General features: G+C 47.3%; 1 protein-coding gene, 1 long non-coding RNA gene and 1 pseudogene across 7 annotated transcripts; 2 read left to right on the top strand and 1 right to left on the bottom strand.

Moving 5' to 3' along the window:
• Positions 1 to 25657: 25657 nt before the first annotated feature.
• LOC8053291 (protein hu-li tai shao) lies at positions 25658 to 64220 on the bottom strand. Of its 6 annotated transcripts, none has more exons than XM_040209211.3 (14): positions 63542 to 64220; positions 49092 to 49554; positions 48806 to 49036; positions 48313 to 48747; positions 48125 to 48255; positions 41848 to 41974; positions 41752 to 41781; positions 41573 to 41677; positions 41399 to 41491; positions 41139 to 41334; positions 40928 to 41077; positions 36384 to 36458; positions 26625 to 26701; positions 25658 to 26570 (listed from the first exon to the last, which is right to left on the bottom strand). In XM_040209211.3, the coding sequence occupies exons 2-14, from the start codon at positions 49542 to 49544 to the stop codon at positions 26436 to 26438; spliced, it is 2238 nt and encodes a 745-aa protein (XP_040065145.2). In that variant the 5' UTR covers positions 49545 to 49554; positions 63542 to 64220; the 3' UTR covers positions 25658 to 26435. The 6 variants fall into 6 exon arrangements, with proteins under 6 accessions (XP_040065145.2, XP_040356494.1, XP_040356497.1 ...); XM_040500560.2 differs by having other exon boundaries at positions 25658 to 26555; positions 63542 to 63691; XM_040500563.2 differs by lacking the exon at positions 36384 to 36458 and having other exon boundaries at positions 25658 to 26555; positions 63542 to 63691.
• Positions 64221 to 69799: 5579 nt separating this feature from the next.
• LOC120839015 lies at positions 69800 to 70785 on the top strand. The gene is made up of 3 exons (XR_005715226.1): positions 69800 to 69822; positions 69918 to 69975; positions 70760 to 70785. It is a non-coding gene; the product is annotated as an uncharacterized LOC120839015 (long non-coding RNA).
• A 36211-nt stretch (positions 70786 to 106996) lies between these two features.
• Positions 106997 to 108328, top strand: LOC115323729 (annotated as a pseudogene).
• Positions 108329 to 144179: the final 35851 nt, after the last annotated feature.

Consider the following 144179-nt stretch of genomic DNA (forward strand, 5'->3'; position numbering starts at 1 on the left):
CTCGTAAATCTCGTCTCGCTTTTTTTTTTTTTTTTTTTCAACAATATACGCGGGTGTGTGCGGACGCTCCGACGCTAGCGTGCCGGGTACCAGCCCATGCCGTCATGCTGTGAAACGAAACCACGCTTTTGAGCGGCGGGAGTTACTTTGTGAGCTGAAGCGAGCTCGCTCCTGAAAGCAACGGCCGTGGGAAGACTATATTTGGTGAAAATAATCCCCGGAGAAGGGGAACAAGGGGGACAAAGGACAAACATAAATCTCCAAACACAGCTAGGTGACTGGTGAGCGACCGAAAAAATTCGCCTGGTCCGGGTATCGTCCCTGCCTTCAGTCACCGTGGTCGCGCGACGTCAGGTCTTGCCGCCCCACGTCGCTGTGGATATGGCGCTTTCTAAAATGAGACTAAGTACCGCCGCATGTTCATCAACATGCCTGTACTTGTTTAAATCATGCGTTACTACAACAATTCCTCTTTAACTCAAAGACTGCTGTGTCGAAGTATTGATTACCTAGGGTTCTCTCGGTGGGCTTTCTTTCGAGAGGGACCCCGGTAGTGCAAAAACTGCCGCGAAAGAAAGTTGGTGAAAGAAGTGAGCTAAAAGGGGAAGGGGGGGGGGGGGGGGGGGGGCAGCAAAGAATGTTTGCACGCTGAACCCGCACAGAGCGCTTGTTTGTCTCGAGTTCAGTCATTGCATGAAGCGCTCCAAGAACTTTTTTGCCTTGGCTCGCGATGTCTTGCATCGATGCGCTCAGGTTATTTTCTTCGTGTGTGTGTGTGTGTGTGTGTGTGTGTGTGTGTGTGTGTGTGTGTGTGTGTGTGTGTGTGTGTGTGTGTGTGTGTGTGTGTGTGTGTGTGTGTGTGTGTGTGTGTGTGTGTGTGTGTGTGTGTGTGTGTGTGTGTGTGTGTGTGTGTGTGTGTGTGTGTGTGTGTGTGTGTGTGTGTGTGTGTGTGTGTGTGTGTGTGTGTGTGTGTGTGTGTGTGTGTGTGTGTGTGTGTGTGTGTGTGTGTGTGTGTGTGTGTGTGTGTGTGTGTGTGTGTGTGTGTGTGTGTGTGTGTGTGTGTGTGTGTGTGTGTGTGTGTGTGTGTGTGTGTGTGTGTGTGTGTGTGTGTGTGTGTGTGTGTGTGTGTGTGTGTGTGTGTGTGTGTGTGTGTGTGTGTGTGTGTGTGTGTGTGTGTGTGTGTGTGTGTGTGTGTGTGTGTGTGTGTGTGTGTGTGTGTGTGTGTGTGTGTGTGTGTGTGTGTGTGTGTGTGTGTGTGTGTGTGTGTGTGTGTGTGTGTGTGTGTGTGTGTGTGTGTGTGTGTGTGTGTGTGTGTGTGTGTGTGTGTGTGTGTGTGTGTGTGTGTGTGTGTGTGTGTGTGTGTGTGTGTGTGTGTGTGTGTGTGTGTGTGTGTGTGTGTGTGTGTGTGTGTGTGTGTGTGTGTGTGTGTGTGTGTGTGTGTGTGTGTGTGTGTGTGTGTGTGTGTGTGTGTGTGTGTGTGTGTGTGTGTGTGTGTGTGTGTGTGTGTGTGTGTGTGTGTGTGTGTGTGTGTGTGTGTGTGTGTGTGTGTGTGTGTGTGGCTTGTAGCTTGATGCCGAAACATATGTACCTTGTACCTTGTTTGCCGGCCTGGCAAACAAGGTACAAGCTAAAAAAAAAAAGAGGGGACGCTTGCAATCCATTGTTTTACGTTGGCTTACTTCTGACGAAATTCTGGCACGTCAGGAAGCAGTAAAACGGCGGCAAGCGGTTTTTCGGAATCGCTCGGCAATGCCTACAGCACTGTACACTTGTGGGGTGTCTCAGCAGTAGAACACAAGCAGCGATTTTCGTCACAACACGTCAAATCAGAACACAACACAGTACAAAGTGTCCTTCGTTTGTACAGCACTTAAAACGAATATTTTTTTTTCTAAGAATATCTACTCCAAAAGCCACTTTTTCTGCTCCGAAACACTGCATGTCTTGGCTGCTCGAAAAGCCACTTTTGCTGTTCCAAAATATTGTTTTGGCTGCTCCGAAAGGTGCTCCAAAATGGCTTAGGCCAATCACATCACTGTATAGGGCGGGTTCATAATATAAGTTTTGAAGCAATTTGCACCAAACCTGTTTTTATCTTTCAAATATATCGTAAAAAACGGCAACAAACGTAACGAGATACCTAAGTCTGGCAAAGTATCGTGATAGAAGCCATACATTATAAATGATTTCACTACTGAGATACAAATACATTTTTCAAATGTAGCCCGATACGCTCGAAAAAAAGCCCGTGCGTCTACTTTCCCACACAACACTCACAGAGCCAATCACCGCATTTTACGGAGGCAGCTCAGCGATTACGATGCCGAAACATATGTTTAGACCAAAAAACGCAGTCTGAGTTGTGACATTAAGCAATGCAAGCGTGACGTTTTGCATTGCTTAATGTCACAACTCAGACTGCGTTTTTCGGTCTAAGCATATGGTTCGGCACCGTCATTCGCTGAGCTGCCTCCGTAAAATGCGGTGATTGGCTCTGTGAGTGTTGTGTGGGAAAGTAGACGCACGGGTTTAGTGCAGATACTTGATAGTATCTATAAGGGGGATACTACCGCCATTAATTTGTCTCTCTATACTTCCCAGCCCCGAGTGGGATCTACCAGCCCGCCGGACCAATCGGCCGCCTCCCTCTTATCACCTGACCCGGCTCTCCGCGCGTGGGTATGGTCGAGAGTGTGCTGACATGGCAAAAGAGAGGCGCATGACTGGTTCAACGAGGACGTAGCTTCCACTGCAGGCTCAGGGGTGAACGGAGTATAGAATAAAAAATCTTAGATAGAATTAGGAGAGCGTGTTGGTTAAACATCTTGGTATGCGAACGCAAAACGAGACAAGGGACACACGAAAACACGTCACGAACGCTCTCCGTGTCTGACCCGTTTTGGAGTGTCCTTTGTCTCCTTGTGCGTTCGCCTACCAAACAAAATCTTGTTTACTGGTTTGATAAAAAAAAATAAGCCACTGACAAAAGTAGCAATTAAGACCATGAAACAGGAGGTTTTCCTCACAAGTGAATTGCTTGAATGCGTTCTATCACAACAGTTTAGAGTTTGCATCGCTCAGCAGGGCATTCCTACAGTTCTACTTGTCCTTCCTCCGGCTTGCTGTTTGTGTGCCAGCGCGTGTATTTGCCTCGTACGTCATTTACAAGAAAGTTTACAGATGAGACAACCGATTACCGTTTTTATTGTTACGTTTACGACAGGAATGAGGAGTATCAGCAAAAGCCAACACCCTAAACACGCAAAGAAAAAAGCAAAGTGTTTAATATAGTTGAATAGTTCTCGTTTTCCCGAGGTATAAGACGATAGGGGAACGCATGCTGCAGCAGCGTATTTGTAAACGGTGCGCGATACGCGAAATGGCAACGCCACGCCGGATTGACTGCGATATCCACGGGCAACGTCGCCGCGCGGCGGAGTGAACGGGGGGGGGGGGGGGGGGTTGAAATCCCCCCCCCCCCCCCGTTCAAATGCACGCTGCAGGAGGTTCGAGCTCTGTGCGAGGCTGCAAGCCATGTATTCAAGAGACACAAATGATTCTTGCTTAATTTTCCGGCTGCACAATGAAAACGCGCATTCTGGCAGGAGTGTTTTCGCAGAGTAGTTTCCGGGACCACACTTTCTGGTCTGTGCCGAAGATGCGGCGTAAAGGAATCTTTATAACACAGTATGTTTTTAAAACAACCCCCCCCCCCCCCCCCCCCCCCCTCTTCACCTTCGTCCCCACTTCCACACCCCTTTCCTTGCTTCGATGCTCCTCCAGAGAATACTTTTTCTTCCTGGGAGACTTCCTCCTCCGTTTGTGAGTGCTAATTCGATCATACATTGTATTTCTGTCCTTTGTTAACAGTAATCCTGCATTTCTTTTTTTTGCACCCAAATATTGTAAAGTTTAAACAAAATACGGAGGTTGTCAAAACATGCGGAAGAACTTGGGAACGACAAACGTTCGGCTGCCCCTCTGAGGACACGGCCCACTAGCATCTTTCTTTTCAGGTCTCCGTCCCGTACACACGTGTAGTTCTATTTATTGTCGGATTAGTAAGTCACATTTAGTCCTTTCAATGCTTCTACTCTCACGGACAACTTTCTGAGACAGTTCAGCAACAACAAAAACATGATTGGGTGCCTCAATGAAGTGTACATGTAAAACAAGTCATGCAACATTTTTTTTTTTTTTTTTTACTGGGTAAATACCGTTAAGAACTAATCCCTGACGTTGATAACTTGCAAAAAGTCCCAATAGTTTTCCCCTCCGCTCGATGGCAGACGTAGAAAAAAAAAGAAAAAAAACAGCTTTCCCCTCCTCAACTAGCTATTAGAACAAGCGGCTACGTGATCTGACGCTAGTTTTTGGACATGCCTCAAACATATTAGTTTTTACTAGGGATACTGTACATATATTTCTGTGATAGTGGCACTTATTTATGTTTATATATATGTTAGACATGTTGAGTGTATTTTAACTAAATTATGATTGAATTTTTTTACCACCCCTGCGATCATGCCCTTTCGACGCTGCAGGATAACTTCAATTAATAAATAAACTGAACTTCAATTCATCTTACGTGCGAGCGAAGCCAAAGCTGCAAGTCCAGAAAAAAAAATTGGTATTTGAGGAGAAAAAGGAAAGCGGTGCCTCTAGAACCACCACATGCGTGTGGAACATGATACCTGTTCATACTTTATAAACTACTTTATAAACATACTTTATATATTTATTGCACGAAAATCTCGTAAGGGTGCAGGCAAGCTGGTGAATATTAAGTTTTATTAACCTTAGATTAACCTGAGTCTGGAGTAAAGAAGTAACATCAAAACATAGAATAGACAGAAAATAGACAGGACGACGTCTCAAACTCAGCTGAGTTTCAGACGTCATCCTGTCTATTTATTGTCTCTTCTACATTTTGATGTTTCTTCTCTACCCCAGTCCCCCCTCGCAGGGGGCACCTGTGAAAGCAGGTGTTTGGAGAGTGGCGTCTCCACGGACCCCGAGCCCCGCAGGGGGCGCCTGCACCTTAGGTGCTAGGTGCTTGGTGAGTAGCGTCACCACGGACCCCAGCCACGTGGGCCACCATATCCGCACGCAGGGGGCACCTACATTAGTAGGTGCTTGGTGAGTGGCGTCACTACGAACCCCAAGCCATGTGAGTTCGCCCACCCACGTCTGGCTGTACGTGGCTTAACCCGTATCCGGGGAAAAGGGGACCCTGGTGGTTGAGCTGAGCCCGGGGTATGTTTGAACCCTTCGGGGCCGCCCGGGCGAGGCAATACACCGCTTCGGCCCCTGCTTCTCGTAGACGGGTGTCCTGGCTTGGCCCGACAAGGATGATTCAGCCAGTCGCATCTTCTACCCTCTTCTTCATTCTTTCACTTTTCCTCCCACCTCTTTCTCTTTTCTTCTACACTCTTTTCCTTCATTTTTCTCTTTCTTAGGTGGCAAGGGCCAACTTTGAGTGGCAACAGGGCCTGTCCCTGCAACCACACTAGGGTATAGTGCCCGGGCAGCACTGGTAGTGCAATTGTGTCAGCCAAGCCCTTCTTGCTATAGCACATTACCTACCCCCTTGTCGGGCTCCGCGGTGGGCGGTGCACCCGGGCACTGAACTTCCCTTCCCATCTATATGGGTTCTAAACAAAAAAACACTGATCGGGCCCTGAAAAGGGTCCGCACCGAAGTAAAAGACCATCCTGCACAACGTATTGAATTCTTAAAATTCCAAAAGTTTCTAGTACTTCACTCAGAGGACGAAAAGCCACTTGCAAAATTATCCCCCTTTCTCGTATCAAAGGTGCTTGAAGGTATTATTGGAATGAATTTTAATGCCAAAAAATGGCATCGGGTGACCTTCTTGTCGAAACTAATACAAAACAACAAAGTGAAGCTCTCCTAGCTTTGAACTCCGTCGCAGATTACAAAGTTAGTGTAACACCTCATCGCAAGCTAAACACCGTACAGGGCGTCATCCCTGAGGATGACTTACTTGAAACATCTGAGGCAGAGATCGTTGAGGGCCTTTCTGGGCAAGGGGTGGTAGCTGCGCGCCGCATCACCATCCGCCGAGACGGTGTTGAACGGAAAACCAAACACGTCATTCTGACCTTTGATTCGAGCACACTACCAGAAACTCTGAAGGCTGGCTACCTACGGTGCCGTGTACGGCCCTATGTGCCGAACCCTCGGAGGTGCTTTAAGTGCCAACGGTTCGGCCATGGGTCACGGAGCAGCAGGGGAGCCGACACTTCCGCTAAGTGCTCCAGCAGAGAGTATGTTGCTGACACTTGTGAGAACAATCCAAAATGCGCGAACTGTGACGGTCCCCACCCGGCATACTCCCGCTCCTGTCCATTGTGGAAGCAAGAAAACGAAGTCCTTACTCTAAAAGCAAAGGAAAATATTCCCTGCCATGAAGCAAAAAAACGTTTTTCTTTCTTGGCGAAAGGCGGATATGCCGAGGTCGTGCGTAGGGGACCTGCACGGCCAGTAAAGGCATCGGTGGGAACCCAGACGTCTCCGGATGATCTGCGGGTATCGTCGGAGTCCCCATCCAAACCCACGGGAACGGTGCCAACGGCACCATGTCCCAAGCCCAGGGATGGTGCTGGCCCGCCAGCATCCACCCCCGAACAGGGGATGCCCCCCCCCCCCCCTGTCTCTGTGTTCCCCCGGGGCGGGGGCCAGCCACCCCGAACCACTGCCCCGAGGAAGCCCGGTGAGACGTCGAAGCAGTTGGCCTCTAAAGGCCCGTTCACACAGTTGCGTTCGGAGCGACCACTACGCTTACGAACAAATGCAACCGGTTGGAACGACAAGTTGCCATAGCAACGAAGCGCAAAACGGTCGTTTCGTTCGTGTTCGTTCGCAACGCAAGGAGTTGAGCCGGGCTGAACTTTTTCGTTACGTTCGGGAACGACGGGAGCGACAGACCAATCACAGGTCGAGGAGAGCTCGGTCGCGCGCGTTGCATGCAGGTCGTGCCAGGCTCCTTCTATTTGCAAACATGGCGTCGGTGGTGATCGTCGACATGGACGGCATGGTGGGCGCTCATCGTTCCCCGTGAAAGCGCTATCCTTGACTGTGAAGTTTCGTCGTATGTCGTTATGATAACCCAGCACGTACTAGAAGGGAAGACCCACCTACTCGTGCGGCGATCTCGTGGCGGCACTCTCAAGACAGCAGAAACGCCCGTGCCGTCGTGTTTGTTTACTTCGACTACAGTGGTGCTTTCTAAGCATTTGTGTCCTCGAACATCACCCGGATTTCTTTTTTGGCGCATTCCATGCGTGTGCTCAAGTTCAAGGTATTACTGGTGCGTACCGTATAAAGGATGCGAATTTTCACGCGTTTTCATCACCCGAAAAAGGTGATTAGTGTTAGCACTCCTGAACGCTCGCAACGTCTGTCAGATTATATTTCTACGTTGCTATATCGTTGCTAAGATTACATCGTCTTTTATAATCGTAGAAACGGCGTGTGGTGAGATTTGTACTGTTGGCAAAGTCGTGTATTAAAGTCGTGATCGTGCAAGACGGCGTACTGCATCTTTTTCTTTTTTAATGTACTACCCTGCAAGCGTATCCTAAAAAAAAGAGTAATAAAACTTGAGGTCATAGAAGACGGTCTTTCTATTTACTGTTACGCAAGTGAGTAGCAGCGCGTCCCCTATTCTTTAGAGGCACCGCTGAAACAGCTGACGGCAACGGAGAGGCGGTCGCCGTGCTGCCGACACCGTTCCGGTCACAACGGACGCAGTCGCGGATAACGGGTTCGTTTCTGATGTCTGAACCAGCATTTACAAAGCTATTGGAGGCGCACAGCAGATCTTCGTGACGCCGTAGCAGAAACCTCGAGCTGCTCGCTGCTCCGGTGAGGACCCCGCGTCGGCCACGAAACCGTCCGCCATGTTTGTAAGCGTAGCTGGGTTGGCCATGGGTTGCTTACTATTGGCTAGGAGCAAGAGCTGAAGCTCGCTTCTCATTGGCTGTTGATCCGTGAGGCAATTGCATGCGGTTGCAAGTGTGTGTACACGTTGCGCACAGTTGTCGTTGAAGTCGCAGCGGTTGCATTCGTTCGTAAGCATATCCGAACGCAGGTTCGGAAGAGCCCATGGAAGAGTGTGGGCTCAGATCCGACGACGAGGCTATCCTCTCGGGATCGGAGTCCTCCCTCGCTGCTCCCACTACCTCTAGTGGGAAGCAGAATGATTGCGCGAAAAAGAAAAACGCTCCGCGGATAGAAATTGATTTTAAACCTTAGTAACCCGTTTTTACCCATTTTTGTAGTTTATAAGTTAAAGTTTATTTTAATTTTAGCACTGCTATGAGTAAACAATTAGGTATCATGCAATGGAACTGTGGCGGCCTTCTTCGTAATATTGATGACGTTAATTTTTTTTCTCGATGAGCTTCACACCTTGTGGCACTCTGTTTACAGGAAACCTATCTGAATGACAAACACACACAGGTCTTACGCCGTCACCAGGTTTTTAGAAAGGACCGCCTTTCTCCTAACCCTTCTGGTGGTGTCGCAGTAGTAGTGCAGAGCGGGGTTGTGTGTGCTCAGGTTCCTCTACAAACACCACTCGAGGCAGTAGCAGTTCGCGTTCTCCTTGACCGACTCATCACCCTCGTCTCTCTCTACCTGCCACCCAACGTTCCACTGCAGCTCCACGAGCTACAAGGACTCATAGATCAGCTGCCTAAGCCTTTTTTAATTCTAGGTGATTTTAACGCCCACCACCCTTTGTGGGGTAGTTTTCGTCAGGATTCCCATGGTGGAGTTATAGAACAATTTTTATTATCCTCCGGGCTTTGTCTTCTGAATAAAAAGGAGCCAACGTTTTTTAGTGCTGCTCATAACACACTTACATCAATAGACCTTTCCATATCATCACCAGCTTTACTTCCGTGCTTTTCATGGAAGGTTTTAGATAATCCATTTGGCAGCGATCATTTCCCCATCATTTTAAAAAGCTCAATACCCCTTCCTTCGCTTTCGACCCGCCTTCCAAAGTGGAAGTTAGAGAAGGCTGACTGGGCTCTTTTTGGTTCAAATGCTGTACTGGATCCATTGCTCTTTCGTAGTATGTCCCCCGAGGAGGCGACAGTATTTGTCACTGAATGTCTAATTAATGCTGCAGCATCTTCTATTCCGCAAACATCCGGCGTCCTACCCCGGAGATGCAAACCCTGGTGGAATGAGGACTGCACAGTCACTCGCAGGAAACAGAACCAGGCATGAGGTATATTTCGCCGTTATCCCTCTGCTTTTAACCTGATTGAATTTAAAACTTGTAGGGCCAAGGCACGTTGGACACGGAAACAGGCGAAGAGGACATCATGGAAAAAATATATATCTTCTCTAAATAGCTTTGTTTCAGCTGAAGAAGTGTGGGATCGCCTGCGGAAAGTTCGAGGAGATTACCAATCTGTCCGAACTCCTCTGTTTTCGTCCCCCTCTGTATCGCTGAAAGATCATGCAAATGTTCTCGGGGAGCATTTTCAGCTTATTAGTGGCTCTAATTTTAGCGAAAAATTCAAGAAGCTCCAGTCGACTGTTGAAAAGCAGCCCATCTCGATGTCGGAGGGTGGTTCATATTTTTACAATAGACCATTCACAATGTGTGAACTCAAGGTCACTCTTGGTGCAAAGAAACAGTCTGCACCAGGGCCAGACAGACTCCACCATGAAATGTTGAGGAAACTGTCCCCTGAATCTATGCATGGTCTGTTAACTTTTTTTAATCATCTATGGCAAGCCGCTGCCTTTCCTCGTTGTTGGAAACATGCCCACATAATCCCCTTTTTGAAACCAGGGAAAGACCCTTCCATTCCTACGAGCTATCGTCCCATCGCACTCACAAGTTGCTTAGGGAAGACTTATGAGCGGCTTGTGAATCGTTGTCTTGTCCATTTCTTAGAGACTGTGAATTTTTTTTATGTAAACCAGTGCGGCTTTCGGGAGGGACGAGCGACCACAGATCATTTGGTTCGCCTGGAGACCGCTATACGTGAGGCATTTGTACACCGGCAGCATTGTGTCTCAGTGTTTTTTTTATTTACACAAAGCATATGATACCACAAGGAGGTACGGAATACTTCATGACTTGTACAACTGTGGTGTACGGGGCCGCATGCTTCAGTGCATACAGAGCTTTCTCGGCGAAAGAACTTTTCAAGTCCGATTGGGCTCCACACCGTCAGATGTTTTCTCTCAAGAAAATGGTGTTCCTCAAGGAGGAGTGCTGAGCGTTACCCTGTTTGCTGTTAAGATTAACAGTCTAGCTAAGGTTATGCCATCCTCAATAACTTACTCTCTATATGTGGATGATGTGCAAATCTTTGTGTCTTCCTGTAACCTCTCCAGTTGTGAACGACAGTTGCAACTTACAATCAATAGAATGTGTAAGTGGGCAGATGAAAATGGCTTCAAATTTTCTCCTGAAAAAACAGTCTGCGTTATTTTTTCATTACGCCGGGGATTGTCTCTTGATCCTTCCTTGCATCTTATTAGCATTGAAATATCAGTCCAGCAAGAACACAAATTTTTGGGTGTGATTTTTGACAAGATACTTACTTACCTTTGTGCCCCATCTGAAAACTTTAAAAAGGAAATGCTTGATGTCATCAAGCATCCTAAAGGTGCTGTCGCATATGTTGTGGGGTTCTGATAAACGCTGTCTCCTGCAACTGTATAACTCCTTAGTTCGATCCCGCCTCGACTATGGTGCAGTAGTATATGGGTCAGCGCGGCTATCTGCTCTTAAGATGCTTGACTCAATACACCACCTTGGACTACGACTTTCTACAGGTGCATTTCGCACATCTCCTGTGAAGTGTTTGTATGCTGATACGCATCAAATGTCCATCGACAAACGGAGGCAGTACCTCAGCGTCTCTTATGCTTACAAATTATTTTCAAATCCAAAACATCCCTCCTACAGTTCCCTTCATACTTGCAGAAGTTCACAGCTTTTCGAAAACAAGCCGAGCATTGTTAGACCATTCAGCCTTCGTTTGCAAAGTACTTGTCAATCCCTTAATATCCCCCTCCATGAGATTCCCTTGCTTAAAAACACTCATAGGGCTGCTCCTTAGGATGCTCTGCCGATTTTCTGTGACTGATCACTCGCAACAGTAAGAGGGTCATTTCACCACAAATCCTCCAGAAGGAGTTCCTCTCCTTGCAACAAAAATATGCAGACTACCTGGAGTTTTATACAGATGGGTCCAAATCGAAGTCTTTTGTAGGGTGTGCTCTGTATTCCGCCTCCTACAGCAAAGCCACTCAAAGTGAGTGTAGGGCATGCATTTTCACCGCAGAGCTTTGTGCTATTTTACTAGCGGTCGAACATATACTCGACAATAGTATAATGAAAGCTGTAATTTTTGTCGACTCACAAAAGTGCCTTATTGGCTGTGTTCTCCCTGATGCCCACAAAGAATCTCCTTGCACAACATCTACATGGTAAGATCAACAGCGCCCTGCGAGTCTACTGTTTGTTTGACATTAAGCTCAAATAAACGCCGTATGGATTACATCTGCATTGTCTGGTACGTACACTTTATTCCTTCAGTAGGTTCCCTTTATTTATCTTATTAGTAGTAAACGTTACATGTCGAGTTAGGTACCCTGCCCCCTCCGCGGTAGTACGTTGGCTACGCAATCAAGCTCACGACGTCTCTATCGGCCTTTGTGGTAGTCATGCACGGTGTCGAAAGCTTTCAATAGTTCACGCGACTATCTTAGTGGGTAGAAAAGCTGACATTTCGGTCGATCAGGGGCGGGTTCTGACGTTCTAGAGGCAGAGAGTAACAAGGGAGCGAGCTTGACTTTAGCACCCAGAATAATAAACAAACTCTTACCCGAACCAAATCACCGCTGCGAAGCCCGTTAAAATTATGATTCAATTCTTTTCGCGGCGGATTCAAGTGACTGACGTGAACATCTAGTTTCTCCGCTGATTTGTCGAAAGCTGACTACAGCGCTAGGACTACAGCGCCTTGGACGCATCACCAGCGACAGGCAGAGGTCGGCATTTTAGGTTGCCCTCACTCACCCTCACAGCCACGCTCACCTAAGCCCCTCACTCACCCTCACCCTCACAGTCGCACTCACCTTCAGCCGTTCACTCACCCTCACTGAACCTCACGGCCCTCACCGCCCTCACCGCCCTCATGGCCCTCACGGCCCTCAACGCCCTCACGGTCCTCAACGCCCTCACGGCCCTCATCGCCCTCACGGCCCTCACGCACTCATAGCCCTCACGCCACTCACCGCGCTCATGGCCCTCACCGCCCTCACGGCCCTCACGGCCCTCACAACCCTTACGGCCCTCACCGCCCTCACGCTACTCACCGCCCTCACGCCACTCACCGCCCTCACGCGCCTCACCGCCCTTGCGGCCCTCCCACCCCTCACGCCCCTCACGCCCCTCACGCACTGATGGCCCTCACGCCACTCAGGCCAGCTTCAGATGGGGCAATTTCGCCCAGAAACTTTACGTCGCAACACCAGCAACACGGGCCTCCCGCAATCACACGCAGCAACCAATTGCTGCAATTTGCCATCGTCATCATAAAATTTTATTTTTCTTGCACTATTTAGACACAATTACGCGTTATAAACGCGTTTTTATGCATTTAAATCTCGTTAAGAATACTAATGCACCTTTCTGAAACAGTTTATTTCCAAAAAAACGATCGATTTCAAACCAGAACCAAGTCTTTCGGTGTCATCATCACCGGCACGAGGTATCACGTGAAAATTTTGCGTCCCTGATTGGATGCAGCCGCTTCAAACGCATTCGAATTTCTCCGAGTTGCTTGCTTATTTCGAGCCGGACCCGATCTCAGCACTTCGTGTCGATCTAGGGAAAGCTAGAAAACAACCCGCCATTAACACCGAAATTGCTGAGAAAGATGCTCGATCTGAAGGGGGCCTCACGCACTCATGGCCCTCACCACCTCATGCACTCACCGCCCTCATGGCCCTCATGCCACTCACTGCCCTCACGCACTCGTGGCCCTCACACCCCTCACGCACCCACCGCCCTCACACCACTCACGCACTCATGGCCCTCACGTCACTCACCGCCCTCACGCCCCTCACGCACTCATGGCCCTCATACCCCTTACCGCCCTCACCGCAACTCATGGCCCTCATGGCCCTCACGGCCCTCACCGCCCTCACCGCCCTCACGGCCCTCACGGCCCTCACGGCCCTCACGGCCCTCACGGCCCTCACGGCCCTCACCGCCCTCAAGGCATTCACAGCCCTCACGGCCCTTACTCACCCTCACACTCATGAATTTTCCGGGTTCAGAAACTCACTCACCCTCACCTCACCTGTGAAGATGAGGGTGAGTGAGGGTGAGTGAGGGCCCTCATGAGTGAGGTTCGCCGAGGTATGGCGACAGGTGTGCCATCTTGTTTCGAAAGTCACTGACGTCAGAGGCTCCGGAAGTCTTTCTTTGGAGGGGGGGCTCGACATCTCCGAAATCCTTAAGGTTAGGTCGGTTTCAGGTTGACATTAATTGCCATATTGGAATGAAAACATATTAATGCAGCGTGTTCGCATATTCACGCACATATCCATGGAAAACAAAGTAAAACGATGGTTCAGTAAAATAACAGTAAGAAGCATGCACTGACAATTCATACAATGACTGGATAACCACTGATATCAGCCGCACCATGTGTTCTTAAATTTTTCTTTCCTGTACCAACTTTTACATATCAACCGCAGCTGTGCCTATGCCAAATTGGCTATGTCTAAAAATGAAAACGTTCCTTCAATTAGGGATTCTCGGGGAAGCATGATGTATTAACGCAGACGTAGAAAAACAAGTGTTAAAAGTTTTCGACAAAACCCCGAGACTCGGGGGGAAAAAAAGGACAACACAACACAAAGTCTCATACACAGCAATGTTGCGCCATCAGATGTCTCAACTGGAGGCAGAGATTGCATACATCGGTATGTACCTCAGGGTCAAGTACATCGACCGTGATCGCTTCGGACTCCTGGCGTCAATGCAAGTTGGGGGGCATCACAAAAGGAAGGTGCTGAATGATAAGAGCTGTTTGAGACTTCGTGTTGTGTTGTCCTGAGTTTGTAAACATGTGTCGCCTAATACCTCACCACCCTGCGGGCACGACGCCGCATGCGCGCAAAGCTTTCGCCATCGAAGGCGCCTTGTCAAATTTGGGAGCTCGTAGACTTGCCTTTTCTAAGCACTCCCGAATCCCCACTCAAGCTCACCAGCCCCCCCTCCCTCTCCTAATGATGGCCTTTAAGCGCCGCGGTAGTACCGCCTGCCTGTTTTGTCCGCGGGCCAGAGAAGCAGCATGCATCTTCTGGGCTTCTTGCTTCCACACGGGGGAAGCAGACAAACGCTCGCGGACGTCGTCTTGTCGGAATCCATTCATTTCGCTGTCCCCTCTTAGTTCGCTCTAAACTGGTTGTCAATCAGGCTCATGAGTCCTGCCTGTCATTTTCTTCTGGCTTTGACTTTTCAATCAAGCCTCTCCGTCGCCCCGATGCTTTTGTGCTTGGCGGAGGTGAGGAGGGCGGTAGGTCAGCGTGCATAAAGGATCATTTATTTCAGCTCAGGAGAGACGGAGGTACAGCAGATAGGCCGAAGGCCCATACCAGATAACCTGCAAACACACAAACTAAAAAAAAAAAAAGAAAAAAAAGAGGGAGGGGGAGGGGGGGCTCGGCAGCTCGGTCCTGGGGACAGGAGGGGCTCAAGCCCACCCTGCCCCCCCCGCTTCCGGAGCCCCTGACTGACGTCACGTCAGCGTCGCGTTGTGATTGGTTGCCGCTTTGCGGGTCGTGAAAGCGGTTCGGAGAAATCGGTCCCGACGCGGTTGGCAAAAACACGCTCCAACCGCTCGATCCTAGCCGCTTTGCGGTTGAGAACGCGCGGATCCGCTTCGCGTTTGCGGATCCACTTCCAGTGTGAACGCGCCATTATAGTGCGTTTACACCTGCGGATCCGCCAGCGAATCCGCCCAGCTTTTGCCGTTGGGGCGAAACGCTGGGCGGAAAACGCGGGGCGGAAAACGCGGCGGCGAGGCGTATAGACCTTTCCAGCGGCAGTCTCGAACGAAGCGATTTACAGCGCGTGTCCCTGGTTTTGAGAGTTTACGTCAGTGTTGCCCGACTGCGCTGAGCTGTGGAGTTCCTCGTCAGTAGGCTGTGGCAGCCTGCGTTGGGCGCAATTTCGGACGCTGGTGGCGGCTGAATTGCCGCGTTTTCTTTTTTATCTTGTGTTCTGTGGCGAGCATAATTTATAGAGGTCTTTAAGAAAGCAGTTGTCTATTTTTGGGAACAAAAACAAAGAAATGAAAGCTGTTTTGGTGAGTCCGTGCGCGACAGAACAAATGCAACTGGAATGTTTGTTTCATTTTATGTTCATTGTTTTACGCCACCGTTAATTCAGCCGTGTCAATCTATAAAGGTCAAAATATTTGACCACACAGGATATCCGTACTGCAGGGATATTCCCCGCCCACAACATAAAATTCAATGAATCTCATCAATCGAACAAAAAATATATTGTACGTACCCCTCGGTGCCGCGTTATCCGAACAGGATTTGAGAAAGGTCTCAAATAACACCGCATGTCCAATATACAGTGTCGACGATAGTCACTTCACGACGATCGGACGGAATATGGCGTGTTTTGGGGAACATGTAGAAGAGAGCTCCTTTTTTTGCACAGCTTCATAGCAAATGAACGAACGTGCTTATTGTGTCGCCACACCCCGGACCCGACCCTATCAGCTAGTTTTTGCGAAGACCCGGAACACAGCCTGGAAGGCTTTTTGGAGATTATCTCGACGGAAATGATCCTCCAAGCACGTCGAACGGCCTTCGTAGCGGGCGGCTTGACGTTCGCTCTCTTTGTTCGTTTCCTGCGAAGGCCGAGCAGGCTACGAGCCCTGGTATTCCCTGGTTCTCACAGTGGAAGATAACATACAAAGGGTAAGCATCCTAAACAGGCGAATAAATAAAAACTTCCAAGAAAAGCCGGCGAACTCCGAACGCAAAATGCAGGTAGGGAGTCACGCTGACCGGGTTTCCACAGCTCAGGCGGGGTGCCAGAAATTTCTGGCTGATAGGGGTCGCTCGATACACAAAATGGCGGCGGCCAGAGCGCTCTTTTTGGAAAGGTCTTATCTATTTCTGCCGCCGAGCGAGGCGTTTCGCTGACCGGAAGTGACATTCTTGCGCAGCGCGACGCTGCCTACGTCATGAGTAGGCGTTCTTCCGGGAGCTGCCACGCCTGGGATTGCCCGGGAGAGAGAGTCGAGGTGGGAACTCTCGCGCCTCCTCGTCATATTTGACGGGATGTTACGAGAACAGCTGCCGCAGCCGGCGCCGCCGCCACCGCTCGAAGGAAATATATGTAAACGCAACCCACTCGTCGCCGCCGCCACCGGGAGCGGATCCGCTCCCGCGGCAGCGGATTTCTTCTCAGGTGTAAAAAGCCGCGCGTCACGTGACATGACGGCGTGTCCCGGAGGCCAGCACGGGCGCTTATTGGATGCGAGTGCCGCGTCAGCGTTCGCGTGAGACTCGTTTCCTATCATAGTCCCACGCGAAGGCTGCCGCGGCACTCGAATCCAATCAGTACCCGTGCAGGCCTCCGGGACGTGACGTCATGCCACGTGGCGCACATGCTTGAAAGCTGTCTAGGAGGTGTTGCCCAGGTGCATGATCTGGATACTTGGCGACAAAGTCGGCTAGAAACCCGGCGGCCGTGATTGGCCAACGTCGCACTCAGTGGCGTCACAAGGGGAGGGGGGGGGGGGGGGGGGGGGGGGGGGCGGACCGCCCCGGGTGCAGCGCTCCGGGGGGTGTCGCGGCGAGTCACGAGAGCGCGGGGGGGGGTCACCGGCGGGACCAGTCGTCCACATCTTCATGAAAATTGCCACTGAAATTCGGCGGCGTCCTTGGTGGGGCCTGCACGTAGACAATGGACGTCGGTGGCGTTCCGTCCAGGGATTTCCCTAGACCCCCCCTCGTTTTTCCGAAGGCACCCCCTCAATTCACAACGACTCCTATATTCGCAATGCCCCCCCCCCCCCCCCCCCCCCCCTTTAACCGCCCACAAAAACTTTAGACACCCCCCCTGATTTCAGTTCCTGGGGAAACCTTTGGTTCCGTCTGGCTGCGACGTGGTGTTCATCGTCGGCTTCGGTAGCTTCTTTGTCGGGTCCGGCAGTGGTCCAAGTTCCGGGGGTAGGCCGAGGTTGCGGCGACTTGATCGGGTCTCGGTCCTCTCTTCGTTGGGTCCTCGGGGGCTCGGGATCGGACTTGCACTGCGGGCCCTCGTAGGGGTGCGCTGAACGGACATGAGTACCCCGCACCTCCACCAAAATGTCACGGGTGGTGACCAAAAGAAAAATAAATAAACAGAAAGAAATAAACGTTTAACGTGGCGAGCTTGTGCCAAAAAATAAACGGGTACAAAAGATAATAACAGAGCGCCGCAAGCGTCGAAGTCGGCGTAACAGCAGAGTCGAACGCTGGGGCGAAACTGACTCTGGCTCGCTATGCGAAGCCCCTTACAGGGACCTCGGAACCGGGGGGGGGCAACGGGGGCTTGAGCACCCGCTGACATTTTCTAGGGGGTGCTGGGCAATATGCTGAGCCCCTGTGCGTTTGGCTGGAGGCGTACTGAACAATGCCTGCACCCCTTCCCCCCTCCCCTCCGTGTTCCCCTTGTTGCTCAGCTCCGCCAAGCCACGTACTTGGCTAAGGGCAAGCACGTGGCTCTCTGTTGTTACGGCTGGTAGCCCACCGACAACACAACCCTCGTCCACAAAACCCCAGAAAAAAAATTACGAAGTAAAGCGAAGTGTCAGTAAACCGCGGACGACGCGACAGCTTCAAAAAATGGGAAAAAGCGAGAAAAAAAAAAAAAAAAAAAAAGAGCCGGCGCCTGGGGCTTGCATAGCACAGTGAGGGACTGGGGCCTTCCCCTACTCCACACGCGGGTTGGCCATGAGGGGGAACGCGCAGCGCACTGTTTTTGTCCACACAGCCAGCCGGCTTCTTCGTGTTGCTTCTATTTTGAGCAACGACGTTTCCCCAGAAATACAAAAATTTCTTCCTTTTTTTTTTTTTTTTTTTTTTTTCAACGGCGTTTTTTTTTTTTTTTTTTTTTCTTTTTTTTGGCGGGGGGAGGGGGGAGGGTCTGAGTAACCACGAAGGTCGGGTAATTGCTTCCGCGTGGAGAGCCGATCGCGAGGCGGGGAGACGGTCTGCGCGAAAAGTTCCTTCTTGAACGGAGACTGCCTACAGATGTAGCGAGTTGAGGGGAAAAAGTTTCCCAACTCCCAAGGCAAGAGAAGGGCGACACAGGTTGTAAAGGGAGAGATCGCGCTGCAGTCTGTGTTGAAGCGCTGCTACCACGGTGGTCGTCGGAGACATCAAAGAATCGCGGCGTCTTCGCCGGTATTTCTGCGTCTTTGTTTCCGAAACACAATTTTGGGTCTTGGCGAGCCAGCCTGCTATGTTCAGGCGGGCGCCCTATTATGCAGCCAGACGGTTTTAGCCTATTTTCAAAGACGACCATAAAAACAGGAAACATGCTGAAATAAAAAAAAAAAAGGCATCGCCACTGAAGGTGCTGGAACGAGAGGGATGTTTTTTCCTCGTCTCCCAGAGTCCATCTGCTTCCTCCTCCCCAGCCTTCCTTCTCCTCGCCCTGTCACTTCACTAAAACTTCAGTTGTAGATTTGTCACTGTGAAATCCGCGGACGGTTTGTTTGGATATCTCAACAGCAAAGGATGTACTTTTTTTTTTTTTTTTGACGAGTGTAACACTAAAAATATACAGTATTTAAAGTTTTGCACTTTTAATAATTATGGCTACCAAAAGAACGCTCCTTGATGCGTGGTAGCGAGGGCCCAAGGAATTGGCAGTTTGTCAGGGAAATACCCAAACCTTCGGCACGGCAGCAGCGGACCGTATCATACCAAGAGTCACCCAAAATTAACAAAAAATCTGGTGGGTTTTGTTTCAATTCTGTGTGTGTGCATGCGTAGCAAAGCAAGAGGGAATTGTCGAATCTTAGGTTGCATAAACTGCATTGCATGGAGTTCACAATGTTCCGTTGTCCTGTGAAATAACCGCATAAAACAGTTTTGTAATAGATTGCGGAGGTATTTAGCACACAGACGTAGTTAGATGGTGGAAGTAATCAGTAAAATTTCAATAAAGTTAGCTCACTAAGCAAAACAATTTTTTTTTTTTTTTTTTATTTTGCGTATGAACACTAAGTAATATTTTGGGCCACTGTGGCGTTAATTCTGGCGAAATGAAGGCTATGTTATGTAATATTGTATTTTATTTTTATTCCACCCATTTTTTTTCAGTCATAATAAACGCCTCAGTTTCCCAGAAAAATGTTTGATAGTTTCGCGAAAAAGAGATTTCGCGAAAATTTACCCATAAAAAACTGCTTCTTTTTTTTTTTTCCTTTAATTTCTTTCACAAAAAAAAAATTGATTTCTTCATTTTCAAAAAAAAATAATAATCCACCGTTCGGGTATCTCTGTAGTAAATCGTAACACGTACGTTAACAAGGAAATTTACGCATAGAAAAAATCGCAAGGGTTCAGGCGAGCTGGTGAATATTAACCATGTTGAATAGAAGGGACAGAAAATAGACAGGACGACGTCTTGAGACATCGCCCTGTCTATTTTCTGTCCCTTCTATGTTTTGATGTTTCTTCTCTACCCCAGTCTCAGGTTAATTCAACATGGTGAAATTTGCGCGGTAACTTCAAAGGGCTAACGAAACATCTTACGTGAACTACCGGTAAAGTATGTCAGATCCCTTAACCGCTTTTGGTGGGCATTGGTTTTAAAAGTCAGATTTGGGGGTTTTACGTGCCAAACCAACGACGGGCACCTGAAAGGCCCCAGCGGAGGACTGGGGATTCATCTCGACCCCCCTGGGGATCTTTTGACCTGCAACCGAAAGCTCGGTTTACACGGTGCCTTCTCTGCAATAAGCCCCCGTCAGATTGCGGGAATTCGAGCCCACCGCGTTATTTTTTTTGCCAGAACTGGAGATTGAAGCTAACGAAAACACGCTGGAATTCCATTTCCCATGTATTTTGTCAATAAAGGCAATGTGCGCGTTATTTTGTTTACATGCCGCTACTAGAAGCTCGTTAAAAAAAAGTGGGTTGTGTGTGTGTTTATACAGCCTAGAACTTGGTCTGCCTCACAGGGGCGACGAGACTCCCAGCTGTAGATGAGCAATTTAGCCAGTGCGGTACAGCCGCTAGCCTGGGGTCTTTAACGTGCATCACGCAGTAGTGATACACAACCGGACGCCGGTACGATGCTCATCCAGATCGAAACGGGCAGGGGTGGGGCTCGAACCCAGGATCCCTGGGTTCTGCAGCGCGAGCTTTCGCTCCACGTGCTAGGAGCTGGTGTGCGCTAGACCACTCGGCCACCGATCTCCAAACCTAGACATGCTTTTATCAAGGTCTGGCCACACTGTCCACAAAGTGGACCTGTGCGCCGCCGCGCGGCGCCGCCGCCGCCGCCTGTTTTGCCCTCGCCGCTTCGCGCCGCCGCCGGAGTCCCCAGATTCAGCACGCCGCCGCCGCCACCGCCGAGCAATAAATGCGGCGCGCCGCCGGTGCCGCCAAGCTTTTTAGTTTTTTTTGTGTGTGTGTGTGTGTGGGGGGGGGGGGGGGGGGTATGTGTGCGTATATTGGTGTTTTTTTTTCTGCTTCTGTATGAGTCTTACCTGCTATACTATGCACAGAAAAAATGAATAAATACACTGGGGTCTACATGCGTTGTCCCTTTCTTTTTTTACTGTTGTAAATATATCAATAAATGTAGAAGTTCCATACTAAACGGAGACACGGAACGATAAAAAAACGGACAAAACAACAAGTCTCAAACACAGTTTCTAGTTTATTTGAACAACGAACGCTCTTATAGACCCTCACCACCAAAGAAGAAACACCTCCTCTTCACTAGGTCACCGAACGCCGGACACTCAGACAGATCCAAATGATTCATATGATTCAGACAGATCCAAATGATTCACACCAACCAGCCACCCTGACGACCTCGCTTGACGGCTGACCAGCCACATGCGATAACAGGCAACTCCAGCTCCAGCACAGCCCTTACCAAGGGCGTACCACCTGGGAGGGGGGGGGGGGCAAAGGGGGCGCTTGCCCCCCCCCCCTGTTCTCAGAGTGGGGGGGCAAGGCATGTGCTTTGCCCCCCCCCCCCCCCCCCCCCGGAAAAAGCCGCCCCTGGGCAGGGCACACACTGGCCGGCGGTACCCAAGGAATACCAAAGCCCCCCGGCCCTGGGGGAGGGGGGTCTGGTTTGCCCCCCCACTCAAGAACAAGTTGGTACGCCATTGGCCCTTACTATTCTTGGAAAGCCCACAAAACAAGACCTTAGAGACACAAAAAAACCTTCATATCACTGTTCAATGTCAAGGACGGTGTCATATGACTGCGGGTGCAAACCATTATTTGCTTCTTCCACTGTTCTCGCTGGGCACAGAGATAAAACGTTTAGAGAGATAATTGAGGCGGACGCCATCAATAGCTCCGGCACGTGTTGTAGCGTGTACCTGCGGTCCGTGGCGGGGCCACGGATTGGTTGAAATGTGGTGTGGTCTTGGATTAAATCAGCTGACAGTCATTACAGTCTACAACATCTATAGCGATTTCCGAATTCTGAGCCTTATCTTCTACTGCCCTTTTATGTTCCAAGAGCCAATTTTATTTATACAGCGACCAGTTTGCCCAGCCATAGCCTCCTCTATGGCTGGGCAAACGAAAATGAAGCCTGGCAGAAGGTGTTCTCGGTTTTTATCCAGAAATGCCTGGCAGGAGTGGAGCTCAACAGTCCATTGTCACTCAAAAACTCTGAGCATGATTGAAATATTGAATCTGCATCATGGGGGAAGGTGTGATGTGACAATTGTAGACATCAAGGACTACTCTATGGATAAGTCGGAGCTGTTAATACGTTCATAAAGGTCAGGAGGTGGTGTGATGATAATCTATAGTGAAGTTTCAGTTTGCCTCTGGGATTATGTACAGAATGTCATAAAAAAAAAATTAGTTTTTTTTTTTTTATTGCAAACATAAAACTAGGCATCGCCGAACGCTCATTATCCGCCCAAAGGTAGCACTAGAGGTCACAACCAGATGCTAAAGTTTTAGCCCGATCCGATAACTTAATAAAAAGTTATAAGGAATTATCTGACGGAGTTTTCGAATACATGAGTCTCTATATGGCACCAGAAAACGAAAACGGGCAAAAATGGGCTCCATTTTCCGCTTGAAATGAAAATCACCCATAACTTTTGAAGAAGATATCGGATCGGGCTGAGACTTCGGCATTTGGTTGTGTGACCTCTAGCGCTACCTTTGAGCGGAGAATGAGCGTTCGACGACGCCTAGTTTATTTTTGCGGTGAAAAAAACCCTGTAAATTTTTTTATGAGCATTCTGGAGTTTTATTTAGAGTCCACTGTCGTAGACTTTGATGGTTCTCTTTTTATTCATAAAGAGGGAGTGTATATCGGGTCGTGAATTTCTCCAGTAATGTCCGAGATTTTTTAAAGGGATATTGATGTTCACGTTGACAGGGTTGTGCGGTCCTTGTCGAGTGGACCGCACAACCGTGCGGTCGCAACAGTTGAATTCAGTACTTAGACCTCCTGCTGCACACGAAAAGGGGCCTGTGCAGGAGGTACGGCAAGGAATCAGCAAAGCCTCTGTTGGCAGCTGACAGCCGTCACCCAAAAATAGTTATGATAACGCCTGTAAAAAATCCCGTATGCTTTGGGTTGGAGATGCACTTGAGTTGCAAAAGATGCGTCTTTTGGAAGCGGGCCATCACCAGGATGTAATTCTTAGAGTTGCGCTCAAGGTGCTAGGAAGGTTTAATTCGTCTCCTGTGGAAAAACCGGTTGTGAAGAATGTTGTGTGTGTGCCTTACTACCATGGAATGTCTCATAATTTTATATCAGTGGCAAAGGGGTTCGGTGTAAATTTAGTCTTCAAAGCTCAGCACAAATTAGAAAGGTTAACCCCCTTCATGATGGTCCTCTGGGGTGCCATAAAAAAAAAAAAAAAAACAAGAATTTAGATGTAACTTGTCAGGCAGGAGTGGTGTGGGACCCTCTTACACCGTTGAAACTCGTTTCGTGGAATTAAGTATCGCGGACAACTTTTCATGGACACACGTTTCACGAACACACGTTTTGTCGATACAGTCGGTTCATCGACACTCGTTACGCGAACTGTTCGCTGTAGAGACATATCAGACATCTCGTCAAGCGTGTATCATTAAAGTGCAATTTAACTACCCCCCCCCCCCCCCCCACACACACACACACACACACTTCGCCGGCGACAGTCTGCGGAGGCTCATTACAAAAATGTTAACTCGCTTGATCGACGCGTACACGCGTACACGCAACACTCTCATGCAGCTTATTACAGAAAAAAAAAAAAACCGACTAATTTGATAAACGTCGTTTGATAGACTGACTGCCACCGGTAATGTACGACATTCCGTTGCGGTGTGGGTTGTCCTATGTTGGGCAAACTGGTCGTTGAATAAATAAAAGGCTCTGGAACATAAAAGGGAAATAGAAGCCTGTCAGCGGACACCCGCGTTTTGCCCAAAGAGGAAGAAAATGGTAGGAGAGTTTTGAGGGAGACCATGCGTATTTTGACCACTGGCAATTAATTGCGTATAGCACTGTCCTTGGCATTGGACGGTGATATGAAGCGTGTTTTTCTGTCTGTAAGATCTTGTTTTGTGGGTTTTCCAAGAATAGTAAGGGTTGTGATGGAGTTGCCCGTTATCGCATCTGGCTGATCCGTCATCAAGTGAGGTCGTCAGGGTGGCTGTTTGGTGCGACCATGATTCATTTGGACCTGTCTGAGCGTCCGACTTTCAGTGACCTAATGGAGTGTTTTTTTTGGTGGTGAGGGTCTTGACGTATATATAAAAGCGTTCGTTACTCAAATAAACTATACCCGTTTTTCTGAAGAAAAAAGCAAGTTTTGCGCAATGTCCATACGCGAGTAACGCGACGCGAAGTAGTTCCTACGAGATTTAATTGGTTGTTGGAGGAAAACGGGATGATTTTCACGCTGGAACGTGTACGTCTTGATAATATAACATATATGTAATCTAGAATTTACCAACGTATATCTTATACTCCACATAAAGGTGGAAATTGGTAATGGTTCGCGAGGAGTCGGACTTTTTATTACTAGGGTTCTTTTCGTGAAAACGGGTATAGAAGCTGTGTTTGAGACTTCTCTTGTCGGTTTTTTTTTTTTTTTTTTTTCGCCACTCCATGCTTTTTCGGTTACTATGGAAGTTCTTCACCAGCTCGCCTGTGTTTTTACCCGTGTTATAACGGAATGAACCGTTTTGTAGGCTGTAAAATGATTTAATGAAAACTTTGAGAAATCATTTGATACACTCGTGGAGGGCTATATTCGCGTCCGTTTTCGTTCCTGTCGCTCGTGTTTCTAGGGGTCCTCTTTTCTCATCCCCACGCCGGGATCCAGCATTGGGGGTCGAAGTCGAGCTGGTCAGGCTTCGATCGCATCCGGTCGATCGCATCCGGTCTTCGACTTCGCGCCCTCGCGAATTTTGTTGATGTTGTTGTGATCCTCGGTTATGAGTCTAGCCACCGTGGACGGTGGCGTCGGCGGGAAGCGCGTGTAATCGGAGGATCTGCCGCGGTGCAAGGCGAGTCAGCTCTGGGCGAGTCGGTTGCGTAGCGGTGCATCGGTGTCAATCACTGGTTGTTCGTAAAAAAAAAAAAAAATAAAAAGAATTAGAGCTGTTGTGCGGCGGCTTGGCGGCAAGAAAAAAAATATTTATTTTTTAGGGGTTTACATTTTGTTTTCTAAATTCAAACGACTCTTTTCTCTCTCCCCCTCTCTCTAATTTACCCCCCCCCCCCCCCCCACCCTCCCCTTTCTCTCTTCCGCGCCACGCCGCCGCCGATCCGTTGACCCCCGCGCCGTCAACACGCCGCCGCCGGAGGTACAAACACCGGCGCGCCGCCGCCGGCGATTTCTGACTGGCACACCGGTTCCGTTCTGACCGGTTCTACAAAAGTTCGCGACACCCCTAGTTACAAGGCTCTGAATGACGTTTGGCATTTTTTACCTCAGTAAACAAAAATACAAAAGTATTTTTCTTTGAACTAGTCGGGATAACAAGCACACAAAAGGTTACAGGGAGTTTTTGTAGGTTTTGCGTATTCATACCTGCGTACAGAACTGGGTAGAAAAATCCGAGTAAAAAAACAGATTTTCACCCTGCTATTTTTTTAAGCAATATATATTTAAAAAAAAACAGAAAACCGGTTTTGGTTTTTGCAGAAATGGGACAATTACACATATATATGTATTTAAATCGAAAGACCCACCCCGACAAGTGTGTTCAATTTCAAATGAAACCACCCTAGAGTCATTTTACGTTGGATGTCCCGTTTCAGTTGACATTGCAGTTCTTGAAGGTAATGAGGGTCAGAGCCAGAGTGCCATTGGCATTTCACGAAAGGAACCAGGAGGCGCACATGTAAAGACGTCCAATTTTTATTCACAGTTGGTGGACTAAATAAAGCCATTCCGAAGCACTTTTAACACATCCCTTTAGCTATATGCTGCACTTGAGGAAAAGACAAAAGATGGACTTTAGTCGTCCGTAGCTGTGCAATGCAAAATGATCAAGGGCAGCCCAGTCCAACACTGAGCCCACCGCAAAAAGAATGCCATACAGAGAGACAAACTAGACTAAACAGTGCATTTAGCCAGCAGGGAAACACACAATGTCCCGAGCAAGCTAAGGGGCCTTGGCCCTGCTAGGCTGTGCACCTAGCACATGCTGAGTTCCTCCCTATGTACACAGCCGGCACAAAGCCCATCGAACGCTGCTCCACAATAAATAAAAGAAACGCCTGACACGCTGTACCCCCCCAAGCAATGTCACCAGCTTATGCATCCCTTACATGCGGCTAAAATTGCGGGTGTGAAAAGCGCACCAAGAATGCAGTTACATGGAGAGGATATACCATTGCTGCAAAGGGAATAACATACTGCCCCCAATCACTCGGGCACCCAAGATGACACGCATTCAAAAGCTGGCGAAGACAACGCACGAAACGCTGCAGTTGACAACAGACAAAGCTGCAGAAACTAAAACCTCTTTACATGCCTGGCCAAATAACGAGCCATCGAGCCTCTTGGAGAAACAAAAAAATGCACAAAGAACCAATGTGAGCAACTCAATGCTGCTCTTGTCATGACAAGCGTCTGCAGCGCTGGCGGCAGTGCCTCGGCTGGGAAAAGGCGCCCGGGCTACTGGCTACGATTCTGCCACTCCGAGGCCGCCTTCTCCTCCTTGCGGTGCTTCTTCTTCTTGAGAAACGAGGGCGTCCTCAGTCCCTTCTTCTTCTTCTTCTTGTCTCCCTCCACCTCCTTGACGGGCGAGCTCTGCCGGACAGCCTCATGAGCAGCCTGCACGTCGCAGCCCCCCTCCTGGCTCACCTCTTTGCTGCTGCGCGACGCTGCCGACACGTCACCACTCTCCCCACACCGGAGCTTCTCCTCTCCGTTCACGTCACCTGCGAGCCACCGTACCTTTCAAACCATGCTTGTCGCATACACTCTTCAAAACGAAGCTCAGAATTATTTCTCCTTCACCACTGTAACCAGCCTAGAACCTCGGATTACCTTCATAGCACGTCTATCTTTTATTCGCAGACTCCATTACAGTTCCCACCTTTTTTAGGTCTTTTACATGGCCGGCTTACCGTATATCGTGCTATTATGACCAATCTTCTAAAATTAACCCTATGTTAACACAGATGTTTACAAAAATTCACCACTTCTCTTCCATTTCGAATTGGAACAGCACCTCCAGGGAAATTGCCTTTGTTAGTCATCACCTCTCTTTTGCTGCAGCTTGAATATGTTGTAAAGTCCTGCACCTGTAGAACTGACCAATGTCTTGTGTTTTATTCAGACTTTTTTTTTTTTTCCCGTTCTGTTTTTTAATGTTTTGCCCGTTATGGGAATTCTAGAATTTCACCTAAAGTATGAGTGTTTGTGTCTTCCATTTTTGTTTCTTTTTTTCTTTGTGTTTTTTGGTTCTGTTGTATTCCATTCACTGTTTTCTTCAAGTGGGAGAAGAAGCTACGGGCTGTCCAACGCATATGCATGTGCTCAATACCTCGCATGACCTAAATACCATCCAGCATGAATTCGTGCCTGGTGGGTCACGTGACGCATTGGAAGAAATCGGTGTAAACAGCCAGTTGCTTTAGTGCCTGATCCAAATAAATTCAATTGTTAAAAAAAAAAGTTTCAGTTGCCTCTCATGCACCAGTCCTACTGACTCTGGAGCAGTAGGACTGCTCAGGAGCAGGACTGCTGACATATGTTCACCTCCGAAAGGTAACCCACCCCAAATTTTAACCTTTCCTTTTTTTTTTTTTTTTTACACAGAAATATAGTTTATTTATAGTAATTGCAGGGGCCTGGCCAATGGTTTTACTTAGCCACGGCAGGATATAAGTGAACATTGCTGACCGGAAAGGACAGACATCTGGTTCATCGCTCCTCCCTGTAATCACGAGTTTTTCAGATCACAGAATCTCAAAGTAGCATTTTTTTTCCCACTTCTTCTATCACACACCGATAGGCCCACTCCTTATTTTCACCTGATTTGCTTTTGAATTTAGGTGGGCTATCTTTCGGGATATTACGATAGCTTCCGAAAGGGAACTACTGGTTTGAATTGCTATCATAGCTTCGAACAATGTATCTTGCAATTGTTTGAGTACATACATTACTTAACATATTGAGACAAATACTAGTGGTGTGACCAGTCAGAGTAATTTTGGAGCAGCCAAAAGTCCATTTTGAGAGAGCACACATTTCATTTTCATTCATACCACTGCAAATATTAAATTAAGATTAATGTGCCGGCCCGTCCAACTAAAAGGCAGTGTCTACTTTGCTTTCTCAGTTACGTGTAACCCTTTGCTAGCATCAATTTCACGGCAGGAGCGATTCCCTCAAACACAGAAGTAGTGTTTAGTTGCTTGGAGAACCACCAAACACGATAACAAGATGATGACTGATGAAGAACAGCATGAACTGCTGTGAAACAGCATGGACTGCTGTGAATAGTTATTTTAGGTAATGAATCCCATTGAAATATTAGAAGAATACAATCATTTCGAGCACCAAAATAATGATTCCTTCATGTTTGAAAGGTTATAATAAACTAATTTATAATTGTCAATTACATTTTTTACGTAGAACTTCATAACAAAAATGTGCACGTGATAGATCAATATGCCCTTTTAAAAACATCCCGTCAAACTCTTTAAAGGGGCGGTGCAACAATTTTCGGACTTTATTCAAAGATTTCTGGAAGTTGCCCCCTGACACTTCTGAAGTAAAGAACAGAAAACCGATTTCGTCTGCGTCTCCTAGTTGTTGCGTAAAAAAAAGATAAAGATTGGCATTTCGGGCACCCCTCAACTCACTCCCAGTCTTCAGGGTCACACCTGGTGGCACTCCCAGTGACGTCATTCGGAGTGCCGTGTAGCTTCCCTTGTGCTATCTCGGAGGACGCTTCCCCTCCCTCTCTCGGTGTGCATTAGCGGGCGCTATGCTGCGGCTTAGAGCCGAGCGAGGTCACGTAATCTTTCCGCCGTAGTTCCTTCGGCTGCCACTTGGGGCTGCAGGTGGGGGAAAAAGCTCGACTTTTGTTTTGCGATTATGCAGCGGAATCGCGACATTTTTAAAGAAGGAAGTTTTTTCTCTATCCTCTGGGACAGGATAAATAACGTAAAAATGACGAGATGCAAATTCTTTTAATCATAAAATCGTTGCACCGCCCCTTTAATGTTATTCCCAAGCTTCCATCCACTGCTGCTGTCAAGTTAGTTCTAATTTATAACACCCAGCTATATAAAAGTGATAATTAAACAAAGGCTTTGGCATAAAAATAAACCCACAAAAAAGTGCATATAAATATTCTTGCAATACCGAAGTATCCTTGCCAAATATTGAATTAGAAAAAGGTACCACCAGGAAATTGCAGTCTATCATACAAGTTAAGTTGGCGTCGCATCTCGCTCTAGAGAAGTGCTTTCCCGTTAGCACGTGGGTGCACTGCAGCGAAGCAAGACACGCAGAATCGCGATGGCTCCTCCGCGGTTGTCGCTTGTCTGCAGTACACCAGTGCGCAGTGAGAAGCGCACTCAGCAAAACTAACCAACTTTCCAGAACAGACCACGAACATGAGAATTATTACAAAACTTCAGAGTACTTTCAGTCGTTGATACGAAATGCAATCGAATAGTATGTTACTTGAGTAGATAATCAAGAGATCTGAAAACTCGCATGGGTATGTCATAACCATCCGGCCAGGTAGCGAGGCCTGAAGCTATTATACGTCAAGTATTATTGAAGTGAAATTAAGTGTTCGCGCAAATTCCTCACATTTTGGTAAAAATGAAGCAGCATGTAGCAGGGTAAGCACTTTGGTACGGCTATCACATCACCAAGACCCATGCCAATTAAGCATCAACCAAAATTTTTATACAGCATGAAGGACTGTGTAATGTTTGTTTTACGAAACATTACTGTCGCTTAATCAGTCCTTGCAATTATCGTTGGGGGTTCAGCTTCTCAAAAGAAAATAGCAGATTATATGCGAAGGACGCTGGCCTGTAGGGTCACTATTGACCTGAGGAGAGTTTTCATCTTCAATTGGAAACTACACTTGTGCCGTCCACAAACAAACCGTAAAATATTTTGACTGCACTGCGGGGAACCTGGCTCGGTGGCGCCCAATAAAAGACGCTATTAGAATGCAAACATTGGCCATCACTGGCTGAAGAAAGAATCCATTGTTAGAACCAATATTTTTGCTTGAAGCAGAATGGAGGCAAGGCAGGCACTCCCAAAGACTTAATCCATGATGTCGAAGACAACACCAATGTGCAAATGCACATTTCCAACGAACAAATTATACAGGAATAAAGAATTAATTTTACATGCGGTAAAACTGAGCAAGCTTGTTTTTAAACCTATCTTTATGTCTCCAAGCAGCGTGCAATAACAGGCAAGCTGCATCTTTCCAAGCCGGGAAAGAACAAGGCAAGGCATGTGGACTAGCTGCAAAAGCGTGTACATCGTATGAACTTCTGTGTGCTCTAAGAAAGCAATAGGGAAAAGCAAAGCAGCAGCCTCTGCGTAAGGCCTATAGTAATAAAAGCAGATGTCAGCATCCTGCTGCTCAACAAGCCACCGCCATCCTAGAAAGTCTCGTCCAGCTCAACACAAGACTTGTAAGAGTTGCCATAAGAAAGAACCAGACACAAGTGTAGGCCAGAGTGCCACGTAGAAGAGCACACTTTTATCCTGTCGTTTTCTACCAGCTGGCAGCTAAGGCGAGACGGTAGGTGGTGGGATGCTCCATACCACACAGACGCGCTGGTGCGAGAGCGGCCTCAAACCGAGCAAGTGTGCTTGAAAGTGGAACTTATATATGTGGAATTGCATTCTTATAATGCGAACGGTGTTTTAAAAAGACTGAATAAACAGACAATGATGCAGCACATGCGCATGCACTTACGGCGGATAAGGACGCTGCCAGCGCACATACCAAACCAAATGTTGACTTGGGGCAAAACATATTTTAAACGTTGCATTCGCAAAAGGCAGACTTTACACTGAAATCTGAAGAGCAGGAAGCATTTTGAACCTTAGAATATTGTGTATACTAGGGTGCCTCCATGTGCGCTTCGCATAGGGTGATGCCAACTGCCTGTTTCCCTTTCCTACACCCTCGTCCACCGCCATTTTGTTCCTCATTGTTTCCCCGTGCGCCGGAAAGTGGCCTTTGTGTCCATCGGTTCTCCCATCCGAGGGGGGAAATGCTAATCCTTCCTCCGTGGGTTCCACAACGCTGCTCCGAACCTGTGAGATAAGGTGCTTGTTTCCGGGAGGGTTATAAGCCCACGGATTATCGCCGAGGACCAAAATGGCTGCTGGTTTGTCGGCGAGTGGTATTACAAAGGGTGGCATCACCCTAGCAAAGCGCACATGAAGGCTCCCTAGTGTATACACGTATGCAAGTCAGACTTCAGGGTGCCGCCATCTTGCTCGGTTGGTGTCCGCTTGGATGCATCATAATCCGATTACGAAGCCTTGCTAAGGTGTCATAATTAAATTATGGCCGCGCCCAAGCGCACCCCACTGAGCAAGGTGGTGGCGCCCTCAGGCCGGACTTGCAAACGTGTATACCACCAACATGATGCCATATCATTTTTCTTTTTTAACAGCAGCAATGTATTAGAACATTGACGCAGCAGACGCATGACGGCGCATGACGTTGCACCCGTGTCGTCTCCTGCAAAAGCGACGGTCGCTTCCCCCCATTTTAAGAATCCACAAGCAGAGCATACTTTACACATCACGTTTTGGAGAGCATCCAAAAGGTGTCACTGATGGTACTGCGCCACAAAAGAAAACAAAGACGCCCCCGATGTTCCCGTGAATAGAGAAGTAACCAGTAAGGTTCCGGTTGTTCAGATAAAACAGACACTCGCTGGAAAAATTTTCATCAAATCGCATCAACCCAGAAAACTAATAACCGAGATCATTATCAAATTTAAAAAGGGGACACTTCACATTAGTTTTTGGTACAGCACAAGGTCAGAAAGGCCAAGGCTGCTCCAGTCTCCTTTTTGACCACAGACAATTAAAGGGGCCCCTGCAACAATTTCTGTACTATCAATCAATACTGCTCAGAGTTAATCCTTGACGTTTATACCCTACAAGACACAGTTTCTTTTCAACGAAATGGCAGTCGCAGGAATAATTTGAGAAAAACAAGCAGCATTCACTCCAACTCGCAGTGGTCGAGTGATCTGGTCTCTGTTATATGGTGCCAATGTTTATCATAGCAACACGCTGGGGATGGTAAAGCACATGGCACTCTGACATTTTTAGGGTTTGCTATTCCCGTCAACACAGCTACTGGACACAAGCCAGAGTACGAAGCAGCCAGACTGTTGTTTGTTGTTCCGAACAGCAAGTTTGTCTCATATGCAAAAGTCAGAAATTACATCTACCACTTCACATCTGCAAATGTATATTTCCTATGAGGATTCCAATCTAAGAGCAACTGAGGTTGTTGATCAATACCCACTTGTTAACTATCACCGCAAAAGGAGACAAAACAAGTGATGACAAACACGTAAGGTCCCCATATCATGGCAACATTTAGCGTCCTCATCTGTAATCTGGAGGGTGTTTTCAAACAAGTTTGACCGACCATGTCCAGTGAGCCTTTTTAATTCTCGCAAAAAATATTTTGACTAAAAGCAGGGATGGAACTGGGCAAAGCAGCTTTGAAGCGATCTTGGGAGCAGAAAAAACTGAGTTTGGAGCAGGCCGGGAGCAGCAAAAACGAGGCCTTGGAGCAAGTTGGGAGCAGCATAAGAGTTTTAAGAACGTTAAAATAGAGGCTAAATGTCACCTGGTTTTCAAAACAAAAGAAAATCACCCGTATTCACTAGGTGTGAGTAGCGCCTGTTTAACCACTGACTAGCGACGTCATCGACTAAAATGATCACGTGGCGAGCGATAGTCGCCGCTAAGGAAGCACATGGTATTCACCGGTCGTGTTTAGGGCCTAGTCGCCTCGTGCAACTAAGAAGTCTACTAACAAATATTAGTCATGGGGTAGGGCTAGTTTAATTCGTGTTTAGCGGGTGACTAGCGGCTCAGCGCCATGGCCGACTCGTATCACCGCTGACCGCAAGCACTAACGAAGCACTTACTGTCTCTGAATGCTGGGAAGCATTCCGAGACAGTAAGAAAGAATCTAGAAAGAATTGGAGGAGCAAATATTGTGTAAATAGCCATGTTCAACGGTCAGAGATACCGCTAAAGTAATCTCAGCAGGGCGCTGGACGACGAGAAAAAAACACATTTACGGGCGCTTCTATATTTCATCGCTGGCAATGTGGCTTCCGTGTTTTTCCCTTGCGTTTAATTTTTCTATGTAAAGCTTTCTCGGACAATTAGTCTCTCACTGCAACTTTTTTTTTTCATAATAAACATTTAAATATTAGTTTTTATACAATAAAATACACATTTATGCAGCGGCGTTTCAGTACGCATATGGTGACCTATCTTTTTATGTCACTTCCGCTTGTTAGTTCTGACTAGATAGTCACCTGCTCGCTTCGCGCTCGTGAATACCGCAAAACTAGTCAATCCTTAGTCACTGATTTTTTTTCTTAGCTCGCGACTACTTAGACGCAATACTAACTTTAAAACAGCGCTAGATAGTCACGACTGGTGAATACGGGTGAATATGGCATGCCGGTAACTCCATGTAAACTTAACAGTAGTTTCAATAAACGTTTTAGCTGCAAATATTTTTCACAAAATTATGTGCAGATTACACAAAACATATGAAGCAAAACTGCACATGACAGTGTGACACATGATAAAGACTTGCAAAGAGGTAAATATAAACAGGTACAAATAACTTTCATTGCTCAGCCTTGACTAGTAAGGTATACCGAAAAATTAACATGCAGGTACAAAAATGTTTTTTCATATTTCAGTGACTAGAATAAGATAATAAATGTCCTTGTACATATGAATATATTAGGACTTCGTCAATTGCTCACGGATAAACTTCACGTTTTCGAGATTCTGAGCCAATTTCGCATTAGCCTCCGCTAACGGCCCTTGTCGAGACTCAATATTCTCAGTCTCCTTTTCTTTTTTTTTTTTTTTTCAGACTTGACTTAATCAATGACTGCACATGCTCACGCTTAGTCCACGAACAGATGATGCACTGTTCAAGTTGTCGCTCTTCTTCCTAAAGAAGAGTTCTCTTTGAATTCGCTTCCCTCGCATCACCGTCCTTCCTCTTCTGTCTCTCGTCGTCTTGCTTTTCAACCTCTAGCCATTCTGTGTAAACTGTGTAACAAAGACTTCTTCCCAGCTTGCAGCAAATCTGCTGTCAAAGGCACTTTCGTGACCACTGCCAAATTGCTTCAAGGCACAATCACGATCTGCTCGTATGTTGCTCCATCATTACGACTTACTGCTTGCTCGCCCCTGTTCCCAAGTTTTCTGCACGGGGGCCGCGGCACACATTTCCTCCGCTATTCAGATCTTTAGGTGAAATGACTCCAGGACTGCAGAAAAGCACGGTGCGCATGCAGCAGCGGCAGCTCACATTGGCGGCAGCAACCTTCAGATACAGATTTTCTGATTTGGATCCACTGGCATCCCATTTTTGCCGGAAGTTCCGGTGTCAATGTTACCAACAGAAACTGCGAGACGGCTAATTTCGACGAGGATCGTTAATTTGGGCCAATGTTGGTTCGGGTACACCTTGGCACCATTTTGTTCTCATTTATACTTTTGTATCAGTGTGGCGCATGAAAGGTCATTAAATGCACAGTGGTGCAATTGGTGCAGCAGGTCCATCCTTGTATATGCCCACCAAAAAAAATCCAACTTTTGTTTTGCAGACAAAACAAAACATTTGTTGTGTGAAAAATTTAAAAGCACTTTTAGTTTGAAGTGCATTTTGCCGATTGTGCAAAAGTTCACATTTCAGGCACCTTCCCCAAGGGATCTAGAAATATTTCCTGATAAATTACGCATACGGAGGATTGGGCCAAAGTATTTACCACAGAGCATCGTCAGTCAGCAAAGAAAAATTTCGGACACAGCATATTGTGCAACAATGCTTAACTTTTATATATTTTTATTCCCATCTATAAATGCTTAGATTTTCAAACTTTTCCAACATGTCCCTGTATTTTGGTAATATTTGTGCTAAACATTCTTGTACAGGTAGAGGGACAAATGTATGAAAAAACCCTCTAACGGAACCATTTTACTAAATACAAATTATTTTAAAAGCCAATTTAAAAAAAAAGGCCATTTTCCATTCTTTTAATCTCCTCCATATTAAGCTCAGTGATATGCACTAATAAAATCTGCAAAAGCATGTTGCATCATTTTCGTGTCTTTGAAGTTATAAACCGAGAAATCTGGCCAAATATAGGCTACCGCAGTGCCGTGAATGGAGCGTGTACACACCCATCTGTTGACAAGTTCATTATTTTTACAGAGCATATAAATGCCCCCGGGGTGGTCTGAAAGACACAAATTGACGGCACAGAGGCGGATGATGGTTTTGAAGTGAGAATTCTAGTTGCATTTCTGGACTAGAACCGCAGAAAATGCTCATGGGCCAGAGCAATTGAGAGGCTCTATCAGGTTGCATGCTTAGCAGGGCCAGTTTTCAATAGCCTGTGTGTAGTGTGCTACTAGCATCTCTGTGCACGCCAGCTACGTAAAGAAAGTGAGGTGGCTTGCCAAGACTCCACACGCCAGTCAGACTCCCGACCCGAGGAGTCCGTGCCGCAAGCCACAAGATGATCCGTATTTGGTCAAATTGCCCACATTTGAGTGTTTCTCCTAAATTTATCTCACTAACCAGGACAATGATACTTAGCACAAAGGTTAACAAAACAAAACGCAAAAAAAGGTAAAAGTTAAACATATTGCGCAATGTGCCGTGTTTACCATTTTTCTTTGCAAACTAACAATGTTGATAATCTGCGGTCAACACTCTAGGTCAATCGTCCCCAAGCGTAATTTGTCAGTAAATATTTTAAGACCTGCAGCAAAAGCAGTTATTTTGGGGGAGGTACTCGAAGTGCCAATTTTGCATGACTTGCAGAAAGCGTTTCGGACTGAGAGTATGCTTCTAAATTCTTTCCAAAAAGCCAAAAAAGATTTTTTTTTTTTTTGCATGACAAGTTATTTTTGTTTTGCTGGGCATTATTTTTTAATAGTCAACAATTTCTTTTCCATCAAAATTAAAAATTGTCATAGGACATGGTTGGTTAAACTGGTCTGAAAACACCCTGCAGTCTCACTGCCTTAGATCAGAAAAAGGTCTTCACACCCATGGCACAAGCAACATGCCACAATGCAACCAGGCAGCATGTTGAACACAGTTTGTGACTTGGCTTGGTAACATTGTCAAGATTGCCAGAAGTGAGGTTACATGGGGCTGGGACAGTGGGGACATAGAAAACTTTAAGGACTCTTGTTTCTTTACCCCCCCCCCCCCCCCCCCCCCCCCCCCCCCCCCCAAATGGCCCCACAGGGTGCTAGCACACCGGCCGACCCACACACGAACCTCGCAAAAAGCACAGAAAGGTGTGGGGCACTTACTCTGACGTTTTGGCTTGCGCTCAGACTGAGCTCGTCGCCCAAATTGCTGCACCATCATGCGCTCGTCCTCCGCAGCTAGAGCCATGCAATGCCATGCACAAGTCATGCAAATGGACAAGCAACACTGTCATGTGCATGCCAAACAAGGGGAAAACAAATGTTCACACAGCATTCAGAGTGAACGCACTTGCAAAGCAGCTCAAATTCATCAACACGTCCTAACCGGGCCTCGCCACACAGAACAATGCCACCTCATTTACACATACCGTAATACCCAGAGAGATAGTCCACCGAAATTCAAACACAAATAGGGTGAAAATAGTAGTGGGCTAACTTTCGGTGTGCGATCACAAAAACTTGAAGAAATGGCAGTTTTAGATTTTGTGACCCGAGGAACTTGTAATCGCAGGGAGGGGCGATGAACCAGAGACGACTGTCCCTTCCAGTCAACAACGTTAGCCTATCTCCCGCTGTGGCTAAATAACACCATTACTGCCGAGGCCACCATTGGCCATGCAATCACAGTGCAATCCACTTATAACGATATCACATTACAACATATCGCTTATAATGATCAGTTTCTAGAGTTTCTAGACTAGAAGCAATCAGTTTCTAGTCCAGATACAACGATAATCGGTTATAACGATTGCATTTTCGGGTTTTTTTTCATTATCGTTAAAAGTGGATTGCACTGTACTATAAGTGGGCCATCGTTGTGTTTCTAAGAAATAGCAAATCGTGCCAAAAGTAAGGGTGGGTCATCTTTCGGGATATGTCTCGGGAATAGATTGCCTGTAACACCTCCAATACGACGCACACTGGCAACTTTTTCTCAGGAGCACCGCGGAAAAGTCAATTAGTAAGGAAGTGGAAGGTAACACTTTCTCAATTACAACATCGGTGACTTTTTTTCAGGAGCACCGCGGAAAAGTCAATTAGTAAGGAAGTGGAAGGTAACACTTTCTCAATTACAAACGGTCTCTGTGGCCACAGGGTCAATATTGATTGGCAAAACTGGCAAGCAAATGAAACGCTGGCATCAGTTCCACTAACATTACAATGGGAATGAAGGATTCCACTGTCAAAAGTACCTAAAACAGGCAAGGCCTCTCAGGCTTTGTAAACAAAAACTATGTACTATGTAGCACACATATTTTTGACTTGCCACAAATATAGCCATTTTAAACCCATGCATCAACAGAGACACAATGACTTCCAAGTCATTGGGGAGCATTCAAACTTATTTCAAACAGATGTTCAAATACAATGGCCATAATAGAAAAAGTCCAAAACTAGAAATCCCCCAATGGTCCATAAGCACCATCGATCAACGGAATATTGAGCTCTGGTTTCCTCTGTTGTCGTCACTGTTGTCAGAAACTTTGTAATGACCATATATTTTCTGTTTATCCACTGCATTAAATTTCCCCTCAGTTTGCATTCAGACTTAAAAGCAGTCAAATCAGCTATGCGCATGATTATACAGCAGGAGTGGCCAAACTGCGGCTCGCGAGCCACATGCGGCTCTTCGAGGGTCCAGGTGCAACTCGTCGGCTCTTCACTTAAAATGGCTTTTTTATGGCTCTTTGATATCTCCGTCTGGCCACCCTCGTTATGCAGCAAAAACCTAGCATGGCAAATGTTACAATTGTCACTGTCGGGAGGCAATCTGGCCAATCCAGTAAAACTGCTACCTTTCTTTAACGTACCGGGACAACTGCCATGCAAAATTAAACCGACAGGAGTGCGCTGTCAAGTCACAATACCGGAGTCTGTAATACAAGACTCTGACATTGTTTGCTGCAAACTACGGTGCGCAAACACATTTGACCACCCACCCCCTCGGATCCAGACCTAGTATGGTCAAGTTGACCATTCGGTTATTGAAAAAGCAACGAAGATAACTGCGCCCACAGAGAAAACCACAACCTTGTCTACTATAGACATTCCATTCCCAAAACGCACTTGGGCTGCCATACTAAATTTTAACCCCGAAATAGAACACAGCAGACACTACGAGCCATCCCAGCCAATCCAGCACAAAGAGTGTGCCATGCAACGGCCTGTCCAAAGGGAAATTGTGAGGCAACACAACCCCGACTTAAGTCGTACAACGGTCTGCTTCCGTCCGGTTTTTTTGTCTGTTGGCTGTCGGTCAATCACCCAAGGCCTTCGCTGCTCTTCAAGTCCCGAAAACGGGAAAGGGAAGGGCTGTGTTCGAAATCTTACCTAAATAGATCCGAGCTATTCCTGCAGGTCGTGTCACGCTATAACACAGAGCGACGCTGAACGCGGGTAGGTTTTCGAATGCAAAGATACAAAAGCATTACACTCTGGAGTAAGACAGAGTAAATTTTGGAACACGTTCAAGGATAGAAGGGCCCGGTAGACCAGATGGACAGCATTGGCAGGTGGCGTGAGACGTCGAGTCTGACGAGCACAGAGGTCACCAAAAAGCGGAAAAAGCGAGGAGGGAAATCGTGATTTTCGGCTCGGTGGTGTTCAAACAGACATTGGACTGCCGAACACTTCAACTTCCACGATTTTTGCCAAAGTTGTGTCGCCTCATGATTTCTGAAGTGTCCTGTTTGGACAGGCCTTAACATTGTGCTTGACCAGAAGGTCATGTGGCAAGCTCTCGGTGCTGAATTGACCTACATGGCTTAGAAGATCCACCACAGTCTTATTTTAGGGTAAAACGGCACATGGGGATACTCCCAGATAAGGGCATTGTCTATTATGTTCAAGTTCACAGCTACCTCGGAAATAAATTTGCACACCACTGCTTTCACCATAGCCCTCTGGCAGCCTACAACTAGCCCGTATGCTGTATTCTATAGTTCTTTAGTAAACCATCAATTAACCAGAAAGAATATTTATGGCTCCCACTTCCAGTTCTATTTTTCTGAAGGTAGCAATGCAGCGCCTTAACTCAATTGGTACAGTGAATAAGGCGGTGTGAACTCGCACAATATTCGTGCAACTTTTCTAGCCAAAGTTCCAGGGCAGGAAACATGCGTGAGCTTCGAATGGCAAGGCTGTGCATCAGGTATACACCACTTAGCTCATTGTTCTCGACCGAAAAGAGCCCTACCCTACGCATAAAAGGGCACCACAAAAACACCCGAGCACCAACATAGAGAATTCACCTCAAAGCTCCTGAAGCAAGAACTTGGAGCACTAGGGAAGAAATCACCCACCTCTGTTCCTTCTAAAGATGCCTTAATTAAAGAAATCCCAGAAACAAGATGGCAGCTGCAAACTACTCTAGCAGTTATCCTACGATTGCGTGCTGGCACACTGGACATAAAAGCTTTGTGCGCCTGGTTAACCAGGCAGCACAAGATTTTAGCTTCCAGAGTTGCAACAGTGCGAGAGATGGCCCGACGAACAAAAATGTGACACTATTTTTATGGCCTATCTGGGGGCAGTAGCCCCAGTGAAGCTGTTGGGTGCTCAGATGATTAGCTGCAAAAATATCAAGCAAGCACCCTTACTTGTGTGAGTACCTCCTCCCATTTCCAGGGGGTTTAAGATTTCCCCATGATGCAGTCTCCACCAGAAAAAAAGATATTTTCTTCCCCTTAAAAATATTGTGGTTAGAAATGCTTACAACAGCAACTTTGTAAGGGTGCCACCATCTTGGCATTGTGATCCTGCCGCCATAGCTGACCTCCATTTTCTTGTCAGTGCAGTAGGTTTTCTGCTGTGCCCGCTAACACTGGAGCTTTGTTTACCCGTTTTCTTTCTTTCTGCTTAAAAATGTTTTTGTATATTTTGTGTATCCGATCAATTGTAATTCATATTAGAACTTATTTGATGAATTTATTTCATTTACTTGTATCAGACAGCGAGTGAGTCAACGACACAATTATATGGCACGAATAATGTGCTATTCTAAGTGATATTCAAAGTTTTAAATATTCACATCAGCCTACCGTAATGATACGGCTGTGTAGCAGCGCTGAAATGTAGTAGGATGTAGCAGAGTACACAAGTTTGTAGAAATATTTTAAAAAAATTGCATCACTGTAATCTGTGAAAATCATGAGAGCGAGCAGTCATCAAGTGTTCATGCAAGAGCAGACGAACAGTGTGTTACACGCCGCAACAAAGGTCCCAAACCACACTTATGATGAAATGAAGAACTATAACAAATAAACAAAAATAGAGCAGACAAAACTGCATATTCTTAATTTTACTGGCCACTGTTTTTTCATGAGTGCCACCTGGAATTTTGGTCCCAACCCGACGAAGGCCTCCTTCCCTACACAGTGTGAATTATCTAAATTTGGATAGGGCACTTGCTCGGTGTTTTAGTCAGTAGAAGATTGCACATGCTTGGACATGAGACGCGAAAGTTATTTTCACTGCCCTTGCCAGAAGCAGCACTTTGATAAAAATTTAAATTTCTGATAAAGGGAAGGCCAAATGAATGTGGGCCAGTCCAGATAATAGATAAAAAAAGCATTGGTCAATCGTTAGTACTCCAGTTCTGTCAGCCTCTCCAAGCGTGTGTCTACCCTTCCAGCACCCACGCTCACCTTGCGTGGCCAGCCGGGACGAGAGCGAGCGGCGGACCTGGCCGCTCGCCTTCGAGTCGTCTTCGTCGTCGTCGGACGGGCGCAGGGGCGACTGGGGCCGCTGGGGCTCCACGAGCAGCGCCTTGATCGAGTCGGGCACCTCCTCCTCAACTGCGGCAGCAGGGGGGCCTTGAGCAGGACCCCCGGCGGCAGATGCCCCAACCCCACTTACTCGGCTCGCCCCGCTGCTTCTTCTCCACCAGGCGGCGGTACTCTTCCAGCTCCCCGTCGCTGATGTTGTCAAAGGGGTTCTTGCTGTATGCACTCTTGTACACCATGGCATTGTGCTGGAAATCCCGCTGAATAATGCCCTTGGAAGCCGCACCCACCAACACCACCTGATCCCCCGTGCCGCTCATCACGGCGTCCTGCCACAAGGGAAACCCCGTCAAGGCCCCCCCTCCGCCACCACCGGCCCACCCGGCCACCAACCTGCATCTTCTTCACCTCCTCCCAAGTGACCCCCTCGAGCAGGTTAGACTGGGGCCCGGCATTTAGCTTGGAGTTGAGCCGATTCTCTTTCAGCTGCAGGAGAGCCACACACTGAGCCAGGGGGCAGCCGACAGCGTTTATTGCCACACAAGGGTTACAAGGAAAAGCACTGACCTCCTTCTGCTTGCGCTTAAACTCGGTGGGGTCAGTACCCTTGGGGACAAACTGGTGCGGGGTGTCTATCTTAACCGAGGTCGAGGGCGACCCGTCCTGCACCCACTGCGGGAGAAGGAGCCAGGTCAGCGTGCGCGCCCAGAGGCCGCCCCCCCAAAGCAAAGGGCCCCGCTGCTTACTGCGTCTGCCTCCCCTCCGACCTCTACCCACTGGGGAGAGAGAGCGCACAGCGTCAGAGACTCCCCCTCCCGCCCCCGTCCCCCCTACTGGGCTACCTTGGTGATCTTCTTGGGGTCCTGGGTGCCCGTCTCCAGCACCTCCACCCGCTGGTATGTGTTGGGCGAGTTCACCCAGCGCACCTTGTCCTGAGTCTTGCGCCCATCCAGCAGCTTCTTCAGCGGGCTGAAACGCACACCACGCCCGCATCTCAACATGCTGCCTACACCGCCAAACATTTGGCCGAGTGTCATCCCAAACACTGCTTTTGGCCACAATGAAGCCAAAAGTTGGTTTTAGAGAAGCTACATGAAGGCACAGACGGTGGATTAATGCTGAAAACTGCACGGATACTTCATGCAACGTCTAGTAGACATTGTTTAAGCATGTGTTCCCGTGACCTGAAGACACTTTTTTGTGCTTTTTGTGTTTTTGCTTCTATAGTTGGCAAAGCAATGCCACAACTAATGCATGTAAGCACACATTCAAAACACATGCAAGTCATTTGGAAATATATGAATTACAAGATCAAAATCTGATTAATTTAAATTACCATTATCTCATCACATTTGCATAACTACAAAAATAGCAATACACATGCAATCAAGCAGGTTTCAAAGGCAAATCCACTATCCTGCACAGTATGTAGATTCAAACTCTTCATGCAGAAGGGTGCTTGTAACACATACATTCTGTCCACTACACGCAATTAACACTCAACTGTCACAAGACTAAAATCAAATTTGTTTTGAAATGATGCATGTCAGCATCAAGAGGCAACCGCCTCTTTTTCTTTTTTTCTTTCATAGAATTTAAAGGCTGTCACCGAGACTACTCGTGTTGCAAAAAATGCTCATTCGGGGGGCACTGACCTAAGCTCAAAGTCTGTTTTCGTTAAAGCCATCAGAAAATAAAAATTATGAAAAACACTTTGATTTTATGTTTGCAAAAACTGCACCACGGAAGCATCTTCGTGTGAAGCCTGAAATATAAAAGCTGTCCGATCCGTCTCATGATCAATCAGAAACATGCCCTGTTGCAATTTTCCCCAGAAATTATGCAACCCTAGACTACAAGCTCAGCTGTCCAAAAGCACTTTCACTTTCTTCATCATTACTATTTAATTTAGGAAAGGCTTTGAAAATGATTGCCACTGGAGACTATAATAAGTATGAATGTCTAGTATTTGCGATTAGCTCAGCTTCCAGGATCTGGGTCACGCAAGAGCAACGTGACTTTTGGCCATAAGGAATAAAGTGGTTTCATCAACATGCATATAATCTCAAAGAGCTCAGAAGAAAACCACGGAATGAATTGGGTAGCTCAGCCAATGAACTATGAGGGTTAAATTACAAAGTATTTAATGAAGGGGCAAAGTAAGAAACCAGGTGTCTGGGAAAAAGGTTGTGTTTTTTCACCATAGAATTAAATTATGCCTCGCCAAACACTCAGTCTCGGCCCAAATGTACAAATGTAGCACCAGCGATCAGGACCAGCACTTATAGTTTTAGAGCCAATCGTTATTCGATTACCTATTTAGAAGAAAGTTTTTTTCAGGAACCGTCTCATGAACCAGAACAGTTACAAAATTAAGTGGTGATTAATACAATAAATATTGCTCACCACACAGCTTTAACAACTAAAAGACAAACATCGACATGATATTAAACTCTCACGGGAATTTTAAGAGTTCATACGGCATTGGCAAGTGGTGCTTCTGGTATTAATTTTAAAACTTCCAGGACAATCTGCCAAATCCGCTTCGGTGGACGTGCATTTGAAAAATTAGGCTCCCATTTTTCTCATTCACTCGCATACAAGCATACACCAACCTACAAGCCTGCACGAATGCAGGCTCGTTCGCAAACGGTGCTTTGGTGCATACAAGCATGCACCAAAGCACCGTTTGCAAACAAGCCTGCATTCGTCCATACCATGTGTGGGGACTGCACGTGCGCCGAAACCAGATTCAAGTGACATTAAGCGTCTGTGCATGCACAATGTTAACAGCAGAGCGACGCCAAAAACTGTGTGCAATGTGTCCTTAAGAGTGTTCCATTTACTGTCCCCTTCAGAATATGAATTTTTAAGCGTGAAGCTCCTTAGAGTCTAGCCTTGTCTGGCGTCCGTGCTCCCAGATTGCCATCCCATCTGTCTTCTTAAAAGACACATGCAAAGGCGAAAACACGTCTTTGCGGGCATTTCTGATAATTCAAGTGAAGATGATAAATTGCTTTTGGACAGCTGCAGTGACTGGTCATCCGACCTTGAATTGAGCTCCGACAACGGTGATGCAAGTGGCAACGAGGACTTGTTGACATCTCAGAAATGGACAAAACTTGACAACGAGAAGCTACCACCTCCACCTCCTAGTTTTTGGCATCGCCGGGAATGACCACCACAGTAGAAGGTGATCGAAACCCTCTTCAGTTTTTAACAGTTTTTTGATGATGACGTGACTGCCTTGATCGTGCTGGGGATGAACAGGTACACTGAGCAGTTCCTGTTGGCGCAACAGAAAACAAATAGCTCCCGCGCCACTGCTTGGAGGTTGCTTACTGCAGAGGAGCTCAAGGTGTTTCTTGCAATTATATTCTTGCAGGGCATTATCGACAAACCTGAACTGGCAATGTACTGGTCCACCAGAAAAATTTTGCAGACCCCCATCTCTAGAGAGCTCATGAGCAAGAATCAATTTCATCTTATAATGAAGTTTCTTCATTTCACAAACAATGAGGAAGTCGACAAATCGCAGCAACCCCAGCCGAAGCTCCGGAAGTTGTGGCCTCTGCTGTGTCTTCTCAAGGAGTGATTTCTCGCTCTCTATGTCCCTGAGAGCACTGTGGCGGTTGATGAAAGCCTGATGTTGTACGAAGGTAGGCTTTCGTGGAGACAGTACCTACCTCTGAAGCAAGCATGACGTGTTTCCTGCTTTGCGAATTTGAGAGCGGTTACTCTCCACCCTCATCATGTACACTGGCAAGGGGATAGTAACTCCGGAGGAAGACACTGCCATGGGTACAACGATTTTTATGACTCCAATGGAATCCTTCCTTTTCAAAGGGTACCGCACGACAGTTGACAACTACTATACCTCTCCGGAGCTTGTGGACAAACTCCTCCAGCATAAGACCAATGTCTATGGCACGGTTCGCCCAACAAGAAAACAAATGCCCCCTTCAAAGATCTGAAGCTGAACAAGGGAGAAGTTGGGGCTTCTCAGCGAGGGAAGTGCATGATTCTGCAATGGCCATGACAAGAAATTCGTCAAACTGCTCAGCACAGTTCACGATGCGGCTCTCGTGGAAGGCGTAAATGCTCGCAACGAAAAAGTGGTGAAATCAGCTGAGGTCTAAGACTACAACACGATGGGAGGTGTAGACAAAAGTGACCAAATCCTCTCATACTACCTGCGGTAAGGGACGGCCAGAAGGTCTACAACAAAATCTTTCGGCAACCTTTTGACATGTCTATCTACAACTCCTTTGTTTCGTACAAGAGAGCAACCGCGCTCAGTCAGCTGGGCTACCAACTGGACCTCATCGAAAAGGTGATCTCACCAAATCACAATGAGAGCCAGCAGAGTAAAGTGGGAAGGTGATCCGACAACGAAGCCACACGGCTTACAGCCCGCCATTTCGTCAGCTTCATTCCTCAGATGGCCAACAAAAAACTGCCAACCCGGTGGTGCGTTGTCTGCTTCAAGGCCTCGTCTGCTGGAGAGACCAAGATCCGCAAAGAAGCTAGGTACTGGTGCAAAGATAGCAACGTGGCAGTCTGTGTGATTCCGTCCTTCGAGATCTACCACATGAAGACAAACTTCTAGGCTCTACCTCAAATTCAGCCACCAGCCGAGTCACAAAATCTCCAGAAAAGAAACCATTTGTTGTCCAGTGTATGGAGGATAGTGTTCTCGATCTAGTTATTCGTTAAGTTATTTATGTGCAACGCAATGATTGGCTGTATATGTGCTTTGCGGGAAAGTAGACGCAAGGGCCTTCTTCATAAATAGTGCGGCTATTACTCGAGTAAATACGTTATTTATGCAAAATTCCGGAAAAGAACTAGCATACCTACTAAAACGTCAATCAATAAAAATATGTTCTACCAAGATTTAGGAACTTAAAAAACTAAAATATCTAATATTATAAACTGCAACCCCCCCCCCCCCCCCCCCCCCCTCCAAATACTACCAAAAATTTGAGTCGAGCTTTAAAAGTGACACTCCTCATTCTGCAAGAGTTAGCGGCATTGAAAACAGGGTTGAATCAGAGTTCAGGGCCCTTGCAATAGACTGCTGCGCAGGATCTACCTTGACTACTTATTCAAATATAGGTCCGCGTTTTTTGTTTAGTTTTACTTCCTCGGCACCGCTCTTTAAAATTAGAGGCAGGCCTACAATCAAGGTAAAAAAAGATTGACCTGTAATAGTAGTGAGCACAATTTCCAAGCCCACTTCTCCTAACACACCGATGTGATGCGGTGAAGCTCCACGTATACGTGCCAGTGCATGGTGGTGAAGGTTGACGCGAGCGGCAATAGTGCCACAGCATGGAGGCATGTGGCAGAGATGAAAATTAAGTTATCTCATCAGGAATATAGGACTCTGGTTTTATCTTATCACAGCAGCTGCCATATCACCATTTTAAGAATTTTTTTTCTCGCGACTTCTAGAAATTAATTTATCTTCGAAATTATTTCGAGGATAAATTAATTAGGCCAGTGCGAAGCGGCAGAGTATCAAGTAAAAGAGATGGCGACGTTATAAAGTGTCTACGAACAATTTAATATTCCTGAAAGGTTTGAAGACTCAGTTCAATCACATACGTGGAAAGTTACCTTTGAAAACCTATTTATTGACCATGCATGCTGTTCATATTTAAATTGAAGACAACATTCTTGAACCCGCTTGTTGACGCGGGAAACCCAAACTTGTCAGATATTTCGTGATTCCATCCTACAGCGCAAGATGGAAGCCGTCAATGTGCTATGCCAATACCGGCACACCATCGTTCAATAGATAACATGTCAATTCGTTTTCAGGCGAGATGCATGAACAAACCTTTTCCGCAACACTAACTGATGTTTCGACTTTCCAACTAAAAATCGTGATTCGTTGGGCTAAGCATTCTAAAAATTGCAGCGGTTTGATTGTCCTCTCATCTCGACAACTTTTCTGTCGCTCTGCTGTCGGCACGCTACCGTTCAATAGATGAATTTGTTTTTAGGCAAGATGCATGAACAAACCTTTCCCGCAATGCTCACTGACGTTTCAGATTTCCAATTAATTACCTTTATTCGCTGCGGCTGGGCTAAGCATTTTAAAAAGGTCAGCGGTCTGTCTTTTCATCACAACTTTTCTGTTGCTGAGCTATCAATCAGCACGCTCATTCGATAGATGAATTGGTTTTCAGGCAAGGCGCATGATCAAACTTTTTCCTCGGCGCTAACTGATGTTTCGGCTTTCTAATCGAAGTATCTTTGTTCGCTGGGCTGAGCATCATAAAAGGGGTAGCAGTCCGAATGTCTCCTCATCTCGACAACTTTTCTGTCACCGTGATATCGGCACGCTACCGTTTTATAGATGAATTCGTTTTCAGGCGAGATGCAGGAACAAACCTTTTTTGGAACGCTAGTTGCTGTCTTGGCTTTCAAATTGTTTTTACCTGCTGGATTAAGCACTAATCAACTTAAAAGGAGCCGCGGTCAGGCTATGCCTTTCCTCTGAACGGTCTCAACAACAGTGCAGCCCTTTCGTTTGTTTATGTGACGTCACGGAGTGCGAAGAAGTGACTGACGCTCCGAGAAATATTTGGTGCATGAAGAGCGCGCTCGAATGTCAGTCTTCGACAGCACTCCTGTCCGTTTACTGAAAGGAGTGCCGAACTCTCGCGCTCCGAAGCACGGACTTAACGCGCCCAGTGGTTCATATTTCTTAAGTTGTCCGACAATTATTTTTCTCAAAATGCAGAGTGCCACCAATGGTGTTCTTGCAAGCAACGCTGAGATGGCATGCAGATGTTTGTTCAATCTCAACAAAAATTTAGAAACTAGATAATGATAGATCAGGCCACAGTGCACAAGGCTTGCAGCTAGAAAGTAGAGCAAGTAGTCGCAATTTGCGGTTCAAACCAGTGCACTAGATTCCTGAAATGCACAGACTAGATCAGTCAGTTCAAGCAAGCTGCACGAACCTTGATTGGGGAACGTTCAGGTTGGACGTCTACCGGGTGTTTCACAAAACGACGGTCAAAAATCCTCCCGCCAACACAACTGCCGAGGCAAGTTGCCCCGGACCCGTCGGAGTTTGGCCAAAAAAAGAAGATCCCCGCCCACCTGAGCCACTTGTCCTCCTCAAGGAACTGGGCAATGGAGCTGGCGGCTGGAGGCACCTCCACGTCCGTCTTGAGCCGGGGCAGCTCGTTGCGCAGTAGCGGCTGCCGGTACACGTAGCCCGTGCGGTGGCCCTGCAAGAGAGACCAGTCCTGTGGCGCCCCGCGGTGCCCCGTCATGCCGAGACCTACCGAGTTGTCAAGGGTGCGCATGTGGGCCTCGAAGAGCAGGTCGCAGGGGCGCCAGCGCTTGGCCTTCTCCTTGGGCTCTGCCTTCTCCTTGTCCTCGTCGCCTCCTGGCAGGGGCTCGTCCGTGCGCAGGCGGGCATGCTCCTCACGCACCGCTCTCTGCGCCTCCTCCGAGAGCGTGTGCACCCGGTCCAGGCCTACGGGCACCAGGCGCATCTGGGTCTCGCACGCCTCCACCGTCCAGCAGAGCAGCGAGAACGCCTCCTCCACAGAGTCGCCACCCACCACCGCCCCGTGGTGGCGCACAAACACCACCTTGCTGCTGGGGCCCAAGCTGCGCGCCAGGTCCCGCCCGTCCGCCCCGTCGTGGTAGGCCACGTCCCCCAGCAGGGCCGCCTCCGCCCCCACCACCGCCAGGCCATCCTTGAGCACCGACACCTGCCCGGACCCCAGCCTCAGCCCCCCGCCCCCGTGGGCCTCCTCCCCCAACACTCACCGCCACGCAGGACGGGTGCTGCACGTGGATCAGGCACTTGAGGTCCGGCCGACCCGCGTGCACCGCGGCGTGCTTGGCATACCAGGTCCGGTTGAAGTGGAACGTGGTAGTGCCCGAGTCAATCACATTGCCCTGCATGTCCAGCTTGAGCAGGCTGGAGGCCGTCACCTCGTGGTACAGCAGGCCCAGTGGGTTCACCAGGAAGTGCTCCTGGTCCTGGCTCAGCCGCGCCTGCAAACCCAAGAGCTCAGGACCGTCCCCGAGGGTTCCACCACCACCAACCCACCGTGACATGGTCGAAGCCCACACTCGTCCAGCCGTGGGCGTCCAGCAGGCGACAAAGGGCCGCCGTCTTGCAGCGCAGCACCTTCTCCCCTTTAGAGTAGCGCAGGCCGTCCACGCCCCGCATGTCATTGATGGGCACCAGGCAGCGGCCGCCCCGTAGCGTCGACTGCTTCGTGGCATGCGGCAAAAGCAGCTCCGTTACCTGCTGTAGGGCTGCCATGCTCGAGGGCGTGTAGCCCTCCGACAGCTGCGACTCTATGATGCGCTCCAGCTCCTCCCGGAACAGCTGGCTGTTCATTATCATCTCCACCCGCTTGCGCCGCTCCATCTCCTTCATGTCCTGTTCGATGTCGGGGGGTCGCCACAACTGCCGCTGCATTGCCGGATCGTCCCCGTCGTACCGCTCCAGCTTCCCCTCGGGCACCCCATTGGTTGCAGCCTTCGTGTCAGCCATCCAAGCTTGCCTGCATGCCGCACGCGCTTCCCGTCACTGTCGCATCCGACAATCCGCACAAGCAAAGCTCCACTCACGGCCGAGGCTCGTTTTATCGGGCAGAAAATTCCTCAAAATTAAAAAGCACACATCTCAGTAACCTGTTAAGGAACCACCTAAATAGGCAACAACCAATGATTTTCAACATGACACCTTGACAACTTTGGGACATTTAAGTTTTTGAGCGCCTTCCAAACGTTGCCCGTTTAGGGGAGTGCACCCCTGGAAACATACCAAGATATGCTGCTGTATTGAGTGTTGCTTCGATAACAAAGGCAGCGAAGTCAGCCTTGGGTATGGGGCCGAGCTATCTGCAGCGGCAAACTACAAGGTCGCAGTGCGTGCACCAACACTCACCGCCTGATGTTTACCAAACTTCTGGAGGGTTTAAGTGTCAAAACTAAGAATGTAGGGCACCTGGCACACCCTAGTAATGAACCAAGGTTTACTTTCAATTATCTTGGGGGTAGACAAGCACAACGATTAACTGCTAGCTGTCACTCGTAAAATGTAGTACAGTTCCGGACAATCTCTCAAACCTTTGATGCGCCATCGACGCAACATGTCACCCTTCTGTATTGTGTCCCACTTGGGTCCATCTTAATGACCTCACCATTTCTAGACTGAGTGCAGAAAGTCAGTGAGTTAATCACCAAAGCCTCGCTTAGGTACGGCTGCTGTGGTGTCCACCTCTTCGATACCCAAATAGAGATTCATGAGTAAAGCCCAAGTGATCGTCGATCACCTACACTACCACGAGAAGAGTGCAGGAAAACATGCCCGCCAATCATTCAATAGGCCCATATATCAGCTCTCATCTTCACAACTGGAGCAAGCTTACTTCTCCCTGAGCCATGCCTACCTCATAGCCAATGGGGTCAACTACAAGGAGATGCAATTGGAAGTCTGATGAAAAACGTTTGGGGGGACGAAACACCCCAGCCTGGAACTGCCGTAATGTTGCCACAAATGGCATGTGGCACCAAAATCAATCAACATTGGAACTATTCACAGCAACATACACAGAGATATTAATGAGCCCCGTCATCGACACCCGAGCTCACCATACTTCAATAGGGCACAAACAAGGTCACAGCAGAGGCAGTCAAGTGCCAGATATGTACACAACCACAACACCTGCCCTTAAAGGGACCATGAAGGCAGTTTCAAAGTTTTATTCGACGATTGAAATGGATGTCAGGCACGTCTCAGATACTGTTGACCAAGTTCTAGCCCGAACAGAAGTTTGGGTGCCGCACCAATCGAGCAAACACGCGCGTTAATAATAGCGCTGGGAACGATGCCTGAGACCCCACCGAGGCGGCGGCAGAAAGGTGAACTAAAGTGCGCCGTCGAAGCGTGACGACAACGGGCTCCTCGTCTGGCGATTGGTTCAAACGATAGATGCGCTCTTGGTTTCGATTTCGGTGGTGAGATGTGATAAAAAAAGTTTATTTGAACGTTGGATAATATTTTGAAGTTGTAGTTGGGAATTAGAAGGTTTCATACCGTGTATAAAAGCATAATCTGAAGCGATCCCTCCGTTTGCCGCTGGTTGAACGCATCCCGCACTGCTACCTCGGGCGCGTAACAAGCATCGAGCAACCATGGACAAGAAAAAGAAAAAAAGGTTCGAGCGCCGGGGACGGCGGACTTTTGGTTTTGGTTTCGTGCGTCGTCTCGTGTTCGCTTTGCGAACTGGTGTCTCACCACTCATGCCGCATTTATGTGCAGTAGTAGGTTGCGCGAAAGGTCGGCTAAGGACGTGCGGTCGATTGGGCGACGTTAGTTTGCATAAACTGCCGACCGATGCAGCAATGCGCAGCATTGCTGCATCGGTCGCCAATCCAGAGTTCTGCGTCCTTAGCAGCATCTCCCGTTCAGTCGGCGTGAGGTCGCTGAACGGGAGCTCAAACTCGTTTGCGAGCGCGGCGTTGTCGTCCATTTCTTCCAGGTTTTCTTCACAGACCGCCATGCACTAGAGCGAACCACGGGAACCACACTGAGTGTGCACTAAATCCTACCGATGCCGACAGTGCTCCCTGACGTCACTTCCCTTTCCAGAGGCGAAAAAGGGAAGAAATCTGAATGTTTGTTTCGGTTTCGAAAATTTATTTGCAGGTACAGAAATAAGAGTCACAACGTTCTAGAAAAAATTGTGTGGCATGCCAGGACCCCAATGCTTCCGAAAACACCTTCTTTTTTTAAAAAAAATTAAATTGCCTTCATGGTCCCTTTAACAGCTATCTTCTTCTGAAGGGCTTATGGCTACTGACACTTCCCCACAGGATTTTCCAAGCTACACTGACATTGGCCTACTCGCACATTTTGACATGCTCCAAAAGGTGTTACCTCGACTAATTCGAAAATGGTAAATGGAGTTTTAATAGCCCTCAACCTGTTTATAGTATGTTATTAAGGACAACTACCTTATTTTTACAGACTACAGTCTTGACCCAGTATATAGTCCGAAAGGGCAAATTTGGGGTAAAAAAATGACCGCATCTCCACGTGGTGAATGATGTTGATTGGGGCGAAGCTCTGGTGGTGCAATTGTCTGCGCAGACGCTGAGCCGCAGCATGCCGAGCCTTTCGTTCGTTTTCATCCATGTCAGAAAGAGAATGTGTGGTATGGAACGTGGTTATATACGCATTTGAGCATTTGACCGCAGCGCCCTCTCGTCTATAAACATTGAGCCAATGCGTGCAAAGTTTAACGCGATTATATACGCATTTGACCGCAGCGCCCTCTCCCGTATAGACGTTGAGCGGCTACATGCAACGTTTCATCCATGACATCCCCAGCTCTTGAGTTACTACCACATCTCAGAGCCCCCTACTCATCCCGCAGTTGTGGCCGAGTGGTTAAGGCTATGGACAGGTTCAAATCCTCTCAACTGCGCAAACTTTTTTTTTTTTTCATCATTTTTTTTTTTCTCTACACGAGCACGTGAGCACGTGCTCACGTGCTCACGTGAGCTCACGAGCACGATTACGAGCACGAGCACCAGCAAGATCGATGTGAGCACAGATGCCGGACGGACAAGGCTAGACCCTAAGGAGCTTCACCCCTAAAAGTAAAAGCACATGCTTAGACAGTCTGCACTCGGTGCATAGTCTGCATGCCGTGCCTAATCCTAACGTAAAAATTGTGTGGCACACCTGGACAAATACCTAAGGTATTAGCTCACAAAGAAGCTTGTATTCTGCAAAATACACATTAATATACTTGGTTATTCATAAAATCCTTCACGTCTTGTAGCAGTGAAAGATCTAGAAAAACAAATCCTTGTATATTCTGTACCTGTAGATAGTCCGCACCAGGTAAACTTTGAACTTTTAAACATGTACTATAGTCTGGAAAATACAATAGTTCTTTCCCGACTGTGACCACAGAGCGCCGACCACTCACAATCGATGGGCACAAACGATTACTTCAAAACTCTCGCGGAGCTCCCGGGCTCACTGCATCATCTCGAAGATGATTTGAAAACTAGTTCTGTTTTCTGTGTTCCTCTTTCCGCATGGCAGAGATGTTTAAGCCGGGCTTGCTTGAAACCGACTCCATAGTATCATTGTTGACAGCCATGACCACTTGCATGGGTCTGGCGCACTGACAAGCATGGCAATTTTCGGACTCCGATAGCAGCAGTGGGTCTGATGTTTAAGCCAGATCAGCATATTTCAGTTTTGATGACGTATGCTTCACTAGATTGAGAAACTGCCTTGTCTGATGGCATGCAAGTCATGAGGGTCAACTTGAGTTTTGGTAGTTAATCCCTGGGCTAAGTGGCGCAAGCTACTGCCCAATATAGAGATACAGCCACCAGCGTCCGTCCGTCCATACATGTAGCCACCGCCGGCAGCTCCGTCGGCACTGTCGAACACTCTACTCACGAATTTCCACCCATCCCCGACGAGGACTATTCTGGCAGTGCATCAGGGTTGGTCTACTCTGATAGGCGAGGGAAAGCCACTGACGGAGACAGTGTGAGGCAAGAGAATGCAACGGCTGATTATTCCTATTAATATTTTTTGTGCGGCTGTTCCACGTTTTGTCAGCCTGTTCCAATTAGTTAATAATGTTTTGAAACACATATGTGCAAATTTCTTTTTGCATGGAATAGGCTTGTGTCAGTCGGAGCAAGTATATGCTACCTTTTCTTTACTTGGAGTGACAATGATAAATAAAAAGAACATGCTGGAGTCAAGAAATTGTTTCATGGCCCCTGATTGAACCTACAAAAGTGACGTGCGAGAACCAACATACTAAGTTCTGTTTGTTTTAAATGTGGCATCCATTCAAATTTTAAAAGAAAAGAGCAGATAATTTGGGAGATATTACAGACATTCACTGAATAGTAAAATAATGCACCAACTTGCAACAATCAAATATGTTACTAAAGTGATCATGCAAGATCTGGGCTAACACACGACGCAGTCATGGGTTTCCTCTTCATACTCTCGCTCACCAACACAATCGACTGCGCACAAACCACAGACCAATGAACTTGTCTCTGCAGTCTGGCACATCAACTACTCTTGCTTCACAAAATGGACCAACCCCGTTTATCGACAGTGAACAGACACTCGTCCACGACGGTGCTTCCTCGAGATAAGCAGGCAGTTATCGGCTACTGCACACCACTCGACGATGGGCAATCCAAACAACGTCTCCGTGAGGGATGTCTCTTCTCAAATAAAGCAACGCACCAAATCGAAAGGAACAAAAAGAGGTTTCGATGAGCTTTGCTTAACGGGAAATGCATGGTTTCTTTGGCACCAAGGCAAAGGGCAGATTGAGCGAGGTAAATGCTGCTGTTCAACCCGATTCCCAGCGATTCTACCCAAACAGAACATGGCTCCCAACGTCATCAAATGAACTCAGTTGTGGAACTCCCCCTGGAGGGAGGCTCCTTCGAGTATCGCCTACAAGGGATTGCACGCTTTGTATTAGGTGACATTACGTCACCATTGGCTACCCTCCTCTGTGTTTTCAGGTGACAATTTACAAAATGAGTGAGGCTGTTAGTTGCATTGCTATGGTTTAAAAAATGCTAATTTTGTTAGTAACGCATTTCCATAATACAGTGATGCAAGCGGTGTTTGTGATTTTTGTAGCACAATCTGTAGCAGCCACTTACACTTTTTGAGCAGTTGCCAACAACTGTTAGCACATCACTTGAGAATAAAAAAGTGATTGCATTGCTAAATGAGTTAATCTTTGATAATGACTGAGGGTTGTTCTTTGATACTGGAGCATATTGCTTATTACATTTTGTAATAAGGATAGGGTGCCAAAGGAATACAGAGCCTTCGTTTTAGAAAGGCTCTGGTCAGAGTAGGCTCCAGTTACAATGGACATCAAAAAATGGTTAAAAAATGAATCGTAGCACAACTGGAGCATTTATCTGTTAAGATAAAGCCTCTCTCCCCCTCCCTCTTTTATACTTAGTAGTTTATTTAGCCTGTAAATACAATCTATGTAAAATGCCCGCCAAGTTTACAGTTTACATATCCACTGAAAAATCCATCAATAAAAATGTGCACCCCTAGTTTTCTGAAACTATGAAACTAAAGACTCTAATAGCATAAAATGCAAATGCAACCCACAAATACCATAAAAACCTACTCCTGTGCTTCAAAGCGGCATTGCTCTAAAGAGGTGTTAGAAACAGGGTTGAGCCAAAGCTCGCTGCCCTTTCGATCGACTGTCGCAGAGAAACTACCTCGACTGCCACATTTATTCAAATAGAAACCCACTTTTTTTTTTTTTTTTCTGTCTTGGCACAGTTTTTTTTTATTATTATTTATTTGAGGTCAACCTACAATCAAGGCTAAAGAAGGTCGACCTATAAATTTCCGACCCTATCACGCTAATCCACACGCTCCCCCATGCCAGCCGCTGCTCCTAGCACTCCGGAGCAAAGTGGTAAAAGCTTGATGTGCGCGCACTAGTGAGAGGTGGTGAAGGTTAATGTGAGCTGCGCAAGTGCCACGGTACACTGTAGCCACGGCACAGAGGCATGTGGCAGACATGATAATCAAATGATCTTAATCAGGAGTAAAAGACCCCTATTCTGTCATATTAGAGAGGCCACCATCCCACTATATTGCAATTTTTTCTGACGATTTTAGCTCCTGGCATTCCCATCATCCGGAAATTCAGACGATGACGATGGGACCAAGGAGTGTCAAAAGCACATCATAGCATTTGCCATCCTTCTGTGCATGTTCTTTCATCGGCTAAACCAATCAACCATAGCAAAAATGTCCCGTAACTTGCACTTTTAGTGTGTATGTTAGTGAACGTAGGTGTTTGCGCCTTCAACTGAACTCTGACCTCAAATGAAACAAGCTATATGGCAAGTAGAGATGCTGTGAAATTAATATTCGTGCCCATTTTCTTCTATGTCTCTATATGTTAGTCATCCAATAATACTTCTTTTTTTGTCAAGCTTATCTTGGCACAGTTGTGGCGATATTCTAAGCAAAATGGCATTTTGGCGCAGACGTAGCAGGCTTTTGTCTGTGGCGCAATTTGGCAGAAATGGCACAGCACTTCCATCACTGTCTATTGCTGTGGGTACCAAAACATATTAGAATCCCCATCTACTAAAGTTGCGAAAAGAAGAGCTCCTGGCATCTCTACATGCGCGACGCATTTAGAGTCGCCCATATCCATTAAGTCACTGAAGGAATCTCCCAAGCATTTGACCATATTTTAAAGCACAAAACTGAAAAAGTCGGGTTTTTATTTAAGACTTGCAGCTATAGTCCATTGCAACTCAAGAAGGTAGGGCGAGGGTAAGACGGGCCAGGGAGGTGGAATCAGACGGATCGCTGGAGAAGAGAGGGGGAAACCTCCTCCTCTCTTTAGCGTTCCGTCTGCCTCCTCCTCCCCGGCCCGTCTTACCCTCGCCCTACCTTCTTGAGTTGCAACAGACTATAACAGACGACGTGTGCTTGATGCACAGGCACTGCCACCGCTACGAAAAGTTTGGCAAGGTTTAGAATGCTCTCTGCTGTACGGAGTCTATTAGACGTTCCACAAGTGACCTAGTAATGTTGCAGGGTTCCCTCAATGTCCGATGGGAGTGACGGCTACCAAGCAACACAAAATCCGTCAAAACAGCCTAGGCGAAATTCAAGGAACTGACCTCTTCAACCACCACCGAATACTGTCCAGACTTGCCCAAACATTGAGCCAGAAGAAGTTAGTTGAGGAGGGGGGGGGGTAATTTGTAGCATCAATACTAGGGGCGTGCGAATATTCTAAATTTCAAATATGAATAGAATATTTTCCTTATTCAAAGCATATTCGATTCGAAAATGGCATATTCGGAAGTTCCCGAGTATTCAGCCAAAGCCGAATATTCTGGAAAAACGGCGAATATTCGCACGAACTGCAAATATTCGAGCAAGTAACGAATAATCTGCCTGCCACGCATTCCCCTATGAATATGTTTATTCACGGAGGAAGGCATATGATGAGTGCATTATCAGTCTGGTCTGTTTCTATCTGTCCGATGGCAGCAAGACAGGATCAGTTTCGGTTTATCTTTTACCAAGCCCTTTATTGTGTGGCACTTTTATAGCAATATGTGATGTAACTGCACATTCTATAAACGGATACAATACAATAAACATTGAGAGTGAAGCATAAATATAAAATAAATCTTGAGTGTTATCTAATATAAATGTTTGAAAAATAAAAAAAAGAAATAAGAAGCTAGGTGCGAGCAGAACATTGCATCGCCATTGACAACAACTCCTGCCTTTCCCGCACAGTCAAAACTAGGGCTGTCGCGAACCTGCCCAGGTTCGAGTTCAACCAAGGTCGACTTTTTCAAATCTTCAACGTGATGTTCAACAAAGGTTCGAAGGAAGTTCAAATTTTGTGAGCATAAGCAAAAATGAAAAAAAAAAAAAAAAAAAATAGTTGACTTTATTTGGGGGAGGAAAAGTGCAATATTTGTTGGGTTTATTGGCATCACTGGTTCACATTAACAACTAATAAAAAAGTTAAAAGTGCATATTTTCACTGTTTTATGGTGTAAACATTGGTAGCCATTTGATGAAATATAAAATAAAGTACTTGCTAAATTATTCGTTCTCCAAAATTCGAAATATTCGTATAGCAGCCGGGCAACACTGTCCGTAAGTCGAACTTCTTTGAACTGCAGTGAAATTTCACAGGTTTCCCGAGTGAAAGCACTTACTTTCTGAACACGTTGAGCAGTTAATTTTCCTACACGATAATTTGTAACGAGTGCATTACTAGAAGTATCTTTAGCCTGCTACAGCCCAGTAAAATGCAGTTGCATTGATTTATTTAAAAAGGCAATAAAACCTGCTGTTACCTTTTGCTGTGCGATTTTTTATTGCTAGACACATATTCAATATTCAATTCGATATTCAAAGCCCGTTTCTTCTTATTCATATTCAATTCATATTCGAAAATTACAGTATTTGCATAGCCCTAATGAATACTCATTTGAGCACTACCAACAACTCTCAATTAGGCTGTCCCACACATCTCTGACCTCGGAGCACCGGCGCCATTTCTAGTGCTGGCAATGGAGGATGCACGAGGCTCGCCAAGTACCAGCGCCACATGCCGCGGCAGTGCAAGGTTGCACGTTTCTTTGAAAGCAATTTTATGAAATTATTTGGCATTGTGATTTTAGACCTGCTTACTCTGAAGCCATGTTGTTAGAGATCAAGAAAGAATAGCCAGTGTTTGGATAATGCAATTGATTGCTAACCTAACAATGACTGCACATGAATTTCTTTTTATGAAATTATGTGGCATTGTCATTTTATACCTGCTTGATCAAACTGGAAAAAATTGCTGCCCCCAGGGGCAAAATGGCGGCCTCTTCTCTTCTTTACCAGAATGCATTACCCCTTTGGATTACTTTTTCTCTTCCTTTCCCTCCCATATCCCAAAACCTGACCTAGTTCTGTTGAGCGCCATCAAGTTTGTGCAGATCCCCTTGCGCCACTACGCAAGTGCTCGCGAGATTGGTCGCGCGCCCCACGATTTCCTGTCCAGCGGACGTGCCTCCTCTCTCCTTGCCTCCTCTCTCGGTGCCTCCCTCCGCTGCTCAAGCTGCCAAAAGCCGCGTTGGCCCGCCCTCAGGCTAGGCAATAAACAATGTCGGGTACTTTCCCTCTCGCTTTCATACCCATCCTTCCCCACATTCACTTTTGACAGAACTCTCACAACCCTGTTCGTTGGTACCACGCAGCGGGATAATCTTGGCTCCTGTTTCGACTCTGTAAACAGTTTATGGCCCACAAACTTGGTAGCAAAAAGGGCAATGGACACTACACTGCGCGAGTAAGATGCGCAAACAATAATGTCACAATCATGCCAACCGTATTGCAGTAGACGTGGGAGAGGAATCTTCGATGGAGCAGTAGTCACATTTATCTACATCCTGGAGAAACGACTTCTAGCGATGTACCGTACCCCTTGCTGCGTTGGAGTCACATTCTTTTGCATGCACGGCAGAATAGTGTGCAACTCCCCACACAACCTTCAGTGGGTTTTGTTCTCCGTGGAAAGGCAAAGCACTCAAATCCCCTACGCATAGCGGGGGAAGAACTGCCTCTCAGTGCTTCACTGAATTAACTTTCCTGAAAGTTTAAAAAAGGGCTGGGCAGTACCAAACATACAAGTACCTTCAACAGTATAGGTACAGATAAATAAGCAGCATGAAGTATAGTTTGCCAAAAAGATATTAATCTAAATATGGGTATCAAAGATACATATTTGATGTACCGCATATTTTGAGAGTACACAACACTTCCAGAAATGCCTCCAATCTGAAGGCCGCATTTGGTTTTCAGTCTCGTTCTGGATATGGTTTTGAACTGAATCTAGTTATAGAACTAATTTTCATAATTAGTTTTCAGCAAAAGAAACTGGCTTGTGTTCTCAGCACAGATTGTCAGTGCCATTCAGAAAATATATTTCATAGGAAATGTCCACCCATCCATTTTGCACCTGCAAGACCTGTTCCACAAGGATGAAAAACACAAGAGTATGCATGCTCCATTCCCAGTCACCTTAAAATTTAATTCACAACCATTTAAAAAAACAAAAAAGTGGGCTGTCACGAGTTTTTCAGTTAATTTTCACTTTAAACTGCTAAAAAAGACTGCCCTACTACTACAGCCAAAGGAACTGCAAAAAAAAAAAAAGGAACCACCCAGTCCACAAGCTCAAACTGTAGCCTTGGTTCTGACAAGAGCCTCATATCACCTGCCAGGTCAAACAACCTTGGAGAAAAAACGTCTAAGGACATCTAAGCACTGCTTATGAGTTGTGAATGCGAAAGCATGAATGTCGTTCTTCCGCTCCCTTAGTTAGTCTGCAGCGAAGTGGCGTGGACAGCTACGTTTCGCTACTGCCAAGGTAGCGACCGATGGTCGAGCGCGCACTCTCATGAGGTGGCTGCACCGCGCTGAGCTCAGCTGTGCAGTCCCTCCAGAGTTTGCCCGAGCGGGCTGTGCAGCCAGGCCTGCACCTCTTACCAGTGGCCGGGTTGCTCCATGCTCTGCACTACCACGGAGAGGGCTTCTCTAGTGGTGTCCCTTGGCACTACGCTGCACGAAAGCCAACAGGAGCCTTGTTCTTTGAAAATATGCCTTCACCTCGTTCCATTGGGACAGCGGAGTTTAGGTGCTGTTTGGCGCGGCTTCAAAAGCTGATGACGTCGGTTCGCTTTATAGGACAGTTAATGCTTTCACATTAAAAGGAAACGTCGAACGAAGCGAGAACGGGAGTGCTAAGGACAAAGATGTATAGGGCTAAATTTCAAGAAACACACATTATGTGCCGTGTGCCATTAGTGGGAGTGGGACACTATAACATTTGGTTTTGAAGTGCACAGGGCTTTGCCCTGCCCTCCCTGAAGGGGTAAAGGATCTAGGAAGGGGGGGGCTTGAGTTAGGTGGCAAAGAAGGAAGAATGGAGGAGGAAAGGATTATAGTCACAAAAAGGAGGTTAGGAGATTGGTGGAAATTATCCAGGGAAAATTGAGTGAAATAAAACTAACTAGCTCAGCTGGGGACAGGCGGGACAGAGACAAATTGGGACTCCCTCCCATGTGGCTCTGGCCCAAACTCTGAACTTTGTCTTCCAGTGGGCCCGGTGTTGGGGTGATGCAGACTAGGTTCAACAAGAGGAAAATTGGCAACTCCTTTGCCAAGGGGAAAAGGCAAAGGGCAATGTTGTTTTTTTGTTTTGTTTTTTCATCTTTTAGGGGTTTTTTCTGGTGATATCTCTCACTACCTGGAGATATAAAAATGCAGAAGGGGAGCGAATTGGCTTAGAAGGAGAGGGGATGAACAATACTTCTGGTTTCTAGGATAGGTGGTGCCAGCTACCGCCCGTTATAAAGGGTACAGCCATTAGGATCCATCTATCCATCCACTTTCTGTTGCAAACCAGCTAAGGCTACGACTGACGGCCCAAAAACTTCTCAAGAGAGACCCCCCATGGTATGAATTCTCCATCTCCAGTTGGTGCTCCGAAGGCCAAAAGGGAAGCTCGACATCATGGAGGCAGTCATCTACTGAACAATGCCTAGGCAAACGACGGGCAAGCACAATTAACCCAGATGTTATGGGGCTGCCAGCACCGGAGTGTTGAAATGCCCCTCCCTTGGAGTGGCCAATCTCATTCTCCTTCCTGCACAGCTATGGTTCAACAGCACAGAAAGTTGGTGGCTCTTCAGCTAGATATCTCTGCTGTCAGAAAGTGGAAAGCTCTTCAAAAAGCCCTCTTTCAAACTTTTTTTTTCTTTAGGCTTTTAGTTAGCTCACATTTCTCATAATGGAAACAAAATTTAGTGTAGTGTACTATCATAACAATATAAGATCAAACGCCACAGCACGTGATACTACCAGAGCTGCCTGTTGCATTTTTCTGCAAATTGTGATTCCAAAAGCATCACAATTTGCAGAAAAGGGGGAGTCCTTTTGGCCAAGTCCAAAAGAACTCCCCCTCCTGCACTTGCATGTAGTCTGCTACTGAGACGGCAGTTCTCAACCGTGACAGGGCTGCCCAGATGGATGCTTGGATTGCCAGGCTTTCTCGAAGCTCACGCTACAACTGGAAAGGGTTAACGATACAGCTGTGACGAGTTGGCAGTTAAGAATGCCTTCTGTGTGATGTTTCCCCAGGTCGACCTTTATCCCTCTACGCATGAATTATGTGATTCAATCGCTAATCACCTTCTTTATACTATTGTCATTTGCCAATGCTCTTTAATGCTCAGATATCTGGTACACTTCTACCGGCACTATTGCTATTTTGATTATGTCCCTGGCAAATATGGAGGGACATCCGTGGATTGAAATTTGCGTGATCATAAGTCGGGGCACCACAGAAATTGCTTCGAAAAGTTCACCATAGATTTATGCTGTCATGCGTAGGTGTTCCGGTTCAATTAAACAAAGTGATGTTGCCTCCCCTTCCTCTGGCAAAGGATACAAAAGTAGAGTGGTGCAACGAGCACAGGAGGGCAGTTGTCTTGGTCAAATCGTGCATCACAGTTTGCCGAAAAAATGAAACGAGCAGCTCTGATAGTAGCATGCTCTACGCATCATGGTGTTTCAGCTCATATTGGCCGCAAGAGTACATCCATTTTCCTTAGAAGCAAAGTTTGGTCATCACAGTTGCTGCCCTCTGCGTACAGCAATATTGCCAAAAAAAAACACAAAAAAACCAATACTCGAAAAGTGGACCCCCCAGCTCAGGCGATTCCCTACAAAAGAACCGATCTGTGTGCAGTAGCTGCCAAAGAGTAGTCTGGTTGGATGGGGCGGGGTCAATGTTCCCAGTGGTAATAAAGCCCTTTCAGAAGTCATGTGCAGAGGAACAAATGCTACAGATAGTTCAAGTCAAAAACTACACGCAATGAGATAGTAGCATCCCTAGGCTTTGGTGGGGTCTTTCGTCTCTGCCCCTGTACAGGGATTCTTGTTTCCGACAGAAGGCATGCTTCCGAAAGGTATACTGGTCAGGTCCACCAAGCTCTAGCGTGACGCGAGGATGAAAGGGATAATTGTTCTTTCACGAAGGAAAGCAAATGTCGTGTGTGCTCACCGACTGACAAGCGACCTCAAGCGTAGCATATTATAGCCCGTGGGTGGCCAGCACCCTCTCATCGCTCCTAAGCCGGACTGGGCCAAAAGTTACGGACCCTTGGAGCGAGGTCCCGCGGTCCTAGCCTCCCCTGTCGCCAGACAAGGGAAGCACCCTCCCGGCACTCCCTATCTCGAGGCGACACACCCCGAGACGGACAGACACCACTCAGCGCCGCCGGTATGGCTCGTGCGAGCGCATCCAGAACCCTCGCGTCAACTCCCGCTCGGCCTCGGCTACTCGGTGCCGGGGGTTACCATCCGACTTGTGGGTCGGTTCCCAATCTGCGGCGGGCTCCAGACGAGCTGATCAGACGCCGCGTGCAGGTTGGGAAGAGCCCGTTCGTCGGCACACCGAGACGACACCGGCACCGCCCGGGCCCGGAAGGTGCGCGAACAAAGCCGCACGTGGGTCCCCGCCGCAGTTCGGCGAGCCTCCGCCATGGCCGACCACGCCCCTCGACCGCGGTTTCAGTCCCTGGGATCGCGAGTCGACGGCGTGCGCGGAGGGTAGCCGTGCCGGCGTTCCGCCGCCGTCGGCGGCTCGCCAGCCACCCTAGGGAGGCGCCCGGAGGCCCAATGGCGGCACCAGCGGCGACCATTGGGCTGGGGCTGCGAGCTCTCGGGCACGCATCGCTAGCAACATGGCGCCTCGTTTCGGCCCCCGAACTACGCCCGACCCCCGGAGACGCGACGCTCGTTTCGGCACGCGACAAGAAAGCGCGCACGCGGGCGCCGTTAGCAGAGCGCGTCGAGGCCCAGCGCGGAGCCGACTCCTGCCCGGAAGGCAGCCTCACCTTGGGAGACAACGGCCTGAAGAGACTGCAAGCTCCACCTGCTACAGCCGACGGCAGCTCAAAGTGACTCTCGGGCCGAATGGCAGGGCGCGGCGCGACGCTCTTCCAACACGCGCGTGCAACCCCCCTCGTAGGCCGTGCACTGAACAAAATATGGAGCTCCTTCGAAGAAGTAAGGAACATACGGGCATATCATTTTTAGTTGAGGATATTTTAGTAGTTCTTTGGATAATGACAGACGATTTCTACAAAGTTTAGTCACGGACCGGTTGAGGGGGGTGTAAGCTGTGTCTATAATAGATTCACAAAACTTTTCTTGTGCGCGATAAAATCAAATCTTGTTTGCTACCCCCTGCAAATAAAATTTTAAAATATTTGTTAAAATTTTGAGTGATTTTTGTTGCTTAATTTTAGGGAGAAAAAAAAACTGCCTTCACGTGGCCTTCACCCAGAGGGGAGAGGTGCAGCCCGGGTCGAGTCGTCCGCTGTGTCGCCGTTTCATTGTTTTCAAGTCGTTTTCACCGTTTCTAATGCATCGTACTTAGGAGGTTTAAACCGGGAGGAACCACTTCGCGTCATCCGCGCCGATACAAAGCGTAGCTGAAATGCTTGAAGGGAGTGACGGATATCTTTTTTCTGTTTGTTTACGTTTGCGTCTATCTAACGACCGCTACGCTACAACTCGTCCACCACCCCCTCGCACCCTCGCTGCAGCCTCCGCTCCTTCTCCAACTGAGATTTGTTTCATTTCTGCGCCACGTGATGGCGCCATGGCGCCACGAGTGTGCCGATTGGCCTACGATCATCCTACACCGTGCCTACGATACAGTGCCTACGATAACCGATTGGATGCGATTCGGGATCTCGCGAACATGCCGAAGGTGGAGTTCGACCAGGTTCGACTTTTGCGAATTTCGACGCAGTTCGTAAAAGTTGAGCACTTCTGCGCATGCGCCAAAATCGCGCAAAATTCAAAAGCTGGTAAACCCACTCATCTCGGCCATAACGTTGAGTACGTCTATCGTTTGGGTCATACGATCATAGTTTCGAAAACTAGACTAAGTCAGGAAACAAAAAGGCGGAAATAATTACTAGCCATATCCCGACTGAATATTGCGATAATGCGTGTTTCGCAGGCGCTTCGAAAGCGTAGAGAATGGAAAAATAATGGAAAGACTGAATTTCTCTCTTTGAATGAATGGATGGATAGATAAAAAAACAATGGCTACGCCCTTTGTAACGGGCGGTAGCTTGCGCCACCTAGCCTAAGAAAATGCTTTCATCCCACACTTAAATGCTCAACTTTTTTTCCTCTATATACATCCCTGCAACTATCACCGGGCAGGGGGAATGAACCACCAGGCTGATGTTAGGGGGATCGGGCAAATACAAAATAAAAAGAAAAACGCACCCCAGCTTTCTCACCCCGGCGAGGGAGTCGACACTTTTCTTCTGGTCAGCCTGGTTGGGGTTATTTCCAAAACCCAAGCCCACTGAGAGACAGGTTTGAGACTTTGGGCCGGAACCACGCGGGCCTCCTGCGTTGCCCAGGGGGTGCTGCGAAAAGGAACTTGTTAGGCCTTGTTTTGGGTAGTACAAAGTTTAGCGTCTCAAACTGTCACGCATGCAGAAGCGTGCCTGCTCTGATGCGGAGCGCGAGATCACGATGAAAATACAAAGAAACAACAAAAATTCGAACGCCGTCAAAGCTCAGCCGCTAGAGCGTGAGCCAAGAGATGCCGTTTCACGCGTTCCAAAGTAGACATGACAAAGAAAAATAAAAATAAAAGCGTCGCGACACAGGTGTTGTGACGTCACCACCCAGAGATAAGAGACGCGTACTCTAGCGGTGGTGTCATAAATTTGGCACTTTTGATTGTCTTGCGGCGTTGAGTCTGGCCGATTTCTTGCGTTCAAATGTGTTTTTGTTCTTCAGCACCAGACAAAAAATAAAAAAAAAGCTCAACCAACGTGCCATAAGTAGTGCTAGGCTCAATCAGGTGAGCTTGTACTACCCAAAACGAGGGCGCTACAGTTTGTTCAAAGCTTCAGCGCAGGAGGCCCTCCTCCCTGTCTCCAGTTATGCTAGTTGCTTTTACCAATTTCAGTTTTCTCTAGTCTCATTTTCCTCATTTCCGTTAAACTAAATAAAAAACAGATTTCTGTAAAAAAAAAATGTCTACGTTTATTTTTTTTTTATTTAATTAAATATTATACGAGCCAATACGCCTCGCAAGGGGGCTCATTTTCGTCTTCTGCGCATGAGAAAGGAAGTAGCGGTGACGTCAGAACGCCGAGCGCTGATTGGCTGATCGCGACCCCCTATCTGAGCGTCGTCTGCTCGTTGGCAACGTCGTCTGCTCGCAACGTCGTCTGTCTGCGTCTGCCTTACTTTCGCTGCGACTTTCGCCTTTCAGAGAGGGCAGACGAAATAACTCGAGCGGTACGTTGTTTTTGTCTAACAACTAGCAGACGCGCATCAAGGAGAGAAGTCGAAAGACTCACTGGCGAGGTGTCCCGAGGCGCCGAGGTTTGTTTGCTAAGAACCGAGCTGTTTATACTCCGTCGTAAAGCGCGAAACACATGTACGACGAAACTGTCCGATCCGACGTCCGACCGCGCAATACGACGGTCGGAGGCGAGGGTTTTCACGCTCTCCGATGCAACGAAAACCCTCTCCCCCCCCCAAGGTCATTCCTGCAGTCCGCACGTCGGATCGGAAGGTTTCGTCGTACATGTGTCCCCCGCTTAACGTCAACGAGCGCACGCGCTCGTTCACGCTCGCTGACGCTGTCTGCGAACGGGGTGTCTATACTCCAACATCAAGTTGAACGCGGGGCCGCGCTGAACAGCTCGACGCGCGACGTCGTAGCTTGCGACGGACTTGGACATGCTCTACGTTCGACGTTGGACGTCGGCGCCGCCGACGCAGGCTATCCCAGAAGCCCTCGCGCGAATGCCTCATTCGAGAATCCGGTTGGCGGGGTCGTCGGGGCCAGATTGTGCGAGGTGCTCATTTCTCGGATCTGAATCTGTCGTTCTTGCCGTGTGTCGTGTGATGTTGTTGTGTTCCCGTGTTGGTGTGCGTATTTAACATTCGTGCGCTTGACTGGCCGATTGTGAACGTGGACATAGACCGCTCCGAGGATGCGCTACCCTCGATTCTCGATAGGCCTATCGACCTAACGAGCCGGTGGTGGTGGGCCGTGGTTTTGGGGTGCCGGCAAAAGTTGGAAGCTCGATGACGCGCCAGAGGTAGGGTTAATTAGAATTAAGGACGACCTAATGTGTGTGCTATTTATTATCATGTGCCAGTCGCACTCACCGGCAGTCGTTCCCGATCGAAAAAGCGTCGTCGAATGTACGGGAACGGCGGTCACGGAAACCTCTGAACTAGTTAGCCAGCCAGAAATTTTCAATTGGGCTGTCCCAGCTTGTAAACGGTCTGAGCTTGTAAACGATAGTAGCGATACGCGATGGCAATCGGACTGAATCTTGTATTGTTTGTACAGGCTTTGTAAAGTGCGTTACAATTTCGAACGCGTACATTGCGTGATTTATGCATCGTCCGCTCTCTTCGGTGTCCGTTTCTTAAGTCAGCGTGAAAGTGTACTAGGATGATAACGTACCGGCTACCTGTCAGAAAGAGGTTTCTGTGGAATATCGAGTGCATAGATTTAATTGAAGCATTCCGGCGAAATCGCCGGAGTCGCTTGGCACGATTCCGGCGAACCTGGAAGCAGCTAAATTCAAAGGTTATCGGGCTTCTTTTCTTTTTTTTTTTTTTGACATTTGTGTGGCATTTAGGAGAAAATAAATGCTGGCTTTCACTCGTTATCACCATCATTTGCTTGTTTTTGAACTGCTAACCGCTACCCCGAATGGTTTTTTTGAAGCGTGACATGACAACACCAGGACGAACCACACTGACCGATTGCCTCTAGGCTAGATGGCGCAAGCTACCGCCCATTGTGTGCGTAGAAACGATGCGGTTGCCACGGAGACGCGCATGCGTAAAGTGGGGCAGTTCGTCGGGGCGCGCTGGACCAGCGTTGGTCTGCGCTGGACTGTAAACACCATCGTTCGGGCGCTTCTCGGCGTAACGTAGTTGCCGACGAACGTCGGTCTGCGCTGGCGCGCGTTGCGTTTGTCGACGTTGGAGTATAAACAGACCTAACACAAGTTCCCTCCCAAATACTTTTTCCCTCCTTTCGTGTGCGGCGAGACTCCTCACTCTTTAACGGCGTCGGCGGGTTGGCGCAGTTATAACGCCGTCTGCTTTACGTCTGCTAGTCAAAGCGATGGCTGCTTTACCTTTCCTGCGTCTGCGGGAGATTCACCGCTTTTTCACCGGCGAGAGTCACCGCTGCCTCGGGAAACAAGGAGATAACAAGAGGAAGAAATTGACCCCTTAAAGGGATACGGAATCGAAACTTGAAATATAGAGAAAACATCAAGAAATGAGTTCAATATGATCAGCTAAGCCTGTAATGAATAATCGCACGGTCGTATTTTGAGCAGATGGCTATATTTTATGCTCTAAATGCCGCGATTTTGGCGAGCGCTTCAAAATCAGCCATGGAGGAGCGCGATGCATCTCGGGAGATCCGGCAGACGTCTTGACGTCATCATGCCTCGGACGACCAAGCGTACCGTAGTGACGAGTTTTGCCACTTGGAGGCGTCAACGCGTTACAATCTCGCTTTGTCGAAGTACCCAAGGGCTGTAGATATCGCGGGGCCAGCAGAGGCAGCAGAGGCGCGGAGGGGCGGAGGTGTCAGAGCTGCTTCAACTGCCTTGAGTGTGCGATGGCGTGTCTACATGACGAGAGTGGTGGCAGCGGCAGTGGGTACGATGACATTAGCGAAGACGAAGACGTCAACAGATCGCTAGTGGCTATGGTGGGGGAAAAGCGATTCGGCTTAGAGCCATATCTGTACGATCCTTCGGCATCGTCGTCCGCAACAGACGAGGAGTCGTCCGACTCTCCGGAAACGCCAGGCTGGCCAGGCAGCCCACATCCACCAGCAGCCCGGCGCGTCGGCACGGCGAATTGGTGAGCCTAGGGTGCCTTCATGTGCGCTTTGCTTAGGGTGGAGACATCTGGCCATTTTGTCTCACACTTTTATTTTTACTTTTTGTTCAGAAGCGTGTGAAAGAACGTGTCCCTGCACGCGCTCGTGGCGCTGACTGCTCCGGCGACATTTTGTTTTCGTCGATTTCTTTGTATTTTACCCGTGAGCGCGTGCTGTCGGCATCGGGTACTACAAAGGGTGGCATCACCCTAAACAGAAGGACATTGAGGCACACTAGGTGAGCCTAGTCACAGAAGAGTCCGCGAATGCATTCGCGCGCGCACGTGAACACGGCAATGAATGTACCGCGAAACGCTTTTATGGAAGGACTGAAAGATGTATAAAAACGCAAGTTTCGAACCAAAAAGCGCGTGTGGCCTTCGAAAGAGCTTTCCCCGCGCGTGGGCTGGATCGTGCAGGCAACATCTTTAGCGAAATAATTTGTTGGCCTAGTTGGGTAAACATCACAAAAATAAAAAAGCGCGAAAGACAAGGAGAAGTGGAAGACTAGACAGGACAAACCCTTGTCCTGTGTAGTCTTCCACTTGTCCTCGTCTTTCGCGCTTTTTATTTTCGTGATGTAGCAACACAATCTGCCCGGGTGCTCCGCCGCAAGTGCGTACGTAACCAGTGCTACCATGCTACAAGCCCGAGGTGGTTTTGCACGACGTTTCCCCTTCGCGTGTGCGCAGCGGTCCCGCTCAAAGCATCGCGCTCGCTCTGGTAGCATCTTCGCTCACACTTATCGCTGAAGACTGCCTGCCGTAGTGCAGCAACAGTGCTTCACACTGTAGCCGAGACATTGCGTCAGTGCAATATGTCATGTAGTAACGGTACACGGCGGTACGATGCTCATCGAGATCGAACAGGAGAGGGATGGACAGAGCCCAGCATCCCCAGCTGGTTCTGCGATTTCATGTTCCGTTCAACATGCTCGGCTACTAATCTTCCCTGAAGGAATGTAATCTACTGTGAGTGCTTGCAAACCAAAGATGTAAAGAACACACGTTGTGAAGGTTGTGCGAATTTAGTACTTTTTCACGAACATATTTGTACATACCACACACTTTGTAGGTCTCGAGAATATTAAGGGTGAATAAATAGAAAAACAAATCTCTTTGTACTAACAGGTGCTCCTGTGGCAGCGTCTGCAGACCAATGCAGACAGTCGAGGAGTCGGCGTGCTGCAGGGAGTTGCACAATGTGGTGCGTATGTGCAGTGACCAGGGGGTGCCTTAATTGTGTAACAAGGCACCCCTTGTTCGAGCTGTATTGCCTAAACACCGACATCTTGGACCTAGAGTACCTCAAGCTCCGGTACTTCTGCCCTCTTGATGCAGGAGACAGGGGCCCACAAGAGTATGTATATTGTAATTCTAGCAGAAGTCATGATGTAAGCAAGATGATTTTCTCACTTGATACTGCCTCTCCTTCAGAAATCAACATTCCATGATTCCAGTTTTCTTATGCTCCATTTTTTTCTGGATTTGTAAGATAAAAGGATAAACCACCATAGAAGAGTTCTGTAACTTGTATTGCCTGCACTGTACTCGGCATCACCTGTTTTGTGCTGCATTGTCGAGGCAAATGTAGCTTCCACCGTGCTTCAGCTACACACTGCTGCAAAAGCACATGGCTTTGTGTTTATTCTCAATCAAATGCTATCGCACAACTAGCTTTGACAGTTAAAGCACTATCGCAGCTACTCTATCTTTTGCAACATGGCAGAAAATAGTTGTCACCAAATAAAACGCATGTGTAAACATGCACAATCTATGAAGAGTTCACTACTCAATAAAATTTGCTCTCAAGCTCGTCCATCGCTGTATTCACAGCATTTCAGATAATACAGATAGCAACTGGTACATATACAGGTCATCATTGCAGCATGGTTGGGTGCGATATCTCAAGGAAAAAATAACAAAATTGCGTAACGAGAAGTAAATTTTTATAAATGCCAATGACTGATTGACCTCGGTGATGACAAGTAATAAAAAATACAAAGGTATGCTTCTTCCTGCATTATCGATATTGCTACCATGTAACTAGATATTGAGAAAATTTTTGTAAATTGCAGTTAGGTTCTATTATATTCTCTTGAACTGGCAACTGACTGGTACTTCATGCAATCATCTCATTTTAGGAGGCACCGCTACACTGCCTACCGGCAATTCACTTGGTGGGTTCACCATAAGCTGGGGCGCGGTAACCGGGTGCCACTGCCCAGCTGCGCCGTGCAACGAATTCGACGAGAGTTCCCATCCACCGATGGAAGTTATGTCGGTTTCAAGAAATAAAAGGTATCTGCCATATGAAGAACTCCTTTACATCATGCTATAACTGATGTGGCTAGACAAAAACGGCCTGGAATCAACACACATTTATTATACAACACAAAACCAGAACAGGGTGATGTAGGTCGAATATACAAGATGGTCCGTTTCCGTATTGTACCGGAGGGCGTGCGAGGGCTGTCGGTCAGGGCCGTAGCGGTTGGGGACGCTGCGGCAGCCAGCTGTCCTCTGGCCGAGGCAGCTGAAGGAAGGTGAGAGAACGGAGAAGAACGCTATTACTGAAGAAACTATGAAGATTAAAAAAAAAACACCAATGGTCCATGCACACCTAGCACGCAGTTCATGATCCCATTAGATTCAATTTCCCTCACTCATTATATGGCACTCGATTTGTGGCCCATACATACCGGAGGGCGTGCGAGGGCTGTCGGTCAGGGCCGTAGCGGTTGGGGACGCTGCGGCAGCCAGCTGTCCTCTGGCCGAGGCAGCTGAAGGAAGGTGAGAGAATGGAGAAGAACGCTATTACTGAAGAAACTATGAAGATTAAAAAAAACACCAATGGTTCATGCACACCTAGCACGCAGTTCATGATCCCATTAGATTCAATTTCCCTCACTCATTATATGGCACTCGATTTGTGGCCCATACATACCGGAGGGCGTGCGAGGGCTGTCGGTCAGGGCCGTAGCGGTTGGGGACGCTGCGGCAGCCAGCTGTCCTCTGGCCGAGGCAGCTGAAGGAAGGTGAGAGAACGGAGAAGAACGCTATTACTGAAGAAACTATGAAGATTAAAAAAAACACCAATGGTTCATGCACACCTAGCACGCAGTTCATGATCCCATTAGATTCAATTTCCCTCACTCATTATATGGCACTCGATTTGTGGCCCATACATACCGGAGGGCGTGCGAGGGCTGTCGGTCAGGGCCGTAGCGGTTGGGGACGCTGCGGCAGCCAGCTGTCCTCTGGCCGAGGCAGCTGAAGGAAGGTGAGAGAATGGAGAAGAACGCTATTACTGAAGAAACTATGAAGATTAAAAAAAACACCAATGGTTCATGCACACCTAGCACGCAGTTCATGATCCCATTAGATTCAATTTCCCTCACTCATTATATGGCACTCGATTTGTGGCCCATACATACCGGAGGGCGTGCGAGGGCTGTCGGTCAGGGCCGTAGCGGTTGGGGACGCTGCGGCAGCCAGCTGTCCTCTGGCCGAGGCAGCTGAAGGAAGGTGAGAGAATGGAGAAGAACGCTATTACTGAAGAAACTATGAAGATTAAAAAAAACACCAATGGTTCATGCACACCTAGCACGCAGTTCATGATCCCATTAGATTCAATTTCCCTCACTCATTATATGGCACTCGATTTGTGGCCCATACATACCGGAGGGCGTGCGAGGGCTGTCGGTCAGGGCCGTAGCGGTTGGGGACGCTGCGGCAGCCAGCTGTCCTCTGGCCGAGGCAGCTGAAGGAAGGTGAGAGAACGGAGAAGAACGCTATTACTGAAGAAACTATGAAGATTAAAAAAAAACACCAATGGTCCATGCACACCTAGCACGCAGTTCATGATCCCATTAGATTCAATTTCCCTCACTCATTATATGGCACTCGATTTGTGGCCCATACATACCGGAGGGCGTGCGAGGGCTGTCGGTCAGGGCCGTAGCGGTTGGGGACGCTGCGGCAGCCAGCTGTCCTCTGGCCGAGGCAGCTGAAGGAAGGTGAGAGAACGGAGAAGAACGCTATTACTGAAGAAACTATGAAGATTAAAAAAAACACCAATGGTTCATGCACACCTAGCACGCAGTTCATGATCCCATTAGATTCAATTTCCCTCACTCATTATATGGCACTCGATTTGTGGCCCATACATACCGGAGGGCGTGCGAGGGCTGTCGGTCAGGGCCGTAGCGGTTGGGGACGCTGCGGCAGCCAGCTGTCCTCTGGCCGAGGCAGCTGAAGGAAGGTGAGAGAATGGAGAAGAACGCTATTACTGAAGAAACTATGAAGATTAAAAAAAACACCAATGGTTCATGCACACCTAGCACGCAGTTCATGATCCCATTAGATTCAATTTCCCTCACTCATTATATGGCACTCGATTTGTGGCCCATACATACCGGAGGGCGTGCGAGGGCTGTCGGTCAGGGCCGTAGCGGTTGGGGACGCTGCGGCAGCCAGCTGTCCTCTGGCCGAGGCAGCTGAAGGAAGGTGAGAGAATGGAGAAGAACGCTATTACTGAAGAAACTATGAAGATTAAAAAAAACACCAATGGTTCATGCACACCTAGCACGCAGTTCATGATCCCATTAGATTCAATTTCCCTCACTCATTATATGGCACTCGATTTGTGGCCCATACATACCGGAGGGCGTGCGAGGGCTGTCGGTCAGGGCCGTAGCGGTTGGGGACGCTGCGGCAGCCAGCTGTCCTCTGGCCGAGGCAGCTGAAGGAAGGTGAGAGAATGGAGAAGAACGCTATTACTGAAGAAACTATGAAGATTAAAAAAAACACCAATGGTTCATGCACACCTAGCACGCAGTTCATGATCCCATTAGATTCAATTTCCCTCACTCATTATATGGCACTCGATTTGTGGCCCATACATACCGGAGGGCGTGCGAGGGCTGTCGGTCAGGGCCGTAGCGGTTGGGGACGCTGCGGCAGCCAGCTGTCCTCTGGCCGAGGCAGCTGAAGGAAGGTGAGAGAACGGAGAAGAACGCTATTACTGAAGAAACTATGAAGATTAAAAAAAAACACCAATGGTCCATGCACACCTAGCACGCAGTTCATGATCCCATTAGATTCAATTTCCCTCACTCATTATATGGCACTCGATTTGTGGCCCATACATACCGGAGGGCGTGCGAGGGCTGTCGGTCAGGGCCGTAGCGGTTGGGGACGCTGCGGCAGCCAGCTGTCCTCTGGCCGAGGCAGCTGAAGGAAGGTGAGAGAACGGAGAAGAACGCTATTACTGAAGAAACTATGAAGATTAAAAAAAACACCAATGGTCCATGCACACCTAGCACGCAGTTCATGATCCCATTAGATTCAATTTCCCTCACTCATTATATGGCACTCGATTTGTGGCCCATACATACCGGAGGGCGTGCGAGGGCTGTCGGTCAGGGCCGTAGCGGTTGGGGACGCTGCGGCAGCCAGCTGTCCTCTGGCCGAGGCAGCTGAAGGAAGGTGAGAGAATGGAGAAGAACGCTATTACTGAAGAAACTATGAAGATTAAAAAAAACACCAATGGTTCATGCACACCTAGCACGCAGTTCATGATCCCATTAGATTCAATTTCCCTCACTCATTATATGGCACTCGATTTGTGGCCCATACATACCGGAGGGCGTGCGAGGGCTGTCGGTCAGGGCCGTAGCGGTTGGGGACGCTGCGGCAGCCAGCTGTCCTCTGGCCGAGGCAGCTGAAGGAAGGTGAGAGAACGGAGAAGAACGCTATTACTGAAGAAACTATGAAGATTAAAAAAAAACACCAATGGTCCATGCACACCTAGCACGCAGTTCATGATCCCATTAGATTCAATTTCCCTCACTCATTATATGGCACTCGATTTGTGGCCCATACATACCGGAGGGCGTGCGAGGGCTGTCGGTCAGGGCCGTAGCGGTTGGGGACGCTGCGGCAGCCAGCTGTCCTCTGGCCGAGGCAGCTGAAGGAAGGTGAGAGAACGGAGAAGAACGCTATTACTGAAGAAACTATGAAGATTAAAAAAAACACCAATGGTCCATGCACACCTAGCACGCAGTTCATGATCCCATTAGATTCAATTTCCCTCACTCATTATATGGCACTCGATTTGTGGCCCATACATACCGGAGGGCGTGCGAGGGCTGTCGGTCAGGGCCGTAGCGGTTCGGGACGCTGCGGCAGCCAGCTGTCCTCTGGCCGAGGCAGCTGAAGGAAGGTGAGAGAACGGAGAAGAACGCTATTACTGAAGAAACTATGAAGATTTAAAAAAAACACCAATGGTCCATGCACACCTAGCACGCAGTTCATGATCCCATTAGATTCAATTTCCCTCACTCATTATATGGCACTCGATCTGTGGCCCATACATACCGGAGGGCGTGCGAGGGCTGTCGGTCAGGGCCGTAGCGGTTGGGGACGCTGCGGCAGCCAGCTGTCCTCTGGCCGAGGCAGCTGAAGGAAGGTGAGAGAACGGAGAAGAACGCTATTACTGAAGAAACTATGAAGATTAAAAAAAACACCAATGGTCCATGCACACCTAGCACGCAGTTCATGATCCCATTAGATACAATTTCCCTCACTCATTATATGGCACTCGATTTGTGGCCCATACATACCGGAGGGCGTGCGAGGGCTGTCGGTCAGGGCCGTAGCGGTTGGGGACGCTGCGGCAGCCAGCTGTCCTCTGGCCGAGGCAGCTGAAGGAAGGTGAGAGAACGGAGAAGAACGCTATTACTGAAGAAACTATGAAGATTAAAAAAAACACCAATGGTCCATGCACACCTAGCACGCAGTTCATGATCCCATTAGATTCAATTTCCCTCACTCATTATATGGCACTCGATTTGTGGCCCATACATACCGGAGGGCGTGCGAGGGCTGTCGGTCAGGGCCGTAGCGGTTGGGGACGCTGCGGCAGCCAGCTGTCCTCTGGCCGAGGCAGCTGAAGGAAGGTGAGAGAACGGAGAAGAACGCTATTACTGAAGAAACTATGAAGATTAAAAAAAACACCAATGGTCCATGCACACCTAGCACGCAGTTCATGATCCCATTAGATTCAATTTCCCTCACTCATTATATGGCACTCGATTTGTGGCCCATACATACCGGAGGGCGTGCGAGGGCTGTCGGTCAGGGCCGTAGCGGTTGGGGACGCTGCGGCAGCCAGCTGTCCTCTGGCCGAGGCAGCTGAAGGAAGGTGAGAGAACGGAGAAGAACGCTATTACTGAAGAAACTATGAAGATTAAAAAAACACCAATGGTCCATGCACACCTAGCACGCAGTTCATGATCCCATTAGATTCAATTTCCCTCACTCATTATATGGCACTCGATTTGTGGCCCATACATACCGGAGGGCGTGCGAGGGCTGTCGGTCAGGGTCGTAGCGGTTGGGGACGCTGCGGCAGCCAGCTGTCCTCTGGCCGAGGCAGCTGAAGGAAGGTGAGAGAACGGAGAAGAACGCTATTACTGAAGAAACTATGAAGATTAAAAAAACACCAATGGTCCATGCACACCTAGCACGCAGTTCATGATCCCATTAGATTCAATTTCCCTCACTCATTATATGGCACTCGATTTGTGGCCCATACATACCGGAGGGCGTGCGAGGGCTGTCGGTCAGGGCCGTAGCGGTTGGGGACGCTGCGGCAGCCAGCTGTCCTCTGGCCGAGGCAGCTGAAGGAAGGTGAGAGAACGGAGAAGAACGCTATTAGTGAAGAAACTATGAAGATTAAAAAAAACACCAATGGTCCATGCACACCTAGCACGCAGTTCATGATCCCATTAGATTCAATTTCCCTCACTCATTATATGGCACTCGATTTGTGGCCCATACATACCGGAGGGCGTGCGAGGGCTGTCGGTCAGGGCCGTAGCGGTTGGGGACGCTGCGGCAGCCAGCTGTCCTCTGGCCGAGGCAGCTGAAGGAAGGTGAGAGAACGGAGAAGAACGCTATTACTGAAGAAACTATGAAGATTAAAAAAAACACCAATGGTCCATGCACACCTAGCACGCAGTTCATGATCCCATTAGATTCAATTTCCCTCACTCATTATATGGCACTCGATTTGTGGCCCATACATACCGGAGGGCGTGCGAGGGCTGTCGGTCAGGGCCGTAGCGGTTGGGGACGCTGCGGCAGCCAGCTGTCCTCTGGCCGAGGCAGCTGAAGGAAGGTGAGAGAACGGAGAAGAACGCTATTACTGAAGAAACTATGAAGATTAAAAAAAACACCAATGGTCCATGCACACCTAGCACGCAGTTCATGATCCCATTAGATTCAATTTCCCTCACTCATTATATGGCACTCGATTTGTGGCCCATACATACCGGAGGGCGTGCGAGGGCTGTCGGTCAGGGCCGTAGCGGTTGGGGACGCTGCGGCAGCCAGCTGTCCTCTGGCCGAGGCAGCTGAAGGAAGGTGAGAGAACGGAGAAGAACGCTATTACTGAAGAAACTATGAAGATTAAAAAAAACACCAATGGTCCATGCACACCTAGCACGCAGTTCATGATCCCATTAGATTCAATTTCCCTCACTCATTATATGGCACTCGATTTGTGGCCCATACATACCGGAGGGCGTGCGAGGGCTGTCGGTCAGGGCCGTAGCGGTTGGGGACGCTGCGGCAGCCAGCTGTCCTCTGGCGGAGGCAGCTGAAGGAAGGTGAGAGAACGGAGAAGAACGCTATTACTGAAGAAACTATGAAGATTAAAAAAAACACCAATGGTCCATGCACACCTAGCACGCAGTTCATGATCCCATTAGATTCAATTTCCCTCACTCATTATATGGCACTCGATTTGTGGCCCATACATACCGGAGGGCGTGCGAGGGCTGTCGGTCAGGGCCGTAGCGGTTGGGGACGCTGCGGCAGCCAGCTGTCCTCTGGCCGAGGCAGCTGAAGGAAGGTGAGAGAACGGAGAAGAGCGCTATTACTGAAGAAACTATGAAGATTAAAAAAAACACCAATGGTCCATGCACACCTAGCACGCAGTTCATGATCCCATTAGATTCAATTTCCCTCACTCATTATATGGCACTCGATTTGTGGCCCATACATACCGGAGGGCGTGCGAGGGCTGTCGGTCAGGGCCGTAGCGGTTGGGGACGCTGCGGCAGCCAGCTGTCCTCTGGCCGAGGCAGCTGAAGGAAGGTGAGAGAACGGAGAAGAACGCTATTACTGAAGAAACTATGAAGATTAAAAAAAACACCAATGGTCCATGCACACCTAGCACGCAGTTCATGATCCCATTAGATTCAATTTCCCTCACTCATTATATGGCACTCGATTTGTGGCCCATACATACCGGAGGGCGTGCGAGGGCTGTCGGTCAGGGCCGTAGCGGTTGGGGACGCTGCGGCAGCCAGCTGTCCTCTGGCCGATGCAGCTGAAGGAAGGTGAGAGAACGGAGAAGAACGCTATTACTGAAGAAACTATGAAGATTAAAAAAAACACCAATGGTCCATGCACACCTAGCACGCAGTTCATGATCCCATTAGATTCAATTTCCCTCACTCATTATATGGCACTCGATTTGTGGCCCATACATACCGGAGGGCGCGCGAGGGCTGTCGGTCAGGGCCGTAGCGGTTGGGGACGCTGCGGCAGCCAGCTGTCCTCTGGCCGAGGCAGCTGAAGGAAGGTGAGAGAACGGAGAAGAACGCTATTACTGAAGAAACTATGAAGATTAAAAAAAACACCAATGGTCCATGCACACCTAGAACACAGTTCATGATCCCATTAGATTCAATTTCCCTCACTCATTATATGGCACTCGATTTGTGGCCCATACATACCGGAGGGCGTGCGAGGGCTGTCGGTCAGGGCCGTAGCGGTTGGGGACGCTGCGGCAGCCAGCTGTCCTCTGGCCGAGGCAGCTGAAGGAAGGTGAGAGAACGGAGAAGAACGCTATTACTGAAGAAACTATGAAGATTAAAAAAAACACCAATGGTCCATGCACACCTAGCACGCAGTTCATGATCCCATTAGATTCAATTTCCCTCACTCATTATATGGCACTCGATTTGTGGCCCATACATACCGGAGGGCGTGCGAGGGCTGTCGGTCAGGGCCGTAGCGGTTGGGGACGCTGCGGCAGCCAGCTGTCCTCTGGCCGATGCAGCTGAAGGAAGGTGAGAGAACGGAGAAGAACGCTATTACTGAAGAAACTATGAAGATTAAAAAAAACACCAATGGTCCATGCACACCTAGCACGCAGTTCATGATCCCATTAGATTCAATTTCCCTCACTCATTATATGGCACTCGATTTGTGGCCCATACATACCGGAGGGCGCGCGAGGGCTGTCGGTCAGGGCCGTAGCGGTTGGGGACGCTGCGGCAGCCAGCTGTCCTCTGGCCGAGGCAGCTGAAGGAAGGTGAGAGAACGGAGAAGAACGCTATTACTGAAGAAACTATGAAGATTAAAAAAAACACCAATGGTCCATGCACACCTAGCACGCAGTTCATGATCCCATTAGATTCAATTTCCCTCACTCATTATATGGCACTCGATTTGTGGCCCATACATACCGGAGGGCGTGCGAGGGCTGTCGGTCAGGGCCGTAGCGGTTGGGGACGCTGCGGCAGCCAGCTGTCCTCTGGCCGAGGCAGCTGAAGGAAGGTGAGAGAACGGAGAAGAACGCTATTACTGAAGAAACTATGAAGATTAAAAAAAACACCAATGGTCCATGCACACCTAGCACGCAGTTCATGATCCCATTAGATTCAATTTCCCTCACTCATTATATGGCACTCGATTTGTGGCCCATACATACCGGAGGGCGTGCGAGGGCTGTCGGTCAGGGCCGTAGCGGTTGGGGACGCTGCGGCAGCCAGCTGTCCTCTGGCCGATGCAGCTGAAGGAAGGTGAGAGAACGGAGAAGAACGCTATTACTGAAGAAACTATGAAGATTAAAAAAAACACCAATGGTCCATGCACACCTAGCACGCAGTTCATGATCCCATTAGATTCAATTTCCCTCACTCATTATATGGCACTCGATTTGTGGCCCATACATACCGGAGGGCGCGCGAGGGCTGTCGGTCAGGGCCGTAGCGGTTGGGGACGCTGCGGCAGCCAGCTGTCCTCTGGCCGAGGCAGCTGAAGGAAGGTGAGAGAACGGAGAAGAACGCTATTACTGAAGAAACTATGAAGATTAAAAAAAACACCAATGGTCCATGCACACCTAGCACGCAGTTCATGATCCCATTAGATTCAATTTCCCTCACTCATTATATGGCACTCGATTTGTGGCCCATACATACCGGAGGGCGTGCGAGGGCTGTCGGTCAGGGCCGTAGCGGTTGGGGACGCTGCGGCAGCCAGCTGTCCTCTGGCCGAGGCAGCTGAAGGAAGATGAGAGAACGGAGAAGAACGCTATTACTGAAGAAACTATGAAGATTAAAAAAAACACCAATGGTCCATGCACACCTAGCACGCAGTTCATGATCCCATTAGATTCAATTTCCCTCACTCATTATATGGCACTCGATTTGTGGCCCATACATACCGGAGGGCGTGCGAGGGCTGTCGGTCAGGGCCGTAGCGGTTGGGGACGCTGCGGCAGCCAGCTGTCCTCTGGCCGATGCAGCTGAAGGAAGGTGAGAGAACGGAGAAGAACGCTATTACTGAAGAAACTATGAAGATTAAAAAAAACACCAATGGTCCATGCACACCTAGCACGCAGTTCATGATCCCATTAGATTCAATTTCCCTCACTCATTATATGGCACTCGATTTGTGGCCCATACATACCGGAGGGCGCGCGAGGGCTGTCGGTCAGGGCCGTAGCGGTTGGGGACGCTGCGGCAGCCAGCTGTCCTCTGGCCGAGGCAGCTGAAGGAAGGTGAGAGAACGGAGAAGAACGCTATTACTGAAGAAACTATGAAGATTAAAAAAAACACCAATGGTCCATGCACACCTAGCACGCAGTTCATGATCCCATTAGATTCAATTTCCCTCACTCATTATATGGCACTCGATTTGTGGCCCATACATACCGGAGGGCGTGCGAGGGCTGTCGGTCAGGGCCGTAGCGGTTGGGGACGCTGCGGCAGCCAGCTGTCCTCTGGCCGAGGCAGCTGAAGGAAGGTGAGAGAACGGAGAAGAACGCTATTACTGAAGAAACTATGAAGATTAAAAAAAACACCAATGGTCCATGCACACCTAGCACGCAGTTCATGATCCCATTAGATTCAATTTCCCTCACTCATTATATGGCACTCGATTTGTGGCCCATACATACCGGAGGGCGTGCGAGGGCTGTCGGTCAGGGCCGTAGCGGTTGGGGACGCTGCGGCAGCCAGCTGTCCTCTGGCCGATGCAGCTGAAGGAAGGTGAGAGAACGGAGAAGAACGCTATTACTGAAGAAACTATGAAGATTAAAAAAAACACCAATGGTCCATGCACACCTAGCACGCAGTTCATGATCCCATTAGATTCAATTTCCCTCACTCATTATATGGCACTCGATTTGTGGCCCATACATACCGGAGGGCGCGCGAGGGCTGTCGGTCAGGGCCGTAGCGGTTGGGGACGCTGCGGCAGCCAGCTGTCCTCTGGCCGAGGCAGCTGAAGGAAGGTGAGAGAACGGAGAAGAACGCTATTACTGAAGAAACTATGAAGATTAAAAAAAACACCAATGGTCCATGCACACCTAGCACGCAGTTCATGATCCCATTAGATTCAATTTCCCTCACTCATTATATGGCACTCGATTTGTGGCCCATACATACCGGAGGGCGCGCGAGGGCTGTCGGTCAGGGCCGTAGCGGTTGGGGACGCTGCGGCAGCCAGCTGTCCTCTGGCCGAGGCAGCTGAAGGAAGGTGAGAGAACGGAGAAGAACGCTATTACTGAAGAAACTATGAAGATTAAAAAAAACACCAATGGTCCATGCACACCTAGCACGCAGTTCATGATCCCATTAGATTCAATTTCCCTCACTCATTATATGGCACTCGATTTGTGGCCCATACATACCGGAGGGCGCGCGAGGGCTGTCGGTCAGGGCCGTAGCGGTTGGGGACGCTGCGGCAGCCAGCTGTCCTCTGGCCGAGGCAGCTGAAGGAAGGTGAGAGAACGGAGAAGAACGCTATTACTGAAGAAACTATGAAGATTAAAAAAAAACACCAATGGTCCATGCACACCTAGCACGCAGTTCATGATCCCATTAGATTCAATTTCCCTCACTCATTATATGGCACTCGATTTGTGGCCCATACATACCGGAGGGCGTGCGAGGGCTGTCGGTCAGGGCCGTAGCGGTTGGGGACGCTGCGGCAGCCAGCTGTCCTCTGGCCGAGGCAGCTGAAGGAAGGTGAGAGAACGGAGAAGAACGCTATTACTGAAGAAACTATGAAGATTAAAAAAAACACCAATGGTCCATGCACACCTAGCACGCAGTTCATGATCCCATTAGATTCAATTTCCCTCACTCATTATATGGCACTCGATTTGTGGCCCATACATACCGGAGGGCGTGCGAGGGCTGTCGGTCAGGGCCGTAGCGGTTGGGGACGCTGCGGCAGCCAGCTGTCCTCTGGCCGATGCAGCTGAAGGAAGGTGAGAGAACGGAGAAGAACGCTATTACTGAAGAAACTATGAAGATTAAAAAAAACACCAATGGTCCATGCACACCTAGCACGCAGTTCATGATCCCATTAGATTCAATTTCCCTCACTCATTATATGGCACTCGATTTGTGGCCCATACATACCGGAGGGCGCGCGAGGGCTGTCGGTCAGGGCCGTAGCGGTTGGGGACGCTGCGGCAGCCAGCTGTCCTCTGGCCGAGGCAGCTGAAGGAAGGTGAGAGAACGGAGAAGAACGCTATTACTGAAGAAACTATGAAGATTAAAAAAAACACCAATGGTCCATGCACACCTAGCACGCAGTTCATGATCCCATTAGATTCAATTTCCCTCACTCATTATATGGCACTCGATTTGTGGCCCATACATACCGGAGGGCGTGCGAGGGCTGTCGGTCAGGGCCGTAGCGGTTGGGGACGCTGCGGCAGCCAGCTGTCCTCTGGCCGAGGCAGCTGAAGGAAGGTGAGAGAACGGAGAAGAACGCTATTACTGAAGAAACTATGAAGATTAAAAAAAACACCAATGGTCCATGCACACCTAGCACGCAGTTCATGATCCCATTAGATTCAATTTCCCTCACTCATTATATGGCACTCGATTTGTGGCCCATACATACCGGAGGGCGTGCGAGGGCTGTCGGTCAGGGCCGTAGCGGTTGGGGACGCTGCGGCAGCCAGCTGTCCTCTGGCCGATGCAGCTGAAGGAAGGTGAGAGAACGGAGAAGAACGCTATTACTGAAGAAACTATGAAGATTAAAAAAAACACCAATGGTCCATGCACACCTAGCACGCAGTTCATGATCCCATTAGATTCAATTTCCCTCACTCATTATATGGCACTCGATTTGTGGCCCATACATACCGGAGGGCGCGCGAGGGCTGTCGGTCAGGGCCGTAGCGGTTGGGGACGCTGCGGCAGCCAGCTGTCCTCTGGCCGAGGCAGCTGAAGGAAGGTGAGAGAACGGAGAAGAACGCTATTACTGAAGAAACTATGAAGATTAAAAAAAACACCAATGGTCCATGCACACCTAGCACGCAGTTCATGATCCCATTAGATTCAATTTCCCTCACTCATTATATGGCACTCGATTTGTGGCCCATACATACCGGAGGGCGTGCGAGGGCTGTCGGTCAGGGCCGTAGCGGTTGGGGACGCTGCGGCAGCCAGCTGTCCTCTGGCCGAGGCAGCTGAAGGAAGGTGAGAGAACGGAGAAGAACGCTATTACTGAAGAAACTATGAAGATTAAAAAAAACACCAATGGTCCATGCACACCTAGCACGCAGTTCATGATCCCATTAGATTCAATTTCCCTCACTCATTATATGGCACTCGATTTGTGGCCCATACATACCGGAGGGCGTGCGAGGGCTGTCGGTCAGGGCCGTAGCGGTTGGGGACGCTGCGGCAGCCAGCTGTCCTCTGGCCGATGCAGCTGAAGGAAGGTGAGAGAACGGAGAAGAACGCTATTACTGAAGAAACTATGAAGATTAAAAAAAACACCAATGGTCCATGCACACCTAGCACGCAGTTCATGATCCCATTAGATTCAATTTCCCTCACTCATTATATGGCACTCGATTTGTGGCCCATACATACCGGAGGGCGCGCGAGGGCTGTCGGTCAGGGCCGTAGCGGTTGGGGACGCTGCGGCAGCCAGCTGTCCTCTGGCCGAGGCAGCTGAAGGAAGGTGAGAGAACGGAGAAGAACGCTATTACTGAAGAAACTATGAAGATTAAAAAAAACACCAATGGTCCATGCACACCTAGCACGCAGTTCATGATCCCATTAGATTCAATTTCCCTCACTCATTATATGGCACTCGATTTGTGGCCCATACATACCGGAGGGCGCGCGAGGGCTGTCGGTCAGGGCCGTAGCGGTTGGGGACGCTGCGGCAGCCAGCTGTCCTCTGGCCGAGGCAGCTGAAGGAAGGTGAGAGAACGGAGAAGAACGCTATTACTGAAGAAACTATGAAGATTAAAAAAAACACCAATGGTCCATGCACACCTAGCACGCAGTTCATGATCCCATTAGATTCAATTTCCCTCACTCATTATATGGCACTCGATTTGTGGCCCATACATACCGGAGGGCGCGCGAGGGCTGTCGGTCAGGGCCGTAGCGGTTGGGGACGCTGCGGCAGCCAGCTGTCCTCTGGCCGAGGCAGCTGAAGGAAGGTGAGAGAACGGAGAAGAACGCTATTACTGAAGAAACTATGAAGATTAAAAAAAAACACCAATGGTCCATGCACACCTAGCACGCAGTTCATGATCCCATTAGATTCAATTTCCCTCACTCATTATATGGCACTCGATTTGTGGCCCATACATACCGGAGGGCGTGCGAGGGCTGTCGGTCAGGGCCGTAGCGGTTGGGGACGCTGCGGCAGCCAGCTGTCCTCTGGCCGATGCAGCTGAAGGAAGGTGAGAGAACGGAGAAGAACGCTATTACTGAAGAAACTATGAAGATTAAAAAAAACACCAATGGTCCATGCACACCTAGCACGCAGTTCATGATCCCATTAGATTCAATTTCCCTCACTCATTATATGGCACTCGATTTGTGGCCCATACATACCGGAGGGCGCGCGAGGGCTGTCGGTCAGGGCCGTAGCGGTTGGGGACGCTGCGGCAGCCAGCTGTCCTCTGGCCGAGGCAGCTGAAGGAAGGTGAGAGAACGGAGAAGAACGCTATTACTGAAGAAACTATGAAGATTAAAAAAAACACCAATGGTCCATGCACACCTAGCACGCAGTTCATGATCCCATTAGATTCAATTTCCCTCACTCATTATATGGCACTCGATTTGTGGCCCATACATACCGGAGGGCGTGCGAGGGCTGTCGGTCAGGGCCGTAGCGGTTGGGGACGCTGCGGCAGCCAGCTGTCCTCTGGCCGATGCAGCTGAAGGAAGGTGAGAGAACGGAGAAGAACGCTATTACTGAAGAAACTATGAAGATTAAAAAAAACACCAATGGTCCATGCACACCTAGCACGCAGTTCATGATCCCATTAGATTCAATTTCCCTCACTCATTATATGGCACTCGATTTGTGGCCCATACATACCGGAGGGCGCGCGAGGGCTGTCGGTCAGGGCCGTAGCGGTTGGGGACGCTGCGGCAGCCAGCTGTCCTCTGGCCGAGGCAGCTGAAGGAAGGTGAGAGAACGGAGAAGAACGCTATTACTGAAGAAACTATGAAGATTAAAAAAAACACCAATGGTCCATGCACACCTAGCACGCAGTTCATGATCCCATTAGATTCAATTTCCCTCACTCATTATATGGCACTCGATTTGTGGCCCATACATACCGGAGGGCGCGCGAGGGCTGTCGGTCAGGGCCGTAGCGGTTGGGGACGCTGCGGCAGCCAGCTGTCCTCTGGCCGATGCAGCTGAAGGAAGGTGAGAGAACGGAGAAGAACGCTATTACTGAAGAAACTATGAAGATTAAAAAAAACACCAATGGTCCATGCACACCTAGCACGCAGTTCATGATCCCATTAGATTCAATTTCCCTCACTCATTATATGGCACTCGATTTGTGGCCCATACATACCGGAGGGCGTGCGAGGGCTGTCGGTCAGGGCCGTAGCGGTTGGGGACGCTGCGGCAGCCAGCTGTCCTCTGGCCGAGGCAGCTGAAGGAAGGTGAGAGAACGGAGAAGAACGCTATTACTGAAGAAACTATGAAGATTAAAAAAAACACCAATGGTCCATGCACACCTAGCACGCAGTTCATGATCCCATTAGATTCAATTTCCCTCACTCATTATATGGCACTCGATTTGTGGCCCATACATACCGGAGGGCGTGCGAGGGCTGTCGGTCAGGGCCGTAGCGGTTGGGGACGCTGCGGCAGCCAGCTGTCCTCTGGCCGAGGCAGCTGAAGGAAGGTGAGAGAACGGAGAAGAACGCTATTACTGAAGAAACTATGAAGATTAAAAAAAAAACACCAATGGTCCATGCACACCTAGCACGCAGTTCATGATCCCATTAGATTCAATTTCCCTCACTCATTATATGGCACTCGATTTGTGGCCCATACATACCGGAGGGCGTGCGAGGGCTATCGGTCAGGGCCGTAGCGGCTGGGGACGCTGCGGCAGCCAGCTGTCCACCAGCTGCAGCATCCAGGGTAACTGCAGTGGTTAGGGAGAGAGCAGAGAGCAAAAGTACTCAGGAAATATGCTTAAACTTTTGTTCCAAATATTGTGTGCTAACAATAATGGTGTGCAGGCACGTAGTCAGGATTTTGATTCAGGGGGGGAGGGGCGATGACAAAATGCTCTAGGGGGGGGGGGGGGCACAGCAAAATGGTAGATTTCGGGGGGGAGGGGGGGGGAAGAGGCCGGGCCCCATGCCCCCCCGCCTTGATATGTGCCTGTTGGTGTAGCATGAACAGGTGTTTATCGAAAGACAAGAAATTTCTGCGAATTCCTACCTGATTTAGCAGATGACTGCTCCACCACTTCGAACTCAGTATTTCCCCAGGTATCACCCTCCTCTTCCAGGCTGCGAGCGGCATCGCACGGAGGCGTCTGGTGCAAATAATAGTATATCAAATGACGACTCGTTACTTCATTTCACATTAGCAAAACTACAAGCAATGTTTAGTCGCACGCGAATAAATCATGCGTAAAATTAATTAATACCCCCAACACTTCTGAATAAAACGACGATTCGCAAACACGGGGATGTTTTATAAAGAGAATTCTCACTTACCACTTTGCGTCGCTTCTCGATGTGTTCGGCGAGGTCTTCCGGTTTGCGCTTTTTCGAAAACACACTCGGAAGAGCTCCTGGATTCAACCGATTGTGTTTGGTCGGCAAATGCACACTCTTCAGTGCACTGGGGCTCCTGATGTAGTCCTCATCCCGAAAATGCTCGCTGCATAGACGATCACTTTTGGAGGGAACCCACGTTGGAAAGGACGGGCGAGCGAGACGACTCCACAGGTAACAGAGCTTCTCGTCCTTCGGAAACGTGTGTGCCGACGTCTCACAACGAACAACACTGTTCCCACAACCCTCTGCCGCACAATATTTTGGCATCCCGTCGTAAAGTCGCCGAAAAACCTCGCAGAAAAATGATGCGTGTTAAACTTCACGACAAAGACACGCGCACCAAACCTGAGAACAACCGAAGCACGCGTTTGCACGTCGCGCGAGAGCTGAAACCAAGGTGGCTCACTTCGTTTTGGCTCTTTCCACCAAGACGCCTCGCGGCCTCGGTATTGCGTTCAGGCCTAGGCAATCTATACCAGTGAGCGGACATACCGCTGTGGCGCTGCTTTCAGAGGCATGTTGTCGTCACGACATTCCATTGAAGCTTCATAACCAAATACCAGGTGGTTTTTGATTATCGTTTAATTCACTTTAAAATATGTTTTCTTGCGTTTTCTAGCGCAATATTTATGTTTCTGTGGTTGTGCTGCTACCTGCGTCGTGTTGAAACAAAGAAATGAGCTACAGAATTTGGTTTCCGTACCCCTTTAAAGGGGCGGTGCAACGATTTTATGATTAAAAGAATTTGCATCTCGTCATTTTTACGTTGTTTATCGTGTCCCAGAGGATAGAGAAAACACTTCCTTCATTAAAAATGTCGCGATTCCGCTGCATAATCGCAAAGCAAAAATCGAGCTTTTTCCCCCACCTGCAGCCCCAAGTGGCAGCCGAAGGAACTACGGCGGAAAGATTACGTGACCTCGCTCGGCTCTAAGCTGCAGCATAGCGCCCGCTAATGTACGCAGAGAGAGGGAGGGGAAGCGTCCTCCGAGATAGCACACGGGAAGCTACACGGAACTCCGAATGACGTCACTGGGAGTGCGACCAGGTGTGACCCTGAAGGCTGGGAGTGAGTTGAGGGGTGCCCGAAATACCAATCTTTATCTTTTTTTTACGCAAAAACTAGGACATGCAGGCGAAATCGGTTTTCTGTTCTTTACTTCAGAAGTGTCAGGGGGCAACTTCCAGAAATCTTTGACCGAAGTCCGAAAATCGTTGCACCGCCCCTTTAATCTAAAATTGAGGTCAGCGATCAAAGTATAATACGGGAAGGGTTCACAAGGGTCGCGCGGGCATATTCCATTCAGCACGCCAGCCGGTCGTGGGCAGACGGTCGCCGAGTCGCGGAGTGCCTGCTAGGCCTAACTGCGCAGCTCGCTTGGTCGCGTTCGGTGCAATCGTGGCTGTTGGAGCTTTTCCCGGGTGTTTGTGGATCCAGTGTTCTTGTTCGTCGTGGTCTGTTTCAAGTGCTTTTTACTTTTTTCTTGCTGCTTGAAGTCGGGACGCGTGAGAAGCGCACGTAGAAAAATAAACGTCCGTGGGTCGTCGCGACCGCGACGCTGTCGGCCATGCTGAGTTGATCGTAATAAGTGCGTAAGACAGCTTCGGAGCTGTCTTAGGATTGCGTCGTAACCTGCGCAAAACTTACGAAAATTTCGTCTCGTGAATACGAATTTGTTCTTAAGTTTTGTCTTATGCACATTTTTGGCGTAAGATTGTTTTGTGAATCTGGCCTCTGCGCTTCCAAAAGTCGCAGGAAATGTAAGACAGACGCAGACGACGTTGCGAGCAGACGACGTTGCAAAAGAGCAGACGACGCTCAGATAGGGGGTCGCGATCAGCCAATCAGGGCTCGGCGTTCTGACGTCACCGCTACCCCCTGCGCAAGAAGCAGACGAACTTGCCCTCCGCATACTGGCAACGCCCGCGGAGCGCAGGCGAAAAATGATCGCAGCGTCCCTGGCGAGCTCGGAGTCTCCGCTAGCAGACGAATTTTCCGCAACAGAGGCCAGAGGCCAGATTCACGAAACGATCTTACGCCAAAAATGTGCGTAAGACAAAACTTAAGAACAAATCCGTATTCACGAAACGAAATTTTCGTAAGTTTTGCGCAGGTTACGACGAAATCCTACGACAGCTCCGAAGCTGTCTTACGAACTTCTTACGATCAAATCAGCATGGCCGACAGCGTCGCTCAGTTGGTCGCGACAACCAACGGATGTTTATTTTTCATTTTTCTGCGTGCGCTTTTCACGCGTCCCGACTTCAAGCAGCAAGAAACAAGTAAAAAGTACTTGAAAGAGACCACGACGAACGAAGAAGAACGCTGGATCCACAGACACCCGGAAAAAACTCCAAGGGCCACGAGTACGGACTCCGACCGATCGGCAGGTAGGCCTAGCGGGCACTCCGACTCGGCGCAGCGATGATCTGACGGTCCTTGGCAAAGACCGTCTGCCCACGACCGGCTGGCGTGCTGAATGGAATATGCCCGCGCGACCCTTGTGAACCCTTCCCGTATTATAGTTTGATCGCTGACCTCAATTCTAGATTAAGAGGTCAATCTCTTCCTCTTGTCATCTCCTTGTTTTCCGAGGCAACGGTGACGAACGCTGTCGTCGAAAAGGGGCTCTCATCGATTCTAACTCTGTTTTGTGTGATATCAAGCTCAAATAAACGCCGTATGGATTACCTTCGCAACATGGTATGTACACTTTGTTATTAGTATTCCATTTTATTCTGACACGACTGCACGTCACTGTCGATCGCTGTAACAGTTCGTGGGTCGCAATGCCGGTCCAACCTTTCTTCGCCGGGTGTCACGTCAGCATCGAGTTGCAATTGTAAAGGATCGGTCCCGAAGCGCTTATCAATTCGCGGTCCAACAGCGCAAATCCAGCACTTCGATCAAACGCGCGCGTCCGCTCCGTAGTGTGAACAGGCATTTACGTGGCTCTTGCTTACACTGTCGTAGTTCAAACGTATCTTTTTTAACGTCGGCTCGCTCCCTGCATCTCCGAGGCCGCAAAAAAACGCCGCGGCAATTTGTTCCCATCTACGTCGCTTTGCAAACGACTGCCGGCCGTCCTTCAACGATGACAGTTGTGTTGACTTGGTAGCGATCGAGTTCGTAGCAGTCAATGGGGGGTGGTTACGCATCCCGGCCTCGGCATTCCGGCGAGTTTAAATCGTGTTTGCGTCGACATATCACTGCACGGATACGAACCCCAGGCCAGCGGTGGCAGAAAGGCCGCCTGTGTTTGTTATGAAAAATCCACGTGCTCCGAACGGCTCCGAACAAATGCCGAGCTCTCCGATTGGTTGTTCGTGCTGCCGAAGACGCCGTCGCCATAGCAACAGCACCGGTAAGTTTTAGTTTTTCCGTACGACAGCGTCGCTTTCCTCCTCTCACTTAAGAACGCGTTCGTGAATACCGATTTCTCCTCTTCTTACGATGTTCTTAACTTACGAACTTCTTAGCTAAGTTGTCGTAAACTAAGAAGCTCTTCGTGAATCTGAGGCCAGATTCACGAAGAGCTTCTTAGTTTACGACAACTTAGCTAAGAAGTTCGTAAGTTAAGAACATCGTAAGAAGAGGAGAAATCGGTATTCACGAACGCGTTCTTAAGTGAGAGGAGGAAAGCGACGCTGTCGTACGGAAAAACTAAAACTTACCGGTGCTGTTGCTATGGCGACGGCGTCTTCGGCAGCACGAACAACCAATCGGAGAGCTCGGCATTTGTTCGGAGCCGTTCGGAGCACGTGGATTTTTCATAACAAACACAGGCGGCCTTTCTGCCACCGCTGGCCTGGGGTTCGTATCCGTGCAGTGATATGTCGACGCAAACACGATTTAAACTCGCCGGAATGCCGAGGCCGGGATGCGTAACCACCCCCATTGACTGCTACGAACTCGATCGCTACCAAGTCAACACAACTGTCATCGTTGAAGGACGGCCGGCAGTCGTTTGCAAAGCGACGTAGATGGGAACAAATTGCCGCGGCGTTTTTTGCGGCCTCGGAGATGCAGGAGCGAGCCGACGTTAAAAAAGATACGTTTGAACTACGACAGTGTAAGCAAGAGCCACGTAAATGCCTGTTCACACTACGGAGCGGACGCGCGCGTTTGATCGAAGTGCTGGATTTGCGCTGTTGGACCGCGAATTGATAAGCGCTTCGGGACCGATCCTTTACAATTGCAACTCGATGCTGACGTGACACCCGGCGAAGAAAGGTTGGACCGGCATTGCGACCCACGAACTGTTACAGCGATCGACAGTGACGTGCAGTCGTGTCAGAATAAAATGGAATACTAATAACAAAGTGTACATACCATGTTGCGAAGGTAATCCATACGGCGTTTATTTGAGCTTGATATCACACAAAACAGAGTTAGAATCGATGAGAGCCCCTTTTCGACGACAGCGTTCGTCACCGTTGCCTCGGAAAACAAGGAGATGACAAGAGGAAGAGATTGACCTCTTAATCTAGAATTGAGGTCAGCGATCAAACTATAATACGGGAAGGGTTCACAAGGGTCGCGCGGGCATATTCCATTCAGCACGCCAGCCGGTCGTGGGCAGACGGTCTTTGCCAAGGACCGTCAGATCATCGCTGCGCCGAGTCGGAGTGCCCGCTAGGCCTACCTGCCGATCGGTCGGAGTCCGTACTCGTGGCCCTTGGAGTTTTTTCCGGGTGTCTGTGGATCCAGCGTTCTTCTTCGTTCGTCGTGGTCTCTTTCAAGTACTTTTTACTTGTTTCTTGCTGCTTGAAGTCGGGACGCGTGAAAAGCGCACGCAGAAAAATGAAAAATAAACATCCGTTGGTTGTCGCGACCAACTGAGCGACGCTGTCGGCCATGCTGATTTGATCGTAAGAAGTTCGTAAGACAGCTTCGGAGCTGTCGTAGGATTTCGTCGTAACCTGCGCAAAACTTACGAAAATTTCGTTTCGTGAATACGGATTTGTTCTTAAGTTTTGTCTTACGCACATTTTTGGCGTAAGATCGTTTCGTGAATCTGGCCTCAGTTTTGCCCGTTTCGCCTATCTCCGTGCGAGGTGACCAGGGGCAGATGCAGGAATTTCCTGAGGGGGGGGGGGGGGGGGGGTTGGGGGGGGGGGGTCAGGTGTTGGTCAGCGTACCATTCGTTTAGGAACCCCCTCCCCCTCTCCCTCGTTTCACGCCCTAAATTTTACACATGCAGAAATCAAGAGGGGGGTTAGGACATCCGGACCCCCCCCCCCCCCCCCCCCCTCCCCTCTAAATCCGCCCCTGGAGGTGACCAATGTAAAAACATTGTCACGGGTATTCGCTGCTTTGAATGTTAAAAAAATAAGTCCCATCTCATCAGTGAAGGACATTTGCCTCACGTGGGAAAGATGTTACAGCCTTTACGGTGCAATTTGGGGCTCTCCTCAAGAAAACTCTGTCACAACTTATGTCATCCAGGCAAAACACGAACGTACCTTAGCGCTTTTATTATTATTATTATTATTTTTTTTTTATAAAGGGCAATGTATAAAAATTTCAGAACATTGTTACGTTTCAACTTTTCTGTTCTTATCAATCAGTTCGCTTTGTTGTTGCAATTCCCACTTCTCATTAATGTCTTCTTATAACCGTTATGTCGAATAGGCGAGCTAGCTAAACCCATTAATATCGTCTCCGGATGAAGAAGCAAAAGGCGATATCGAACCACGTACGTTACTGCGATGTCAGTATGCTCTGAAAGTCGATTGCGCACGTGCAAATCTGACGCTATTACTGAAATTAATAAAAGCGGTGTTACAAGAAAGCAGACTTCTCACCCGTGCAAAAGAAAAAAGAAGAGCGTCGTAGCGCAAATAAAGGTGATTTCGGTTACGTTATATGCGGTAACGTCTTCTGCGTCTTCTACAATAAAGGCCGGCACCCGGGTGGACCGTCTTGCAACCTCTTCAATTTTTCAGTCTACTTTCTTTTTATGTTTGAGGCGACGCTACGCCGCCGCGTTTTTTCTTCTTTCTTCTTCCTGTTTTTGTGTTTTTATATTTGTTTTTTTTTTCTTTTTTGTTTACATGACGATCGAACCACCGCGTATTTTGCTTTGCCTTGTTTGCCTTAGTTTTTACTCTCTTTCTTTCGCTTTGGCGCTTATTACCGTCGACCGTCGGTTCGTCTGCTACGCTCTGGCGAAGAAGGAAGACCAGCGAAGCTGTACTATGGTGGGAATGAAGAAATGGCCGGCCGCAAGTCGGCAAGCCAGAGTGGAAAGGCTCGAAAGGTTGCGCCATCAATGAGCGACGGCGGCAAGCGGACAACCAACTAACACAACACTAGGGAGGCTCAAGTGAGGGTGGGTGCAACTCCTAGATCGGGGATCACGGGACATGGACGCCATTTAATTGCTAAATTTTGCTGGGAGTCTATGGGGCAAAGGGCCGTTTTCTTTCCTAACTCGGGTCATAGAGGCCCATTAAGGTGCTTGAATAATTTACACAAGGTATAAATTATTACTTTTTCATAGCCACCAGTTTTGTTGCGATATGTTAAATATTTTTTTAACGAGTAAAATGGTAAATTCCGCCATCTCGGACGTTGCTGCTTGTCTGGCAACCCTGCCTTCTCCTCTCGACATTTGCAATTCTCGGAGCGAGAAGGAAGCGAGAGACGCTGCGCCAAGGCGTTTGTCGCTTGCAATGGAAGGAGAGAGGAGGAAGGCGCATGGGGCAACAGAGTTGCAACAGAGCGGGCGCCTGCTCTCGTGCAGGCAACATTGGCGCATATCCTTTCTCGAATCCTCTCCCTCAGGCGCCGCCATTAAATTGCAAACGCTCTCCAGGTTTTGAGTTGCGCCCGCCCTCACTAGAGCCTCCCTACACAACACTCTGGACAGCTACCGCCATCTATGAGCGACGGCGGCAACCAGAGTTTTGTGTCGACATTTCTTTGCGGGGGACGCGATCCTGGGGAAACTAACGGCCGCTCCTTGGAAGACGGTGTAGGTGGCGCTTCGATCCGCAGCTCCCCTGGGTGCCTCAATCGGCCGGCAGATAGAGGCACCAACACGCTTCATAACTAATATAAATACCTCAAAAACAAATATTTGTTTCCAGTGAACTTCCAACGACATGATTTGTGTTTGAAGGTGAATAAAAATGTGAAACCAGCAGACGACAGTGTAGTCGACAGCTGCGAATCGGCCGGAGCTGGCCGGAGCCAAGCTGACCAAGTGGCCAAGCCGAAGCCATAGCCGGAAGGATGGTGTTGCAAGTAGGGGTGTCGCGAACCGGCCACGGTTCGAGGTCAACCAGGTTCGACTTTTTCGAACTTTTAATGGAAAGTTCGACGAACCTTCTATTGAGGTTCGACTCGTGTGCGCATGCGCGACAGGCTGGCCAGTTGGCTTCGGATTGGATGATATTGGCTAAGAGATAAATTAAGTGCAGCGCTGATTGGCTATTTCAGTTAATACAGTACTAAAAATAAAGTTATTAACTTCTTAATTGATTAGAATTCGTTTCTTTTAATTGCAGGTGTTCGCAATATATAATAACTCTTTGCATAAAAAATTTTTCCAAACCTAGACATGCTTGTATCAAGGTCTGGCCACACTGTCCACAAAGTCGAACCGGTCGAATCTGGTGAAAGGTTCGAAGGTTCGTCGAACCGGTTCGACCCAGTCGAACCCCGAAAGTTCGACCAAAAAATCTGGTTCGACAAAAGTTCGCGACACCCCTGGTTGGATAGATGGATGGATGAATGCGGCTGAGCCCTTTGGATCGGGCGGTAGCTTATGCCATCTAGCCATTTTGTTTTACCATTTAAGCTTAAAATATTTAAATGTGAAATATATATTCACTCCGCACTGCAAAGAAAGTGGGCTATAAAGCCCCCTTCCCATCAGTTAATAAGAAAATACCTAGTTTTCCCTCGCTTTCTGCCACCATTCACTTAATCTTTGCTTGGTAATCTCTACCTGTCTTGAAATCCACTCTCCCTTCACTGTCTCTAAAACCCAATGAAATTATTAAATCCATGTTGTCTTCGGTAGGCATAGGGTGAAGCCCTTTACAGTAGATTATCAAGTGCTCAGCCGTCTCGTCCTCCTCTCCACAAGCAGTGCACATTGTATTCATTTCCTGGTACCTCGCTCTGCATGTTCTGGTTCGCAGAACACCCGTCCTCGCCTCAAACAACAATGAGCTTCCCCTAGAATTGTCATAAATGCTTTCTTTGGCAATAACTTTTTTATTTAATCTATAGCTTTCCAGAGCCGTCTTTGTCTGCATTCCGTCTAGCCACCGATCTCTTTCTGTGGCCTTAACTTTCTTCTTAAGAGGGGGCGCACCTCAGAGCCCCATAGAGAATACATGAGGTTTTTCACTAAATTAAAAAAATTCTCAGATAATAACGGCTGCGCGGATCTTCTTGAAAATTTCGGCTTTAAAGACATTGAGTCATTATCGAGTCACTAAACGCAACAAATGTTTCATCATAAATTTAATTATGTTCTTTAAAAAATCATGAAAATGGTCAAAATCGGCTAATTCGGCACTCTTGCGTTCGGAGCGAATTTACAAAATTATCTAAATTCAAACATAAGAAGTATTGCGTTTAATGTCTTCTAAATTTATTACGGAATCGAATAATATTCAAAATATTCATGTAAGTCGATTTGTTCCGTAACTACAGCAAATATAAAGAACTAAGGTGTCGGTGCTTGTTTTCGTCGTTTTTAAGGTACCTCTCTCTCCCGTGCGGTGGCGCTCGCTGTCCACGAAATGCGAAATCGTCCGTTCGGAGATCGGCCGGATCGGCACTGTGCGAGGTGTTCTTCCGCGGCCGTATTCCGCGCCCGTATCCTGTTTCATTCTGCACGCCGAGGCATCAGTGTGCGTGTCTTGCTTTCGTGGTTCTCGCTGGGTAGGTCTCCGTGTTTTCGCAAGTGGCAAATTCACCTTGGAGCTATGGGTCGAAGACAACCGTCCTGTAGCAAGCGGACCGCGAGGTGTTCCACAACCTCGCGGTCCGTCAACGCGTTGTGCTTGTTTCTACTTTTTTTTTTCTTTTAAAAACGGGCTCTTTTTTTTTTTTTGACGCAAAGTTTTATTTTATCGTTATCCTTCACACAAACGTCCTTAGGCCTTGGGGTCGTGGAAATCGGGGATGAAGCGTGCACAGAGTAGATCGTTGTTTGCGTCCTTTTTATTTTTCACGGACGTCCTGTGACCTCCGTACGATTCGTGGTCACCGCAATCTAACGCGGGGAAAAACGGGTCGCCTGCTCTGTAGTCAGGGTATTCCTAGGGGCTGTTCTTCTGGAAATTCACATATCACCCAAAAAGGTAACATGGGTAATGATTACGGTATGTTTTTTCCGGTGTTTATTTTTGAGCGAAAATCGGTGCATGTTTTTCGGTGCTTATTTTTTAATCACCAGTGTATTATGGGTTGAACGTCTTGTGATGACGCTAAAAAGCGTTGATAACCAAAGAAAAATGCGATTGGACAAGAACATTTCAAATTTCCAATTCTATTCACATATCCATTACGCTCTTCTCGTGGGAGCATCCATCCTGACGAAAAATGCCTAAGTCATTGAGCTGTGAACGCATACTCAGTGTACAATCTTTCGGCCTAGAGAGGTATTGCGCACGCTCGAACGCGCTTCACACCCCAGTAGACGAAGTTGGTGTCACCCAGAAGGCGAGTTTTTGAATGGTCTGTAGTAGGCAAAAGAAACAAATAACAATCAACGCATATCAGCTCTTCAAGCGAAGAGGCGCGTTTCTAAGGTCAGTGGTTCCGGACGGCACTAATGTTGTTGGCGTTGTCGTAAGATGACGTCAGTTCATACGAACTGACGTCATCTTGCGTGATCACGTGACACAAACACGTCATCTTACATGATCTCGTTACACGAAATGACGTCATCTTACGTGATCACGCTGCACGAAATGACGCCATCTTACGTGACCACGTATCACGTCATCTTGTACGTCAACCTCTCCCCACAGCAGCGCTTTCCGGGCCCGTGCAGTGCTGTAGTCGAAATCAAGCTCCCTATGGCAAGCGAAAGCTTCTGAAGTCTCACATTGAGAATACTCGCAAGCGACCGTCTGTGGAAGCTTCGCACGTTGAGGTTTTTGGTGAGATCGAGCCATCGTGTTCCATTAACTATAGTTGAAGTTATCATTCAATAAAGCCCTAAAAATATGAATGTAGTTGGTGTAGACATCAAGATCTAATCAAAAATGCGGTTTGACGTCGTTTAGTTAACGTGTATATACAAGTGTAGAAAAAAATGAGTTATATGTGCATAGATGTTTAAAAAAGTGTTTATTATTCGACATAGCACTTTGGGAGAAGGATGTGTTCAGATTTTTCTTCATGAGCGCAAATATACCTGACGCAATAAATAGTGACGATTTCATCGTCCCAGTGATGAGCAGGTGATTTCTTGCTCGAAACAATGATTCCATTTCATAAACCAAGTTCTGTGACATATGCTTTTCCAATGTCTGGTCACTATTTTGTAAACCTTTCAGTCCAAACGAGTATACTTTTGTTTGTTTTTGTTAGCTTAGGAGGGGGTCACAGAGCCTATCTTTTTGTCTTCCTCTAGGACAGACGTACAGAGTTATACCGCAACACGCATCTGTGGAGCACACAGAGCTATCGCTCTCCTGTTGGCGGTACAGTAGCAGACGACACAACGCAGCTCCGTAGTCTATCGAGGGCACGGCTAGCCGCGGCCCGTAGCGCGACCGTTCAGACTAGGGAAATGGTTTTGAAGAACCGAGAAATGGTATCTTGTATACAATAATCACATGTCGTTAGTATATTCTACTTGCTAAGCCAAATAAATATTTGCAGCTTGTGAGAATATGTTTGCGTGACGATTTACCGTTCACACCCCTGACGGATGTTAGCGAATCCTTCATGTTCGTGGCTCGCAGTTATCGGTACCCCCTCGGAGTGACTTCACCATATATATTTTTTTCTTGCTTGCAGGACATCATAAAAATCACAAACACGCGAGAAAAAAAAATCTTATGAGTACGCGTGATTTTGAGCTTCGCAGCTCTAAAGATGCCCGGTAAATGTCGTCCAGCTTGGGAAGAAACTAATCCTTTTTGTTGGAGTTCGACTATCGTATGCTGGCAGCTCGTTTCCGGTCGGTTTTGTCTATACTCCGTTTCACCATAATTTGGCAACCCTCAGTCAGAGCTGCTGTGAGGGAATCACAGTCGCGGAGCAAAGCACGTGACAGCTACTTTTAGGGTTCCCGGACATTTCATCGAACGCCGTTTCGTCGAACGCCGTTTCATCGAAAAAATGGACGTTTTATCAAATGCCGTTTCATCGAACGCCGTTTCGTCGAATCGCTGACGGGCGTTTCATCGAATGTTTTTTTTATATAAAAAGTGTGAAAGATACTCTTTTATGCACGGATCGAGTGCATTTTTTGTGCCATTCACCCATTTCATCGTCAGGTTTTTTTATTGTCGAAACTCGTAGCTGTTACAATTTATTTTCATGCAAGTAACCCATGGGGACATTTTTACCGATTTTTATGGTTGTTTCGCATATTGTGCTTATCTGTTCACCCCCTCTGTACTACCCGCTGAGCCTTGAGGGTATTGTAACAAATGAATAAAAAGTCGCACTCTCGGTAAGAGCGCACTCCAACTCATGGAGGCCGGAAGCGACTTAGGTTTTGCGCAGGCGCAACAACTTTAGCCATGTGAGCCTCCTAGCCTCTCATGTCTTTATATTGATACTTTTTTACTGCCCGAAGCTTGCAGCAGCTAAAGCTGAGGTGCTATTTATGAAACTACAACGAAGCATTTTTTTTTTTTTTAGTTCTAAGACTCAATGAAGTCAAAAGTAAGTACGTCACTTCAAATGTTATTTGAAAACTTTCGGGGGCTCATATGTTCGTGTGACAGCCATTCACCGTTTCAAAATTGCTCTCAAAAAGTCCCCCAGAGCCATGCTCCGTCGGTTCTTTTAAAAAAGGCGGACCTTCCCTTTTCTTGCCTCTATGACCTTCTGGCGAGGAGGCTCTTGGGAACTCAGCATCGCCTCCAGCTTGTCTTCCATCAGTTGATGTTCTGCGGCGATGCAAGTAAAAAACTTCCATAACCCGGGATGGGCACCTCCGACCAGCTTCAAGAAGCGGGAATGCCACCCTGGCGTTTGATAAGACGGCGTTCGATAAAACGGCGTTCGATGAAACGGCTTCGATGAAGCGGTGTTCGATGAAACGGCGTTCGATGACACGGCATTCGATAAAACGGCTTCGATGAAACGGCGTTCGACAAAACGGCGTTCGATGAAATGTCCGGTCCCATACTTTTAGGACCAGTACTGGCACCTGCAGCGCGTCTCCGACCGGTGTGTTTAGCGTCTTATGCTGGCCATACATCAAAAGTGGTCCCGAAGTGCAACAAATGACGTCACAGAAGACAGAGCGTCACGCTGTTGCATCTCGCGATCCTGGCAATTCATCGTAGAAATGCTGTCGAAAACCACGAGGGAACACGAGTGTCACTGTCGTCATGGCGTCCCAACACGACGTTTTTGTAATTCGGTAATTTAAATTACTGTATACAATTTTTAAGAAAATAAAGACATCATAACCAAATAGGAACTTCCGTGCTAAAACATGCAGTGCGAAGTGAAGACAACTACTATCTTTTTTTTTTTCTTGATGTCCACAAAAAAAAGGCTATGCAGCATCAATCCTACCGTTCTTTTTTTTTGTTTTTTTTTTTTTTCGCACATTATGTGGTGTCCTCTAACACGAAAGTACCGACGTAAAAGCGCTGTAGAGACGATATAAAAACAAAAATTTAAGTGAATCGAGCTTTGTAGTGGAACGGAAAAAAAAAATAATTAACGACTTTTTACGGTAAACACTTCACCTCTAAGTAGAACTTAAAAAAAGTGACGGTTACGCGCTTTCATGCCCATTTCAACAAAGTTGGGAGAACAATGTATTGCATCTTGTGAATAGACATGTGGAGCAGCATGTTTATGTTAGAGGCATTGTGTGTAATCGCTGCGCAGTACCTGCCAAAAGATGATATTATTTGGGCACAGTCTCAACCGTTTCCGTCTGTGTGTGCTACGAATACAGCAACTCTTTTCGTAGAAGTGATGAGGAAATGGCATGCCCTTGATGATACGATTGTGATTATGAAATAAAATTTTTAATCAGCCAATACTTGCGACCTGTCCGGTCGCCTGGAACCCCGACAACAACTATCGTTCTCTGGAAAGTTCATTCTAATATTTACACGTTTTGTGGAGTTCATCGAGCGAATAAGAATGTTCCAACAATGAGCTAAACCTACACGAGTTCCCGAATCCAACACGGCGCTTTTGAATTTTAGCGCCGTAGATAGTTCTGCGAACAGTGTATACTTCTGTGCAAATATTCGTCTAACAGTTTTGCAACGTTGGAAAGCATCGGAATGATTCAGAATCACTGCGGAGTTGATACTCGGGAAGATAAGACGGGCACTTGGGAGAAACGGACCGTGGCATTTGAGACAGGGGCACAACCGGGGGACAAACGTGCTACAATCGCATACCCTTCCAAGGTCATCGCTTGGGCGACCGCGCGCGCGCCCAAGAAACCTTTCTTTTCTTCTTTTTAGGGGTGGTGGGGGGGGGGGGGGGGGGGGGGAGGGGAGGGGAGTGGTGTAGGCGCTGATTGTCTTCCTCCTTTGTGGCTTTTGACAGACGCACAACGAGACTGGCAGGACAAGCGCATGATTCATTTCTTTCGATGGAGGCGTTCTGTCTGTGTATGCGAACATGATTTTTTTCCCCTTGTAGTAGTTGGTCGTTCTTGCCTTGACTCGGGTCCCGGTTGGTGCGTTGTCGTTGTATGCCACTATTTTTTTTTTTTTTTTTTTGTTTATGGTAGTTTTTGCGTTGATGGGGTATCAAGGTAGACAAAAAGAAAAAAAAAATGAAATAGCGCCTCGACAAAAAAAAAAAAAAAAAGTTGTTGCGAGCAGGAACGTTTTCAAGGCGATTTTAGGAGCCTGCAGTGTTACCACAGGTGCAGGATTGAGAGCGTAACCCACGCACTTGAAGAGAAGGGGAAGCTCTCGTCTTATTGGAACTCTCTTTTATGGGTTTCCACGTCGCGATTGTCCTTCAAAATCAACTGTCATTTATTTCTCGCTCGTGGCTTCCAAGTGCTGGAAGCCACGACTCGAGCCACAATAGTTTTGCGAAATCAAGGTTTCGCTGAAATGGATAACTCTCACGTACAGTTCGACGCGCAATACTTTTGCCGTATTGACTCGCGAGAGATGCCCCCAACACGGCTGAGTATGGCGGTTCTCCAGGCCTAACATCTAAATTTTGTTGCCTTACCTGTTACTATTTCGCGCCCATTTTGAGCCATATCAAAATGAAAGCGCATGATGAAATAAAAATGACACTCGTTTTCCGCTCGATGGAAATTTCACGCCAGCTCGCTGTCTTTGCTGGTACCTTGAGCGTTTCCCAACGATGCGGAGAGTTAAAACAAAACAAAACAAAAAAACACGTACGATGGCATCCTTTGCACACTCATTACTTCTATAACACTGAGCCACCTCGTATCCTTTTGTTTTTATTTCATGGTACTAATTTCTTTCTGCGCATTACGGCTGTTACGACGCTAAGTCTGTCTGCCCTTCGAATTTGAACTTAGGCTCAGATCAGGGACGAACCAGTTTAAATAAGGAAAATATAATTAACACTGTAGCAAAGTAAATCTATCATATCGATCGGAAACACGATTTGGCACATTCCATCTGAACACATATTGTGCACAGCGAATGCAATAGCGAGTCAGCGTGCAAAACGCCGCCACACTGAGCTACCATAACATTTCAGCGATTTTTGCGTAGCACCGAGCACGGAAAAGAGAAAACAGTTATTCATTCACATAAACGAAGCAAATTTATTCAAAGCCCGGACACTCCGTACGTCCAATCTAGCTAAGGTTATCAATAGACTCGACCATGTCATTTGTCGAAACAGATAAAAGACCTTGGCAAAAATGATTAGACTGAATAAGTGAATCTAACGCACGTATTTTACCAACCGACGGTCGCGCGCCTTCAATACCCTTTCCAATTGTCATTGCGCGCCTTGGACACACTTTGGGGAGCAATGCATATTTACATCGCCGCCCGAGGTCTCCATTGAACGTGTAGTGCTGACCCAAATGAAATGCTAACCTGACTCAATCGCTCACCGCAAAGGATTTCGAACAGGCGGTACTGTAGGTCACTTGAGACAAAAAAAAAAAGAAAAAGGAAAACAAGCTATAGAAACGAGCGTCGTAAAAAAGGGGACCGGCATTTTTATTCCTTCCTCCGAACAGAAACGAGCGCCACCCACGGCATCACACAGCGCAGAGGCCGGACTCGGCCACCGCGCGACGCGCGTACAAACCAAGCGCGCGCGAGGGAAGGAGAAACTTCCTCCGCCGGGAGAACACGGCACATTTCGGGATCTATTTCACGCAGCGGATAACGCGGGCCTTTTCACATCTCGATACTGGCGCCATCTAGAAGTTGCGCGTTCAACCACGTTTCGAGCCGCGCGCCATCTGGTGGCTGAAACGGACGAATAAATAGAGGTACCGCGCCCTCTTAACTGAGACCTGCTCTTCCGTAACTCCACTATAGCCTAAAAACTTTCCTCTTAATTTCCTAGTGCGCTGTCTCCACTTTGTGTCTATGCTCCTCATGTATAAATAGCTGAAAACCTTTCGTGCCCATTGGTCCCCGTCCATTTGCCTCAACCGATCCTCAAATTCTATCTTGCTCACCGCTTCCCTGCTTTCAAAGGACGCCCATCCCATGTCTCCTTGTACTCCCTGGTTTGGCGTTTTGCAATGTGACCCCAAAGCCAGCCTACCTACTCCGCGCTGTTTTATTTCTGGTCTTGCATGCACTTCGGATTTCATGCATAGCACTGCGTTTCCAAAAGTCAAGCCAGGGACCATGACCCCTTTCCAAATCTCTCTCACCACCTCATACCTGTTGTAATTCCAATGTGCTCTATTTTTCATTACAGCTTCATTTCTGTTGCCCTTACCTATTATATACTTTTCATGCTAACTGAGATATTCTGCACCGTCACATATCCATACTCCTAGATACTTGTATTTACTAGCTCTCTCAACTGTAATATTCTGTATTTTCAGCCTCTCAACTTCATCATTGTTAAAAATCATGACTGCTGATGTTTCACTACTGAATTCTATACCTAATTCCTCTCCTTCCTTACCACAGATGCTCATTAATTCCTGCAACTCTGTACTGTTGTTAGCCATTAGTACAATATCATCCGCATACATCAATCCCGGTAAGAATTGCTGAATTTTTTGGCCTAGCTTACTGTACGAAAGGTCGAATCCAAGCCCACTCTTCTCTAGTCTATCCTCCAATCCTCTCAGATACAACATAAACAGCAATGGCGATAACGGGCACCCCTTCCTAAGGCCTCGTCTTATCTCTATTTTTCCCGTCGCCTTTCCTTCCCATGCTATAATCACCTTATTATCTTTGTAAATGTTCCTTAATAGGGCTGTTAGTCCTTCACCTAGGTTTAAGCTCTCCACTATGTCCCACAGGTTCCTTTGGTTCACATTGTCATAGGCACCCTTGATATCCAGAAATGCCAGCCAGGGCTCTCTGTTTTCTTTTTTGCGCTATTTCTATACACTGTGTTAGAGAAAATATATTGTCCTCCAACCTTCTTTGTTTCCGAAACCCGTTCTGTAACTCGCCCAGTATACCTTCGCAATCTACCCACTCCTCCAGTCTGTTCTTTATAATCTGCATTACCAACCTGTAAATAACTGGTGTCACGGTTATGGGACGATAATTCCTAATATCAGACTTATCTCCCTTTCCCTTATATATCATACTCATCCTACTAAGCCTCCATTCATCTGGAATATTTCCTTTTGTTATCATAGTGCTCACTACCTCCCTTAGTTTTGCCTTAGATTTAGGACCCAAATTCTTTACCAGCTTGATTGGGATCCCATATGTGCCTGTCGATGTGCCACTAGGGACTCTTCGTTCCGCCTTTTCCCATTCTCTTTGTCCAAAATCCGCGATGTCGCAAGCTGGACTGCTACTTCCTTCGGTTCTCCTATCTTCCACATGTACCCGTTCCCGAAATTTCTCCTCCATCACTGCTCCTATATATCGTATCGCATCATCTCCCTTTAATTGATCTCCCTGATGCGAGAGTATATGAACCTCTGTCTAGCTTGCGTCGTTTCACCGAGTGAGTTCAAATGCTCCCAAAACTTCTTGGTTGCGTTTCTATCTTTCTTGCTTTCATTACTCATCCATTCCTCATCCTTTCTCTGAATTTTCGCATTGATCAAACTGGATGCCTCTCGGCGACATGTTATAAAAGTGTCCCATTTTCTCGTTACTTCCGTTTCTGAATCCCCACTGCGCTTGGAATACCTGTGTTCTCTAGAGGCTTCTTGACGTTTTTGTATCGCTTGCTTCACTTCTTTGTCCCACCAGCTTTTTGGTCTATGTCCTTGCTTCCCCTTTCGTTTGCTCTGAACTTTGTCTAGTTCCAGAGCAAAAAGCCTGGTTAAACTCTCATAGGTCCAATCTGTATACTGTTGCCCTGAAAATGCTTCCTCGATTCTTTTAGCAACTATTTCCAACTCTTTGTCGCTGCAGAAAATTTGCTTTGAATTATGTTGTCTAGTTTCGGCATTTACTTCTCTGGCAAAATTCAGCTTAATACGCTTGTGATCACTACCAAGACTTTTGGAATCTTCTTCATCTATTTTCATTACTTGTAACTTACCGTATATTTTGTGTGACATGAGTACATAATCTATAGTTGAATGTAGACTGCCAGTTTCCCACGTTATGTGCCCGTCGCACTTCTGACTGGTATTATATAAAACTAAGTCATGTTTTCTACCAGTTCTAGTCATATGCTTCCAGTTGAGTCCAGGGCCGTAACCAGGGAAGGGGGGGGGGGGGTTTAGAGGGTTCTGAACCCCCCCGAAATTTTTTTCTGGGTACGGCCCTGGTCAGTGCACTGGCAGCCAGCCTATTTTAATCTCCACCTCTGCGCACGCGCAGTCGGCTACCGGGTACCAAACCGGGACCGGTTCTCCGGTTTGCTGTAACTCTCCATTATATGCCACCGATGCACATGATTCATAGGCGAAAATAAGACAATAGACACTTTCAAAATGGCCGCCGTTGTCCCCGAACCCCCCCCCCCCCCCCGCCCCCCCCCCCCGAAATGTTTTTCTGGGTACGGCCCTGGTTGAGTCCGTATACCCATCCAGACCCTCGATATGGGCATTCATGTCTCCCATAATAATTATTTCAGAACCTTCCCCTAGCTCACTAATGTCTCTTGATATGCAATCAATCATTTTTCTGTTTTCCTCTTTAGCACCTGTCCCTGTCCATAAGTAAACAACTCCAAGGACTGTTGATTCCCCAGCGACTTTTCCTTTCCGCCACAAATGTTCAGCTCACTCCTTTCTAATCCATTGAAAGTTCACATTCTTCCTAATGAATGCTCCAATTCCACCTCCCTTCCTCGTTCCCCCCATTCTGTTGCATTGTTCCCACACATAGTCAGGGTTGCAAGGTGGCTGCTCCATGTCTCTGAGATGTGTTTCCACAAACCCATTCACCATTAAATCCTCCTTTCTTAGTTGCTCCTCTACCTCTTCCCATTTTAACCTATTTCTACCACCCTGCATGTTAATATATCCAATGTCTGATTGTGCTGTTTGTTTATACCTGTTCTTACGTTTTCTCCTCTTTTTAACCCTGGGTGCCTCTCCTGACTTTGTTGGGTTTTCAGTTACTTCAGTGCCCCCAGGGCCCTCGATCTCCCCCCCCCCCCCCCCCCCCCCCAAAAAAAAAAAAAAAAAAAAAAAAAAAGTTGCAAGCGCCAGCGCCACCCCCGGCCGCTGTGCCGCTTTTCCGGTTTCGTTCACTACCCCCTTTAAGCCACTGTACCTGGACATTTTGGGGGTCGTCTGCTACTTTGTTGTTATTTTCTTCCACTGTCGTCTGCGATAACCTATTTTCGCCTTCGATTGAGCTTTTATTCGAAAATCTTCATATGCGCTTTTTTTAATTTATTAAATATCCTCGTGAGACCCCGCGTGCATTATATTGCACACTCGGTCTCATCGAGTTTACGACACTCGAAAGTTCGAAGGAGCGGAGTCCTGCTGTGCAATCAATTATAGGGAGGCTGTAGTGAGGGTGGGCGCAACTCAAAACCTGGAGAGCGTTTGCAATTTAATGGCGGCGCCTGAGGGAGAGGATTCGAGAAAGGATATGCGCCAGTGTTGCCTGCACGAGAGCAGGCGCCCGCTCTGTTGCAACTCTGTTGATCCATGCGCCTTTCCTCCTCTCGCCTCCCATTGCAAGCAACGAGCGCCTTGGCGCAGCCTCTCTCGCTTCCTTCTCGCTCCGAGAATTGCAAACGTCGAGCGGAGAAAGCAGGGTTGCCAGACAAGTAGCAACGTCCAAGATGGCGGATTTTACCATTTTTCGCGTTTAAAAAATACTTAACCTATCGCAACAAAACTGGTGGCTATGGAAAAGTAATAATTTATACCTTGTGTAAATTATTCAAGCACCTTAATGGGCCTTTATGACCTGAGTTAGGAAAGAAAACGACCCTTTGCCCCATAGACTCCCAGCAAAATTTAGCAATTAAATGGCGTCCATGTCCCGTGATCGCCGATCTAGCAGTTGCACCCACCCTCACTTGAGCCTCCCTAATCAATTATACGGCCATGTGCTGCCATCTGGTGTAGTGAGAAAGAGCCCAGCACAACGGAACTTCCGCTAGGAGGGTTTGAAGATGGCGTCCATGTCAACAAAGACGTTCTAAGCGACTGGGCCACGTAAGTACTTTTTTATGTGTACCAAAGTAGAATGAAACACTCTAATATCGCTACGAACATGGCCGTAAACGTCGCAGGATTGCTTTCAGCGCTTTCAGCACGGTTTTTCTTGTGGCGCTTTACTTACCGTGTACATTCTGTTGCACAAAAGGGCTCAGTTGACAGATATTCGATTTGTTTCGGTAAACGTGGCTGCGATGTTTCTAGCCGGTGTTCACATAGGATATTAGTAGATATACAGTTCTAATTATTTAATTTGTTCTGGTTTTAATAAATTTACTTAGATATTTTGGCATTTGTCCGTCAATTTCAGGATCACGTAAAAAGACCGCAGAATAAATCTTGGAGGCTATTGCCAGCCAGGACGACACTCAAGTGGTTTGTCCCTGGAAAACCACATCCCAGAGGGCTCAAAAACTTTGTTCTCGCTATTCCCACGGGAATGGTACTTGACTTTAAGATTCACCAAGGAAAGTCTACTTTGTCTCCTAATTCTTCAGAACTGGGTGTAAGTGCTTGCGTTGTATTGCGCTTGTCGGAATCACTGCTATGCAGCAGCGCACTGTTTTTTGATCGGTACTTCACAACAGTACCACTGCTACATCGCTTGGCAAGCAAGGACTTGCGTGCAACTGGCACCATTATGAAAAACAGGATCCTGAAGCATGCAAAAAGCTTCCCGACAAGACTTTGATCAAGAAAGGAAGGGGATTCTCAAGTCAAATGATAAATGTATCAGATGGCATCTGCCTCGTGAAGTGGGTTGACAACAAACCTATCACCCAGGCTTCCACACACATCGGAGAGCAAGCTGTTGGTACCTGCAAAAGGTAGTGCAAGAAGGAAAAAATCTACCAGGATGTATTCCGTCCAGCCACAGTGGATGAATACAACAAAAACAAAGGCGTTGTCCACCTATGTGACCGGATGCTGAGTCTCTATCCGACGACGGCGAGAACAAGGAAGTGGACTGTACGAACGCTTCTTTTCTGGTGGACATAGCTGCCATAAATGCATGGTTGCGGTACAAAGAAGACTGTAAGCTTCTGGAAGTTCCAAGAAAACAGCGGCTGAAGCTTCTTGATTTCAAATTGTCAATCGCACTTAATTTGCTAACGGAAGAAACAAGCAGTGACGAATGCGAAGATGAGCCCCCAGAAAACGCCCTTGTATGACGACGACACCCCTGCCTCCTGCTGTGGTCACGGCCGCGGGAGCAAGACATATGCTAGTACTGTTAGACCAAAGGTCAGCTTCCAGATGCCGAAACCCTGGATGCCTTCAACGCACGAAGTTCCGTTGCACACACTGTAACGTGTTTTTGTGCATCACATCTCCATGCAATAGTTTTAAGTCTTTCCACAGCTAGGAACGTTGATGTATATCGGAATAAAGGTGATATTCTCGATATTTTAAATTTGACCAGATTCTGTGTGAACAAAATCCCATTGGGCAATATATTGCACATGACAGCCGGAAAACTAAGAAATGTACACTCTCACAACTTATTTTTTTGTGATCAACACAGCCAACTGATCCTAAAAAGTAGGCCAACTTCATTTAATTCACACCGTTATTTGCTCGGGTCTCACGAGGAAATATTCACTAGCAGCTAAAAAAAAAATGAAGCTTTGTTTTTTTTCGATCAGTTTCGTTTGGTTGCTTCCTCTTTGTTTGTTGTGGACTCAATGAAGGCGACCACTAGTGATGGGACGAATCTTTATCCGAATCGAGATTCGGAAAGATTCGGAAGGGTAGCCGAATCTCAAGCGATTCGGAAAAGTTCGGAAAGATTCGGAGCATTGCCATAGTTGCCAAATCACATTGATGAGAGTTTCAACTTTTCGTGAAATTAAATTCACTAAAATCTACGAAGTGCACAAAATAACATTGTAATATAATATCATAGTAATAAATAAAATGTTCCGCTTTGTTTATATTATTTTCGATGTTTGTCGAGAAAGGTAACCAGACATCGCGGGAAAATTGGTTTCGGTTCCGGAGGTTTTTGCTGGGTTATTTGCAGTGTTGGACAAAATACTCGATAAAAGTATTTAAAGGGCAACTCCGGTCCATACTTTCGGTTTTGAGATTATGACTGTTTTTAGTGCAGTCAGCGTTCCTGAATTGCAAGGTGTAATTTTTTTTCTCGTTATTGCGCGTAGTTTTAAAGATACCGACGCCTCGAAGTTTTGTTTGGGGCGCGGCCAACAAAACCGAAACTAGCCGCCCGAGGCCCCGGCAACACTGGCAAATCAGCCGCTGCGTGAATGTGACGTCAGGATCGTCCTCCAGTACGCAGGCTGAGCGGCTCCTACCTCTGTTGCGCTAGCCGTCTAAAGATAGGAGGTAAGCTGATTTTGTTTTAATTCTGTATACGTGGTAGTCATCCAGCATAGGCAGCAAGAGTTAGTGCGTGTACCCAAAAGCTAGCAACTGGAAAACCCGTGAACTCGTTCAATGCCGTACTCGGCGGCCGCCGCCGTGCGTGCGCTATGCCGTACTCGTCGCTTGTACACCCAAAAGCTAGCGATTGGAAAAGGAGTGAACTCGTTCGGTGCCGTACTCGACGACTGTCGCCGTAAGTGCGGTCTTCCGTACTCGTCGCTAGACCTAAATTGTCATCGGGGCTGCGTGGATGGAGCGGCGTTACTCTACGCCGCGCTGAAAGTGACGTACAGTACTGGTGGCCCTCTCGCTTTCGCTCTGCGGGTCAGTCCCAGACACGAACCTTTGAGGCTCTCCGGCGTGGGCCGCGGCGCCCGCACACACGTGTGCTGGGCTGTACACATCTGTTTTTTTCGTTCTTTTTTCCTCGGGCGCGTAAAAGCCGAAGTCCAAAGTCCACTTGTCGAACAGCGTCCACCCACACCTTCTCCAATTTCCGGACCGTTGAAAACTTGTTAAAAAGCACCTCCGGGTTGCGCAGCGGGTTGTTTGAGCAGCCCACAGAGCTACAAGTTGTACTCGGCATCGTTCGAGGAACAGCTGGGCAGTCTTGGGCGCACCAAGTTGCTCGCTAAAACGAGTCTTGGCAACCCGCTGGCCGCCCGCTAAGGACCAGTGGCTCGCGGCGGGTCGCAGTTTTGTTATCGGCATTAGTTGAGAATCCGGCGTACCCCGGACATAATATTTGGGCTCGGGTCGTATTTTGTGTCACTACAGCGATACCAGTAATTTATTCCACTTTGCGTTTTGGCCGGAGTTGCCCTTTAAGTTAAGTTACTAAATACCTGCTCCATAAAGTATTTAAAATACTATTTAAGTTACTTTCACTGCAAATTATCTTGAGTAGAGTACAAATACTTAGAAATGTGATTCAATTACTTTTGAAGATACTTCCGCATTGCGTAATTTGTATCGACGTCAGTGACAACAACAATTATACAGCAGCGCATATCTGGGTTACCAAAATGGTTTATTATCACGCAGCAACACAAAACAGAAAAAAATGTATCGTAGGGCTATTTCATGCAGTCCAACTATAAGGAGCAGGATATTGTCACGAACGACAAATGATGAGGCGGCGAATAACTGAAGAAACTAAACGTTTAATGGGGCGAACTTGTGCCCAAAACCAAATAGAGAAAGGCTAGCGTCGCAGGCGTCGATGTTGGCGAAACAGCAGGATCGAGCGCTGGGGCGAGAATAACCCCGGACCGCCACTCGGAGCACCTTTTGTACCCGCGTGCAGAGGCGTACACTTCGGAGGGGGGGGGGGGGGGGGGGATCTGGGGGGGGGGGGCATGATCCTTACCGAGACGTTGCTTCCGTGCCATGTAACGAGCTTCTAGTAGTGGCATGTAAGCAAAATAACGCCCATGTTGCCTTTATTGACAAAATACATTGGAAATGGAATCCCAGCGTGCCTTCGTTAGCTTCAATCTCCAGTTCTGGCGAAGAGGTAACGCGCAGCAACCCGCCCCCCCCCCCCCCCCGGAAAACTTTTCAGCCTGCCCCACTAGTTGGGTCCCACTAGTGCCAGGAAGCTGGTGTAAACTAAGAAATATTCCTACCCAATGTCGTTGCACAGCCCCTTTAACGTCACTTCACTAATTGATCATGATGTAAAATCTTGAGACTGGCAATGCAATTTGAAAGAAAAAGTGTAAGACAGAAAAAAGGGGAGAGGGCGTTGTCCTGTCCCCTTTTTTCTGTCTTCTTACAATTTGTCTTTCAAATTTCATTTCCAGTCTGAGGATTTTACATCATTATCATCATACACCAGCTCGCCTGCACCTTGACAATTTTTTCGTTACTTCACTAATTGTTGGTATTTTTACTGTGCCCCGCGCTCTATTAAAAAATATGACATGAACATACCCACAAGGCCTGTGGGCATGTGCACAGGCCTTGTGTTGGTAAACACCGAGGTATGGGGACAACAAACAAGTTAGAGAGCCTCGCCATTAGTGACATCGCTGAATATCACGTCCTGCGGCGCACCTTAGACGCATCATTTAACTACAATCGATATTCCCTATATGGGGAGTTCATTATAAACGAACTTGGGATACGGATATGAGTGAATGGATAGCAAAGACAACCCACATAATAGCCACGGCAGTGGTCGCACCTTCACAAATAAGTTGCGTTCAGAAAGGCACTCAATGTTGGGGGCCACTTTGTTGGCATTTTGAGAGGTCATCCAGCTCCTAGATCGTTTCCTGTATTGTTCTCTGTTTATCAATGTTCGCTTACAGACTATTCGCGAGAGCAATAGGTGATGGACTGACGACGAAAAGAAAAGAAAAAAAACTTGACGTTTTGCCGTAGTGGGGTAAATATACAAAAAGCAAAACAAAAATGTATTTTGTGTGTGTGTGTGTGTCCACTTCTCATTTTCTTCTATTTTTTTATTTTCTTGGCACTGAAGTCTGCATTGTTGTCGTAGGTCATTTTCCGGTCTGCGTTGCGCCTCAGGGTGGCATCTTTACTTCCGTAAAACCACACCTTTTATTTTAGGAGTTTTTGGGGGGGAAACTCTATGGAAACTAAGGATGCCGCGAACGTTTTTCGAACCGAAGTTTTGATAATTGAATCAAGCGTACCGAAAAGTTCGAAATATTTCGAATTTTCGAACTTTCCATACCGAGAAATTCGACGGAAGTCGAATTTTCGAACTTATTAAACTAAGAAGTTCCACGCTTTTCGAAATTTTGAACTTATTATGCTGCAAAATTCGATGCTTGTCGAACTTTCGAACTTGATAGACTAAAAAAATGCGATGATTTTCGAACTTTCGACCTTCTTGCACTAAAAAGGTCGAAGCTTTTCGAACTTTAGGACTTCATCCGCTGAGAAATTCGATAATTTTCGAACTTTCGAACTTCTTAATTTAAAGAATTTGAAAATCGTCAAACTTTCGATTCCTGAGAAGTCAAAAGTTCGACGAACTTCGACCTTTAGGGTAAAAGTTCGAAGTTCGTCGAACTTCGAAATTGGCCGGCGGGCGGTTTCATTTGGATTCAAGTACATCCGTTTTTTTTTTTTTTCTTCGCAATTTTACTTGCGGTGCCGCATTCCTTGCGAAAGACAATGCCGTTTATTTCAATCATCTGGCATGCTTGGTTTTAAAGAAATAGATACCCGAAGGAGCAAGGAAGGACGACGGGTTTTTGACAATTGTCGTTTGTGTCATATTTGAAGTGCGCTATAGTCGAAGCTATTTGTGGTGGAGATATTAAACTTTTTAAGAATGATCTATGTATAGCCTACGGAAGTGTCGTTTTAAGATGTATTTTTATTCAAGCTGAGTTTCGAAGAAATGTCCAAAGATGTATCTACGGGCATTTGTGCCCTAAACTTGGTATTTAGTTTCGTCTAAGTTGTTTGATGTATCGCATTTAAATTAACACCACAGACAGTACATATCATTGCCATCTGCAGAATACAAAATAATATATTTATTGTTTTTTCATGTTAAGGAATAAATTTACTCATAGGGGAAGATTTCTAAAACTGCTCAAGTTCAGCACGTCATAAAATTTTTTTTTTCTGATTTTACGTTTTTGGGGCGTGTTTCTTTTGGTCTGTACACATTTTGGTAGGAGAAACTTGTTTCATAGTTCTGGGCCTCTGAATATGCAAGAATACAACACTTCCGGCATTTCTTGATAGTTTTTTTTTTCTCCAGCTTTTTCATTTTTGCAGTTATTGTTATGTTTATTAATTTATTATTTTTTACTAATGTCACAGTTCTTTAAGTCGAAAAGCTTTGAACTTCCGAGCCACCGAGCAAGTGACGAGTAGTGCCTTCTGACAACGAGTTTCTAACAATGACCATCTACGCGATCTTTTATGCAGTGAAGACTGACAGTAGCTATACATATGCATAAACAATTTCAGATTAAGATAAGCTCGACCATGCCCTCTTCCCCCGTATTGTTTTCTTTAACAGTCCCAAATACCTGGGAAGGGGGGGGGGGGAGATTGCAGCCCCCCCCCCCCCCCCCCTTTCCCCCGTTTTTCCTCTTCCGACGCCACTGGCATGGTAGAACGCTCCTCGACCTCAAGTTGCATCAGCTTCTGTGCTTTTTGCTCGGCGTTTCTTCCGCCCCAGAAAATAAACCTCCAAAGCAATTACAAACAAAAAAAATCTCAAGTTGCAGGCGAGCTGGTGTATGTTGATCATGATGCAAAATCCCGAGACTGGGAATGAAATTCGCAAGAAATAGTGTAAGAAGAAAGAAAAAAGGGGACAGAACAACGTCTCAAACTCAGCTGAGTTGAGTTTGAGACGTTGTCCTGAGCTGAGTTTTCAGTTGAGTTGAGTTTGAGACGTTGTCCTGAGCGAGGTTTGAGACGTTGTCCGGTCCCCTTTTTTCTGTCTTCTTACACTTTTTCTTTCAAATTTCATTCACAGAGCTGAGTTTGAGGCGTTGTCGTGTCCCCTTGTTTTTGTCTTCTTACACTTTTTCTTTCAAAATTCATTCCCAGTCTCAGGATTTTGCATCACGTACAAATTAAACTTACTATATGCCAGCGTCACTCGAGCGGCGTTCGATCGGATTACTACCAGCGTGCAAGGGGGTAGGGGGGCAGTTTGCCAGATCACTTCAAGGTCTTCTGAGCCTCGACCACCTGCCTGCCCCTGGCCGTTTTGAACTGGATGAGTATCGTTAAACAGTGCGGTCGTAGGATCACTACTTCGTGATGCACGTTAATGACCACCCCAGGCTGGCGGTCAAAATTACTGATCTATTGTCACTCAATCTGCACTGGCAAATATTCCAGCACATCCGGGACACTCGTCGTCTCATTTAATTGCCTGACCAACTTCGCGCAGTCTAAATATCACACCTGAACTTTTCTAAACCTGATTTCGTGAAAACCAGTGAGGCATGAAAACGTTATTTGAAACTGCAACTGGTGGCGTAACATGAAAACCGGACTTTCAACTATGCGCACTTGGACTTCAAAAAAATTAAAAACCTTCGATTTTTTTTTTTAAATTTAGTTCTAAAAGAAAATCGAAACCTTCGACCTTTTCGAACTTTATGCAGAAAGAAAATAGAAATCTTCGAATTTATCGACCTTTATGTCTTTAAGAATCGAAACGTTCGATTTTTCGAGTTTTAGATCCAAAGATATTCGAAATATTCGAATCTCTCGATTTTCAAATTAGGTAAGGTCGAAATCTTCGAATTCATGGAACCTGATCGTTCTACAAATATTCAAAATAATCGAACCCGAACTTTTAGAAACCTTGAAAGCTTCGAACTTTTCGATTTCGAAACCCCACGATTTTGGAAAGTTGCGAATGTTTTTAATTCGAACCTCCGTATGGTCGAAAATATCGAAACCTTTCGAATTCGAACATCAGTTCGGTTCGCAAATATCGAAACCTTTCGAATTCGAACCTAGGGTGGTTCGCGGCATCCCTAATGGAAACAAAAGGGGCCTTTTGGGAAGGCGCGGGGAAGACCTTCATGGTACGAATATGGGCTAAAATATGAGTCACAATCAGCAAAAAAGTGATCTTTTCACGAGCTCAGTCCAAGTTACCGTAGCTTATCGGAGCTAGTAACAGGATTTTGTAGCTTAAAACAATGTTCACGTTTGCTCGTGCACGCCCACTCCACTTCATACCGAAAAACTCGGAAAATGGCTGAATGTCAAAAATGTATTTAAGATAATGAGTACAAGATACTCGGATATGTAATTAAAATAAAGTAAATTGGGGGGTTGCGTGTGTGTTTATACAGCCTAGAACTTGGTCTGCCTCACAGGGGCGACGAGTCTCCCAGCTGTAGATGAGAAATTTAGCCAGTGCGGTACAGCCGCTAGCCTGGGGTCTTTAACGTGCATCACGCAGTAGTGATACACGACCGCACGCCGGTACGATGCTCATCCAGATCGAAACGGGCAGGGGCGGGGCTCGAACCCAGGATCCCTGGGTTCTGCAGCGCGAGCTTTCGCTCCACGTGCTCCGAGCTGGTGTGCGCTAGACCACTCGGCCACCGATCCCCCCTAAATAAAGTATCAGATACTCTTGATCAAAAGTATTTGCAAGATACCAAGATACTTCGAAGAGTATTTAAAATGCAGTATCTTGAGTATTTGAGATAGGCACAAGTCTGGAACTTTTTTGGCAGCTTTGCATCGTCTGCTGACTTCTTTGTTTTATTCGCCGTTGTTCGCGACTGTTCCTCATTTCTTTTTATTTTCGTCTCGCATGGGGACCCCATCTTTTCCCCGAAGTTCGGAAAGTGTTTGCACGGTCATTTTTTTCGTTACTTTTTTTTTTTATGCTGCAGCGACTGGTGCGCTTGCTCTGCTAATCTTAAAGGGGCACTGACACATCAAAATCATACTTTTTTTATTATCCGAAACGATTGAAAACGATGCCAGGACATTGCCCTCAAATTGCGAAACTTGGGAATTCAGTATTTCTTAATTAATAAAACAATTTCCAAATGCCGAATTTGAAGTTCCCGCGTGATCTGCGCCAGTGCAGTGAATCAAATTTTGCGGTCTCCTGCGACTCGACTTTCTTTGGGACCTCCGCCGTTGGCACAGCAACCCGAGGCGAGGAGGAGGTGAGCAGGCGGGATAGAAGCCGGCGCGGGAAAAAGCCGGTTTCTTCCTCGTCCAGAGCCGTACTGTCCCCGTCTGGCCGTTAGCGCCGCCAAGTTTTCCGAGGGAGGATACAAATCCAGGAAGCGACATCACACCGAAATCTGATCTTTGGTATTTCAAAAAGAGGGGCCGTAGTGCGTTCGCAATTGCGTTAAAAAAAAACGTTTCTTACGATTGCTGTTATTAAATGTTATAGAAATGTCACCTACAAAGCTTCTAAATTTCCTGATTTTTGACATCACCGATCAAAAGAAGCAAGGAGGTTAGCGCGGGAAATATAAACACCAAAAATAAAAAGGCGCGCACGCGCTCGGGAAATTTTTTTTTCGCGATGCGATTTTTTTTTTTTTTTTTTTGCGTGTATATGACTACAATTTGCATCGTTTTAGACAATAGGGAGTTTTAGAATAGCGCACGCTAAAGCTTCGCGTACTCAAAGAATAGCGTCGTCGCCACTGCGCATGCTCCGAACGCAAACCAGGTTTTGCGCTTTGCGTGCGCGATTTTAGCGCAAAGAGTCTTTGCGCTTCTCCAAGGAGGATTCGTGATGAGAAGTTGGCTGAAGCCAAGACGAGCAGAGTTTAAAAAAATGGCGGCTTCCAGGATTATGTCAGCGGCTGTTTTGGCAGCGTCGTGAGTGCGACGTCGACGGCATCCTCGCGACTGCGATTTTCAATAGGGACGACATTGTACTCGGTCTGGCAACGATCACCGACAGCTTGATGCTTGTGACGCGCGAACATTTCTCGACGAAGGCGCGATGTGCGAAGGTCAGTACGCGAGACCTCTCTTGCCGAGGCGACGCAAGCGGACACGACCGGTGAACCGCTCGCGTCGTATTCTCACATTTAAACAAATCTAAAATAATACTCTGGACCAAAAAACTTTTTTTTTTTTCAAGTTACAGCATTTCATGTGTGAAATAAAAATTGTTACTCTATCTTGGTGGCGTTGCAAGCGCGAGATGCTTGGGCTTTTGCGTCGCGACGGAGAAACGCTATTCTAAAACTCTTGCGTCGCGTGCGCTAATACAAGCGCTAAATTTAGCGCTAGCGTGCGCTAAAATTGCGTACGTTATTCTAAAACTCCCTAATAAAAAATAATACGACCTTTGGGGTGTCAGTGCCCCTTTAAGGGAGCTGTGCAACAATTTCAGTGCTTTGCTTAAATAATTTGCGAGTGTCTCGACCTTTCTGAAGTAAAGAACAAAAAACCGCTTTTGCCTGCATGTCCTAGTTTTTTTATTTTAAAAATTGACAAAGATTGAGGTTTTCGGTACCTCTCAACTCTTTCGCCATCTTCCGAGTCACGTGCGCTGTGGCGTGAATGGGGGACGCGCGGGGTTCCGGTGAAGCTCTCTCTCTCTCTAGTAGAGCTATCAGTGAGCAGCGAGAACTCTTTCCCTCGCGAACACGTGACCACGCGTGTTTGCGCAGCGTGATCAACATGGCGAAAGGAGGAAAGTCTCGTCCGACGTCCGGCTTCTGGCGGCTGTTCGCGGTAGCAGATAGAGCTGACGGTTTTCCTGGCTTCGGATACATGGCTCCGTGTAATAAAAGTTAATTTTTATCGATGATACCAGGTTTTTAACGCATTTATATTTATGTTGGGATGACGAGATTCATAGACAAATTACTTTTTATCGAGCAGATATTCGCACAACTTCCTGTCTTTTTACAAGTCGCCCAATGACGTCGTGCCGCGTGGTTCTCATGACCGCCACTCGCGGCTGCGGGTCGGAAATATTTAAACTTTTGCCTCGCGATTATGCGGTGGAATCGCAACGTTTTGAAGGCAGGAGATGTGTTTTCTGTCTTTTGTGACAAGATAAACAATGTCAAAAGTAGAAGATGCAAATTCTTTCAACGTTAAAATCGTATAACAACTCCTTTAACATGTTGTTTGCGAACGTTTTAATGATAACCTATTCAGGTTTAAGCCTCTTGCAACTCAAAACCTGGTGTTCCATAGTTTCGCTCTCCATTCCACATATGCAACAAACTGTACACTCTAAGAAAAAAGTTGGCCTCAAGGGACTAACGGCAGCATTTGGCCCTCTGAACTCCCAGTTGCTCCCCGAAAGGACCATCTGGTTCAAGCTAGGTACCGTGCGCAAAAACTGGGGACTAACTGCGCTCGACTGGGACTAACCGGTAGGCGTGCGCGAGCAAAAGCAGCCATTAGTCCCTTTCAGACAGGGTGCATCTGTATGGCTTAGTCCCCGAAGGCAAACGGAATGTTCGCCAGGAGGACGGATGATATTTCGCTTGTCTTGGGGATCGGTGAGACTCAGCCCAGCACGGCTGAAAGTGTTGACAAAACTCGGACGAAACTGGCGAATTTGTTTAATGTGCCACAAACGTTTAGACATTAGGGAGTTTTAGAATAGAGTAAGAAATTTTAGCGCACGTTAGCGCTAAATTTAGCACTTGTATTAGCGGACGCGACGCGAGAGAGTTTTAGAATAGCGTTTCTCAGGCGCGACGCAAAAGCCCAACCATATCGCGCTTGCGACGCCACCAAGATACAGTCACAATTTTTATTTCACACACGAAATGCTGTAACTTTAGAAAAAAAAAGCAAGTTTTTTGGTCCAGAGTATTATTTTAGATTTGTTTAAACGTGAGAATGCGACGCGAGCGGTTGACCGGTCGTGCCCGCTTGCGTCGCCTAGGCAAGAGAGGTCTCGTGTACTGACCTTCGCACATCGTACCTTCGCCGTGAAATGTTCGCGCGTCACATGCATCAAGCTGCCGGTGATCGTTGCCGAGCCGAGTACAATGTCGTCCCGTATTGAAAATCGCAGTCGCGAGGATGCCGCCGACGTCGCACTCACGACGCCGCCAAAGCAGCCGCTGACATAATCCTGGAAGCCGCCATTTTTTTATTTTTTTTTAACTCTGCTCGTTTTGGTTTGAGCCAACTTCTCGTCACGAATCCTCCTTGGAGAAGCGCAAAGACTCTTTGCGTGCGCACGCTATTTCCGAGAAATAGCGCGCGCTAAAATTGCGCACGCAAAGCGCAAAACCTGGTTTGCGTTCGGAGCATGCGCAGTGGCGACGACGCTATTCTTTGCGTACGCAAAGCTTTAGCGTGCGCTGTTCTAAAACTCCCTATTACATGGTAGAGCTTCGCGCGTTGTGCGAATGCAAGTTAACGAATCTGTTGACTGTATACTTCACACAACTATCTCGTCAAAAATGATCTGTTGACATTCCACAAGTCCCATTCAAGTAATTTGCCTTTGCGCAAAAAGTGAGCATTTATCCAAACGCAACACCTCTAAATACTAACACTTTTCTTTTTCTTAAATGACACTTCAGAGTTTGTAGAAGACGCGCTTTCAACACCGGAGTCTCGCAGTCAAAATAAATGGTCACTTCATTCGCTAAAACTGAGTTACTGAGAACAAGTCGAGCCTCGTCTCTGCGTCTCCCCGTAACCAACCTTTCTTGGTAGTCCAATGTCGAACTCAAAATCCGCAACTACACACTTGATGCACGGCACGCTCCACTTAAAAAAGCACATTCAGGGGCAGTATCTAGACGCCCTCATACGATCGTCTTCGCTGTTTCAGATAACATTCCAGATGAACAACGAAGAAGGAACCGCGTCCGATACCCTGCTAATACAAAACAAATGCGAACCTAAAAGAGAAAAAAAAAGGCCCCCGAGAAAACTGAAAAGAGAGAGAGAGAAAAAAAAGTGTTTGCTTGTACGTCATTTGACCGGTTTGTTGAAAATGGCGACCTTCGAACTTCTCCCGTCCTTGGGAGCGTCGGTGTGTCGTGTGTAGTACATTCTAAGAAAAAAATGGAGGAAAAAGGTAGCAACAGTGCGTCTTCCTCCCTTCTACTGACGCGCCCCCAAGCGGACACGAGAAACTGGAAGGAACGAAACGTTTTTCTCCTTCTCCAGGCAGACGGGAGAAAGCTTTCGCTCTCCCGACTCTTCTTCTTTCGGTTTCCGTTTTCGAGCATGTCGCGCACGTTGTTTTATAAATGTTGAGTTGATTGAGCTTCAGCGGCAGCGAAGGCCGCCTGTAATTCCGTCTTCTAGTTCAAACGAGCAGAGCATTTCGGTTGCATTGACGTTTTTATCACTAATTTTATCAAACGAGCAAACGAAGCCGCTAGAAACAGCGAAGTTGGCGAAGTTCCGGAGCAGTGCCAGCAGCGCTACGTACACTGGGTAAGATGGCCGTCACCGGATGGCGGGACCAAGGAGGTTAGAAGTACTAGGAGGGGGCACGTTGCAATATTGGTGAAGCCTAGTCATAAAAAGTTTAAACGATTTTGTGCCCAGCGTGACCGCAGACCTCTCTGGCGATTGGTGCGCGTGACATGTCACGTGTGAGATAGATGGTTGATTGTAGAAGGACTCCTTGCAGGCTTGCGCGCGCTCCGTCCGGTAGGTTTTATCAGATCGAAGGCTAGGTTGTGGTGTATTCTAGTACACCATAGCTAGACGAAGGCTAGCCATGGTCACGTGGTGTGGTGAGAGTAAGGAGGAAAATGCGAAAGAGGCGAGGCATCAAGGGAGCATGGCTTGCGGAGGCTACGCGGCTGACGTCATGCCATCTCCTACCCTTCTATTCTCCATGGGCGGGACACACGCGAAACTACAGTCCTACGCAGTAGCCTAACTATGGTGCCTGGAACGCGTCTCTGACTGGTGTGTTTGCCGAGGCCAAAAAAGCGGTCCCTCGATTTCCGCCTAATGACGTCATAAAAGTGTCATGCTGTCGCCGGTCGCGACCCTGGCGGCGTTCCAACAGTTGTGGTATAAGTGGCAGACGCCTGTTCTGCTGCAGGTTGCTTTGCACTGTGACAGTTCACGGAAGCTATGGCAGCCGGAAGTTGGGACGCCTAAAGGGACGACCTGACGACAGCGACACTCGCGTTCGCTTGTGCTTTTCGCCAGCATTTCTACGGCCAACCGCCAGGATCGCCACAGGCAACAGCATGACACTCGCGTCATTTGTTGCCACATTGGGACCACTTTTGATGTATGGGTGGGATAGGACGCTAAACACACCAGTCGAAGACGCGATCCAGGCACCATAGCCTAACCACGCGGATATGCGTCGACGTTTATAAGGAACCGTGCGCATCTAATTCAAGCCCCGACCAGGGCTCCCCTAGCGGCAAACGGGTCCATTGCATCGGGAAGCTTCTGCCAGTCGCTGCGTTGATTGTGCGTTGTAGTGGGTTAGCGCTGTAATTTCTGAGATGGCTATTCCGCACCAAGAAAGCCGCAACAATTGCTGCGTGGTCGGCTGCAACAGTACGCCGAAGATCGCGCACGGCACGTAGTACTACATCGTCCCTTCGAAGCCGTACGAGGCGGAGTACTGCGCGATCTGGATGCGACTTGTGCGTCCGTATACAGGTTAGTGGCGTTTCTTACCTTCCAGTTCGCGCTTTGTTTAAGCTGCTGAAGAATAATACAATTAACTTTTTTTCTATTCTAGCGACGATGGAACAGCATCGACACCGACGGCAAACTCTAAAGTATGCAGCAAATACTTCACCGGAATCGAGAAGCGGAGTGCGGTCGCCTACCTAAGCCTACCCTTGGATGTTTCCATCAGCCTACAAGAAGATAGTAGTGGGAATCGCGGAACGGCGCGAAAAAAAATCGCCCAGTTATTGTCAAGCTGATTCAGAAATAAACGTACATATTTACCACAGTCCACTCAACGCCAACTACATCTTTTTCGGGCGCGCTTAATTTTGTTAGCGGAGTACGGCGCTCCGTGACATCCACTTGTCCGTCGAAACGGACCTCTTCCACGTTGTACACGCGGCCAGATTCACGAAGGAGTTTTCCCTTCTTCATATTGGTATCACGGACGAAGCTTTCTGGATTCGTAACCGCCTTAAACCCCGTCGTAATCACCCCGGGAACACTGTCCGCTGTGCTGCTCATCGCCATTGCTTCCCCCCGATGATTCTGCAGCGGCTACCGAAGAAGCTTTCCGGATTCGTAGTCGCCCATTGTCCTCTGTGGTGTTCGCTGCTATTACTTCCCGATGATTCTGCGCCGACGGCACCGGCTACCGAAGGAACTTTCCGAATTCGTAACTGCCTTAAATTCCTTCGTAATCACGACGGGGACACTGCCCGCCGTGCTGTTCGTCGCCATTGCTCCCCGATGCTCCTGCGCCGGCTACCGCTAGGTCGCGGCGAACAATAGGCGACCGCCGCGACACGGCCGGCTTGCTCGCTTCCTATGGAAATCGCAGGAACTGCGTCCAAGACTGGCAGGGTTTTCTGCCTGCCGCCTGGGTGCCTTCCGTGCTGAGTTCGGTTCTGTTTTCTGATGCCGAGTGCCAACCGGCGTTCAACGTGGTTCTGTATTTCTGCGTGTCAGCAACATAGCAGCAATGATCGTGATGGCAGTGTTGTGGGTTGTGAACAGAAGACTGGAATTATCGCCGATGTGACCGTGTGTTCGCGTATCAGTGGTGTAACAACAAGGTGAGATGACGTAAACTGTCGGGCATTGATGCCGCTGGTCGGGCCGTGATCGGAGGGGGCAGGGTGTCGCAGGTTGACATTCCGCTTTGCATTAAAAGTTTAAGACCACTTGAGGATTTAGGCGCGTGCAATCGATCGACTTGCGGACAGTCATGTTGGAACGCTGTTCTGAACAGTAAGCTCCTATCGTACAGTGGCCAATGTGACTGCCAGTTGTCTCCTCGCCGAAAGCGATTGCGCTCTGGGGAAAGGACTGAACAGTACAAAATTATGACGGAAAGTACGCGTATTACAGTGTGGAATTTTAGCATTAAAAATAATAGGTAAAATCGAAAAAAAAAGCTACCCTTTATTTTGCTGCTTAAATATACTACTGTTCATCGAGAAACTGCCCCCTAAGTGGCGCGCTGGGATGAGCGGTAGAAGTTTTCGAGCTCGCCAGGGCGTAGCTCCGTACACTTAACACCTGCCGCAAGTCGCGGCTTTGACTGCATTCAGGTTGATCGAAAAGCAATTTCTCTGCCCGTGAAGCATCACTTCCAGCTGAGTGAATATCTGCTCTACAGAGATTAATTCAAGACGACAATTGCAGCCAAATAGAAAAACAAACGCTACAATAGAAATACAGGCTACGACGTGCCACACGGGGAAACAAACTAATGGTTTGAACCGCATTGGAGCGGCTTGATTTATTGGCTTTCAAATAATTACGGCATGATCGAGCATTTACTTTTTAATTAGAGATTCTTCCCCTGAGCCATTCAAAATACTCTCAGAGGTATGACATTGCTGGAAAAAAAAAATCAACATGCTGGGAATATATATATATATATATATATAGACATATACATTTTTTTTTTGTTGCTTATTCAGTCACCGAGAAATTCCGTACGTTCAAAACGACCAGTATAAAAGACTGAAACGCAGAGCTCGGGTGTAGTGTTCGGGTTAGTGTGCCGTTGTATGTGTATGCGCTCAATGTATGTTCACCTGATGCTTGTAGTAGGCGTAATGTGTCTACATGTGTGTACAGCACAGGTCCCAGAGGTTCCTGATGCGCAATGGTGGTTGCCTAAGGAAAAAATATTTTGCAGAACATGAATTGGGCGGTACCTAGCGCCACCTAGCCTAGCTACTTGCAATTACTCTGCTTGACCCTGCCATCTGGTGGCAAGCGATTTAACCTTCTTTCACGCAACGCGATCAAATGCAATCAACAGCGGCTTCAAGTTTGTTCTTTTGAGAGCGGCTTTTTGTTTCGCAAATTGGTTTTCCATTCCTCCGTGATGTGCGGTTGACGGAGGAATTGTGACTCGAGGAACAGCAAAGGTAAGACGTAAAGTGCTCGAAAAAACTGGTTGTCTCCGTTTAATATCGCAGTGCTGGCGACGAGAAGACTGAGTAACTGCTTTCGAAACGGAAGTTTCTGCACCTGCGGGGGGAATCTGGCTTCGGAAATAAACACAGCTCGCGGAAAGCTCTTTTTACGCTTTTATTTGCTGCTCCTCTCGTCCCGTGCAAGGGACGTAGCGTCCTCGTTAAGCCTTATTGAGCTCGATTTGCTCGATTCAGGGCCGCCATAACGAGATGCACGCGATGGGGGAACTCTTTGCTCTCCTGCTTCAGGGACGAAAGTTTCTCCCTTTCTAAAGGAACATAGGTTACAAAACCGTTCCTCCCCTTAGGGAGGACTATCGATACCCTTTTTTCTAAGAGTGTAGGTGGGGGGGAAGAGTTTTCCGTGTACGCGCCCTTCCCCCTCTCACCAACCCCCTACCCCGCATTCCTCGCTCACGCGGGGGGTTGGGCAGATGGGGCAGAGAGGGTCCGTCGAGAAAATGGAAGGGGTCTTTGTTTGAAAAAAACCTGTTTTTAGTATTAGGCAGGAGATCGAACTATACTGTCCCTTTGTTGTCCCCACCCTCGGTGTTTACTCAACACAAGGCCTGCGCACATACCAACAGGCCTTATGGGCATGTCCATGTCATCTTCTACAATAGAGCGCAGGTCACAGTTTAATGTAAAAAAATACTAACAATCGACGAAGCGACGTTAAGTGCCGGATCTATCCTCAGAGAATGCGAGCTTGATCCACTTCGGCTTTTGTGCGGAGCTGGGACCTTGCATGCTGCATTGTTCATGCAGGCCAGAGTGGAAACAAAAGAGCCCCTCCACCCCCTCACCGGAGAACACGAACTCCAGCCGAACGCTGACGCCGCGTTCGGTTAAGTCAGCCGAGCGCTGAGCCATTGTATTTGTTGTCCCCATCCATCTAGTTCTAAAGTTAACCGCTTGGGGTGTCGCGGTCGCTCCTCCTCCCCAATAGCCTTCGTCAGAACTTAGAAGCTGGTTGTCTCCGATCATTGCGGGATCCGGTTTGGATTCGCGGTGCTGCAACACTGCACTTGATCTGTTCTGAAGTCACAACACAAGGGAACTCGATTAAGGTATGTCAATTAATTGTACTTCTGTTTATGATATATTCATTAACTGCGGCTTCAGAACGTTTTATTTTGAGCGCGTTCTCCAGCTTCCAAAGCGCGCGCCATGCCCTATTCTTTTTGGCACCATGGTTGCTTATTTTGTTATGCAGCACAGCGACCTCATATTCAATCCTATCGGGCAAAACGCCAGTTCTACCGATGGCTTATTTTTTTTTGTGTGTGTGTGTTTTGCAGACCCTGGCAGGATCGTTTAACATGAAGGCCTGTTCACACATGCAGCAGAGAGCTACAAGCATAGCGCTCACCTAGCACTAAGCGCGTGCTGACGGGACCTTCCACCAGCTTTGTATCGCACCGTCAAAACTGTTGCTCATGGCAGACGAAAAGCAGCTCACGACACGTGAGCAGCGCTACTTCAGCGCTTTGCTGCGTGTGACAACCGGCCTGAATGGAGTCATTTATTCGATTGTACAGACTTTCGCGTTGATGGCGGGAGCTCGTTCCTTCACTTTGAAGCATAGTTTAAACACGCACACGCTGGGTCTGCGATTCGCAGCGAACGGTCTACTAAAAATATAATATTGCGCTGGTCTGCTGTCAACAGATCGCATGCTAGATGTGAACCATTGGAGCACTTTTGTAGCCTATTTGTTATTTTATTATGTGTGTGTCATATCTCAGACTTTTATTGAGCGATCGGGTAATTCACGCTGCCCCTGTTGCTAATAATCCAAATTCCTCGCAAACAGGCAAGAAGCTGCCGGTGCCCCAATAAACGGTGCTTGGATCACGACCGGTTTGGACAGCCGTCCCAGTGTTCAAGCCATCGTCGACGCTAGTGCAGTCTTCGGAATTAGGCCTTATGATGGAGTCTACCGCTCAGGAACTTCGATTTCAGTCATCCTTGAATGCGATGTGTATCTACGAGGCAGTAAAGCTACGTTTAACCTGAACTGCACAATTTCGTTTCGGAGATTTGTGGCTCGGGACCAAATGTAAGGGATAAACCTGTAGTCCCAGGGGTCTAAATCCAAGGGCGCAACGTTTAGACCCAGGGGTCCAAGAGCAAGGGCCTAACAGTTGGTCCTCGGGGTTCATTTGAAACGGTGTAACAGTTAGTCCCAAGGGTCCAAGTGCGAGATACTAATGGAGGGGCGCAACTGTTACTCCCCTCCCCGTTAGTCCCCGATGGGACTAATGGTAGTGGCAACGCACTTGCTCCCCTCGGGGACTAAGTCGCGCTCCCCTTTTTCTTAGAGGGTATCTATATCTTCGAATTTTGCTCTATAAGTCTTCGTTCTTGGCGCCCCAGTTCAGGCCTCAAACAGTAAAGAGCTTCCCCGAGAATTGTCAAAGTTTCTTTCCTTATTTTCTGTTTTTGTAACCTATACAGAGTTAAAGCTGATTTCTCCTGCATACTTCCTTCCCACATCTTGCTCTCTCTCTCTCTCTCTCTGCATCCTTAACTCTGTTTTCTACTGACATCGTTTCACTGCCCGACTGTAAAAATTTGTTTACGAGCTTTCAAGTCCGTTTCGTCCAATTTGTGTTCAAGCTTTTCAATAGGAACTGATATACCTTTTGGACTGTTAATGAAAACATTACGGGGAAAGAGGGCGTGTTCGAGGTTCTTTGAATCTTAAATTATTTATGCATATGTATAGCTACTGCCGCTCTTCACTGCATAAAAGATCGCGTAGATGGTCATTGACGGAAACTCGTTGTCAGAATGCACTACTCGTCACATGCATAGTGGTTCGGAAGTTCAAAGCTACGTCGTTTTGACCTAAAGAACTGTGTCATTGGTAAAAAAATTAAACATATATAACGATAAATACAGGGACGAGAAGCTGGAGAAAAAAAAAAACTATCAAGAACCCGCCGGAAGTGTTGTATTTTTGCATATTCAGAGGCTCAGAACTTCGAAACAAGTTTTACTCCTACAAAAATGTGTACAGGCTATAAGAAACACGGCCCAGGAACGTAAAGCTTAAAAAAAGGCTTTTTATTTTAATGACTTGCTGAACTTGAACAATATTTGAAATCTTTCCCCATAAGATAATTTATTTCTCCACGTGAAAAAAACAAACAATAAAATTGTTTTGTATTATACAGAGGGCAATGATATATACTGTCTGTGGTGTGAACTTAAATGCGATACCTCGAAAAATCTAGACAAAAAAAAAAAATGACCAAGTTTTGGGGCATAATTGCCCGTAGATTCATGTTTGGACATTTTTTAGAAACTCATCGTGGGAAACAATATTCGTATCTTAAGACGACACTCACCTAGGCTATATATAGATCATTCTTAAAAAGTTTAACATCTCTACCATAAATAGCGTCGGCTATAGCGCGCTTCAAATATGGCACAAACGACAATCGTCAAAAAACCGTCGTCCTTGCTCGCTCCTTCAGGAATTTATTTCTTTAAAACTAAGTATGCCGGAACATTGAAATAAACGGCATTGTCTTTCGCTAGGGTGACCATATTCCTCAAGGTAGAAAACGGGACATCCCAGCCCAGGGAACCCCCTTCCCTGGGCTGGGAGCGTACTAAAGATTGAGATTGGGAGAAAAAATTTAATGCAATAACTGCTATTTCAAAACGTTAACATACTACATGCGTGCTATATTCAGTAAGTCAAAAATATGTCTACACACGAGTCTTCGCGAGAGAAAAAGTGTTTGTGGGCAAGAACAGTTTTCCAAATTTTACTGTGGGTAAATATGTTAAAGTACCTACGGCTATTTTTGTAAAATATACTTATAACGAGTAGGCATTGTTTCGGTTTGCTTCAACTCGCTTTGTGCCAATGTCGAAACTATGCACTCCTGCGAAAACGGGACACGATTCTTGATTGGGACAAAAAGACGGGACGGCTAAAGCGGACCTCAAAAACGGGACTGTCCCGGCCAAAATGGGACGTCTGGTCACCCTATCTTTCGCAAAGAATGCGTCACCACATGTCAAGATTAAAAAAAACAAAACAAAATCAGTTGTGCCTCACTGCTTGAATCCAAATGAAACCACCCGCCGATCTTTCGAAGTTCGGCGAACATCGAACGTTTACTCTAAAATTTCGAAGTTCGTCAGACATTTGACTTTTAAAAATTTCAAAATTTTCGAATTTTGTAGATAAATAAGTTCAAAAGTTCGAAAATTACCGAATCTCTTAGCGTAGGAGGGTCGAAAGTTCGAAAAACATCGAACTTTTTAGTGCAAGAAGGTAAAAAAACATCGAATTTTTTAGTCTATCAAGTTTGAGAGTTCGACAAGCATCGAGTTTTGCAGCGTAATAAGTTCGACGGTTCGATAAGGATCGAATTATTTTTTTTTTTGCGTAATAAGTTCGAAGGTTCGAAAAACATTGTATTTCTGAACGCGCAAAGTTCGAAATTTCGAACAGCGTCAAACTTCTTAGTTAGACAAGTTCGAAAATTCGATTTGCCTCGAATTTTTCAATACACAAAGGTCGAAAATTTTGAAAACTTTCCAACCGCTTGATCGATTATCGAAACTTCGTTTCGAAAAAAGTTCGCGGCATCCCAGAATTTTGCCTGATTCACAACCTCCAGCCTTCTATCCCTTCTGAAACCATTTTGGAGCTCTCCCAGTATCTGCTTGCCCTCTGCCCATTCTTCTCTTTACAATCCGCATAGCTATTTGGTAGATTACCGATGTTACTGTGATTGGTCGGTACGATGTGATACTGTCTTTGTCTCTCTTGCCTTTATATAAATGTCTCATCCGTAGGGCTCCGTGTTTTCGGAGTTTATTTTTCGTGAAATTCGGAGGGTGTTTTTCGGAGTTTATTTTTTAGCGAAAAGTCGGTGTGTATCGGAGTTTATTTTTCACATATCCCCAATTCTCCGAAATTTGGAGATTAATTTCGCAGTGTTTTCTGTTAAAAATAATAAATAATAACCGGATGCAAACGTATGCCAGATAAAAAATAAAACGCGCTTGCATCAATTAAGATTTCTTCAGTTGAATTTGACATTGGTGTCATTGACAGTACTAATTTGTCCCACGACAGAAGTCGCACACAAATGTTGCTTTGATAAACGTCGATACCTTAAAATCAATAAACTGCCGGAGATAGCCACAAGGAAGCTCGTAGTCATCCCATCAATATATCCCGCTGCCGCGCGAGATGGATGTAATAGAGAAGATTCAACTGCCCCTCTTCCCTATTTTATACAATCTCTATGGTCCATAGCTTTCACTGTTACCCCCAGAAACATACCATCTCCTTTCTCTAAATCCCAAATCTCATGCCCAAACTGGAAACCAAAAGAGTGGCTTTTGTCGTGACACGAATGGTATGATGACCTGTTTCCCTGAACCATGCTTTGACGAGACAAGCCGTAAGACCCCCTTTTGACAACGGTCCGAGGCTTGAAAGATAATTATGGTGTCATTTTCCTAGGACCATTGAGCCTGCGCTGCCGAAAATGTAAAAAAAAAAAAAAAAAAGAAACAGAAAAAAAAAATTATTAGGGGGTAGGGGGGGGGAGGGGTGGCATGGGCACATAACAATTCGGAGTTTATCGGATAAATCCGAATTGCCAAAAATTTTACCGGCGGCTGTTTTTCGGAGTTTTTCGGATTTATCCGAAAACACGGAGCCCTACTCATCCGGCATAGTTTCCAATCACTGGGTACATCCCCTCCAATAACTATTTGCTCAATCACCTGTCTTAGCTTCAGTTTGCTTATTTTGCCTAACATTTTTATCAGCCTCATTGGCATACCATCTGGGCCTGTTGCAGTTCCAGCCGGGACCTTAACTTCTGCTTTATCCCCATTCCCCTGGGGTCATCTTAGCTGTTTCAGTGTACTCCTCCTCTTGTGCTATGTTGTTGTTACTGTTCCCTAAAGCCTGATTCGGTTCCAGTTCCGAAAAAGGTGCTTCTGTTGTACGCCTAATGTATTCTCGTGCCTCTTCCCCCTCTACCCTTGTGCTATCCTGTGTGGTCAGTATCTGTGGACATTCCTCCGTTCTTTTCTCCTATGCTTTAATATGTTCCCAGAACCTTTTTGCATGCATTGCTATCACTCCGATTTATCTCTATCATCAACTGCACTTCTGCCTTCCCAATTTTGGCCTGGATTAATGCCTGATGCCTCCCTCTTCCTTTCCTGAAAGTCCCCACATCTGGATGCTACTTCTGCTGGAACGGCCCCCCTTTTCTTTGCCCATCTGTATTCTCTAGATGCCTCCTGGCGTCGCGCTATGGCTGCCTTAACTTCTTTATCCCACAAACTTTTCCGTGTGTGTTTTAGCCTTCCCCCTTGCTTAATTTGGCATTTCTCCAATTCCCTCTTGAAAATACTAACTAAATCCTCGTACGTCCATTCTTTTTTTTCTGGTAGCTTCGATACTACATTGTCAATTCGCTTAGATGGTTCTTGCAATTGCACATAATTTTAATTAATGATATCCTTTCGATTTTAGGTGAATATTTGTGCTTTTAATGTGCCAAATGTGATCTGGATTCTCTTATGGTCACTCCCTCAGCTCTTCGTGCTCTCCTCATCTATTTCCACACGTCCTAATTCGTTGTATAGCTTCCGAGACATTAAACAGTCGTCAATTGTTGAGCGCGAGTTGTTTCTTCCCCACGTTATTTTTCCGCCACATTTCACCTCAGCGTTAACCAGAAACAGATCAAGGGTTTATTCACAGTACTCGTCTAACATCCTCCCTGTTGTATCTATTGTATACCCATCGAAGTGTTCCAAGTAAGCATTCATGTCCCCTAAGATAATTATTTCCCTTTTCGTGCAATTTCTCTAATGTCCCCTTGCATCGTTCCCTGTTTTCAGATACACAAAGCCGAGTAGTGTGTCCATTCCCCAATATTGCCTTTAACCCACATGTGTTCCCTGTAACTGTCCCGTACCCTGTCCCAGTCCTGTCCTTTTACCAACACCCCCCATCCCCCCTCCCTTCCGTCCCCCTTTACTACGGTTGCATCCCATCCAAGAGTAGCCTGGTATGTGGGGTGGTTCCTCCATATCCCTTAAATGTGTTTCTGCTAGTTCATGTACCGAAAAGTTTTCACCATCTAATTGCCCCCCCCCCCCCCAATTTCCTCCCACTTCGTTCTACTTCTGCCTCCCTGCATGTTTATGAACCCTACATTAAAATACTTCTTTTTCCTATTCCTACGAGGCTTTTGCCCCCCCCCCCCCCCCCAAATCTACCTCAGGGCCCTCATCTATTCAAGGATCCTGCGGGCTTCTAAAAAAGCCCTTGCTTTCCTTCCTATTTGCGACCCAATCAACCACCCCGTGCGTGTCCCGTAGTGCAGCCCACGCAGGTCAAATGGATGAGCTGCCCCCTCTGGTACACCTCCCTGTTCACCTCCAATACATCGTACCCTAACTTCTCTACCAAATGCTTCACTACCTTGTTTGCCTGCACTATACTACCCTCTGCTCTGTTCCCCATACCTGCCTCTGAACTTCCGGGATGGTGCACGTCACAATGTGCACCTTGTCGGCTACTTCTCTAAGTTTACGGACCCCCACCTGTCGCTGTCTCCCAAAGTTATGCACCCTCCCATTGAGTACGTCATTTAGCCCTGCATGAACGACAACCAGGTGTTTTCCCTGTTGGTTGTCCCAAACCATGTTCTTAGCGCACTCCATGACCTCGCTCATGCACTTTCCTGGGTGGGCCCCCACCTTAGCTCTTTCTTCCCCCTCACCTTGCTCTTGATCCCCGCTACGCACCTGCTAATGTTGGAACTACCCACTATGATTACACTCTTTGCCTTTTCCTCTATTACCGCACCCCTGGTCTCCACTTCCTTGTTTTTCCCCCGCCGGGTTTGCCTCATTCTCTTCCTCTCCCGCACTCTTGGCCTCCCCTTCCCTGTTGTTGTCCACCAAAGTTACCTCCTTCTCCTCCTCTCCACCTGGACTGTAATGGAGCGGAGTCTTGCCCCTCTCCATTACAGCAACCTTGTTTTCGTAGCGCCTCACACTCTGACCTTTTCTGCCCTCTTGTCTGCCTCCTTCAGCTTGGCTTCCCACTCCCCCTGTAGAGCTTCCAGCCTCTCCCCTTCCTTTGTCACCTTCTCCCTCATTTGCTCTACCTACGTTTCCAATTTCTGCTCCACTGCCTCATGCCTTTCCTCGTCATCCTTCATCTTCTCCCTCATCTCCTCAAATCTTCGCATCCATGTCTTTTCCATCGCCTCCCTTTCCTCTTCCATTGCGACGCATACCCGGCGACCCGGCACTGAAACTGCCCCAGCTCTGCCTCCGGCAGCGCGTCGAAATCCGTCTCGTCCAAGTTGCACCGGCGGCCACACCCGTCACATCTTACTATACAGCGTATTCTTGCTTCGCTTGCCCGTCGCCCTCCTCGCTTTCCCTGAATTCCCTACCTTTGTCACCGCGTTCGTACTAGCGCGCCCCGCGCTACCCGTTTGTTTCGCCATTTACGATGGCCCCGCACTCAGTCCACGCGTAACCTAATTTACCCTGTTTCCACTCTTACATACCAAGAAAACTACCCCGCTTCCGCCTCTACTATACGCGCGTTGTACCGGAGCAATAGGCTGTAACGTGCCCGGGGCACGCCCTTGCAATCATGCATGAGCATGGCTTCCGAACAACCACGTTGCACATTGTGCATGCGCATGATGACGTCATTCAGAAGGACCAGTCTGCGCCACCCTCCGCTGCCTGCCGGCATGACACTAGCAGGGACTGCAAGATGGTCTTCAAACCGTCCCACTTGGCGGTGTCAAGGGGCTACCGAGGCAGCGTTTCCGCATTACAACCACGCAACTCGGCCGTAGGCGTGGCTTATAGAAGGCTCACGTCCGGACTGAAAATCCGCAACTGCCGGTGTCACGGTAAGCGCGCGGTGGTCCGAAATGTACCACGTGTCCACGGGGAGAGCCAGGATCTCACAACAGGTGACGGCGAAGGGAAAGCTTGCTGGGAAGTATAGCACGGTCCAAGCGACTGTATACGAGCCTCTCTCGGACCACATAAACTCGAATACGTTAGGGTGCCTGACCCGCCAAGTGTTCCTCAGCTGAAAATTCTGTATTATACGTACTATAGCTAGCTCCTTCGCGTTCCGGGCAGATTGGCCCCACCCCGGCCTCTGTATGTCGGCATAAGTATCTACTACGCAGTTTAAATCACCTACAACAAAAAATGATACTGGTCAAGCAAGAAAGTGTCTAGCGACCGAAAACACTTGTTCGAAAACGCCGGCTGCGCTGGCACATAAACGTTGATAGCCCGAACTCGTTGGCTCCCCAGATAAAAATCAAAAGAAATAACGCGACCATCGAGTGAAACATAAAAAAAAATTGGGGCTACAATCCACGCTTTGAAGGTGGTTGGACAGCGAAGCTGTGGTATCACCTGCAACGATTGCCCACTGCACTTTAGACCCTTTTTATGGCGAACGCCACCAAGTGATGGTCCAGTCCTTGGCGTCCCAGAGAACTTCCGGTTTATAAAAATAATGAACAAAGGCCACCTTGACACCGCTGCTTGAAGAACGAAGGAGTGCGAAATCTGTAAAATGTTTTGAGTATTCTTGTAAACCAACATGCCTTCTCCAAGACGTTCAATTGTCCAGCCGAGGGCCCTCGTTGAATCTCCAACTTTGATGTACAGTCGGCACTGAATGAAACGCGAACAAGGTGCGCATGGTTTTCGACCCACGCTGAGTCACCTAGAGACGCAACACCGAAGGTTTGGATGCACTGAGCAAGAGTCTAACACATCGAAGGAGGAGCCATGTTCTTGCAGCTCCCATCTGGTTCAGGTGGTACAGCATCTAGCGAAAACCACGCACCCACTGTTCGCGTTTCATTCCGTGCCGACTGTACGTGTAGGATTCATGTTTTCTAGCACTGGTGACATAAGCAAACTCGACAGGTTTGCAAAGACGGAGCGACGGGAAGTCGCTTGGGACGCAGAAGGCACTTCATGTTTGCAAACAGCAAAAGGGTCAATACCAAATGATTGACGAACCAAAAGTAAATGCACTATACCAAAAAAAAAAAGTATATATATATATATATATATATATATATATATATATATATATATATATATATATATACCCTATTGGAAAACCCCAATATAAACAGCGTATTATGGATATTGGTAAACAATATATTTTTATTGTATTGCAATACAATATAGACAGTGTATTGGAAAACATTACATTTATTGTATTGTATTACAATAAGGATTTGTTATGGGATTCCAATATCCATAATACGCTGAAAATATTGGAATCCAATACCGTATAAACCCTTATTGGATCCCCATGTGTCGTATGGGGATCCAATAAGGGTTTACGATTCCAATATACTCAGCGTATTATGGATATTGGAATCCAATATATTATATCGGCTACCAATAAAACTATATGTGAGTTGTAATATCACGTTCAGCACGACATTTCTTTGCAACACAGTCTCTGCTTGTGTGTATTTCTGAGTGATAAAATAAAAAGTGTTGTTGTTGTCAAATTATGAATAAAGAAGAAAAACACTGGGCTTATCCATACCAAATATATTTAACATATTCCTGAACTGGAGGATCTGGCATTTACTGCAAAAGAAAGTTAATTGTTTAGGACCCTCATTCAAAAACTTCCTGTTTGAAAACAGAATGTGAAATCCTCAACTTTTAATGAAAGCAGCACCTGCTAGCTGTAGCCATATAGAAACTGCAAAATAAAAATTTGTGATTAGTTCGCAAAAGTAGCAATCCTTCACTAAGCCGGATAGATTCAAAATTATGTCTGCGTTTGATTGTGGAAAAATAAGCTTCCATTCCACTGCCACGGATCAATCTGAGCTCCGTCAATTAAATAAACCTATCGGCTCATCAGGCTTCACAGTTCCTGCTTTGCACCTAACTAAAGTATCTGGAATGCTCACCTTTGAGGAAAAACAGACTGGTGCTTGCTTGCTTGTAGGCCATGGAAACTGGAAGAGAGATTTGCGATTAGTTGCGTTCAAGTAGCAATTACATTGAGTAGCCCCGTAAAGTACACTAAGTCGAAAAGATTAAAACAATTACATGCGCAGGACATAGATAACCTCTTGCAACGTAACTGGGTATACGTCAATGTCGCTCGCGTGTATTACAGAAAAATAAGCTTCAATGCACGAGGCTGCAGTCGTTCCGAGCTCTGTCAATTAAAAATGCTGTACCGGTCGTCTGGCTTCAGTATTCCTGCTTCGGGAATCTGGAATTCTCACCTCTGAGGAGAAGCAAACTGGGACCTGCTGGCTCTTAAGCCTTGGAAACTGTCAGAAAGATTTGCGATTAGCTGCGTCCAAGTACCAATTTCTTTGACCAGCCACCTACAGCACACTAAGCCAGATAAAATCAAAATTACACGTGCGTGACATAATATGCCTCTTGTGACAAAACTGGGCACATGTTTTGTCGCCTACAGCAACACTGAAGCCAGACAGACAAGCGATACGGCATATTTAATTGACGGAGCTCAGAACGACTGGGGACGCTTTCGCTGAAGCTTGTTTTGCTACAATACACGCGTGTATTGCAGCAAAACAAGCTTCAGTGAAAGCGTCCCCAGTCGTACTAAGTTCCGTCAATTAAATATGCCGTACCGCTTGTTTGGCTTCAGTATTGCTGCTTCAGAGCAAACTAGAAAATCTGGAATCCTCACCTTTGAACGAGAGCGAACTGGCACCTGCTGGCTTGTGGGCCGTGGAAACTGCAAGAGAGATTTTTTATTAGTTACGTACAAGTAACAATTTTTTTCGAGTAGCTGCCTACAGCACATTCAAATTACATGCACGGGACATAGATGCCTCATGCGACGGACCCCCTTCATCCTTGTTTTTCATTAACTCTGCTCACCTTCACCACCCGCCTCCAATTTCTGCGCTACTTCTTTAATCTCGATTCCCTGGTTCCCAAAGGCCATGCTATGGCTTGTGCCAGTCACAGGTCTGTCAGCTCTGCAACTGGCGCCATTGTGGCAAAGACGCCAAAGCACCTGGCGCTTGATGTGCTCTTTTAATATTTTGAGCATTGCTGAAAACAGGTGGATGGGTGTCTGGTATGCCCTTTGATTAGTTGCGGATCGTTTCGAATCAGAGGGTAGGCGCTTCTGCGATCTGAGCATATGCTCGGCATTTAACAATAGTTGAAATTGAACTCTGCAGGAATCTTCAATCATAACAAACAGAATGTGCATGCCAAAAGGCTTAGCAATTGAAACACTCACCATCTATCTATTTTCGTTTCTTGTCCGCAAGAAGCTGTCGTATATGTAGCCTCCCTTGCTTAAGCCGCTCCTCCCTAGTGTCCCGGTTGGGTCTCGTCCTGATGAATCGTCGGTGGAGACCTGAGGTGCAGTCAACATCAGATTAGACCTTTTGAGACAGAACCATATACTTGCTGGGAGGAAGTACACCCAAACGAATTTTAGCCATGTCATTCATAGGGAGTTTTAAAATGAAAGGCCTGACGTAAAATGAGACGTCAATACTGACGCACCCCTTTTGCGAACCTAAAATTTTGAAGGCCTTGTCCCCCTAGCTAGGGGGACAAGGCACATGAATCCCGGCATGTGGATGAAATTTTTACCTTAAGATCCTGACTCAATGCCCATCCCCGAATATTCGACCACCACACTTTTAGAAAAAGATAACTTTTTAGAAAACACCAAGTCATCGACCACCCCTACAAAAGCCTGAACCAAGCCTACTCGTACCATGGCTTGTTTGCTCCGTGCCGCCTTGAGTTAATTCGGGCTGACAATTTTTTTTTCAAATGGAACCCAGATTCTTATTTTTGGTTTCACTTGTAGAGGCAGGTGGATACTTTTGTAAAGCTTCCTCCCTATACGCTTCTGAGTCAACATTTTTGCAATGGCCAACCTCCGGGCTGTGATTTTTGCACTCCTTGACAAATGCTGAAACTCATATAGCCGTGATGTGAGTGGCCTAAGCCGTTTTGGAGCAGAAAAAGTGGCCTTTGGAGCAGCAAAAGTAGCTTTTAAAGCAGATATTCTAATAAAAATAAAAATATTTGTTTTAAATGCTGGACACGCGAAGAGAATCATGCTCGCCAATTAAACCAATTATGGTGAAGTTCGGCCACCTGGGAGTCTTTCAAGATGTAACTGAAATGCCAATGACATGACACATTTCTTTTTGCTTTTTGAAACATTCTGCAAGGCTGGAGCAAGCTTTGCTTTAGCTTAGGGTAGTAATGAATGTCCAATTTCAATGTCTCCAAAGAAATATTGCGACATCCCACAAGCGTACAGTGCTGTAGGCATTGCCAAGCAATTCCAAAACACTGCTTGCCACTGTTTTACTGGTTGCCGACGTGCCAGATTTTCGTCAAAACTAATTAAATGTAAAACAATGAATTGCAAGCGTCCCGGCTGGTGCCTCTGTTGTGCAATTATGTTCGCATCGTTGGTTCACATGCAGGTGAGGGCAACTCCTGCAGGCTTGCAGGTCACGTGCTTCGTCGCGTGAGCGAAACGGCTGTTCGATCGAAACCGAAACCATGCCTCTCCGCTCTGCCGCCAACTGGTTGCCAAAAGTCTATGCAAAATGTAACTGCCCAGCATGCGACAAAAAAGAGTCCAGCGCCGCGTACTTGCAAGGCCGGCAGGTGAGGTATGAGATAAACACAGAAAAAAAGAACCTGAGCGCATTGATGCAAGACATCGCGAGCCAGGGTCGCTTTGTGCAACGACTGAACTCGAGACAAACAAGCGCGCTCTGTGGGTTCAGCGTGCAGACATTCCCTTCTTTGCTTCAGCTCACTTCAACTTTTCTTCGCGACACATTTTTCACGTACCGGGGTCCCTCTCGAAAGAAAGCCCACCAAGAGAAACCTAGGTAATCAATACTTCGACACAGCAGTCTTTGAGCTAGAGAGGGATTTTGGAGCAGCGTATGTTTTAAACAAAAACATGAATGTTGATGAACATGCGGCGGTCCTTATGTTTCAGTTTAGGAAGCTTTATATCTCCAACGTCTTGCGGCCGTTGATTTCAGCAGCGAGAGCTTCAGCTCAAAAAGTTAACTCCCGCCGCGCCGAAACATAGTTTCGTTTCACAGCGTCACGTCATGGCTGGTACCCAGCACGCTAGCGTCGCAGCACACACACACACGCCGGCAACTATCGTTAAAAAAAAAAAAAGCGAGATGAGACTTATGCTTACGAGACGACGAGACATGAAAGGAGAGACGGCATGGCGGAAAAAACCATGGACGATTGATGCAGGGTATTTTGTGTCGGGCGGCCGTTTGCGCCGCCTAGCTCATGCATGCTCAGTTACGGTACTTAGTTTAGTTTCAGTTTTGAAAGGCGACCAAAATTGGCCCTTTGACGCAGATTACCCATATTTTGGCAAAATGTAGCAGGATGTAGCAGGGTTAGCCCCTTGGCGCAGTTTGGCGCAATTGGCGCAGCCATCACATCACTGATATAGGCGGGCAATAGCTCGCCTTGAAAATACTTGCTCCTGGTGGCCGAGAACAAACTCATGTTCCTGATTGGCAGCCATTTGCTGCGAAGAATACCTGCACATATCCTAAAGAACCCAGTCTTAGTCTAACACAGATGCTTTGCCAGACAGAGACGCAAAAGCCTGACACAAGACCACTATAAAGACCGGAAATAGAGTGTCAGTGAGGAATAAAACACACAACTCAGATAGGCATCAATCACTCACCTTGAAAACATTTGCCATGAGCAGCAAAGAGCAAACTTCTGGCCTTGATTGGCTGGTGCTTGCCACCAAGACCTGCATGTATATGAAGGAACCCGGTTTTAATTAAACATGGGTGTTTTTGCAGAAGAGAGACAACAAAATACTAATGCAAGACCACTACATTTAAAAAATGGCATCCAAGAGGAATAAAACCCAAAACGCAGTATGTTAGTGTTGGCTCTGTTTTTTCCCCCCGAGTCCCCCGTTTTCTCGGGCGTGCCCCAGGGCTCGGTCCTTGGGGCGCTGTTGTTTTTAATTTTAATTAACAATTTAAGGATACACCACCCCATTGTACAAAGCCAATTTTTTGCTGACGATTGAGTTTTATTTGCTAAGCTAAACAACCTGTCTGATCAAGAAAAATTAAATTATTGTCTATCTTTGGTTCATGCATGGTACATAAAATGGAATATGGTTCTGAACTGTAAAAAGTGTGTTCAAATGGCCGTGACGTGGAAGAACAACCCTTTGTTTTTTACATATTCTATCAATGGAGTACCACTCGAGACTGTTGAACAATATCAATACGTCGGAGTTTTAATTACCTCTGATTTCTCATGGAGTGCACATATTGAGTTTATGGCTCATAAAGCAATGCGGAAGCTCTGGTTTTTGAAACGAAATATTAACCTGTGTTCACCTGAAACTAGACTGACTGCTTATAAAACCATCATAAGACCAATGCTAGAATATGCATGTGTCGTATGGGACCCTCATACAAAGCTGTCAATTGATATGTTAGAGACTGTGCAAAAAAAGCATTGCGGTTTGTGTACAACCGTTATGGTTTTATGTCAGCTGAAGTTTCTTTATAATCTGATACAAGGTAATTTGCGACCGCGCCTCTGTGATTACACTTCATTTTACAAAAACAAGGGCCACGAGAGGCAAACACCAATCAACACTTGTCGAACCATTATGTCGAACCACTTTGTTCAATGCATCCTTTTTTCCTAGAACCACGTGTGAGTGGAATAAGCTTCCTGAAAGTGTTGTAAATTTGAGATCATTAGATACTTTTAGTGAAGCACTACTGTCGCAATTTGTTGAGTAGTGGCTCTGTCTGTTTGTTTATACTACTTCCGCTTGTTTTTGAATACTGTTTTTGTACACCTCCTGCCTCGGCGTTCTACAGAATGCTTGCAGTATCACCAAATAAATAAATAAATAATAAATAAATAAAATATAGGCGGGCAATAGCTCGCCTTGAAAATACTTGCTCTTGGCGGCCGAGAACAAACTCGTGTTCCTCATTGGCAGCCATTTGCTGCGAAGAATACCTGCACGTATCCTAAAGAGCAAAGTCTAACACAGATGCTTTGGTTGGTCAGAGACACAAAAGCCTGACACAAGACCACTATAAAGACAGGAAATAGAGTGTCTGTGAGGAATGAAACACATAACTCAGATAGGCATCAATTACTCACCTTGAAAACACTTGCCATGAGCGGCAAAGAGCAAACTTCTGGCCTTGATTGGCTGGTGCTTGCCACCAAGACCTGCATGTATAAGAAAGAACTCGATCTTAGTCAAACTTGGGTGTTTTTGCAGAAGAGAGACAACAAAATACTAATGCAAGACCACTACACATAGGAAATGGCATCCAAGAGGAATGAAGCACAAAACTTATACAGGCGGGTAATAGCTCACCTTTAAAATATTTGCTCTTGGTGGCCGAGAGCGAACTCGTGTTCCTGATTGGCAACCATTTGCTGCGAAGAATACCTGCACATATCCTAAAGAACCCAGTCTTAGTCTAACACAGATGCTTTGGCCGGACAGAGACACAAAAGTCTGATACAAACCACAAAAAGCAGGAAATAGTGTCTGCAAGAGATAAAAACAGACCCAGGTGGAGAGGCTCGTTCTGTTTCGCCTTAGTGAAATAGCTTAGCTCATTTTGCTAAAACAATGCATATTTGCTAAAAAAACATATATATTTTGCCCCATTTAGCAGAGTTTACTGCCAAGGGTACCTGCACACCGGAATAAGTCAGAATTAGTCAGTTTTCTTTTTCTTTTGATGAGCGACAACAGAATCCTAAACGGGTGATGAAACAAAATATAAGCCTACCAAGCCAGGCTAGTTTGCCTTGATGCAAGCACAGTGCCTTGGCCGCCAAACGAGGTTCTATTCTTTGTCAATTGTCATATTTGGTGGGGCTAGTAAAATAAATGAAAATAAGGCAATCTCTCTTGCAGCCGACAGCTGCAAACGAAATTCATATACCTTGATAAACAACCTGGAAATAAAATTGGGTGGTGGCCTAGTGGTTTAAGGTGTCAAATTTCAAACTTAGACTGTAGTTTTGGTTTAAGTCCTCCTGGTGTATATTTTTATCCTTATAATTATATTTAAATAGTTTTCTATTTCTATTTTTGAGGCACAAGCACTTAATTTATACACTAATTTACGTTCAGAAGCGTTTTAATTACACTACGTGGCTTCCTAGTGCTCATAAAAGATTCTCAGTAAGAGCGGTTTTAAACTTTCGTTTTCTCGCAGTCACTGCTGCTTGCTTTCTGACCTTTAAAATGCTGACAACTCGGCACAAAAGTAATAAAAATTGTGTTTCAAATGTGATGAAGATCGGCATTTCCAAGTTGTACCCCTGCCTCATGCCCCGACCATGCCACCATACAATAGCCGAGTGCAGTGACCAATGGTCCCAGGTGCTGTGACCTGACCGTATAGACGCTTTACACACGCGCCCAATTGCAGCCGCCATTGCTGACCTTCTCTTGTCTTACCGAGATGCAGAGCAACTGAAACAGTAGTTGACGATCCTCTACAAAGGCCGATGCTTTAGAAAAGGACACAGTTAAATCCAGTAAGGCAATAACCTGGCCTGCTATGGTAATGATGAAGTGAAATAAACGAAATAAGAGGAAATAAAAACTGAAGGTCAGTTATGGCGGCCTCCATGCACAGCTGCTGCAAAGCGTCTATACGGCCTTACGGTGTGGCACGACTCATGCAGCACCTATGCTTCGCGATGGAGCCAGTGAGCGAGGTACGACATGCTAGAGCTGTGCAAGCCACAGCTTTACAGCCTGCAAAGCGTGGGAAGATGCCTTACCCTTTGCAGAGCCGGCATTAGCTCACCGAGAAGCTATTGTAAGCACTAGAAAGCCAGAGTGTTAATAAAAGCACTTCTGAAAGTGAATTAGTGTGAAAATTATGTGTCGATACGTTAAAACTTTAAAAAAAGTATATATATAAAAATACTAAAAAAGAAAAAAAACAAAAAAACGTTTTCAGGTGGGTTGGTTCTTGAATTCAGTTCCCTAAGGCCCGCTTCAGACGCGACAATTTCGCCCAGCAACTTCACGTCGCAACACCAGCAACACGGGCCGCCTGCGTTCACACACAGCAAACGAATTGCTACGACTTGCCATCATCATGAAATTTTATTTTTCTTGCAGTATTTAGATGCACAGTTATATCCTAAAAACGTGTTTATATCTTTAAATTGCGCTAAAAAATACTAACTCATCTTTTTGAAACAGTTTATTACCAAAAACGATCCATTTCAAACCAGAACTAAGTCTTCAGTTGTCATCATCACCACCACAGGGGTGTCACGTGAAAATATTGCATTCCTGATTGGCTGCAGCTGCTTCAAACATCTCCGAGTAGTCAGAGTTGCTCGTCCGCTTCGAGCCAGACCCAATCTGAGCAATTTGTGTCGATCTAGGGAAAGCTAGGGAACAATCTGCCACCAACCCCGAAATTGCGGGAAGAGTTGCCCCGTCTGAAGCGGGCCTATACTCCGTTTCATACATAGTGTGCAACGCAGTCAAAGCTGGCGCACCGGTTTGCAGTGCTGACTGTGCCTTCGTTCGCCCTATTAAATAGTGTGTCCCCTGCAAAAAAATTTTAAAAAGTCGAAAAATGTGCCTCCTTGGGGCTAGTAACTGATGGTGGCGTTATGATTTCGACGGAGCACAAATGTTTTTCAATAAAAAGGAAAAGATAATGTAAACCACTTTAAATTATATTTAAAGTGGTTTACATTATCAAAGAAAAATATAACTCTGTGCCGGAGGCAAATAACACTTGCAAAGCGGCAGAGCAGATGGTAGCAATCTGGCTCCTCGGCGACTTATAAATAAAAAGCAAGAAAGGAGGAATTGAAATACGCACTTTGGCAATGCACACGATCTTGCACAAAAATTATGTCTAAAAAAAAAAAAAAAACTTTGTGCGCGTCAAGTGGGTTCATACCACCGCCACTGAGAGGTCAGTATCACCAGAGCAGTGCCTTCTACCACTCGTCCACGAAACGCGCGGACTAACGCATTTTTTTTATTCTATTTTTTATGCGCACCACTTCAGTACCTTTGACAGCGTTGCACGCTATGTATGAAATGGAGTATAAGACACCCTATTGTCTTGTACAGAGACCATTTACGAACGCTTGGGTGTTTAAACGATGTACTACATATTTTAGAAAAAAAATAAACAACATCGGGTGTTTAAACATTGTATTAACATTTTTTTCAAAAGAAAAAAAGCAACAACAACAGAAAAACACATTTTAGAGGGAAAAGTTAAGGAAAGGGAATGTACCATTATGCTCAGTGAAGTTCGGTGACAAGACTCGGACTCGAGCAGGAATGCCGTTATCCTTCGTGTAACCCCATGAGACTGTCTTGCTGCATTTGCTGGGGTTTACCTAACTGAGGTGCCTGTACGAAAAGTAGAAGAAACACATGTCCATAACACTTATTACTCACAAGAAAATTTGTCAACGTCCAAAATGACCAATGGAGAAAATTATGCGAGAAATTTTTCGGCCGCGTTGGCCGAGTTATCTCTCGTGGCCAATGTTTCATTGCAACTCTAATTGTAGTGAACAATTATAGGGTATATTGCAAAGAAAGTGCAACTTCGTTTTGTATTAAACTACACCACACAAAACGGCACTCTAATACAGTATGTTGAGGTACCTCTGAACAAACTCCAGGGTTTCATGCCGCCTCCTTGAGATACCCGATGTTGAACATGAAATATGTGCACCAAGGAGTGAGCAAACAGTGACTTCCAATTTGTCTCAAACACCAGCGACATGTTGACAAGATGTGCAACGTGTAGAAGGTCGTCTAGAAGTACGCCAAGATGAAAAAGCAAGATGTAACGATATCAGAATAAGATCACACCAAAGAGACACTGTTGTAATGAGACTATCTACCATGTAGAGACAGTAATCGGGAGTCAACCAACGTACAGCCGCGATTTACTTTGCGTTAAATGAGGTGGAAAACAACAACAAAAAAAAACACTTTTTTTTTTTGTTTCCTTCTTACATTATTTGTTGAGCGCAGCCGGTAGCAGAGCAGTTGGGCGGCGTCACGAAAATCCGACTGACTCGCTAGCGTTTCTCAACTTCGTTCGGCGCCATTCGGCACCACAGATCAGTGGTCGGCACTCTTAGTCTACCAGGGAAGAAAAAAGT

The sequence above is a fragment of the Ixodes scapularis genome, unplaced genomic scaffold (genome assembly GCF_016920785.2).
Source record: "Ixodes scapularis isolate PalLabHiFi unplaced genomic scaffold, ASM1692078v2 PGA_scaffold9__187_contigs__length_104089568, whole genome shotgun sequence".
Classification (NCBI taxonomy): domain Eukaryota; kingdom Metazoa; phylum Arthropoda; class Arachnida; order Ixodida; family Ixodidae; genus Ixodes; species Ixodes scapularis.

Coding starts and splice junctions, on each gene's coding strand:
- LOC8053291 (XM_040500559.2), bottom strand. CDS start 49,544: ATGGCTGACACGAAGGCTGCAACCAATGGGGTGCCCGAGGGGAAGCTG. Junction 41,782..41,847: donor ACCCCAAGAAGATCACCAAG/GTAGCCCAGTAG, acceptor CTCTCTCCCCAG/TGGGTAGAGGTCGGAGGGGA. Junction 41,078..41,138: donor GAAGCAGCGGGGCGAGCCGA/GTAAGTGGGGTT, acceptor CTGCTGCCGCAG/TTGAGGAGGAGGTGCCCGAC.